The sequence below is a fragment of the Nicotiana tomentosiformis genome, chromosome 6, assembly GCF_000390325.3.
Source record: "Nicotiana tomentosiformis chromosome 6, ASM39032v3, whole genome shotgun sequence".
In the NCBI taxonomy this organism is placed as follows: Eukaryota; Viridiplantae; Streptophyta; class Magnoliopsida; order Solanales; family Solanaceae; genus Nicotiana; species Nicotiana tomentosiformis.
This window is the reverse complement of record NC_090817.1, coordinates 13,961,750-14,105,928: the sequence shown is the minus strand read 5'-3', so window position 1 is coordinate 14,105,928 and position 144,179 is coordinate 13,961,750. Positions and strand designations below refer to the sequence as shown.

At 37.4% G+C, this 144,179-nt stretch overlaps 7 protein-coding genes, 1 long non-coding RNA gene and 1 pseudogene across 8 annotated transcripts in view; 4 read left to right on the top strand and 5 right to left on the bottom strand.

Annotated features, from left to right (window-relative positions):
* Window positions 1-68,678: 68,678 nt before the first annotated feature.
* Window positions 68,679-69,257, top strand: LOC138893597 (uncharacterized). The gene has a single exon (XM_070178237.1). The coding sequence runs from the start codon at window positions 68,679-68,681 to the stop codon at window positions 69,255-69,257; it is 579 nt and encodes a 192-aa protein (XP_070034338.1).
* Window positions 69,258-71,418: 2,161 nt separating this feature from the next.
* On the top strand, window positions 71,419-75,246 carry LOC138893596 (uncharacterized). Its single transcript, XM_070178236.1, has 2 exons — window positions 71,419-71,740; window positions 75,218-75,246. Exons 1-2 carry the CDS (start codon window positions 71,419-71,421, stop codon window positions 75,244-75,246), a joined length of 351 nt encoding a protein of 116 aa, XP_070034337.1.
* A 5,705-nt stretch (window positions 75,247-80,951) lies between these two features.
* LOC104086118 (acylsugar acyltransferase 3-like) lies at window positions 80,952-83,604 on the bottom strand. Its single transcript, XM_009590298.4, has one exon. It carries the CDS (start codon window positions 83,555-83,557, stop codon window positions 82,295-82,297), a length of 1,263 nt encoding a protein of 420 aa, XP_009588593.1. The 5' UTR covers window positions 83,558-83,604; the 3' UTR covers window positions 80,952-82,294.
* A 5,787-nt stretch (window positions 83,605-89,391) lies between these two features.
* LOC104086116 (protein DETOXIFICATION 41) lies at window positions 89,392-93,524 on the top strand. The gene is made up of 8 exons (XM_009590295.4): window positions 89,392-89,728; window positions 90,403-90,947; window positions 91,496-91,582; window positions 91,661-91,717; window positions 91,816-92,054; window positions 92,468-92,586; window positions 92,709-92,795; window positions 93,271-93,524. Exons 1-8 carry the CDS (start codon window positions 89,426-89,428, stop codon window positions 93,340-93,342), a joined length of 1,509 nt encoding a protein of 502 aa, XP_009588590.1. The 5' UTR covers window positions 89,392-89,425; the 3' UTR covers window positions 93,343-93,524.
* A 171-nt stretch (window positions 93,525-93,695) lies between these two features.
* LOC104086117 (polyamine oxidase 2-like) lies at window positions 93,696-106,160 on the bottom strand. The gene is made up of 18 exons (XM_070178235.1): window positions 105,573-106,160; window positions 104,061-104,176; window positions 103,865-103,953; window positions 103,651-103,764; window positions 103,366-103,453; window positions 103,096-103,204; window positions 102,736-103,043; window positions 102,340-102,637; window positions 98,249-98,290; window positions 96,737-96,852; window positions 96,541-96,629; window positions 96,327-96,440; window positions 96,042-96,129; window positions 95,795-95,880; window positions 95,587-95,689; window positions 95,342-95,439; window positions 94,811-95,240; window positions 93,696-94,285 (listed from the first exon to the last, which is right to left on the bottom strand). The coding sequence occupies exons 1-18, from the start codon at window positions 105,610-105,612 to the stop codon at window positions 93,983-93,985; spliced, it is 2,631 nt and encodes an 876-aa protein (XP_070034336.1). The 5' UTR covers window positions 105,613-106,160; the 3' UTR covers window positions 93,696-93,982.
* Window positions 106,161-121,771: 15,611 nt separating this feature from the next.
* LOC104117530 (1-aminocyclopropane-1-carboxylate oxidase homolog) lies at window positions 121,772-124,712 on the bottom strand. The gene is made up of 3 exons (XM_009628591.4): window positions 123,928-124,712; window positions 123,012-123,333; window positions 121,772-122,188 (listed from the first exon to the last, which is right to left on the bottom strand). Exons 1-3 carry the CDS (start codon window positions 124,470-124,472, stop codon window positions 121,937-121,939), a joined length of 1,119 nt encoding a protein of 372 aa, XP_009626886.1. The 5' UTR covers window positions 124,473-124,712; the 3' UTR covers window positions 121,772-121,936.
* Window positions 124,713-126,206: 1,494 nt separating this feature from the next.
* Window positions 126,207-127,648, top strand: LOC104117529 (uncharacterized). Its single transcript, XR_691076.3, has 2 exons — window positions 126,207-126,381; window positions 127,240-127,648. It is a non-coding gene; the product is annotated as an uncharacterized lncRNA (long non-coding RNA).
* A 2,263-nt stretch (window positions 127,649-129,911) lies between these two features.
* On the bottom strand, window positions 129,912-132,144 carry LOC104117531 (UDP-arabinose 4-epimerase 1-like; annotated as a pseudogene).
* Window positions 132,145-136,828: 4,684 nt separating this feature from the next.
* The window catches only part of LOC104091954 (protein PAT1 homolog 2-like), a 13,523-nt gene continuing 6,172 nt past the window's right edge, over window positions 136,829-144,179 (bottom strand). Inside the window, exons 4-5 of the mRNA XM_009597401.4 lie at window positions 140,188-140,263; window positions 136,829-139,618 (exon numbers count right to left, since the gene is read on the bottom strand). Coding sequence (XP_009595696.1) covers window positions 137,526-139,618; window positions 140,188-140,263 — 2,169 coding nt within the window. The 3' untranslated portion in view covers window positions 136,829-137,525. The remainder of the gene's footprint in view (window positions 139,619-140,187; window positions 140,264-144,179) is intronic.

The window sequence follows — 144,179 nt, the reverse complement described above, 5'->3', positions numbered from 1 at the left end:
TTCCACTGCACCTCGTGCCCATAATTAAATCATCATATTTTCCCGGCACCTCGTGTCCTTATTTCATATCACAACTGCACGGACAACTCACGTGCCAGATATCATTATCATTTCATCACAGGACCTCATGCTCATATTTCATATCTCAACTGCACGGACAATTCACGTGCCAAATATCCTCATTATTTGCTCACGGTACCCCATGCCCACATTTCATTTTATAATCCGCCTGGCAATAGCCACAAGATCTCAATTTCAACATAAATCAGATTGTTATCAATTTACCAACAACAAGACAAATTGCACAAGGTATAAGAATAAACACAAGAAAACACAACATCGCATGAAAATCATCAACACCACAACCCCCATCATCACATATCGTCCCTAACAATAATCACCCTTATCGCTCCTATTTATACCCTTATCCCTCCTATAGCCACCCTTATCGCTTCGCCCAGAAAATATCAATAGCCACCCTTATCGCTACTATAGCCACCCTTATCGCTCCACTCATACCATATTCCAACAAGGGCAGCCATAGTTATAATGACCCGGCCAGTCGTTTTGCGAATTAGAGCCCTGATCCCCTAATATATTATTTCCCCACATTTATTTCTGCTTTTAGGATTTGCCGGAGTGATTGGTTATGGAATTCAGGGAGTTTTGGGACACTTAGTCCCAAGTTGTGAGTTTAAGCCTTAGAAATTGGACCATAGTCGAAACTGTGTGAAGACGGATCCAGAATGGAATTCCGTCGACTCTGTTAGCTCCGTTGAGTGATTTTGGGGTTAGGAGCGCGTCCGAAATCTATTTTGGAGGTTTGTAGTAGATTTAGGCTTGAATTAGCGAATGTTAGTTTTTCGGCGATTTCGACCGATAGTGGAAATTTTGATATCAAGCTAGGAATGGAATTCTGAAAGTGGATGTAGGTTTGTAGTGTCTTTTTTCACCTATGTGTAAAATTTGAGGTCATTCGGAGTAGATTTGAAGTAGTTCGGCGTCTTTTGTAGAATTTGTAAAATTCTAAATTCTTAGGCTTGAATCCGTGCTTAATTCATGATTTTGGTGTTGTTTGATGTGGTTTGAAGGCTCGACTAATTTCGTATGGTGTTATAGGATTGGTTGGTAGGTTTGGTGGAGGTCCCGGTGGCCTCGGGTGTGTTTCGGATGCTTAAAGAGTTGAAATTGGACTTAGGAAAATCTGGTGCCTTTGCTGGTTCTGGTGTTTCGTACCTGCGATAGGGAGGCCGCAGGTGCGAGAGCCGCTGGTGCGGAGAGTGTGCGCAGGTGTAAAACTGGTAGGGCTGGTGATGGAGCATAGGTGCGCACGTTTGACCGCACCTGCGAGCTCGCAGGTGCGCATGGGAAGCTTGTAGATGCGGAAATGGGCTAGTCAAGCTGGGCTTGCAGGTGCGGCTGGTTGTCCGCAGAAGAGGAACCGCAGATGCGGCCCAGGGGTCGCAGGTGCGGACCCAGCCCAAGTAAGTGGAATTCACACCTGCGATGGGTTTGTCCGTAGGTGCGTGACCGCAGGTGTGGTCCTAGGTTCGTAGGTGCGGAAATCGCTGGGTTGCAGAGGCAGATTCGAGGGTTCATTCCTCATTTTTCACCAATTCGAATTTTAGCTCGGGAGAAGGCGATTTTACAAGGGGTTTGAAGAGGAAATCAGTGGGTAACAATTCTTAACTCTAATTCGTGTATATTTCATTAATCTATTGTTGTTTTCCTCGTCTAATTAAGGAATTTGAGGGTAGAAGTTTGGAAATGGGGGAAAAGGTTCCCCAATTGAAAACCTGAGATTTGAATAGGAATTTGACGTCGGATTTAGATGATTTTTGTTCGAGTGAACTCGTGAGTGAATGGGAGTTCATAATTTGTAATGTTTACCCGATTCCGAGATGTGGGCTCGGGGAGACTTTTTGGGCTTTTGTTTTTCCTAATTTCACGTTTTAGCTTCGACTTAGTTAGTTACATTAGTTACGTGTAATTATATTTACATTATGCAATTAATTTGAATAGATTCGGGCAATTTGGAGTCAGATACTTGTGGCAAGAACGTGATATCGAGTTGATTTGAGCGGTTCAAGGTAAGTGGCTTGCCTAACCTTGTGTTGGGGACTTTGCCCCTTAGGATGTTTGATATTAATTGATTTGTGGGCGCCGTGTACGTGAGGTGACGAGTACGTACACGGGCTATTATTGCAAAATCCCATTTTTTCTTTGTAAATCATAAACTATCTTCCCTTATTAAATTGCACTAATACGTTTAATTTTTTAGCTTAGATCAGAGAAGCATGATTACGTGTTTTAACTGCCTATTTGACATTCTGTGCGCCATTCTTAGTTAAGTCCCTACTTTCCTTATTTGTGTTTAGTGTAAACTATATAAATCAATGCCATACCTGTCATTTCATCTTGCGTTGCATATTTAAATTGGGACTATAGACGTATTCCGGGAGATCTCCGTGTCTTGCATATTTAAATTGGGACTATGGACGTATTCCGGGAGATCCCCCTGTCTTGCATATTTATTTTGGGACTACAGACGTATTCTGAGAGATCCCCCAACATTGCATATTTACTTTGGGACTACGAACGTATTCCGGAAGATCCCCCTGTACTGTATATTCATTCGAAACTACGGGACGGTATCTCGGGAGTTTTCACATTGTATTTACCTTGTTCTGAGCCGAGGGCTCCCTTAACTGTTAAAGTTTTGAGAATTTATTTAACCGTGTTACCGTAACCTTTACTTATATCTTTTACTATTTAATTTATTATATTTACTCCGGTAGGGCCTTGACCTGACCTCGTCACTACTCGACCAAGGTTAGGCTTGGCACTTACTGGGTATCATTGTGGTGTACTCATAATACTCTCTACACATGTTTTTCGTGTGAAGATCCAGGTGCACCTTATCAACCGCACTATCAGTGAGCCGGGACAACTTTGGAGACTTCAAGGTATATCTGTCGCGTCCGCAGACCTCAGAGTCCCCTTCTACTCTTTCTCATGTCCATTATCTTCTGTATTTTTCCTTGTTAGACTCTGATGTATAGAGACACTAGATCTTTCCCTCTGTAGTTTGTGATTCACGATGTTCCAGGTTTTGGGATTTGTTGTGTATTTTTGAATAGTCGATTAAATTTATATTTTTATTTCATTAATCTGCAAAATGTTGGGCTTACCTAGTTGTAGATACTAGGTGCCGTCACGACGTCACACATAGGGGAAATTGGGTTGTGACAACAGTGAAATGCCACCCTTATACCCATATAATACCAACGGTGAAATGCCACCCTTGTATCCTCAAAATAATAATTAACACAACACAATAATTTATACGGAAAATTATCACGGCAACATAACAAAATCAATTCATATCACAATTTGCACAATGGCCACAACCAAATTCCAAAGCTACAATCAAGTCAATTAATTTCACAACAAAAAGCCAAAAGCTCCACACAATGTGTACAATACCCAAAAACAATCAATAGAGATAAAAATTACTCAAAATAAAGTAAAGTTTTCATTAAATTCAAATTTTCAATAATTATATAAACACCTCTTCTTAAGCTCATTTAATTAATTATTTACAGAGGAAAAAATCCATAATGAAATTCAATTCCAATAATTATCAAACCAACAAATTCACAGAATTACATAAATAATCAAGTAACAATCACATCAAATTATCATATAACAACATATTCAACAACAACAAGGATTTAGACCCGACAAATAGATGACTAAATATATACCAACAATTACCCAATTTACCACACAATATGCTCAAAACTTTAACTCAATAAAATTTACATATATAAGCCGAGTACGTACTCGTCACCTCGCGTACACGGCTTTTCACATTTTACAAATGGCACATAAGACTCGATGCCTAAGGGGTAATTACTCCACTCGAGGTTAAGCAAGACACTTACCTCTTTGAAGTTATGCCGATATTCCAAAATCTCCTTCTTACTTGAATTGACCTTCAGAACGCTCAAATCTATCCAAATTAATTGTATAACTTCATTAAAATTCATCGGAAATAATTCCGGATAATAATACGTCGACTTAAAAATTTATTCAAAAAAGTCAACAAAAGTCAACGCGGGACTCGCCCCTCGGAACCCGGCATAATTTTCATGTAATCCGAATACCCATTCTGATATTAGTTCAACCATACCAATTTTATCGAATTCCAATAACAAAGCGACCTCCAAAATCTTAAAATTTTAATTTTGGAAGATTTTACAAAAAAATTAATTTTCCTCCATTTAAATCCGAATTAAATGATGGACTCAAAGACATAATCATGAAAATTAATCAAAACTGGATAAGAATCACTTACCCCAAATATCCACGCAAGAATCTCTCCCCAAATCGCCTTCTACCGAGCTCCCAATTTGATTTTGAGTTATGAACTCAAACCCCCGTTTTTGGGACTTTTAATTCTGCCTAGTTACACCTTCTTCGCGTTCGTGACCATTTCTTCACGTTTGCGAAGGCCAAAACCCAGCTGCCTCAAATCCTTCTTCGCGTTCGCGTGACTAGAGTCGCGCTCGCGAAGGCCAACTGTTCCTGCCCATCATTTCCTCTTTGCGTTCGTGACCTCCTCGTCACGTTCGCGATGACCATCTGACCAGCTCTTTTGCGTTCGCTTTACGCGCTTCGCATTCGCGAAGGTCACACGACCTCAGCCCCAACTCTTCCTTTCTTCTTCGCATTCGCATTTCCTTGGCCGTATTCGCGAAGGCTTGCCCTGCTTCTTCTTCGCATTCGCATCCACATCTTCGCGTTCACGAAGGCCAAACCATCAGCCCCTTAAATTCCTCTTCGCGAACGTGGGACTCCCTTCGCGTTCGCGAAGAAGGAAACCAGACTTTACCAACAACAATCCAAACAACTCCAATTTGGTCCGAAACCACCTCGAAACACACCCGAGTCCCTCGGTACCCCGTCCAACATACCAACCTGTCGCATAACATAACACGGATCTTCTCGAAGCCTCAAATCACATCAAACAACATTGAAATCATGAATCACACCCTTATTCAAACTTAATAAACTTTGAAACTTCAACTTCTACCATCGATGCCGAAACCTATCAAATCACATCCGATTGACCTCACATTTTGAACACAAGTCACATTCGACATTACAGACCTACTACCACTTTCGAAATCGGATTCCGACCCCGATTTCAAAAAGTCAACCCCCCGGTCAAGCTTTCCAAAATTTTGAGTTTCGCTATTTCAAGCTTAATTCCACTACGGACCTCTAAATAATTTTTCGGACATGCTCCTAAGTCCAAAATCATCATACGGAGCTAATGGAATGGACGAAACTCCATTCCGAAGTTGTCTTCACACAGTTCCGGCTACGATCAAAATCCTAAGACTTAAGCTTCCTTTGTAGGGACCAAGTGTTCCAAATCACTTTGAATCATCCGGTAACTGAACTCAACCACGCACGCAAGTCAATACACGTTATACGAAGTTGCTCCGGGCCTTATGTCGCCGAATGAGACATAAATTCTTAAAATGACAAGTCGGGTCGTTACAGATCCTCACAATATTGTGCACTATATTGTATCAAATATATCATCGACGATCTCGTATCAATTCACAAGCGACATAACTTGTTGATATCTCATCACTTTCTTTATTTTAAGGTACCTGAAATTCTTCTGGAGTTTCATAAAATGTTATATCGTGGGCTCTTGAAGAGCTTATTTACTCCTTATTATGATCATTTTGATCATTTGCTCCTATTCCTTTCAAGGATTGTTACCTTTGGAACCGATTGGTTTACCATGCTTCATGCGTACAATAAACTCTATCCTACATGGACTTTAATTTTAATAGAAGCTTTTGCAGCTGAAATATGATATTGAATTTTGGATCAGCAAATGCTTCTGGCATTTGACTTGAATTATCTTCTAAGCGAGGATCATATTAATGATAATTCGATTCATATAGCATATTTTCCAGTCGTTTTATTCCATCCCCCTAATGTTAGAAAAACTAGCTCATATCCCCAATCTTCTTTGGAAAACATATCTTTGTGCATTGTGGTAGAGAAATTAGTCATATACCACACATCAAAAGTTATTAGATAGTAAAAATATTTGGTTTTTGATCTTAAACCAATTGTGAGGGGAGGATTTATCATATTTTGTTGGTCTGATGCATACAAGTGATGCTGTATGCAATTTAGAAAATCTTAGACCAACACATGAGGCTTTATTCTCATAAGCAATGGTTTAGCTATTAATAGGAGGTATTCAATGCTAAACTAGCTTAGATATAAACCAGCATTATCAAGATGCACTATCTTGATTTCATAATCTGAAAATTATGCTCTTAATTGAGAAAGACAATTTCAAATGCCAAACTGCGGGTTGACAATAAACATACATGTAACCATCTTATATATGCATCTATAAGTGGTTTCACATGATAGGTGAATGAGCCCATATTCACCTTTTATATTCCAGAATTCGGGAATTTTAGCCCCAACTTTAGCTGGTATAATCAAGTTATTGTGAGAACAAGCAACACAAGAAAATTCTTGAAAAATCTTCTAGGTTTTCAATATATGCTTATCTGAATTCTCAAATAGCTCATTTAAAAATGGTAAATGAAAACTTCAAGTTTATCATGGCATGTGCTATCTCTAAGTAAACTTCTGATTTACTGTGGCTACTTTTGTATCAGTAAATTTTTGATTTACTGTGACTGCTTTTGCATTAGTAAATTTCTGGTATATTGTGATACATGATGTAGTACAAATTTGAATAATAAGGCAGGTATCTTCTCACATACATATTTACCCCATATGATTTTGGAAACATGAAGATTTTCAATCTTTCAATCATTTGTAGTCTCAGTATGACAGTCATATGTATTAGTAAACTTCGGTTTATCATAACATATGTTTTGACCACAATAATGACAAATAAGCTCTTCGGGAGCCATCCATTTATTGTCCACAATCAAATATTATTCAGACACTACTTGTGTCATGTGTCTTCTAGACAAACAATTAGCTCTTCAGGATGTCACGACCCAAATTAACCCTCCCCGTAAGGTATCGTGATGGCACCTAGTCTTTACGACTAGGTAAGCCTAATATTGCGAAAAATATAAAGAAAACACAACATTTTAAAGATAAACAGCATATTATAAATATCCAAGAGTAGTACAAAATAATTTCCCAAGACCCGGAATATCACTAAGTCACAAGCTGCTATAATCTATGTAGCTCTATACAAAAGTCTGAAGATAATAAGGATAGTCTCTAGACGAGAGAGTAAAAGGGGACTCCGAAGATCTGCGGACGCAAGCAGTAGTACCTTGAAGTCTCCTAAAATCAGTAGCACGTACTAACCCCGAGGCTGATAGCTCGCACCTGGATCTGCACATGAAAACATGTGCAGGGAAGGGCATGAGTACACCACAATGGTACCCAGTAAATGCCAAGCCTAACCTCGATCGAGTAGTGACGAGGTCAGGTCAAGGCCCTACCGGAGTAAATATAATAAATTAAACAGTAAAAGATATAAGTAAAATTTATGATGACACAATTAAAGAGATTTTTGAAAATTTAACAGTTAAGGGAGCCCTCGGCTCAGAACAAAGTAAACACAATGGGGAATCTCACGGGATACCGTCCCGTAGTTCCGAATAAATATGCAGTACAGGGGGATCTCCCTGAATACGTCCGTAGTCCCAAAGTAAATATGTAGTGCTGGGGGATCTCCCGGAATATGGCCGTAGTCCCAAAGTAAATATGCAGTACAGGGGGATCTCCCGGAATACGTCCGTTGTCCCAAAGTAAATATGCAGTCTCCCGGAATACGTCCGTAGTCCCAAAATAAATATACAAGACACGGGGATCTCCCGGAATACGTCTGTAGTCCTAATTTAAATATGCAACGCAAGATGAAATGGCAGGTATGACATCGAGTTATATAGTTTATACTGAACACAGATAAGGAAAAATATGTATTTAACTAAGCATGGCACACATAATGTCAAATAGGCAGTTAAAACACGTAAGCATTCTTTTCTAGTCTAAACTACACAATTAAACATATTAGTACAATTTAATAAGAGAAACAATTTATGATTTAAAAAGGATAAACAAGATTTTTGCAATAATAGCCCGTGTACGTACTCGTTACCTCACGTACACGGCGCCCACACACCAAATAATATCGAGATATCCTAAGGGGGAAGTCCCCAACACAAGGTTAGGCAAGTCACTTACCTCGAACCGGTCAAATCACCTCGATAACACGTTCTTGCTACGATTATCCGACTCCAAATGACCCGAATCTATTCAAATAAATTGCATAATGTAAATATAACTACAAGTAACTAATTTAGCTAATTAATTCGAAGTTAAAGTGTGAAATTAGGAAAAATGTCCAAAAAGTCACCCCGGGCCCACATCTCGAAATTGGGTAAAAGTCGCAAAATACGAACACCCATTCACTCACGAGTTTACTCGTACCAAAATTGCTCAAATCCGATACCAAAATCTCGATCAAAACCCCAAAATTCGGTCTAAGAATCTTTCTCAAGTTTTCACCCCAAATCCGAAATTAAATAATGAAATCAACCATAGAATAGTGGAATATAACCATAAAGGAGTTAGGAATCATTACCCAAAAACTTCCTCCGAAAATCTCTCCAAATTTCGCCTTCTACCGAGCTCTCAATCAAATTTTTGTGTTATGAACTCAACCCTCATTTTTAACCTTAAATTCTTCCTAGGTGCGTTCTTCTTCGCGAACGCGACATCATGATCACGAACGCGATGAACAATCTTCCACTGGCCCAAAATTCCTCCTTCGCGAACGTGACGGGACTCTCGCGAACGCGTACCTTCCTCTGACGGACCCTTCACGAATGCGGGAATCTCTTCGCGAATGCGTAGGCTTAATGCCCGAAGCTTCCTCTGCCCCGTTCCTCTATGCGAACGCGAGGACCATATCGCGAACGCGTAGGCTTAAGGTCCCACACCTTCGCGAGCGCGGCAACAACATCGCGAATGCGAAGAACAACTTCGTTGCCTTTCCTAGATGCTCTACGCGATCACGAGGCACCTCTCGCGAATGCGATGAAGGATTTTTCTGCAATAAAACAACAGAAATCTGCCACTTCTCTAATTCCAAAGATGACTCGTTGAGCATCCGAAACACACTCGAGGCCTCCGGGACCTCGACCAAACATACCAACCAATCCTAAAACAGCATACGAACTTAGTCGAGCTCTCAAATCACATCAAACAATGCTAAGATCACAAATCACCCTCCAATTCAAACTTAAAAAACTTGAAACTTCAAAATTCTACAACCGATGCCGAAACCTATCAAATCACGTCCGATTGACCTCAAATTTTGCGCACAAGTCAAAATCACCATTACGGACATACTCCAACTTCCGGAATCAGAAAACAACCCCGATATAAAAAAATCCACTACCGGCCCAAAACTCCAAAAATTCGACTTTCGCCATTTCAAGCCTTAATGAGCTACGAACCTCCAAAACACAATCCGGACACACTCCTAAACCCAAAATAACCTAACGAAGCTAACAGAACTGATGGAATTCCATTCCGGAGTCGTCTTCACACAGTTCCGACTACGGTCCAAATCCTAAGGCTTAAGCTCTCATTTAGGGACTAAGTATCCCAAAACACTCTGAAACTCAAAACCAATCATCCCGACAAGTCATAATAGCAGAAATAGATTTAGGGAAGGCAGTTAATAGGAGATCAGGGCTATTACTCTCAAAACGACCGGCAGGTCGTTACACAGGAGCTTTTGTTGTACTACCAAATATTGCTCGGACACTTATAGTGTCATGAGAGAAAATCATAATCAAATGAACAATATAAAGCTAATTCTAAATTTATAAATGACTAAAATTAAGAATTTTAATATTTCTACCACTAACTTTGTGACAAATATCTCCTTCAAGGAGAAATATCTTTAACATCTGAATATTTTGTATCAATACGGCAACCACATAGTCATTGCATCTTTTAAGAAAAGATACACGAGTTGTTATTTTCTTCGGGGAACTCAATAACTAACCATAATATATTAATGTGGTTGTAGTAGAAAGTATTCTAAAAGAATGCTTTTGCCTTAGAATGATACTTAATAAAATTATCCAAGATGTTTTACGTACAACAAGTATGTGTGGCAATGATCTTTATGCTACAAAAATAATATTTATATCCTCTATTATTCTACCTCTTCAGGAGGTGAGTTATGGTATTTCTTCATTCACTCCAGAGAATGAAAATGTGCTTCAAAAATAACTTTGAATGGCTCATTATTTTGTTTAAACACATAAAGATACTGCTTCAAAATATTTCCCAACTTCAGGAGGAAATTTCAATTGTGTTATTTCTTCAGGAGCAAATTTAAAATACGAAATATTGAGTATATATTCTCTCAATCATATTAACTCTTCTGGAGGTGAATTGTAATATATTTACAACAAGAGCGCGTTCATATGTATGACTTTATTAATATTATCACATTCACTTCAGGGAATAGATTAATATTTATCAAAAATTCTCATCCTTCAGGAAATCGAACATAATTATCTGAACGCGCATTAATCACATCAAATTGTAATGCTTAAACCTCTTTTACAATATTTACTACTTCAGGTGTAAACTGAGGCGTGCATGTAATATAGAGAATATTTATGTCACGACCTAAAATCCAAAAGGTCGTGATGGCGCCGGACACAACTGTCAGGCAAGCCAACCATAATCAATTAACTTAATTACCCATTTTAGTATTTTTGAAATAAAAATTTCTTTAAAAACATTGTAGAGATAAAAACTCCTAGAGTAAATGATAAATATTTTTGCAGCTAAATTTCTAAACAATTCACAACCATTCCCAAAACCCGGTGTCACAAGTGCATGAGCATTTACTAGGGAATTAAAATAAAATACAACATCTGTCCATAATACAAATTAGACAGAAAAATATAAAAACTCTGAAGGAGATTCTGTTAGCTGCGGATCGTAATATAGAATGCAGCTCACCAATGTCCCCACAATTTTTATAACACCTCTGCGCCCACAAGGCCGCTATACATATATGTACCTGCACAATAAAATGAGCAGCAAGTGCAGTATGAGTACGAAAACAACATGTACCCAGTAAGTATCAAGCCTAATCTCGAAGAGGTAGAGATGAGATGGCGGACTATGACACTCACTATGGGTCAATAATATTAAATAATCATGAAAATAGAAATATTTATATCAACGATGATTCACATAATTAACAATAATTTATTGAACCAGTAGAAGTAATTAAATTCCTTCAATTCCAATAATTCTCAGTATAATAATTAAATTCCTTCAATTCAAATAATTTATAATCTATTAAGTAAATCCTTCAATTTCAATAAAAATTCTAGTTTATCAAATAGCTTTACAAGCTACAATTTAATTTCAATAAATTTCCAATTTATCAAATAACTTTACAAACTATAATGAACTGTCCAAGTATCGTGTAATTATTATTATTAATAAGCACGATTTCTGCCGAGGACGTACGGCCCAATCCAGATTGTCGTGTACACTGCCGAGGGACGTGCGGCGCGACCCATAAATGCATCTATCCTGCCGAGGCGTTTGGCCCACTCTACAAGAAAGGAGGACATTTTCTTATGTGGCTCCGGAAGGACAATATATTTATTATAAGATAAATTTGGGAGGAGAATAATTTTTTTTTTAACAATTAATTGATTTAAACAAAAATTAAGCATATGAGATTTCCATCCTTTAATATCTTTATCTAACAATTCACAATATATTCATATAGATATTGGTTAATATAAATAAATCAAAGAATACGATCTACACAAGTAAGGCATGCTTTGAGTCCTAAATTACCCGAACTTTAGCATTTAATAGTAGCTACGCACGGACTCTCGTCACCTCGTGCGTACGTAGCCCCCCCATAATTAGACACAATTATGTAATTTTTAATCACTTAGGAGGTAATTTCCCCCTCACAAGATTAGACAAGAGACTTACGTCGTCTTGCTCAAATTTAATCCACTATAAGGCCTTTTCCACGATAATCCAACTCTGCCTGGCTCGAATCTAGCCAAAATAATTTGATACAATCACTAAAAATTATAAGAATTAATTCTATAAGAAAATACTACATTTTTAATAAAAATCCCGAAATTAATAAAAATTCGTCAGTGGGGCCCACATCTCGGAATCCGACGAAAGTTATGAAATCCAACTACCCATTCAATTACGAGTCCAACCATACCAGTTTCACTCAAATACGACTCCGAATCGATACCGAAATCTCAAAAATTCGTTTCTATGAGATTTCTTAAATTTTCCAAAATTCAATCTCAAAACACTAATTAAATGGTGAAAACAATGATATATTTGTGTATATAGACCAAATCCGAGTTGGAATCACTTAGCTCAAATATATTTCCTTGAAATATCTACCAAACGTCGCTTCTGCTCAAGCTCAAGTTTGTAAAAAATGGCAAATGGGTCGAATTCCTCTATTTTTATAACTTACAGATATGTCCTGTTCGATCTCTGGAGCTCGATCTCGGGGAGTTCGATCTCGGGAGTTCGATCTCGGGGAGTTCGATCTCGGGAGCTCGATCCTGGGAGATCGATTATGGGAGCTCGATCTTGGGCCTCGATCTTGGGCTCGATCATAGCCCAAAATTTCCAGCAGAAGAGAAAAAACAATTGCAGCAGCTGTTTAAGTCCAATTTGTGATCCGTTAACCATCCGAAACTCACTCGAGGCCCTCGGGACCTCAACCAAATATATGAAAAAGTCCTAAAACATCATACGAACTTAGTCGAACCTCTAAATCACATCAAACAACGCTAAAACCACGAATCATACCCCAATTCAAGCTTAAGGAAACTAAGAATTTTCAACTTCTACAATCGATGTCGAAACCTATCCAGTCAACTCCGATTGTCCTCAAATTTTGCACACAAGTCATAAATGACATAACGGAGCTATGAAAATTTCGGAACTGTATTCCGACTCCGGTATCAAAGAGTCAACTCTCCGGTCAAACTTCCAAACTTAAATTCTTGTTTTAGCTATTTCAAGCCTAATTTAACTATTGACTTCCAAATAAAATCCCGATCACGCTCCTAAGTCCAAAATTACCATACAGAGCTGTTGGAATCATCAAAATTCTATTCCGAGGTCTTTTTTACATAATTCGACATCCGGTAACTATTTAAAGTTAATTTCTTTTTATCAAAAGTCCATATCTCGGGCTAGGGACCTCAGAATTTGATTCCGGGCATACGCCCAAGTCTCAAATCAGGATACGGACCTACTGAAACTGTCAAAACACTGATCTGAGTCTGATTGCTCAAAAAGTTGACCAAAGTCAAACTTGGCATTTTAAAGCCAACTTAAGGAAACAATTGTTCCGATTTCAACCCAAACACATCCAAATTCCGAACCAACCATCCCACAAGTCATAAATCATTTAAAGCACATACGAGAAGTTTTATTTAGGGGAACGGGGTTCTAAAAGTCAAAACGACTGGTTGGGTCGTTACATTCTCTCCCACTTAAATATACGTTTGTCCTCGAACGTGCTAAGGAGTGTTACGGAGTTATCCAAAATTACTGTTGAACACCTCGTTCACCTACCCGTGCTACCACACCTAGTTGAGCACATTAACTCAAGCCAATCTTAAAATTCTCCCATTTATTTAGGCAAATAAGCCTTAGAGCCCAATTCTAACATCCAGAATTCTCCACCATGCCTGTCTCCAACCTATGAATGTCGTAACAATCACTACACGATGCACTAATACAGGATTGCATACCTTTGTTGAATTTAGACTATGCACCGCATCATTCACATGACTATAATAACATCCTCCGATAACAATAGCCAAAATTCCATGAATCTGATGTTCACAACACACCTCGTGATACATATAAGTCATGTTCCAACTCTTGAAATGCTTCCACGATGGAAGAAATGTGTAGAAATTCATAATCAACTACCGAGTCAACAATTATTGAGTTTCTCCTTCTGACAAGAACCATTACCTCATTATAACCAAATAATGGTATTTGCTATTTATTACACTTCATATAATCTGATCGCACTGATCCTGAATCCAATAATCTCGTCTCACCAAGTGTAAGCTGCTCAGGCAATAAACCACCTCAGATGCGATCAAAAAGCCTCATATGTCGCCATAATGAGCTAATAAGCTACGGACTCAATTACGATACATAAGAAAAACCAACTCTGTAAAGGATTTCTCAATCCCAAGTGACTAATTAGATAACTGAAAAGGTGTCATGAACCTTCCTTACAAAAAGGGACACAAACACACAAAATAGAATATAGGAGACTGTACTCAACATCACATTATTGCGACGTGCAACGCGATCCACACATGATACCGTTGCTGCGTGCAACCCGATCCAAACAACATACCCGTGGTGGCGTGCCACCCGATCCGCACAAAAAGAATCTATAAGAAAACACTTACCGAGCTAAAATGCTCATTACTACAAAATATCCGAATATCGAACACAAGCACGCTCAGCGCATAATATCATCCCTGGAAGGACCGACAACGCCATACGCTACAAAATTCAAGCACAACTAAGGTACGATATATGATCTGAATCTCAAGAGCCATCCTGCTCACATAACACCATCGCTATGCGTAACCTCATCACATAAGAAATTTATCAAGCCATTTCATAACTCACACGGCACAATATAGTGTTACATGAAATAACCGACGACAAAACGGCATCCCACGTCCGAATACTCCAACATAGGGAGCTTTTATGCTGAAATGAACACACCCGGCTTGATATAGAGACACATGTCACTCTGATATAGGGAGCTTTCATACTTGGTTTCAATCTTCACTCAATCAAGTGACTACATGTCACTCTTACATAATATTTTCGTGAGACAAGCTCCCACGACCTTTCGCACCAGGTAACAAGTCTGGACATCCATGCTATCGGTTACACTAATGCTGTAAAGCATATCAAAAATCCACAATTCAATACACAAGGTCTCTTACACCTGACATCGACCTTAGATGATGCCAAAAATAACACCATCTTACTTTAAACATCTAAATCCCTTTTCCTGTTCATCCGAGCTCATGACATCCTTGTCAATACCGAACCGAAATCTTAAATCCTCAACTTTCGAATCCCATGCTACTTAGTGCACTTAACCACGCCAATGCGCAGGAGTACAAGAATTCCATCATAACTCCCGAACCACTAATAGAGTAAACACTTCATCATATAGAAACCTTCTTCTTAACTCATTTCAAGAGAACCATTGCAACACATGACTGAATTCTCATATCCGTAGAAAGTACCGACCTTAAGTAGTGGTCTAAGCCACCATAACTTTTTCGGGATCCATTTACACATAACATGCCATAATACTTGAATTCCTCTAGATAAAATCAATTACGGCGGCCGCCAAGCCTCACACGTACCACCACAAATTACATGCATAACTCTATGCGCTGAAGGAACTGGTCATTGCCACCATCATGCCGATTCAACCGTTGTTAGCCGACCCGTTTTTTTCTTAATTTATTCTCAACTTGCCTTAGAAATAATAATAGCTTCATTAATTACATCACAAACTCAAATCCGTACTCATCCCAAGTGACCTTATTTCACGAGACCACACTGTTTCAAAATCCATAAATCATCTCATAACCCTGCTTGTGCGCACTTTTTCATCTTCAACTGATACACCCATTCTGCTACTTCTTTTATGAATTCGAAGTTATTTTCTTCCGTTTCTCAAATGCTACACCACAACCTAAAGATAACGCAGAGTACTCCAAGCCATGTTTCATAATCTGCTATAAAAGCTCGATACTCAACCATACTATGAACTGGAGATCCTTAGACACCGCACTTTAAATGTTTTTGAACCCGCTAAGACCGTTATTGAGAGTCACTTGCTCTGAATTGTTCCCAAACATGATCAATTCCAAGGCCCTGCTAGCACATGGGCACTTTATCAAGGAAACAACCGACTGTCTCACTTTCCTGTGCATTACATCTACACGAAGCATAAACTCTGAGCCTTCCAAAACCTGAATATGAATTGATAAGGCCAAATATGGCACACATTCCCCAAATCCTTTGCTCAAATTACCACTGATGTTTTCTTTCCTTAGTTGTAATGACCCACCAATACACCGATAACCAGAAACCGCACATCTTGACACTACGCAATCCAATCATAGACGATGGGGCTCTACCACTTACCTTGAAGCTACCATTACAAAATTCTGGAATCCACCGAGATTCTTTATTTATCGTTGATATGATCCTGCACACGCAACTCACCAAATTTTCTCGAAATCCTTTTATTAACCTTTAATAAACACTCTGAACCACTAGCCATATTTACATATTAAATCTCTTACCGTGTAGGAAGTAGAATTCTTTGCAGAAGCTTGGTCAACACCACGCGACTGCTAACCTGCTCACAGGAGATAACCCACATGTGGAAACTACACGCCGACATATTCCAACGTCGCTGCACTGGCTACAATTACTACGAAATCAGTAGATCATCATGAGTCCGAGCTCATTCACCAGCTGCACCAGTCCGTTCACTCTTCATGGACGTCAACTAAAGGTGCGACAATACATTCCAATCCAAAGTCATGTTGTATCCTTCTTCATATCAAGCAACTCCCTCCTGTTTTATCCAATCTTCCTCAATATAGCAGCCAATATTCTAAATTAGGTCCGTAGACCTAGTCACTGTCCATTTTACATCCCAAATCACTCAAAATGTTCCTCAAGACATGTAATCATCCTACCACTTAACCCATGTGCTACCTTGCCACTCTCCCACTTCGGTCAACCATCTCCTTTAAGCAACTACTCTGCTTCTGTTTTCTTACACTTGGCCTTTTCGGAACCTAACCACTGCAAGGCACCTTCCACATGTCCTTCCTTATCCTTCGCTGCCCAGCTGTTGCCTTAACTCAAAATCCGTCTCTGTAGCATTTGAACCAACAACTCGTTACCAGCTTTAAACCTTTCTGACGATCATCCTTCTCGAGACATCAATAATAGAAATGCTGCTTCGATCCCGAATTACTGCACACTGCGATCTCTAATGACTGCTTCCCCTATACCAATACCTAACACCTCGTCGTGAAGGCAATTTGAAGAAAACCATAACACTGGCGAACCTTAACGTATTTTACAAGGCGATGACACCACATCAAAATTAAGAACTCTACCACACTCGAAAATATCAAGCTTCGTTACTCCATCAACCCCCAACATGAACATTTATAGTTCGGTTGCCTTTTATCCGCTGGAATTAAAACATGGAACCTCTGAATCATGTACTGAGAAAACCTTCTTTCAAGTCGTTTACTGCCCTGACACATAGACAAGCATTTTTCCATTTCATAAACACTGTGCGATAACAACACACAAATCGTCATAACAATCAATGCCAAATCTCAAACCTTAGGTAGTACTGATATTTAATTTGAAATGACAGAGCGGCCTTTCGCAAGGCGATGACAATAGCCCAATTAATTACACAAGGAGAAGTATCTTGTACTGCATCTGTAGTACCATTAACATTTTCCTCGATCCTTAATGTATAACAAGCGCTTCACGTTACATAAGATTGAATAGGAAGGAAATGTAGGCATAAGCCTTAAAGGAATTTGAATCACACGATGAAGAATCAGAAAGGGAAGTATTCCTAACAACCCTGTAGCCTCTCAAAGATAAGCACAAATGTCTCCGTACCGATCCGCAAGACTCTACTAGACTTGCTCATGACTCGTGAGACCTAAGTGAACCTAGTGCTCTGATACCATGTTGTCACGACCCAGAATCCAAAAGGTCATGATGGCGCCGGACACCACTGTCAGGCTAACCAACCATAATCAATTAACTTAATTACCCATTTTAGTATTTTTGAAATAAAAATTTCTTTAATAAAATTGTAGAGATAAAAACTCCTAGAGTAAATGATAAATATTTTTGCAGCTAAATTTCTAAACAATTCACAACCATTCCTAAAACCCGATGTCACAAGTGCATAAGTATTTACTAGGGAATTAAAATAAAATACAACATTTGTCCAGTATACAAATTAGACAGGAAAATATAATAACTCTGAAGGAGATTCTGTTAGCTACGGATCGTAATATAGAATGCAGCTCACCAATGTCCCCACAATTTTTATAACACCTCTGCGCCCATATATAGAATGCAGCTATACATATATGTACCTGCACAATAAAATGTGCAGCAAGTGCAGTATGAGTACGAAAACAACGTGTACCCAGTAAGTATCAAGCCTAATCTCGAAGAGGTAGAGATGAGATGGCCGACTATGACACTCACTATGGGTCAATAATATTAAATAATCATGAAAATAGAAATATTTATATCAACGATGATTCACATAATTAACAATAATTTATTGAACCAGTAGAAGTAATTAAATTCCTTCAATTCCAATAATTCTCAGTATAATAATTAAATTCCTTCAATTCAAATAATTTCTAATCTATTAAGTAAATCCTTCAATTTCAATAAAAATTCTAGTTTATCAAATAGCTTTACAAGCTACAATTTAATTTCAATAAATTTTCAATTTATCAAATAACTTTACAAACTATAATGAACTGTCCAAGTATCGTGTAATTATTATTATTATTAAGCACGATTTCTGCCGAGGACGTACGACCCGATCCAGAGTGTCGTGTACACTACCGAGGGACGTGCGGTGCGATCCATAGATGCATCTATCCTGCCGAGCCGTTCGGCCCGCTCCACAAGAAAGGAGGACATTTTCTTATGTGCCTCCGGAAGGACAATATGTTTATTACAAGATAAATTTGGGAGGAGAACAATTTTTTTTTAACAATTAATTGATTTAAACAAACATTAAGTATATGAGATTTCAATCCTTTAATATCTTTATCTAACAATTCACAATATATTCATATAGATATTGGTTAATATAAATAAATCAAAGAATATAATCTACACAAGTAAGGCATGCTTTGAGTCCTAAATTACTCGGACTTTAGCATTTAATAGTAGCTACGCACGGACTCTCGTCACCTCGTGCGTACGTGACTTACCTCGTCTTGCTCACAAGGAGGTAATTTCCCCCTCACAAGGCCTTTTCCCCCTCACAAGGCCTTTTCCCCCTCACAAAATCAAATTATTTAATTTTTAATCACCTAGGAGGTAATTTCCCCCTCACAAGATTAGACAAGTGACTTACCTCATCTTGCTCTAATTTAATCCACTATAAGGCCTTTTCCACGATAATCCAACTCTGTCGGGCTCGAATCTAGCCAAAATAATTTGATACAATCACCAAAAATTATAAGAATTAATTCTATAAGAAAATATTACATTTTTAATAAAAATCCCGAAATTAATAAAACTTTGTATATGGGGCCCACATCTCGGAATTCGGAGAAAGTTATGAAATTCGACAACCCATTCAATTACGAGTCCAACCATACCAGTTTCACTCAAATCCTACTCTGAATCGATACCGAAATCTCAAAAATTCGTTTCTATGAGATTTCTAAAATTTTCCAAATTTCAATCTCAAAACACTAATTTAATGGTGAAAACAATGATATATTTGTGTATATAGACCAAATCCGAGTTGGAATTACTTACCTCAAATGTCTTTCCTTGAAACATCTGCCAAACGTCGCTTCTGCTCAAGCTCAAGTTTGTCAAAAATGGCAAATGGGTCGAATGCCTCTGTTTTTATAACTTACAGATCTGCCCAGTTCGATCTCGGGAGCTCGATCCTGGGAGCTCAATCTTAGGAGCTCAATTTTGGGCCTCGATCTTGGGCTCGATCATAGCCCAGAATTTCCAGAAGAAGAGAATCAGCTATTTAAGTCCAATTTGTGATCCGTTAACCATCCGAAACTCACCCGAGGCCCTCGGGACCTCAACCAAATATACCAACAAGTCCTAAAATATCATACTGTGATGACCCAAAATGTCATCTTTAAATTTAATGATTAATTATGTGATCTAAGCATTATTTTACCATTACTCGACTTGCGTGTGCAGTCCGTAAAAAACTTTTCGAAAAGTTTTCAGCTGAAAAATGAATTAAAATGTGAATTAGAGCTTTAAAACTCAACAAAGTTGACTTTGGTCAATATTTTGAGCAAACAGACTCGGATCATTGTTTTGATAGTTTTGGTAGGTCTGTATCGTGATTGGGGACTTAGGCGTATGCCCGCAATAAAATTCCAAGGTCCCTAGCTCGAGATATGGAATTTTGATGAAAAATTAAAAGTTTAAGTTCAAATAGTGACCGGATGTCAAATTATATGCAAACGACCTCGGAATAGAATTTTGATGATTCCAACAGCTCCGTATGGTGATTTTGGACTTAGGAGCGTGATCGGAATTTTATTTGGAAGTCCGTAATGGAATTAGACTTGAAATGCCGAAAGTTGAATTTTTGGGAAGTTTGACCGAGGGGTTGACTTTTTGATATCGGGGTCGAAATCCGATTCTGAAAATTTTCATAGCTCAGTTATGTGATTTATGACTTGTGTGCAAAATTTGAAGTCATTCCGAATTGATTTGATGTGTTTCGAGAGCAGTTTCGCCAAACATTTCTGATGCGTGGAGCCGACTTTGGAATCTTATATCTCGCAATTCATATGGAATAAGAACATTTGCAAAACATGAAAGTTGTAGTCGTTGGATTATAGTTTCCAGAAAGTTAAACCATTTATCATTTGGACATTTGGACATGAAGTTATGATCAATTGAAGGAAGGCTGGTAGAGCAGTTTCTGGTGGACTTTTAGTGACGGAAAATGGACTTTTAGTGACGGATTGGCAGAAACTTAAGGACCAAAAATGATCATTTCATTCATTTCGTTTTTGATTTTTGGAGAATGGTTCTTGGGCGATTTTCACGGGAAAACATTGGGGTAAGTGTTCCTTATACTATATTGATTATATTTCATGATTCCATACTCATTTACATCATGAATTCGTGAATTTATGATAGAAAAATCAAGATTTTTGCAAAATCTTCCAATAATAGAAATTTAAGATTTGGAGGTCGAGTTATTATCGGAATTTGGTAAAATTAGTATGGGTGGACTCGTAATTATATGGGTTGTTGGATTTTATAAGTTTCGTCGGATTCCGAGATGTGGGCCCCACGGGCAAATTTTGAGCTAATTTCGGATTTTAATGAAAATGTTATATTTTCTTATGAAATTGATTACTATAATTTTTATTGACTGTATCGAATTAATTATGACTAGATACGAGTCGATCGGAGTCAGAAAATCGAGGAAAAAGCGTAATACTTGGTTAAATTGGAGCAAGTCGAGGTAAGTGACTTGTCTAACCTTGTGTGGGGAAAATTTATCCTAGATTGGTATTGATGTGATTATTAAAATATGTTGAAAGTCGTGTGCACGAGGTGACGAGTGTGTACACGGGTTAAATTGCGAAAGATTATATTTTTAAATTGTGTAGATCACTGTTGCGCATTTATTAAATTATTTTATCTTGTTATATTCTTCATCATTGATGTGAGATATATACTTCAAATTTGTTTGATCTTTTCTTACTAATTGTTTTACCTGTTTAGTTGAAACTTGGTTTCTTTTATTCTGTGCATTATTTGAAGGTTGATTTTCTTTAAATTAAATATTATTAATATGAAGTATTTGACATTTTTAAACTTGATATTGAAGCAACGTAGTAAAGATTTTGAAATATTATTTTCCTAAATTATTTACTCCTGAATATTTTTATACTCATTGTGAGGGAGCCGTGAGCTCTTTATTGTGGAAGAATATTATTGTTGAATTATTTTGACATGAGCCGTGAGCTCTTTATTGTGAAAAAATATTATTGTTGAATTATTTTGACATGAGCCCTAAGCTCTTTATTCTGGAAAAATATTATTGATGAATCTCTTTATTGTGGCAAACTATTATTGATGATTTATTTTGGCACGAGCCGTGATCTCTTTATTGTGAAAAAATATTGTTGTTGAATTATTTTGGCAAGTTAAATTATTTGAGCACTTGAGGTGCATATTGTGATATATTGTGATATTGATACGCATGTGGTGGTATGAAGTCTGGGTGTTGAAACGCATGCGGTGAGATAAGGGTGGCTTGATACGTATGGCTAGTAGGGGTGACTACTAGAAGTCATGCGGTGTGATAAGGGTGGTTAAAACGCGGGATACTATTTCGGGAAAAAAATGTTTTTTTTAAAAATAAATTCTGAAGACTCTCGCGGTGATATAAGGAAATGAGATATTGTGAAATTATTTATAACTTGGGACTATGAGGCGGTACCTCGGTAGTGCCCTTGTTGATATTGATTTATGGCCATAGTTGCTTTCGATTAATTGTTGTGATTTTCATAAAGTTGAAGGAAATTTTGTTTTGATCCCACGAGATATTATTTGCAATTATTTGGTGTCATTAAATGTGACATACTATTTGATTCATTTCCAATGTCATTTTATTTTACTACATTGATAAACATTTTACCATGCCATTATTATATTTCAGTAGGTCCTTACCTGACCTCGTCACTACTCTACTGAGGTTAGGCTTGGCACTTACTGGGTACAGTTGTGGTGTACTCATACTACGCTTCTACACATCTTTTTGTGCAGATCCAGGTACATTTTACCAGCCTAGACGTCAGTGAGTTACATGCGCACGGAGACTTCGAAGTTTATCTGCCAGCGTCCGCAGACTCCGGAGTCTCCTTCTATCATTTTATGTTGCTTCCTTATATTTTATTTAAACCTTGACATATAGAGACATTGAGAATAAATTCTTAGAAGCTTGTGACTTATTTCTACCGGGTTTTGGGAGTTGAAATTGTTTGAATTGTAGTTTATTTATTTCAGATATTTATTATTATTGCGCATTGATAGGCTTACCTAGTCTTAGAGACTAGGTGCCATGACGACATCCTACAGAGGGAATTTGGGGTCGTGACAAGTTGGTATCAGAGCACTAGGTTCATAGGTGTTATGAGTCACAAGCAGGTTTAGTAGAGTCTTGTGGATCGGTATGGAGACGTCTGTACTTATCTTCAGGAGGCTATGGAACTGTTAGAAAAATATTCAATTCTTAGATTCCTTATCGTGCGGCATTGATTTAGCTTGAAACATATATCTCATATTCTTTTGTATCCACTCGTGTATGACATTGCGCACTCAATATCAGTTGTGCGTCGACGGTTCGTGATGCCGCAGATGGACTACGAGAGAGCCAGAGATGCTCAAAAATTGCCTTAACGTGTGGTTCCGACTAAAGATGTGGGCGTATTGAGAGATCACCTAGTGAATCATGTGCGGGTGAAACGGACATTGGCGTCTGGTTGATTTATACGAGCTGTGAAGGTTATTATTGTGGATCATCGGACGTTGTGACCTATGACTTCACGCCGTCCACTATCAATGGGTGGATTGCGGGGTCATGTATTATATCAGTTTTGGGCCTGAAATGTATATATGTGGTACTGAAAGGTTCCCTAAAATTTACACATGTTTAAGGCCTGATATTACGTAGAGGATAAGGTTGGGACTTGCGGTATGTCCACCTCCTTAATAATCCTATACTTTAATACCAAAGGAGTTATAGAAACAACTCTAAATTTATAGAAGGTCTACTCAGCGTGGACGTCACTATTGCGGATTTTGGGGTGCTTCGGAGTAAGTACACTTGTTGACGAGAGTCTGGACTATGTGGTTCGTGATAAGATTTGTCTGTATGGAGCTCTACTTTCGTGATCATTGTGTATAAATAGGGGTATGGGTTACCCCAAAAAGAATCGAAGAGTTTGTTAAAAAATTGGTCAGCTCAAGAGTGTTGAGTCAGCATAATAGAAGAAGAAATTTGCCTTGGGAGAGATAATTCTCCACCAGTGTTCGTGGCAAGCCTATGAAGAGGGAAGACTAGCCAATGCAACACCGCCCACTTGGCTCAGTTCTCAGAAATGCTTTTAAAAGAGTTTGTTTTCTGGACTCTCCGTAATGTGCGGCACATAGGGTTTGAACTGTTGCGTCATGTCACCATTGACGATGTCAGAAGTATGCCATCAAGTTCAATAAGTTAGCCTGTCATACTCCTACTTTGCTTCCTACACCCAGAGGGCGAGTCCATAGACTCATTAAAGAATTTAATTATGATCATAACATTTTGTACGACTCGGGAGCTACAAGCTGATACTTCATTGCTGCTAGTTGTACAAATTACCAAGATATTAGAATGTATTCGGGGTGATGAAAAAGGAAACTAAGGAGACCAAGACATCTGGAGGTTCTGGGGGATTTAGTGGATTCTACTCTGCAAGTACAAATCATTATGGCGGGGGCTCGGGCAGTCGGCCAGCCCAGTCCGCACATCGGATTACTCGGGGTGCTCCAGTAAGTTCTTTTAATGCACCACCGACATGAGTTCCTACAATGGTTATTCCAGTTATCTGCACATACTCAATATGAGCATCCTAACCCGCAAAAGGGTTGTTATGAATACGGTGATACTAGGCACATCATGAGAAAATTGTCCCAAACTTGGGAGAGACATATTTCATCAAAGCACTCAGGCTATGTGCCCCATTGAAGTTACTACACCACCCACACGACCAGTTAGGGGTGGAGGACAGACCGGTAGAAGGCGTCCTAGAGGTGGAGACCCAGCCGTTGATATATTTATTTTACGGTATGGCGGAGGTCGCTACATCAGATGGTGTCGTTACAGGTACAACCTCGATTTAATATAAAGGAATAATTTTCTTAAGTTGATTCGGTTCTCAATATCGAAACGAGTCTTCCTATTGTGCTCCACTTATGAGTGAGCTTCATAATTCTATAATTTATTTATGTGTTTACCCTTGTTGGGAGATTTTATGGAGATAACTACGCCTATCATTTCGTGTTGGTCACTAATAAGAGCTGTAAGGCTAAATGTGGCTTTCTGTTACTCATTTCGGTAAATTTTGATGTAAATTTCTAATAATTACTTGCAAATTATGAATTATATGCCCTACCGGTGTGGGGTTCATTATGTGTTGTGATTTGGTGTAACCGAAATTATTTAAAAGGAGAAAATAGAAATTTTCAATAGGCACGATGTGCATAGTACTTGTGATTCAGAACTGAGGACGAGATCCTCACATTTTTATATAAATTGATATGTTTAAACCGGGCTACGAGTTGTGGTGGAAGTTATATAAGGACGAGATCCTTGTGAGAAAAATTCTTGTGTTTAAGTTCTCCCTTATTAAATTAAATTTGTACTATAGTACTAATAGGGAGTCATGCATGTTAGGCTTATTTGAAAATTCTTATATGGATCACTTTGACTCCGACACAAGCGTTGGTATTACTTACATGTTCAAGGTTTTATACTGTGTATTGTGACGCGTAGCGTATTGATCTCAGCGCGATGTTGATGCAAGACAGTAGGGTGATTGCCTACGCATCTAGACAGTTAAAGGTACATAAAAAAAAATAAAAACAAATTCGGTCCACGACCTTGAGTTAGCAGCTATTGTTCGTGCCTTGAAGAATTTGGCTCCATTATTTTTATGGTGTCCATTGTGAGGTCTACACCGATCACCGAAATCTACAATATCTGTTTAAACAGAAGGATCTTAATTTGCGGCAGCGGAGATGGTTGGAGTTACTTAAGGATTATTATATCACCATTCTCTATCATCTTGGGAAGGCCAATGTAGTGGTCGATGCCTTGAGTCATAAGGCGGAGAGTTTGGGCAGCTTAGGATATTTACCGGTAGCAGAGAGGCCTCTAGCCTTGGATGTTCAAGCCTTGGCCAACCAGTTTGTTAGACTGGATGTTTTCGAGTCGAGCCGAGTTTTGCTTGTGTGGTTTCTCAGTCTTCTCTTTATGACCGTATCATGGAACGTCAGTATGATGACCCCCATCTGTTTGTCTTTAAGGACACAGTTCAGCACGACAATGCCAATGAAGTCACAATTAGAGATGAAGATGTATTACAAATGCAGGGCATGCTATGTGTGCCTAATATATATGGTTTTCGTGAATTGATTCTCCAGGAGGCTCACAGTTTGCGGTACTCCATACATTCAGGTGCTGCGAAGATGTAGCAGGACTTGAGCAAATATTATTGGTGGAGGAAGATGAAGAAATACATACTGGAGTATGTAGCTCGGTGTCTAAATTGTCAACAAGTGAAATATGAGCATCAACGACCTAGTGGATTGCTTCAGAAGTTAGTGATTCCAGAATGGAAATGGGAGAGGATCACTATGGATTTCGTTGTTAGGCTCTCACGGACTCAGAGGAAGTTCAATGCAGCTTGGGTGATTATGGATAGATTGACCAAGTCAGCTCATTGCAATCCTATGATGATTACCTACTCTTCCGAGCAGTTGGCTCGAATCTATATTCGCGAGATTGTTAGATTTCACGGCATACCGGTATCTATCATCTCTGACCGGGGTACGCAGTTTACATCACGGTTCTGGAGGGCACTACAATGTGAGTTGGGTACTCGGGTAGAGTTGAGTACAATATTTCACCCTCAGACAGATGGGCAGTACGAACGCACTATTCAGATACTGGAGGATATGCTTCGTGCGTGTGTGATAGATTTTGGGGGTGCTTGGGATCAGTTCTTACCACTTGCGTAGCTTGCTTACAACAACAATATTCAGTCAAGCATTCAGATGGCTCCGTATGAGGACTTGTATAGTAGGTGGTGCCAATCCCCAGTGGGTTGGTTCGAACCGGGTGAGGCTAGGCTAGGCTATTGGGTACAGACTTGGTTCAGGATGCCTTGGAAAAGGTTAAGTTGATTCAGGATTGACTTCGTACAGCCCAATCTAGACAGAAGAGTTATGCGAATCGAAAGGTTCATGATGTTGCATTCATGGTTGGTGAGCGGGTATTGCTCCGGGTTTCTTCTATGAAGGGTGTGAAGAGGTTCGGGAAGAAGGGCAATTTGAGCCCTAGGTATATTGGGCCTTTTGAGATTCTTGAGAGAGTTGGAGAGGTGGCTTACAATCTTGCACTACCACCTAGTATCTTTGCCGGTCATCCGGTATTCCATGTTTCCATGTTTCCATGCTTTGGAAATATCACAGCAATCAGTCTCATGTGCTAGACTTCAGTTCGGTTCAGTTGGAGAAGAATCTATCTTATGTTGAGGAACCAATGGCTATTTTGGATAGGCATGTTCGAAAGCTGAGGTCAAAGAACATTGCTTCCATGAAGGTTTAGTGGAGGGGTCATCTGGTCGAGGAGGCGACTTGGGAGATCGAGCATGTTATGCGCAGCTGTTATCCACACTTATTCACCAGCTTAGGTACTTTTTCTAACTCCATTCGAGGACGAACATTTCTTTTAGAGGTGGAGAATGTGATGACCCAAAATGTCATCTTTAAATTTAATGATTAATTATGTGATCTAAGCATTATTTACCATTATTCGACTTGTGTGTGCAGTCCGTAAAAAACAATTCGGAAAGTTTTCAGGTGAAAAATGAATTAAAATGTGAATTAGAGCTTTAAAACTCAACTGAGTTGACTTTGGTCAACATTTTGAGCAAACAGACTCGGATCAGTGTTTTGACAGTTTTGGTAGGTCTGTATCGTGATTGGGGACTTAGGCGTATGCCCGCAATAAAATTCCAAGGTCCCTAGCTCGAGATATGGAATTTTGATGAAAAATTAAAAGTTTAAGTTCAAATAGTGACCGGATGTCAAATTATATGCAAACGACCCCGGAATAGAATTTTGATGATTCCAACAGCTCCGTATGGTGATTTTGGACTTAGGAGCGTGATCGGAATTTTATTTGGAAGTCCATAATGGAATTAGACTTGAAATGCCGAAAGTTGAATTTTTGGGAAGTTTGACCGAGGGGTTGACTTTTTGATATCGGGGTCGAAATCCGATTCTGAAAATATTCATAGCTCGGTTATGTCATTTATAACTTGTGTACAAAATTTGAAGTCATTCCGAATTGATTTGATGTGTTTCGACACAAGATATAGAATTTGAAAGTTCAAAGTTCATTGATTTTGATTTGAGGTGCGATTCATCGTTTTGATGTTGTTTGATGTAGTTTGAAGCCTCGACTAAATTCGTATGGTATTTTGGGACATGTTGGAATAATTTGTTAAGGTCCCGAGGGTCTCGGGTGGATTTCGAAAGGTAAACGGAATGGATTTCGGACAAAGAGTGCTGGAAATTTCTGTTGCAGAAATTTCGTGCGTGGAGTTAACTTTGAAAGCTTATATCTCGAAATTCATAAGGAATCAAAACATTTTCAAAACGTGAAAGTTGCATTTGTTTTATTATAGTTTCCAGAAAGTTAAACCATTCATTATTTGGACATTTGTACAGAAAGTTATGATGGATTGAATGAAGGCTGGTAGAGCAGTTTCGCCAAATATTTCTGATGCGTGGAGCCGACTTTGGAAGCTTATATCTCGCAATTCATAAGGAATAAGAACATTTTTAAAACATGAAAGTTGTAGTCGTTGGATTATAGTTTCCAGAAAGGTAAACTATTTATCATTTGGACATTTGGACATGAAGTTATGATCAATTGAAGGAAGGCTGGTAGAGCAGTTTCTGGTGGATATTTAGTGACGGAAAATGGACTTTTAGTGACGGATTGGCAGAAACTTAAGGACAAAAAATGATCATTTCATTCATTTCATTTGGATTTTTGGAGCACGGTTCTTGGGCGATTTTCACGGAAAAAATATTGGGGTAAATGTTCCTTATCCTATATTAATTATATTTCATGATTCCATACTCATTTACATCATGAATCCGTGAATTTATGATAGAAAAATCAACATTTTTGCAAAATCTTCCAAAAACGAAAATTTAAGATTTGGAGGTCGAGTTATTATCGGAATTTGGTAAAATTGGTATTGGTGGACTCGTAATTGAATGGGTTGTCGGATTTTTACGGAGCTGTTGGAATCATCAAATTTCTATTCCGGGGTCGTTTTCACATAATTCGACATTCGGTCACTATTTGAAATTAAATTTTATTTTTAATCAAAATTTCATATGGACCTCGGAATTTGATTCCGCGCATACGCCCAAGTCCCAAATCACGATACGGACCTACCAAAATTGTCAAAATACTGATCTGAGTCTGATTGCTCAAAAAGTTGACCAAAGTCAAACTTGGCCTTTTAAAGCCAACTTAAGGAAACAATTGTTCTGATTTCAACCCAAACACATCCAAATCCCGAACCAACCATCCCACAAGTCATAAATCATTTAAAGTACATACGAGAAGTTCTATTTAGGGGAACGGGGTTCTAAAAGTCAAAACGATTGGTTGGGTCGTTATAATTTCTCTAGCTTATCTTTAATTGTAACCATAGAAAGCCTAAATTATCACTTCTGGTGGTCATAGGCATATACCACTTCTAGTGGTTAACAAAATTTAGTTACAATGAGATATAAGAAATATAACCACTTCTGGTGGTTGTATATTTCTTGCAAATTCTGCTGGAGTTTTAGTGGATATAACAATGTTATCCACTTTGTAATCCTTTATTAAGATAATAAGGATGAAAACAAATACCAAAATAGGTACTGTATACGTAACATATAACCAAACAAGCGATGGTAAAGATATTAAAATATAAGCAAAAGGCTCAAATTAAATTACGCAAATTTGGTCACTCCATATGTAAGTGATATCTACATCACTACTGCCAAGAAGAAAAATTCACCACCTCAAGGATATAATCTGTCTTATGATACTCGGAATGAACAAGATCTGACCACGAACATAAGAGTGTCGCCTTACATCGGAGATGAACATTGAAATAGAAATTAAATTCGATGTAAGTGCTCAAAATGGCAGAGTTTCGTGCTGATAACGTGTTATAAAATAAAGACTATAAAAGAAATAAACTGAAGACAAGTATAGAGGGAGATTTATATTTTATTTAACTTTCAAAGTTATGTTTATAATGAATTGAAAACTCCTCTATTAATAGAAGAAAGAAAGCAGTTGCGAGGCTTTTCAGGAAGCAGCTGCAAGGCTTTTCTTTAGCTGCTTGTAAGCTGTCTGCATGAGCTGCTTGTAACCTGCCTGTTTAATAAGAAGCTACTGCAAATCATTTAATTGAGTTGCTTGCAACCTGCCTACATCAGCTGCTTGTAAGTTGTCTGCATGAGCTGCTTGCAACCTGCCTGTTTAATAAGAAGTTATCGCAAATCATTTCATTGAGTTGCTTGCAATCTGCCAGCATCAGCTGCTTGTAGATAAACTTCAACAGAGTACTAAATGGATAATCTTCTTCGGGAAGATTACCTATAGCGGAGTAATGAATGCACATCCACAATATAATATTTTCATAACACTATTATTATTATTATTATTATTATTATCATTATTATCATTATTATCATTATTATTATTATTATTAATAGTAATAATAATAATAATAATAATATACTATATATACATTTAATATATATACTATACTATATATACATCTTATATATACTATAGAAGATGTATATATAGCTTATCGAATATAGCTTATATATATATATATATACTATATATACATTTAATATATATACTATACTACATATATATTTAATATATATAATATACTATATATACATCTTATATACTATTACTATTACTATTACTATTATTACTATTACTATTACTATTACTATTATTATTATTATTATTATTATTATTATTATTATTATTATTACTATTACTATTATTATTATTATTACTATTATTATTATTACTATTATTATTATTACTATTATTATTATTACTATTATTATTATTATTATTATTATTGTTATTATTATTGTTATTATTACTACTACTATTACTAGTTGTGATGACCCAAAATGTCATCTTTAAATTTAATAATTAATTATGAGTTCTAAGACCTCGAAAAGAACTATTTGTCACTCTTCGACTTGCGTGCGCAGTCTATAAATTTTTTCAGAAAGTTTTTATGTGAAAAATGGATTAAAATGTGAACTAGAGTCTTAAAACTCAACTGAGATGACTTTGTTCATCATTTTGAAAAAATAGACCTGGATCAGTATTTTGACAGTTCCGGTAGGTCCGTATCGTGATTTGGGACTTGGGAATATTCCCGAAATTTAATTTGGAGGTCCCTAGATCAAGTTATGACCATTTAACAGAAACTAGTAATTTAAAGGCTAAAGATTTTCAATTTTGACCACGGAGTTATCGGAGTCGGAATCCAGTTCCGGAAATTTAATAGCTTTGTTATGTCATTTATGACTTGTGTGCAAAATTTGAGGCCAATCGGACTGGATTCGATTGTTTCGGCATTGAATGTAGAAGTTGGAAATTTCATAAGACTAAAGTTTCAAGTGAGTTCGCACAAGACCTAACTTCAAATGAAAGATTTTTGAGTCTAGTTTCTAACGCTTCAAATCGTTCGTCATTTGGACATTCCTACAAGAAGTTATGATCAAATTACCAAAAGCTGAAAAAATGCGATTATGCGGCAAATTGTGCGACCGCAAATCAATTATGCGAGCCGCAAAATAGGTTTGCGACCCGCAAAATGGTCGCCGATATGCCCAGCGCACACCACTTCTAGGCATCATTTTTGCAATCCATTGTGCGACCCGCATACCTGTGACTTAAATTATCGCCAGTTAGCGAAAACTAGTAATTTAAAGGCTAAAGATTTCCAAAAGTTTGACCACGGATTAGACTTTTTGATATCAGGGTCGAAATTCGATTTCGAAAATTAGAATAGCTCTGTTATGGTGGTGCATTGTGCGATCGCCTACCTGTTTTCGGAGAGGTAATTTTCCTATTTTCATAATCCGACCCTATTTTGATAAATAGGTTTTGGGGCATATTTTGGGGAAATTATCTAATGATTTTAGACAGAAGTGAGAGTGTTCTAGAAAGAGGAAGTAGATAAAGTGTCTTGTTCATCAAATTCTTGTCCAAGCCTTGAAATTCAATAAGAAATCCCTTAAGTTCTTCATCAAAGAGGTAAGGTTCTAACCCCTAATCTTCAATTTAGAGCTTGGGTAATGATAGATGATTAAGAGTATGGTTCTGGGGTGTAAGAGTATTATTTATACGTATCAATAAGGTTTATGGAAAGAGTGTTGAGTTCAAATGGGTAAAGATTGAGTTGAAAATGATAGAAATCTCCAAAGACTTTAATTGAAGATTTGAGGGTCGAGTTGACATCAGAATTGAATAATTTTTATATGGTTGAACTCGTAGCGGAACAGGTGTTCGGATTTCATGAGTTTTTCCGGGATTTGAGACATGGGTCCCACTGTCAAATATTTAAATGAATTTTGAATTTTTATCCGAAATATTAGTAAATTCATATGGAATTAATTCATGTGATTCGTATTGAGTATATAGAATTATTTGTGAATAGATTTGATACTTTTGGAGATAAATTCAAAAGGAAAAGTTGGGGTCGAATAAATTATTGGAATTTGCAAAGCGATGTAAGTGTCGTGGTTAACCTAGACTTGAGGGAATAGATCCCTTAAATTATTTGTTATGTGAAATGCATGTGAACGATGTATAGGCAAGGTGATGAGTGTTTATACATCGTCAAATTAATTGTTTGCATAATTACTTGAAAATTCATAAATCATGAATTAATTATTATTATAATTATTTCTCTCATATTCTTTGTAAATTATTAATTCTCGAATTCCTGCATTAATTGTTACATACTATTTGAATTATGTGTCTGTCACGACCCAAAATTCCACCACAGGCGTCGCGATGGCATCTAGTCTCTAAGACTAGGTAAGCCGATCTCCATTGCATTTTTGAAATCATACTTTTTTTTAACTAACAGCGAAAATAATTACAATATACAACCTTTCAAAACTGGTAGTACTGAGTCACGAACTCTAACCGAATACATAGAATGATCACGAGGACCGAATATACCATACTGTTTGATTACAAGTTAACAGTACAATGAAATGAAAGGACTCCAAAGAATTGCGACGACCAATCAGCTCTACCTTGAATCCTTACGATCCCGCTTTAACTCTGCTCAAATCCATTATCTTCAATACCTGGCTCTGCACAAAAATGTGCAGAAGTGTAGAGTGAGCACACCACAGCGGTGCCCAGTAAGTATCAAGACTAACCTCAATGGAGTAGAGACGAGGTACAGTCAAGACACTCACTAGTCTAATACCATGTGCAATATAGCAGTATACAATAGTACTGGAAAATAACTAGCAATGATAACAACAACTCCACCCAGTGATATGCACAATAAGACAATAAGATCACCATTTAATATCGCTCAACAATTAATTAATAAAATTACACTCAGTTAAATCAAGTTCTTCAATTAAATATCCTTCACATATAATTCTACCAATTAACTCTCTTTCAAATATAATTTTCCTCAAATAATTATCTTTCAAATACAATTGTTTCATATAATACTTTCTAAATAAAAATCCTTCCAAATAAATATTTTGAATATAATTCTTCAATTTAAAAAGTTACCATGTGACACCTCATTTCATAATCATAAAAAAATACGGGTCTCAGCCCATTTTCATATTTTTCATAAATACGGGTCTCAGCCCATTTTTCATATCTCCACGGCACTTCATGCCCATAATTAAATTATTATATTTCCCCGGCACATCGTGCCCTCATTTCATATCTCACCTGCACGGATAACTCATGTGCCAAATATCATTATTATTTAATCACAACACCTCGTGCCCACATTTCATATCACAACCACAATTCACATGCCAATATTCTCAATGTATATAAGATCCACATGATCAATTTATTTCCACTAAAGTGAGTTTAAAAGTTTTTAAATCAATTAAGAAATCAACAAAGAATTGAATTTATTTTTATAAATCATTTGGGTGAAGAAAATAACTTTGCACTTATATCAAAGCATCAGATAAACTACTGATTTGGTTGTAAAACTATTTAATTTAAAAATACAATAATAATTCCTTTTATTTAAATCAACTAAATCATCGAAAATCAGTAAGAAAACCAGAAATATACTTCTTCAGAGTCTCGTGCTAAAAAGCCAAAGTCTACACAATACAACTAGAAGCACAAAATACATAATAATAAAGTCAACTAGTACACCACGGAAGAAGACAAGAATTTACATATTAAATAAAACCAAATCACCCAAGGCAAGAACATGAATAAAAAAATATCAACAGGGCACTCCCGAGATACCGCCTCGTAGTCCCAAATCATAAATAAATTCACAATATCTCATTTACTTATATCATCGCGGGAGCCTTCACATTAAATTTTTAAAGAAATCATTTTCCCGAAATAGCATCCCGCATTTTAGCCACCCTTATCACACCGCATAACTTCTAGTAGTTCCCCTACTTGCCACGCGTTTCAAGCCACCCTTATCTCACCGCATGGCTTCTAGTAGTTCCCCTACTAGCCACGCATTTCAAGCCATCCTTATCTCACCGCATGCGTTTCATCACCCTGACCTTATATCACCGCAATGACTTCTAGTAGTTCCCCTACTAGCCACGCGTTTCAAGCCACCCTTATCTCACCGCATGCGTATCAATATCACAATATTTCACAAATCGCACCTCAAGTACCCAAATATCACAGCATAATATAACTTGCACCTCAAGTGCCCAAATATTACAGCATTTCACAAATTGCACATCAAGTGCTCAAATCTTACAACATATCACAGATTGCACACCAGGTGCTCAAATCTTACAACATATCACAATTGCACATCAGGTGCTCAAATCTTACAACATATCACAAATTGCACATTGAGTGCTCAAATCTTACAACATATCACAAATTGCACATCACGTGCTCAAATCTTACAACATATCACAAATTGCACATCGAGTGCCCAAATATTACAACTTGCCACAGAAATCAACAATACATTATTTTCTACAATAAGAAGCCCACGGCTCGACCATAATGTGCACAAAATATCTGGAAGCGAACAACTCGACAAAATAATATTTCACATAAAAGTCAAGGTGGCAATCATTCCAAATCATCATGTGAAAACAATTTCAACAAATAAGGATCTAGGCATGACAAATAGAGGATTTAATAATTACCAATAATTTCCAATTTGATACATAAGGACGTATAATAATTTTAATCAATGAAATTTGCACATATAAACCAAGTACGTACTCGTTACCTCGCGTACATGGATTTCAATTACACAAATTGCACATAATACTCAATGACTGAGGGGTAATTCCCCCACTCGAGGTTAAGCAAGATACTTACCTCGACGAAACTAAATTAATGTTTTAAATGATCTTCGTGAGTGAAGCCACCTTCGGACGGCTCAAATCTGAAATTCACCCCTTAATAATACTACGATGGTCCACTACACTAAACAAATTTCAATCTACAACAATGCAAAATAATTGCACAAATATTAGTAAACAAGTTTCCAAATTTTTGGTCATTTAGGCATTTTATCAAATACCTAGTAGGCATGAATCTCTACATATCTTAACCATAGAATTAGTTCATCCAACTACTACCATTTACCAACAATTTATCCCACCATCATTCTTAAACAATTCATAACTTCCAACATCACATACATGACCATCCATCCACACCCAACCAACAAAATTTCATCAAATAATCATCTTTCAATCTCTACAATGGTTATGTATTTAAATTGGGAACATATGGCTTCCAATCGCCATACCATAAGTTCTAATACTTAATTGATACTCATATTCCCATAATATATCCATACATGTAAGTCTAAGGGTGTATGATTACCTTTTTGGAAGAAATCTTGCAAAACCCTCCTTTTAGTTCAAAGATCTAAGAATTTTATGTGTAGATTTCATCAATACTAGTGTAGAAATGATGGAATTTCACATCAAAATAATAGGGATTGCTTACCTTGAAGAAGAGAGGAGTTGGTGGTCTTGAGAGAGTGGAGAAGAGCTCCAAAATTCGTCCAAATGAAGTGGGTAAAATGAACCCCGAAATTGTATCTATAGGCCCAAATTTCTGGGTTTTGATGCTTCCCCGGATGCTATGGCAGCACTTCACTGCCAGCCCCTCTTTCGGATGCGGCCCCGGATGCTTCGCATCCGCAGTCTCCTCTGTCAGCCTTTGGTAATTTGATCATAACTTCTTGTAGAAAAATCCAAATGACAAATGGTTTGAAGCGTTAGAAACTAGACTCGAAGATCTTTCATTTGATAGGCTGTGCATCACATAATACTTTATATATATGTAGATAATTTCGTTCTAAATTAGGCCTTGTGCCGAAACATAACAAATCGATCTGGAATTACCTCAAATTTTGCACACAAGTCGTAAATGACATAACGAAGCTATTCAAATTTCCGGAATCAAATTCCAAGCCCGATACATCAAGGTCAACTCCCAGTCGACAGTTTTCTTAAAATCATCCATTTTTCAACTTTCTCCAAAATGTGTCGAATTCTCTTACGGACTTCCAAATCCAAATCCGGAATACGAAGCTATTAACACTATAAAAATCCCATTACGGAGTCGTTTTGCTCAAAAGTCAAATTCCGCTCAACTCTTTTCAACTTAAGGCTTCTAACATAGAATTTATTCTTTCGAACTAATCCCGAAACACTTGAAAATCAAAATCGACGATTCACACATGTCATAATACATCATATGAAGCTATTCAAGACTTCAAATAGTTGGAAGGTGCGTAAATGTTCAAAACAACAAGTCGGGTCATTACATTCTCCACCTCTTAAACAAACGTTCGTCCTCGAACGTGCTAAGACTTATTCGAAAGTTACCAATTTGATGATTTTACTTTTACACATATATTCGCGGTTGATCCCACGTTACCGCATTCGAGATAAGCCCGACAACACCATCTCAATTGAGATTATTTCTTTTGTCCATATTTGTAAACTGTAAGATCAATTTCTTACACTCCAACATTACAAAAGGTCTGATTTTTCACAACAACGCACGGTATTAGTCTCAACTGGCTATAGCAACTCGTGCCTATGCACACTTCAATTTTCTTGATAGTGTTGAAGTACTTCAAAACTTTTTCTGTGGTGTTACATTCTTCTCCGCTTAGGATCATTCGCCCTCAAACACATAACATAACTTACCTCTTCCTTTGAAAATCCTAATCCTCCAAATTTTACAAACTCCCAAATTTTTCAGAAATTTCGGCAGAGTCTCCCCTGTAATTGGGCCTATCCACCTGTCAGAGTAACACTAAAACAACTCCTAACAACATAATGTGAGGCATGAAGACCTCATTATTACTTACTCGGATTAATGAGTCACATTTAACGCCACCTGGGTGCTGATCTCATAGGTTAAAACTCAACGTTTACAGCACAAAAATGGCTGAATATGCACAGAAAATATACAAGAACTATCAGATAAGCCTAACAGACATGACTCCCTATTAATATTATGGTACAAATTAAATTTCCCACAGGGAGAATTTTAAACTCATAAATATTTCACCACAAGAACCTCGTCCTTATATAACTTCCTCCGCGGCTTGTAGCCCGGTTTAAATATTTCACATCATATATAAAATGCGAGGATCTCGTCTTCAACTCTGAATCACAAGTATTTTGCACATTGTGCCAACTGAAATTTCAATTTCCTTTCTTTCTTCTTTTCAATATATTTCATAAACAGTTTTCATAACACATAATGAACCCTCATACCGGTAGGGCGTATAATTCATAAAAATTGGAATCAATTATTCTGAAACACATTAAACCTACTGTAATGAATAATAAAAATTACATTTGGACGTATATCCCTCAATGGTGTACAAAATTAATGACAGACACGGGCTCACATCTTCAAATCTCCCAATAGGGATAAACATAGAAGTGGGTCACAAAAATTACTAAGCTCGCCCATAAGTGGAGCATAATAGGAGGTCTCACCTCAATATTCAGAACCGAATCAAATTAAATAAAAATATCCTTTTTAACTGAATCAGGATCATAACTGTAACAATACCATCTGGTGTATCGGCCTCAGCCAAATCATGTCGATTATATCAACGGGTCTGGCCTCCACCTCTTAGGCGCCCACTACCCGCCTGTCCTCCACCTCTAACTAACTGTGAACGTGGAGTATTAACTGGAATAAAGCTCGTAGCTTGAGTGCTCTGATTAAATCCACCCCTCCCAAGTATGGATAATCTCTCATGATGTGCCTAGTATCACCACACTCATAACAACCCCTCTGAGGTCACGGTTGCTCGTACTGAATCTGTGCCGGATAACTGGAATATCACTGTAAGAATCTCGTGTCGGTGATGCATCGTAAGACCTTACTGACTCACTCCGATTAATATGATGTGCGAACTGAGTTGGCCGACTGCTCGAGACTCCGCTATAATGGGTCCTAGCTGGAGAGTAAAATCCAATGAATCCTCCAGATCTTCGAGACCTTTTGGCCTCCTTAGACTCCCTTTTCTCGCCTAAAACACTCTCAATCTTTCTCGCAATCTCCAGTACTTGTTGAAATGGAGTATCAGTTTGCAATTCTCGAGCCATGCATATTTTAATATCATATTCGAGCCCCTTAATGAATCTGCAGACCCGCTCTCTGATTGTAGGAACTAAGATAGGTGCATGACGGGCTAACTCACTGAACCTGATAGCATATTCTGACACTGTCATAGTGCCCTGACGTAACCGTTCAAACTCTGTGTGCCACACATCTCGGAGAATCGGGGGAACAAATTCTTTCAAGAACATTTCCAAAAATTGAGCCCAAGTTGGTGGTGTGGCATCGGCTGGTCTACCTTCTTCGTAGATTTGCCTCCACCTATACGCTGCGCCTAACAGTTGAAATGTAGTAAAGGCAACTCCCCTCACCTCCAGAATACCCATGGTGCGGAGAATACGGTGACAATTTTCTAGAAATTCTTGGGCATCCTGTGTATCTGTACCACTGAAAGTTGGTGCATCATATTTCTTAAACCTTTCAAGTTGATGCCACGGGCCTGACCTCAGGCCGAACCGGAATAACAGGTTGTACCGGTATTATACCCGAAATCTGACCAACGTGAACTTGTTGCTCTGGAGTTGTGGTAGGAGTCTGAGCTACTCCCCCAATCTGTGAAATATTCGGTGCAACAGAATTTAATCCCGTCTGAGTTAATGTACCAAACATACTTAGGAACTGTGCTAAAGTCTCCTGAAGTCCGGGGGTAACAATAGGTGCTTTTGGTACCTGTCCCCTAACTGGAGCTACTAATGGCTCCTCAATTGTTGCTCTGATAGGTGCTCCAGTTGCAGCACCTGCCCTTCCTTGACCTCTACCTCGGCCTCTAACTCAGCCCCGACCTCTTTCATCCCTAGCAGTATATGCAGATGCCTGTTAAGCTAACTTGATAGCATGTGTCCTCACCATCTGTGAGAGAATAGAGATACAAGGGCACGAATTCCGAATTCAACAAATTCCGCACGATAGGAATGAAAGAAATGGAAATTTTCTAATAATTCTTCAGCCTCTCGAAGATAAGTACAGACATCTCCGTACCGATCCGCAAGACTCTACTAGACTCGTTCGTGACTCGTAGAACCTATGAACCTAGAGCTCTGATACCAACTTGTTACGACCCAAAATCCCACCACAGGCGTCGCGATGGCACCTAGTCTCTAAGACTAGGTAAGCCGATTTCCATTGTATTTTTGAAATCATCTTCTTTTTTTTAACTAACAGCGAAAATAATTACAATATACAACCTCCCAAAACTGGTAGTACTGAGTCACGAACTCTAACCGAATACATAGAATGATCACGAGGACCGAATATACCATACTGTTTGATTACAAGTTAACAGTACAATGAAATGAAAGGACTCCAAAGAACTGCGACGACCAATCAGCTCTACCTTGAATCCTTATGATCCCGCTTTAACTCTGCTCAAGTCTGTTATCTTCAATACCTAGCTCTGCACAAAAATGTGCAGAAGTGTAGAGTGAGCACACCACAGCGGTGCCCAGTAAGTATCAAGACTAACCTCAATGGAGTAGAGACGAGGTACAATCAAGACACTCACTAGTCTAATACCTTGTGCAAAATAGCAGTATACAATAGTGCTGGAAAATAACTGGCAATGATAACAACAACTCCACCCAGTGATATGCACAGTAAGACAATAAGATCACCATTTAATATCGCTCAACAATTAATTAATAAAATTACACTCAGTTAAATCAAGTTCTTCAATTAAATATCCTTCACATATAATTCTACCAATTAACTCTCTTCCAAATATAATTTTCCTCAAATAATTATCTTTCAAATACAATTCTTTCATATAATACTTTCTAAATAAAAATCCTTCCAAATAAATATTTTGAATATAATTCTTCAATTTAAAAAGTCACCATCTGACACCTCATTTCATAATCATAAAAAAAATACGGGTCTCAGCCCATTTTCATATTTTTCATAAATGCGGGTCTCAACCCATTTTTCATATCTCCACGGCACTTCATGCCCATAATTAAATTATTATATTTCCCTGGCACATCGTGCCCTCATTTCATATCTAACCTATACGGACAACTCACGTGCCAAATATCATTATCATTTAATCACAGCACCTCGTGCCCACATTTCATATCACAACCACAATTCACATGCCAATATTCTCAATGTATATAAGATCCACATGATCAATTTATTTCCAGTAAAGTGAGTTTAAAAGTTTTTAAATAAATTATGAAATCAACAAAGAATTGAATTTATTTTTATAAATCATTTGGGTAAAGAAAATAACTTTGCACTTATATCAAAGCATCAGATAAACTACTGATTTGGTTGTAAAACTATTTAATTTAAAAACATAATAATAATTCCTTTTATTTAAATCAACTCAATCATCAAAAATAAGTAAGAAAACCAGAAATATACTTCTTCAGAGTCTCGGGCTAAAAAGCCAAAGTCTATACAATACAACTAGAAGCACAAAACACATAATAATAAAGTCAACTAGTACACCACGGAAGAAGACAAGAATTTACATATTAAATAAAACCAAATTACCCAAGGCAAGAACATGAATAAAAAAATATAAACAGGGCACTCCCGAGGTACCGCCTCGTAGTCCCAAATCATAAATAAATTCACAATATCTGATTTACTTATATTACCGCGGGAGCCTTCACATTAAATTTTTAAAGAAATCATTTTTCCGAAATAGCATCCCGCGTTTTAGCCACCCTTATCACACCGTATGACTTCTAGTAGTTCCACTACTAGCCACGCGTTTCACGCCACCCTTATCTCACCGCATGACTTCTAGTAGTTCCCCTACTAGCCACGCGTTTCAAGCCACCCTTATCTCACCGCATGCGTTTCGTCACCCTGACCTTATATCACCGCAATGACTTCTAGTAGTTCCCCTACTAGCCACGCGTTTCAAGCCACCCTTATCTCACCGCATGCGTATCAATATAGCAATATTTCACAAATTGCACCTCAAGTGCCCAAATATTACAGCATTTCACAAATTGCACATCAAGTGCTCAAATCTTACAACATATCACAGATTGCACACCAGGTGCTCAAATCTTACAACATATCACAATTGCACATCAGGTGCTCAGATCTTACAACATATCTCAAATTGCACATCGACTGCTAAAATCTTACAACATATCACAGATTGCACATCAAGTGCTCAAATCTTACAACATATCACAAATTGCACATCGAGTGCCCAAATATTACAACTTGCCACAGAAATCAATAATACATTATTTTCTACAATAAGGAGCCCACGACTCGACCATAATGTGCACAAAAATCTTAACAAAATATCAGGAAGCGAACAACTCGACAAAATAATATTTCACATAAAAATCAAGGTGGCAATCATACCAAATCATCATGTGAAAATAATTTTAACAAACAAGGATCTAGGCATAACAAATAGAGGATTTAATAATTGCCAATAATTTCCAATTTGATACATAAGGGCGTATAATAATTTTAATCAATGAAATTTGCACATATAAACCAAGTACGTACTCGTCACCTCGCGTACATGGATTTCAATTACACAAATTGCACATAATACTCAATGCCTGAGGGGTAATTCCCCCACTCGAGGTTAAGCAAGATACTTACCTCGACGAAACTAAGTCAATGTTTTAAATGATCTTCGTGAGTGAAGCCACCTTCGGACGGCTCAAATCTGAAATTCACCCCTTAATAATACTACGATGGTCCACCACACTAAACAAATTTCAATCTACAACAATGCAAAACAATTTCACCAACATTAGTAAACAAGTTTCCAGATTTTTGGTCATTTAGGCATTTTATCAAACACCTAGTAGGCATCAATCTCTACATATCTTAACCATAGAATTAGTTCATCCAACTACTACCATTTACCAATAATTTATCCCACCATCATTCTTAAATAATTCATAACTTCCAACATCACATACATGACCATCCATCCACACCCAACCAACAAAATTTCATCAAATAATCATCTTTCAATCTCTACAATGGTTATGTATTTAAATTGGGAACATATGGCTTCCAATCGCCATACCATAAGTTCTAATACTTAATTGATACTCATATTCCCATAATATATCCATACATGTAAGTCTAAGGGTGTATGATTACCTTTTTGGAAGAAATCTTGCAAAACCCTCCTTTGAGTTCTTGAAGATCTAAGAATTTTATGTGTAGATTTCATCAATACTAGTGTAGAAATGATGGAGAAGAGCTCCAAAATTCGTCCAAATGAAGTGGGGAAAATGAACCCCGAAATTGTATCTATAGGCCCAAATTTTTGGGTTTCGGATGCTGCCCCGGATGCTATGGCAGCACTTCACTGCCAGCCCCTCTTTCGGATGCGGCCCCGGATGCTTCGCATCCGCAGTCTCCTCTGTCAGCCTTTGGTAATTTGGTCATAACTTCTTGTAGAAAAGTCCAAATGACAAATGGTTTGAAGCGTTAGAAACTAGACTTGAAGATCTTTCATTTTATAGGTTGTGCATAACATAACACTTTATATATATGTAGATAATTGCGTTCTAAATTAGGCCTTGTGCCGAAACATAACAAATCGATCTAGAATGACCTCAAATTTTGCACACAAGTCGTAAATGACATAACGAAGATATTCAAATTTCCGGAATCAAAGTCCAAGCCCGATACATCAAGGTCAACTCCCAGTCGATATTTTTCTTAAAATCTTCCATTTTTCAACTTTCGCCAAAATGCATCGAATTCTCTTACGGACTTCCAAATCCAAATTCGGACATACGCCCAAGTCTGAAATCTCCATACGAAGCTATTAACACTATAAAAATCCCATTACGGAGTCGTTTTGCTCAAAAGTCAAACTCCGCTCAACTCTTTTCAACTTAAGGCTTCTAACATGGAATTTATTCTTTCGAACTAATCCTGAAATACTTGAAAATCAAAATCGACGATTCACACATGTCATAATACATCATATGAAGCTATTCAAGACTTCAAATAGTTGGAAGAAGCGTAAATGTTCAAAATAACAAGTCGGTTCATTACAGTGTCTTAATTGTTATTTGACATTTAGCATATTAAATATTAAACTGCCTATTTTCTCCCTGATTTTCATAATAACTTGCTAATTGTCATTGCTTGTTTCATAATTAAATCATAATTATTGTATGCTTGTTGTATTATAATTTTATATTAATTGTTGCATTTATTGGCGAAATTTCTTCCATAAGAATTGGTAAATGAATATATTGGAGGAGTGGGTTGCACGCCTCAACAAAATTGAATTGGTAAATGAATATATTGGAGGATCGGATTGCACAACAGACTTATTAAAAGTCAATATTTGGGGGATCGGATTGCACGACGCAAAACAGACTTATTAAAAGTCAATATTTGGGGGATCGGATTGCACGCCGCAATAGACTTATTTAAAATTCAATATATACTTGGTTAAAACTAATTATAAGAGAGGATTGAAAATGAATAAATTGTAGAAGTGGTTTGCACGCTATAACGGAAATTGGTTGAAATAATAATGGATTATGACTGCTGAGTTGGCTTCAATTATTATAAATGAGTTACCCAATTTATTTCTATCATTTGTTGTTTTTACTAATATTGCGTACAGGTTTATGTAAGTGAACCGCCTTAGCCTCGTCACTACTTCGTCGAGGTTAAGCTCAGCACTTACCAGTACGTGGGGTCGGTTGTACTGATACTACACTATGCACTTCTTGTGCAGATTTCGGATTTGGTCCCAGCGGCGTACCATAGACTTGCTCGGATTTCAGCTACTCAGAGGATACTTGAGGTATAACGGCACGGCGTTCGCAGTTCTGAAGTCCCATTTACTTTACTTTAGATGTGTGTTTGTTTCCAGACAACTTTATTTATTCAGACCTTTATTTGTATTATTCTAGAAGCTCATGCACTTGTGACACCAATTCTGGGATGGTATTTAGACAACGTTATTTTTATGGATTATTCACTACATTTCAGACTTTACTTCCACATTTGTTTCTTTATTATTAATAAATTTTAAAAAAAATTAAAATGGATAATATTATTCTAACGTTGGCTTGTCTAGCAAGTAAAATGTTAGGCATCATCACGGTCCGAAGGTGGGAATTTCGGGTCGTGATACTAGTAGAGGAATATTTTTAATACTACAACATTCACGACTCATTCTAAGCATGAAATTTATCTCTTAATCTCAAATACAAACAATTTAAGTTTCCCAAGTTCAATGCAAGTACCAAATTAAACATATCACAAGATTTGGGCAAAGACGATGCCAATATAGTTGAATCATTCACAAATCAAGTTACCAAAATAATAGAATCATAACCCCACATTCATTCAAAAGTACATATCTAAGTGTGTCTTATGCGTCATGTACAAGTCTTCAAAAGTCTAAAAATATATATATGCTTATGCAGATATGATGTTCATCTAAGCTTCAAAGAGTCTACTTATATGACCATCCTCAAGACTCTTTCGGTACACCACCTATGGTAGTAACAAACTATTGCTTACCATAGAACTTAGTGGCACATAAACTTTAGGCTTGGGGCCATTAAATTCTTCAATTTCTATAATAAAATATATGAAACCTAGAAATATAAATTAAGCTAATGCTACGTGTTAACATGTTAGTTATGTATCAATAAAAGTACAACAAAGAAATTCATAAATAAAAGTTCATCAAATCTTCATAATGAGGATACAATGTTTGTAGAGAATAAATATTTAACCAAGAAGTAGTCAAAATACTAACATTCATAAATACATATAAAAATAAATAAATTATACGAAGAGCAAAGCATGCCGATTTGAAAAACCTAAAAAAAGGAGAAGAAAAAATAACTTAGTAAGACAATAATAGATTTTAATACCTTTTAATCTTGTAGAACCAATTCAATCGAGAAATTAGTGTCTGCGTTGTAACGATCTGGTACTTCCCACAGACGAACAATCCAAACTTTTAACTTCCATTACATTTTCGAAATTGTTATATCCTTGATGAAGTCACCGTGAATAGCCATATTTTGCAGAAGCGGTATGTTACAATCAAAATCCAAAACGATGTTTAGCCACAAATGGTGTAATCATTGTCAAGATCGGTTGGTATCACGGCCAGAATCAAAGTTGATGGGTATCAAGTTTCTATGCCAACCTCTCTTGAGTTTGCAGATGGTTATGAGTATAATGGAAGTGGATGTTGCGGGTTTAATCATGGTTAGATAGTTGGGAGATAATTTTAGGTTTAGCAAAGGAAATTTAAGGAAAGTGGTATCTAAATGTGATGACCCAAAATATCATCTTTAAATTTAATAATTAATTCTATGTTCTAAGATCTCGAAAAATACTATTTATCATTTCTCGACTTGCGTGCGCAGTCCGTAAAATTTTTCGGAAAGTTATTATGTGAAAAATAGATTAAAATGTGAATTAGAACTTTAAAACTCAACTAAGTTGACTATGGTCAACATTTTGAGCAATCGGACTCGGATCAGTATTTTTATAGTTTCGGAAGGTCCGTATCGTGATTTGGGACCTAGGCGTATGTCCGGAATCAAATTCCGAGGTCCCTAGCCCGAGATATGGAATTTTGATGAAAAAGTAAAAGTTTAAGTTCAATTGGTAACCAGATGTTGAATTATGTGCAAACGACCCCAGAATCGAATTTCGATTATTCTAACAGCTCTGTATGGTGATTTTAGACTTAGGAGCGTGATCAGAATTTTATTTGGAAGTCCGTAGTGAAACTAGGCTTGAAATGGCTAAAACAAGAATTTAAGTTTGGAAGTTTGACCGGGAATATGACTTTTTGATACCGGAGCCGGAATCCAATTCTGAAAATTTTCATAGCTCTGTTATGTCATTTATGACTTGTGTGCAAAATTTGAGGTCAATTGGAGTTGATTTGATAGGTTTCGACATCGAATGTAGAAGTTAGAAATTTTAAGTTTCATTAAGCTTGAATGGGAGCATGATTCGTGATTTTAGCGTCGTTTTATGTGATTTGAGGTTTCAAATAAGTTTGCATGATGTTTTAGGACTTGTTGGTATATTTGGTTGAGGTCCCGAGTGCCTCGGGTGAGTTTCAGATGGTTAACGGATCAAAAGTTGGACTTAAAAAGCTGCTGCAATTTTTCCTCTTCGGTTGGACATTCTGGGCTGTGATCGAGCCCAGGTATCGAGCCCAGATATCGAGCCCAGATATCGAGCTAGGGTTGACGAGGCTCAAGCTCGAGCTTGTGTATCGAAGCCACGATCGAGGCCCAGTTCTGAAGGTTGTCTGGGCAATTTTATAAAAAGAAGGCATTCGTCCCATTCGCCATTTTTAACAAATCGGAGCTTGAGCAGAGGCGAGTTTTGGATAGATTTTCAAGGAAAGACATTGGGGTAAGTAATTCTAACTCAGATTTGGTCTATATACACAAATATATCATTGTTTTCACCGTTTAATTAGTGCTTTGAGATTGAAATTTGGGAAATATTTAGAAAGGAATTTTTGAGAATTCGGTATCGATTCGGAGTCGGATTTGAGTGAAACTGGTATGGGTTGACTCGTAATTGAATGGGTTGTCGGATTTCATAACTTTCGCCGGATTTCGAGATGTGGTCCCCACATACAATTTTTTAATTAATTTCGGGATTTTTATTGAAAATGTAGTATTTCCTTATAGAATTGATTCCTATAAATTTTAATGGTTTTATCGAACTATCTTTGGTTAGATTTGAGCCAATCGAAGTTGGATAATTAAGAAAAACGCCTACTAGTGGATTAAATTGGAGCAAGACAAGGTAAGTCTCTTGTCTAATCTTGTGAGGGGAAAATTTCCTCATAGGTGATTAAAAATTAAATAATTGTTGCTAATTGTAGGGGCTACGTACGCACAAGGTGACGAGAGACCGTGCGTAGCTACTATTAATACTAAAGTCCAGGTAGTTTTGGACTCGAAACATGAATTACTTGTGTAAATTATATTTTTTGTTTAATTAATGTTATTTGGTATATATATATATATATATATTGTGAATTGTTAGATAAAAATATTAAAGGATGGAAATCTCATATACTTGATTTTCTGTTTAAGTTAATTAATTGTTAAGAGAAATTGTTCTTCCTCCCGAATTTATCTTATAATAAATATACTCTCATTCCGGAAGTATATAAGAAAATATCCTCCTTTCTTGTGGAGCGGGCCAAACGCCTCGGCAGGATAGATGCATCTATGGATCGTGCTGGACGTCCCTCGGCAGCGTACACGACACTCTGGATCGGGTCGTACGTCATCGGCAGAAATCGTGCTTAATAATAATAATCACACGATACCTTAATACCTTATTTTATCTTGCGAAGCTAATTGATAAATTAGAGAATCCTTGAAATTTAATGAATTATTATGCCTACTTGTTAAGGAATTAATTGTTATTCCTGTAAATGAGATTAATTGATAAATTGAAAATTATTTGAATTGAAGGAATTTAATTAATATATTGAGAATTGTTGCATTTGAAGGAATTTGACCTGAGGCAAGTACTAGTTGGGGACCTATCATCTTACACTCACGTTATCCAGGGGCATAGTGGTGAACTGCCTTTCTGAGTCGTTCTGCATCTACTAGTGTCTCTCCTTGTACTTTTCATTCTGTTTATTTTTATTTCAGACAGTATTAGAAATTTTGTAAAATCTACTAGATGCTCAAACACTTGTGACATCAGGTCTTGGCACACATATTGGTAGAATTTGGTATTTATATTTTTCTTGTATTTAAATTTTATCGATATATGTTTAATTTATTAGTTGGCTTGTCTAGCTATAGTGTTGGGCGCCATCACGGCCTATAGGTGGAACTGGATCATGACAACATGGTATCAGAGCACTAGGTTCACGTAGGTCTCACAAGTTATGAGCAGACCTAATAGAGTCTTGCGGATCGGTACAGAATATTCCATCGTGCAATTAATGTAATACTAAATATTCTTCTTTTATTCTCTCACAGATGGTGAGAACGCGCTCTAATGAGGTTCTAGACCAGGGAAGAGCTACTCCCCCAGTTGCTAGAGGCCGAGGGAGGGCTCCAACCTGTGGTAGAGGGCGAGGACGTCCCAGGATTGTTCCAGTTATGCCACCAGTGGGTCCAGCAGAGAATCCCATTATTGAGGAACAAGGTAAGGTACCTATGGTAGAGCCAGCTCTGGTGGATTTCACATCTGCACCAGGATTTCATGATGTCATGACTCGTATGCTGTGGCTCATGGACAATATGACTCACGCCGGTTTATTTCCGGCAGACCCAGCCACATCTCAGGCAGGCGGGGGAGCACAGACCCCTACCGCGCAGGCTCATAGACAGGCAGATGTTGTATATCAAACCCAAGGTGCACTACCCGTGGGTGGAACCCAGCCAGTGGCAGTAGCTACACCTGAGCCTAGGCCAACTGTAGCCGTCGTTCCTCAGAAACTATTGGACCGATGGAATAGACTAAATCCTTTTGTATTTGGGGGTGAGCGACATGAGGATCCACAGGACTTCATTGATCGTTGCAGGGACAGACTGCACAACATGAGGATATTGGATTCTCATGGGTTTGACTTCACTACTTTTCAGCTATAGGGTATGGCCCGTAGATGGTGGCAGTCTTATGTTCTTGGCAGACCAACAGATTCTCCTCCTATGACTAGGGGCAGGTTCACCCATATATTCCTAGACAGGTATATTCCACCCTCCCAGAGGAAAGAGTTACGATTTCAGTTTGAGCAGCTCCAGCAGGGTCAGATGTCAGTGAACGTTTATGAGGCAAGGTTCTCTGAATTATCTCGCCATGAACTTACGATACTCCCTACTGAGGCGGAGAGAGTGCGGAGGTTTGTAGCTGGTTTACATACTGGTATTCAGGCCACTATGGCTCGAGAGGTTGAGATGGGTACTTCTTATAAGTTAGTTGTGGAGATAGCCCGCAATATTGAGGGTGTACGTCAGCGGAGCCGAGAGAAAATTATGAGAGATAAACGGTTCAAGTACTTTGGAGAGTTCAGAGGTGCTCCGTCTGGGGGTAGAGGTCAGTTCGTGAGAGGGCAGTCCAGCAGGCCCCCATATCCAGCACCACCACCTCCTCGAGGTGCTCCAGTATGGCCTTATTCCAGTGCTATACCAGAGAGTTCTAATCGCCTGCCAGCTATTCAGGGTTCTTCCCGTGGGTATTCAGTTCCCCAGGTCCAGACCTCTAGTCAATGGCTTATTGCACCGCAGATTTGTTGTGAGTGTGGGGATCCTAGTCAAATACGGAGATTTTGCCCAGGCTTCGGGGAAAACTAGTGCAACAGGGTCAACAGCCTATGATTACCGGACCAGTTGCTCCACCGATCGTCCGACCACCTAGAGGTGGAGGACAAGTGGGTAGAGGTCGTCCTAGAGGTGGAGGTCATCCAGGTGGAGGTCAGCCAATTGGCGTTCCAGCTCGGTTCTATGTTTTTCCGGCCAAACTAGATGCAGAGGCCTCATATGCCGTGATTACAGGTATTATTTCTGTTTGCAGCAAAGATGCCTCGGTATTATTCGATCCAGGATCTACGTATTCATATGTGTCATCTTTATTTGCTCCATTCCTTGGTGTTTCTTGTGAGTCCTTGAGTACTCATGTTTATGTGTCCACTCTTGTGGGCAATTTTGTTGTTGTGAACCGGACTACCGGTCCTGTATTATTACATTATGTAGTTATGAAACTAGAGCAGATCTCCTATTGCTTGAGATGACTAATTTTGAAATTATTTTGGGCATGGACTGGTTATATCCATATCATGTTATTCTAGATTTCCATGCCAAGACTATTACCTTGGCTATTCCAGCATTGCCTAAGCTAAAGTGGAAGGGTTTGTCTGTTAGTTCATTTAATCGAGTTATTTCTTTTATAAAGGCTCAACACATGGTTGAGAAGGGTTGTTTGGCTTATCTAGCCTATGTTTGAGATACTACTGTAGAGACTCCGGCTATTGATTCAGTGCTTGTAGTTCAGGAGTTCTCTGATGTATTTCCTTCATATCTTCCTGGTATGCCACATGATCATGATATTGATTTTTGTATTGACTTGGCTCCAGATACCCAGCCTATATCTATCCCACTGTATCGCATGGCTCCGAAAGAATTGAAAGAACAACTTGAAGATTTACTAGCCAAAGGGTTCGTCAGACCAAGTGTATCGTCGTGCACCGGTATTATTTGTGAAAAAGAAGGATGGAACAATGCGGATGTGTATTGATTATCGCCAATTGAACCAAGTCACTATTAAGAACAAGTACCTGTTGCCGCGTATTGATGATCTATTTGACCTGTTGCAGGGTGCTAGGGTGTTCTCTAAGATCGACTTGAGGTCGGGGTACCATCAGTTGAAGATTCGGGATTCAGATTGAAGATTCGGGATTCGGATATTTCGAAGACTGTTTTTCGGACTAGATATGGTCATTGTGAGTTTCTCGTGATGTCCTTCGGTTTAACTAAGGCCCCGGCAGCGTTTATGGATTTGATGAACAGGGTATTCAGGCCATATATTGATTCGTTTGTCATCATCTTCATTGATGACATCTTGATCTACTCGCACAGTAAGGAGGAGCAGGAGCAGGAGCATATGAGAGTAGTGCTTCAGACATTGCGGGAAAAAAAGTTATATGCTAAGTTCTCTAAATGTGAGTTATGGCGTGAGTCTGTAGCATTTTTGGGACATATTGTATCGGGCGAGGGTATTAAAGTTGATCCCAAAAAGATTGAGGTAGTTCAGAATTGGCATCATCCCACTTCGGCGAATGAGATCAGGAGTTTTCTAGGTTTGGCATGTTATTATCGTCGATTCGTGGAAGGTTTTTCATCTATTGCAGCACCTTTGACCAAATTAACCTAGAAGGGTGCTCTGTTCTGATGGTCCGATGATTCTGAGGTGAGCTTTCAGAAGCTCAATAAATCATTGACTACAGCACCAGTGTTATTGTTGCCTTCTAGTTCGGGGATGTATACAGTGTATTGTGATGCTTCACGCGTCGGCTTGGGTTGTGTATTGATGGAGGAAGAGCAAGTTATTACATATACTTCACGACAGCTGAAGCCCCACGAAAAGAACTATCTGGTACATGATTTGGATTTAGCTACGATTGTTCATACTCTTAAGATTTGGAGGCATTATCTTTATGGGGTGTCTTGTGAAGTTTACACTGATCATCGCAGTTTGCAGCATTTGTTCAAGTAGAGGGACCTAAATTTGAGGCAACGCAGATGGCTGGAATTACTAAAATATTATGATATTACTATCCTGTATCATCCGGGCAAAGCAAAAGTGGTTGCAGATGCCTTGAGCAGAAAGGCGGAGAGTATGGGTAGTTTGGCTTTCATTTCAGCAGAGGAAAGGCCATTAGCCTCGGATATTTAGTCCTTGGCTAACAGACTTGTGAGGCTGGATATTTCAGCGCCCAGCCGAGTTCTTGCATGTGTTGTAGCTCAGTCTTCACTATTTGAACAGATCAAGGCTCGACAGTATGATGATCCACACTTGATGGTTCTTTGAGAAACGGTACTACGAGGTGGTTCCAAGGAAGTTACTACTAGAGCGGATGGTGTTCTGCGACTCCAGGATCATCTATGTGCTCCTAATGTGGATGGACTGAGGAAAAATATCCTTGAGGAGGCACACAGTTCTCGGTATTCTATTCATCCAGGTGCTACAAAGATGTATCGTGATTTAAGGCAACATTACTGGTGGAGACGAATGAAAAAGGACATTGTTGAGCATGTAGCTAGGTGTCTAAATTGTCAGCAAGTTCAATATGAGCACCAGAGGCCAAGTGGACTACTTCAGCAGATGACTATATCGGAGTGGAAATGGGAACACATCACTATGGACTTTGTAGTTGGATTGCCGCGGACCTTGCGGAAGTTTGATGCAGTTTGGGTCATTGTCGACAGGTTGACCAAGTCAGCACATTTCATTCCAGTTGTGACTACGTATACTTCAGAGAGGTTGGCCCAAATTTATATTCAGGAGATAGTTCGGTTACACGGTGTGCTAATTTCTATCATATCAGATAGAGGTCCTCAGTTTACTTCACATTTCTGGAGAGCAGTACAAAGTGAGTTGGGGACCCGTGTAGAGAGCTCAGCACAACTTTTCATATGCAGACCGACGGGCAGTCAGAGCGGACAATTCAGATTTTGGAGTATATGCTCAGGGCATATGTGATTGACTTTGGAGGTCAGTGGGATCGTTTCTTGCCTTTGGCCGAGTTTGCTTATAACAACAGTTACCAAACAGCATAGAGATGGCTCCATTTGAGGCTTTGTATGGTCGACGATGTCGTTCGCCCATCGGGTGGTTTGAGCCCGGTGAGTCTAAGTTATATGGTACTGATTTGGTGAAAGATGCCTTGGAAAAGGTAAAGTTGATTTAGGAGCGACTTCGTACAGCACAATCCAGACATAAGAGTTACGTAGACCAGAAAGCGCGCGATTTATCCTTTATGATGGGTGAAAAAGTTCTCTTGAAAGTTTCGTCGATGAAGGGAATCATGAGATTTGGGAAAAAGAGAAAATTAAGCCCAAGGTTTATAGTCCCATTTGAAGTGTTGAGACGAGTTGGGGAGGTTGCTTATGAGCTTGCATTGCCTCCCAGCCTATCGGGAGTTCATCCAGTTTTCCATGTATTTATGCTCTGTAAGTATCATGCCGACCTATCACATGTGTTAGACTTCAGCACAGTTCAGCTAGATAATAGCTTAGGTTATGAAGAGGAGCCAGTTGCCATTGTTGATAAACTGGTTCAACAGTTGAGGTCCAAGAGTCTGCAGTAAAAGTCTAGTAGAGGGGCTAATCAGTCGAGGAAGCGAATTGGGAGGCTAAGGAAAACAGGCGGAGCAGATATCCACACTTATTCAACACTTCAGGTATAATTCTAAACTCGTTCGAGGACGAACGTTTGTTTTAGAGGTGGAGAATGTGATGACCCAAAATGTCATCTTTAAATTTAATAATTAATTTTGTGTTCTAAGACCTCAAAAAATACTATTTATCATTCCTCGACTTGTGTGCGCAGTCCGTAAAATTTTTCGAAAAGCTTTTATGTGAAAAATGGATTAAAATGTGAATTAGAGCTTTAAAACTCAACTGAGTTGACTTTGGTCAATATTTTGAGAAAACAGACTCGGGTTAGTATTTTTACAGTTTCGGTAGGTCTGTATCGTGATTTGGAACCTGGGCGTATGCCCGGAATCAAATTCCGAGGTCCCTAGCCCGAGATATGGACTTTTGATGAAAAATTAAAAGTTTAAGTTCAAATAGTAACCGAATGTCGAATTATGTGCAAATTACATCGGAATATAATTTGATGATTCCAACAGCTCCGTATGGTTATTTTGGACTTAGGAGCGTGATCACAAATTTATTTGGAAGTCCGTAGTGAAACTAGGCTTGAAATGGCTAAAACAAGAATTTAAGTTTGGAAATTTGACCGGCGAGTTGACTTTTTGATACCGGAGTCGGAATCCAGCTTCGAAAATTTTCATAGCTCTGTTATGTCATTTATGACTTGTGTGCAAAATTTGAGGTCAATCGGAGTTGATTTGATAGTTTCGACATCGAATGTAGAAGTTGAAAATTTTAAATTTCATTAAGCTTGAATGGGAGCATGATTCATGATTTTAGCATCGTTTTATGTGATTTGAGGTTTCAAATAAGTTCGTATGATATTTTAGAACTTGTTGGTATATTTGGTTGAGGTCCCGAGGGCTGGGTGAGTTTCAGATGGTTAACGGATCAAAAGTTGGACTTAAAAGGTTGTTGCAATTTTTCCTCTTTTATTGGACATTCTGGGTTGTGATCGAGCCCAGGTATCGAGCCCAGATACCGAGCCCAGGTATCAAGCCAGGGTTGACGAGGCTCAGGCTCGAGCTTGTGTATCAAAGTCATGATCGAAGGTCCAACTCGAGAGCTATGATCGAAGGTCTAGCTCGAGGGCCATGATCGAAGGCAATGCTCGAGGCCAGCATCAAGACCCAAGATCCAGGGTCACAATCGAAGGCTCAGGCTCGATGCCATGATTAAGGCTATGATTAAAGGACCAGGCTCGATGCCATAATCAAGGCCATGACTGAGGTACAGGCTTGAGCTTGTGATCGAAGCCACGATCGACGCCCTGTTCTGAAGGCTGTCTGGGCAGTTTTACAAAAAGAGGGCATTCGTCTCATTCGTCATTTTTAACAGATTGAAGCTTGAGAAGAGGCGATTTTTGGATAGATTTTCAAGGAAAGACATTTGGGTAAGTGATTATAACTCGGATTTGGTCTATATACACAAATATATCATTGTTTTCACCGTTTAGTTAGTGCTTTGAGATTGAAATTTGGGAAATTTTTAGAAACGAATTTTTGGGATTTCGGTATCGATTCGGAGTCCGATTTGAGTGAAACTGGTATGGTTGGATTCGTAATTTAATTGGTTGTCGGATTTCGTGACTTTCACCGAATTCCGAGATGTGGATCCCACGGACGAATTTTTAATTAATTTCGGAATTTTTATTGAAAATGTAGTATTTCTTATAGAATTGATTCCTATAAATTTTAGTGATTTTATCGAATTATTTTTGGTTAGATTCAAGCCAATCGAAGTTGGATAATCGAGGAAAAAGCCTATTAGTGGATTAAATTGAAGCAAGACGAGGTAAGTCTCCTGTCTAATCTTGTGAGGGAGAAATTTCCTCATAGGTGATTAAACATTAAATAATTGTTGCTAATTGTGGGGATACGTACGCACGAGGTGACGAAAGTCCGTGCGTAGCTACTATTAATGCTAAAGTCTGGATAGTTTAGGACTCGAAGCTTGAATTACTTGTGTAAATTGTATTCTTTGTTTAATTAATATTATTTGGTATATATATTGTGAATTGTTAGATAAAAATATTAAAGGATGAAAATCTCATATACTTGATTTTCTGTTTAAGTTATTTAATTGCTAAGAAAAATTATTCTTCCTCCCGAATTTATCTTATAATAAATATACTCTCATTCCGGAGGTACATAAGAAAATATCCTCCTTTCTTGTAGAGCGGGCCGAACGCCTCGACAGGATAGATGCATCTATGGATCGTGCCGCACGCCCCTCGGCAGTGTACACGACACTCTGGATCGGGTCGTACGTCCTTGGCATAAATCGTGATTAGTAATAATAATCACACGATACCTTAATAGCTTATTTCAGCTTGCGAAGCTAATTGATAAATTGGAGAATCCTTGGAATTTAATGAATTATTATGCATGCTTGTTAAGGAATTAATTGTTATTTCTGTAAATGAGATTAATTGATAAATTAGAAATTATTTGAATTGAAGGAATCTAATTAATATATTGAGAATTGTTGCATTTGAAGGAATTTGATTATTTCTGTTGGTTAAATAAATTATTGTAAATTCTGTGAATCGTACTGATTTAGATATTCTAGTTGTATTTCAATTATTATTATTGACCCATAGTGAGTGTCAAAGTCGGTCATCTCGTATCTACCACTTCGAGATTAGGCTTGATACTTACTGGGTACACGTTGCTTACGTACTCATACTACACTTGCTGCACTTTTTGTGCAGGACTTGAGGCAAGTACTAGTGGGGGACCTATTATCTTACACTCACGTTATCCAGGAGCGTAGTGGTGAGCTGCCTTTCTGAGCCGTTCTGCAGCTACTAGTGTCTCTCCTTGTACTTTTCATTCTGTCTATTTTTATTTCAGACAGTATTAGAAGTTTTGTATAATCTACTAGATGCTCATACACTTGTGACACCAGGTCTTGGCACACACATTGGTAGAAGTTGGTATTTATATTTTTCTTGGATTTAAATTTTATCGATATATGTTTAATTTATTAGTTGGCTTGCCGAACTATAGTGTTGGGCGACATCACGACCTATAGGTGGAAATGGGTCGTGACACTAAATATACAATTTTAAAAATCATAATCTAAAATTAATTTTCTTTTTTAGAGAGAATAAACATGTCCTTTAATGGTGCCATGTAAAATCAGTTATTTTTCAAAAACAAATTAAAAATTCTGAAATTTTGAATTCCGAAAAAAATAAGTGTGCTATAACGTTTTTAAATAAAATTGAAACTCCAACAAAGTTGGAGAATTGTCCAAAAAAATTACATTTGTCAATTTAATATTATGCCACTTGTCATCATAACATTTCATTGCCTCTCCTATTATATATAAGTAGATTATTATTATTATTATTATTATTGTTATTATTATTATTATTATTATTATTATTGTTATTATTGCTTACAGGTTAATGTAAGTGACCTGCCTTAACCTCGTCACTACTTCGTCGAGGTTAGGCTCGACACTTACATAGTACATGGGGTTGGTTGTACTCATACTACACTCTGCACTTCTTGTGGAGATACCGAAGTTGGTCCCATTGGCGTACTGTATATTTGCTTGGATTCAGCTATCAAAGGAGACTTGAGGTATAGTTACACAGCGTTCGCAGCTCTAAAGTCCCCTACTACTTTATCTTAGTTGTGTGCTTCCTTTCAGACAACTTTATTTTTATTCAGACTCTTGTTTGTATTATTCTAGAAGTGTGTGCCCTTGTAACTCCAGTTCTGGGATGATATTTAGACATCATTATTATTTTGGTTTGTTTATTTAAACTCAGATATTATTCCAGTTGTTGGTTTCATTACTATTTAATTAAGATGAATTGTTAAAAATGGTTAAATTATTCTAACGTTGGCTTGCCTAGCAAGTAAAATGTTAGGCGCCATCACGGTCCCGAAGGTAAAAATTTCGGGTCGTGTCAAAAGGCATATTATGTCTATTAACGTTCTTCCACTACTTAAATGCAGTGGAACGCCAATTCCGACGTGTGGGTTTTGATGTTCTTGAACATCTAGTTATTTATTTACCGAGTTCCTGTAAAACTAGTTTACTTCTAGGAATATGGTTTATTAAGCAGTCCTTATCTAGAAAACTGCATTTGTTTTAACAATGGTATTTTTTTTAGGACAATAAAATAAACCTCCATTCATTTTCTTGGATATTCAATAAATATGCACCTATCCATTCTTAGTTCCAACTTATATATTCGCTCTCCATTTCAGCATATGTGCTGGACAATCCTATATCTGAACATGTCGCAGACTGAGCTTACATTCAGTCCACAGTTCTATAGATGTCACAGGTACTAACTTAGAAGGAACTAAATTCAGAATGTAATTTTCAGTTTCTAGGAAATATTCCTAAAACAAACAAGGAAAATCTGAATAATACTTCATTAATCAATCCATGTCCAAAAGAGACTTATTTCTTGTTTCTACCGCACCACTCTATTATGGAGTTTCCGGTGTAGATAATTGAGATGTAATCCCTTATTCTGATAAGTAACAAAAGAACTCTTTAGAGAGATGTTCGTCACTACAATCAAATTGCAGTAACTTAATATATTTCCTTGGTGCTTCTCCATTTCAAGTCTTAAGAACCTTGAATTACTCAATCATTAAGTCTTACGGTGCATCAAATAAATATATTAATATTTTGAGAAATCATTTATGAACGTCACAAAAATACTCAAAACTATCTTTTACCAGTATGTTCATTTGATAATACAAATCAGAAGGGATTCATTCTAGCTTATCACCAGCGTTATTTCAAAAGGTAAATATCCTTTACTCAAATTTCCTTCCAAACACGATCCACAAGTTGGTAGTGCCTCTACTTTCAATGAACCTTAATTTCCATCCTTGACCAACTTGAAATCCTATTCAGATTAATATGACTTAGACTGAAGTGCACAGATAATATTTACTCAATTTTGAAGAATATTTTCTCTTATGAGGTAGACTAATATTCTTCTGTTCAGGAGAGACATTAATTAACAATAACAAGGTCATGAATTCATGTACCATAAGAGAAAATATTTATCAAGATCAATAACACAAAAGTTATTCGAAATATAAACCAAATATTCATCTCTTATTTTACCTAGAAAACGAAATTAAATTAATGTCTTATCACATATATAAGTCAAAATACTGAATAAACCAAAAGTTGCATGAAGTCATTGTGGAATTTAGATATAAAAATAAATAGATCATAATAAGTCAAAATAATGAAGAATAAAAATTAAGACGGCATATATATATATCGCGCCCCGTTTTTCTCACGAAAAGCGGGCTTCGACACATTGACAACTCCTTTCACCTAACGATTTTTAAGGTGCGTTAGGGCACCTATTATGCAGATAACTCTATTTGACTAGGTGTTAGGACCTCCTCGAGGTCCACAACTGTGGATCCCGACCGAACTTAAGATTATGTGGATTATGATTAAGCTAGGTGATCAAATAAATAAAGGAAATTCAGAAGTCAAAAAACTTTATTACAACATGATTAATACAAATCTTAGTACGAATATAGGGATACCACTATTTAGATCTAATAACAACATATAAAGAAGAGGGGGGTCTTAAGTTTTTAGCCTAAAGTATCACCCCGTGCAACATAAATAATACTTCGTAACTCCCTTAAGATGGGGTGTTACTCATATTATTCAGCGGGCACAGACTATCATCTCCTGCTACCCGATTACTATGTTAAAGTTATTACCTAAAAGCGTTCTAATTCAATTATAGGTTGTACTTTATGCGTGCATTACCCGTCCCATACCTATGGTCCAGGAGGTATTGGACCTTTACTTTGGATGGTTCTAGACCTCACTTAGGATGCTCAGAAATATCAAAACTAGACGACATACAAAAAACACATTGGACTTCAAGTACGGCAGTCAAGGCTCAAGTTTGCCTCCACACTTAAGTAACAAATGCATGCAAGACAAACTGTATGTTAAGTAGTTCAGAATTAAGAACTTAAATCCCTATAGACATGATTGCTATGTGACAAGGCATTAAGGCATGCAAGCAGTTTCAGAAACCAAGCGTTGCCCATAGACAGGATTGTACAGTTATCGCATATTGATTGTTGAAATCGTAGATTTCCAGTTATTAACCCTGTAGATGTTGCGTCTAAGTGATTTACATAGTAAAGACAATGGAATCTATAGGGACAAATCCAGAATTACTCACGCTTTTGATAGTGGTCTAAGTGAACAATAAACAATGTTGAGAGGGGAATCATTAACAGTTATTAAGGCGAATTGTGGTATCCTATAGGCAGGATCTTTAACAATTGACGCTTGGAACTTATTTTACTGTTATACTTAGTCCTATAGGCATGGTACCTAGTGATCAGTGCGATACAGTAGCAAATAAAATGATCCAAATCCTATAGGTGTGATTTCTAGTATATATGCTACAGCAGTGCAAATTAAAGGAAAGTTCAACGATATTTATTTCCTATGGGCATGTTATCTAATAACATGTAGCAGCAAGGATAATTGAAGCCTTTAAGATCATGATTTACTAGTAGACAAGTAGTGTGAGTGTGTGCTTCTCCTAATGGCATGATTTCTATAGTGTACATAGAGAGTGAACGACACATATAGCAAACACATTATTAAGTCCTATAGGCATGTTATCTACCCATCGCATGTAAATATTAAAATCTACCCCATTCCCTTTTACTAACAACCCCAATTGTTTATACAAAGATTATTGCAGGCCCAATAATGAGTAAAAGTAATAGTGTTACATAACATTGATAAGAGGCCCACATCAGGACTAATAAATACCCAGAATTGCATGGGCCTTCAATAGCTCTTACACAGCATACACATGCCTTCAACAAAGAGCCACATTCAATACACGACTCAGGGATCCATAGAGGAGCCCAGAACCAGTTTACGCAACCATGGCACCAAGTGTTGCACCATTTAAATCAGCCAATTCAAGTACACAACACATAACAGGGGGAAGTAGAGTAAATAGGAATAGTTTGAGATTGAGGGAGTGACTAAGGAATAAGCCCTAGTGTGTCGGAGTTCACAAGGGTCTCAATTGGACCTCGAGAAGTGCTCACACTAGGGAGGCCAATAATAGAACCTAGGTAGCCTTGGCTTTCAGCCGGCTAAGAATGAAGAGTTCAGAATAGTATAAGTTGCCAGTGAGGAAAATGGACAGAAGTTAGGAGATACATTCATATCCTAAAGTAGACATAGCCAAATTGAGCATATAGAGTAATTAATCAAATAGGTCAGTAGGCTCAGTAAGACAACAAAGCACCACATAGATAGCCTCATATTGAAAGAAATTGGGGAAGAAATAGGCTTGCAAGATATACGTATATTATCATTCATGACATTAAACCAATTGAGACCTACGAGGTTAGGATTAAGCTAAGCATGCATCTTAGGGTCATGCTAATAAGTATTTAGACATTGTGATAAACACTGGAAGAGACAGGATATCAAATGAACAAAAGATAGACTGGAAACATATTAGCATGTAAGCAAGATCATAGTCGATAGAAAATGGTTTTAATACAAATTGCAACACATTGTACATGCAAGACACACATTGCAGAGATTTAGGACAGTGTGTGATAGCAAACACATATAAGTATTCTGGGATTAATATAATAGACTAACCTAATAGAGAAGATCTAAGTTATGTCATAAAGCAAAATAGTTCAAACAGGGTAGAGAGATCAAGTTGAGATGACTGTCAAGATCTTAGTCAATCACTAATCATGCTGAGTGACAAAAGAGCAAGTAAACATGTCACAATTACCACAGGAAGTTCTAACACAAGTATGAAGCATTCATTATAGAGATTAAGGACAAAGCAAGTAAGCATGTATTAGAGAACATCCAGACACACATACACTTAAGAGGATCAGATTATCCAAGTCAGACTTAGGCATACTCAGAACTAGTAGCATTAGGAAGAAGTTAGATGCTAAAAGACTTAAAACAAAGCAGAATTAACAAAATCATGCACAAAAGTAATCTAGAAAAAAATATTAAGCCAGGAATTTCAGAGGCGAGAACACATGCAAATCAAATGCAAATAGGGATGAAATTGCAAGAGCCAAGTAGCTTACCAGTTAACGGACAACAATAAAGAACAAAAGATCGACAATAACCTAGAAACCTCGATGCGTCAAAGCTCCCAAGAGCTTCGATGAACTCAGGGCAATGCTCGCACCAAGAACAGGTAACAAAATGCTAATGGCATTGACTTTCAACCGGCAGTACAGAATACCAAGCAAGAGAGTAGCAAAAGAAATCAAATTTTAGTAAGAATCGATTCTTTTTCCATTCCCCCTCAGAAGGAAAAATGAGGGGGTTTATATAGCAGTCAAAAATTAAGCAAACACATAAGGAAACAGAGTAAATTAAGCAATAAATAATAAAAGACAACATGCAAATCAATTTGAAATCGATTTAAGAGAGAAATCCGGTAAACCGTAGTTTTTTAGGGAAAGTGTAAATCAGCAGAAATCCAAACAAAATTGGACTCACACAGTGTAGAATCAAATGTGTGTAGATGAAATACGGTCCAGATTCAAGAAATAGGACTCATTCGGATAGAATAGGAGAGGTAGTACTTGCCATGTTTAGGCAAGTACTAGGTGATACGATGAAGAATCAACCAGTAGCGGAAACACACAAATATGGTAAGTAAATAAGAGGAAATTCTCATTGTAGTCGGGATTAGGAGAAAATTTGGGGAAGGCGGCGATTAGGGGTTTTGGTGGGGGAGGAGAGTTTGAGGGCGGCTAGACAGAGACAATGGTCTCTAGGATTTAGGGATTGGGCTATAAGAGAAGAGGGATTGAGGGTTGTGAGCCGTTGATCATTCTTGATCAACGACTGTGGCTTAAGGGGGTCTGGGTCGGTTTTGGACTGGGCAGGGTTGCCTGGGATTGGGCTTAAGGTTTTGGGCCATGGATTTTGGTTTGTCTAGTCCAAGAATAACTCAAAATTGGGCCACCTCTTTTAAACACGTATAATTTAGCAAAATAATTTATAAAAATAATTAGTGAATGAGTGAAATATTTTTTATGCACTAAAATGATTAAAAATAATGATTTAACATTATAAAAATATAAAATGCTATTTTTGACACAAATAGTATAAATAATGAGCATTTGTATATGAATATAGGCCATTATTGCAAAATTAAATAAATAGCTTAAAAATGCTAATGTAATTATATGGGATGAGATAAAATGTTTGAAATATATATTATAGGTGCAAAATAATTACTTTAGGTAACAAAGTCATTACAAAATAATTTAAAAGGATAATTACTAGATATTTACATATAATTTAAATACAGAAAAATTAATTTAAAGCTCTAAAAATTATGGAAAATTATAGAAAATGATTGTATAGGTTTGTAATAATGATGCAAAAATGCTATTTTGAAAGTATATATATATTTTTTGAAAAATATGAGGGCAAAATTGGGTATCAACAATATATATATATATATATATATATATATATATATATATACATGCATCTCGAATAATAAATTTCGGTATGAAAAGAATTATTCATGCAAAGTATATTATATAATGCAAGAATTATACAATCCAAAAATAAATAGAACCAGCTCAGATGGATAGTATATTGTTATTTTCATTCAATTATATATAACCATTTAATACGAAAATTTTAAACACACTACTCATATATGTATTCATACACCTTGAATAGAAAATTTTGATTGGAACAGAACTACTCATGCAACATATATATGTAATGCCAGATTATTCACTCCAATAAATTATAAAAGATCCAACTCGGATGGAGAGTATACTGTTAATTTAAGTCAAGTGAACATCATAATTAATAGCTCTAGTTCCATTGATCCAACATGTATACTCAGGTGGAGAGTAAGTACATGATATCAATTACTAGTATTTCACCTAGTGAGCTTACAATAAATTTATCCGATATGGAGGAAGACCTAAACTCAACACGTAAATTTATCACTAACTTGAAATAAATAGTGGAAGAACATAAGAATATATTCTTATCACCACTTAATCATGATTGCATTTTAATTACAAAATTGATTCAACCTTTAAACTCAGATAGGGAGTCAATATAGGTTATCAATAACTAGTAATTATACCCAGTGAGTTCATAATAATTTCATCCGATATGGAGGAAGAACTAAAGTCGACGCGTAAATTTATTATCTCACTATAAATAGTTAGTGGAGACCATAGGCGTTAATTCCTATCACCACTTGTGTAACGACCCGGCCGGTAGTTTTGAGAGTATTAGCCCTGAACCCCAAATTATTGCTCTCTATTTTATTTTTTTGGTTACGTAACTTGTCGGGGTGCTTGGTATCAGATTCGGGAGAGTTTCAGAGTGGAATGGGACCCATATTCCTTAAATTGGGAGTTTAAGTTCTAGGAATTGACCGTAGTTTGAATTGTGTGAAGACGACTGCGGAATGGAGTTGCAATAGTTCCAATAGATCCGTAGGGTTATTTTTGTCTTATGAGCGTGTCCAGATGTTCATTTGGAGGTCCGTAGGTCATTTTGGTGTCAATTGGCGAAAGTTGGAAAATTGGATGATTTTTGGGAAGTTTGATCAGGGATGGACTTTTTGATATTAGGGTCGGATTCTGATTACGGAAGTTGTAGTAGGTCCGTAATGTCAATTATGACTTGTGTGCAAATATTGAGGTCAATCGGTCTTGATTTGATAGGTTTCGGCGTAGGATGTAGAAGTTAGGAGTTCTAAAGTTGATTAAGCTTGAATTGGGGTGTGATTCATAATTTTAGCATTGTTTGATGTGATTTGAAGGCTCGACTAAGTTTGTATTGTGTTTTAGGACTTGTTTGTAGGTTTGGTTGAGGTCCTGTGGGCCTCGGGGTAGTTTCGCATGGTTAACGGATCAAGTTGAAGCTTAAAGAATGGCTGAAGTGCACCAGTTCTGGTGCAACCGCACCTGCACAAGTTTGACCGTAGGTGAGGGCCCACAGAAGTGTGAGGCCAAGAGCAGAAGCAAAACTGAAGAGGGCAGTCAGTGGTCGCAGATGTGACGCAAAGGCCACAGAAGCGGAGAGTGAGGGAACTAAGATGGCCAAGGTTTCCGCAGAAGCGGACGAGTGGGTGCAGAAGAGCCTCCACAGATGCAGATGGATATGCGCATGTGCAATATCTGGGAGTTTAACTGAGCTCCGTAGAAGTGGAGATTTCACAGCAAAAGTGGTACCACAGAAGCGGATTTTGGACCGCAAAAGCGGAAGTGCTCGGCAAAATGGTTTAAAATCGAGGGTTTGCTATTTTCTTTATATTTTGAGATATAAAGCTCAGATTGAAGCAAAATTTCGAGAGTTTTTCAGAGGAATCATTTAGGTAAGGATTCTTGACTTGTTTTTGATTAATATCCAACAGATATCATTTATTCTTTATTTAATTAAGGATTTGGGTTGAGAAATTTGTGAAAAAAGGTGGAAAATCCTTAGGCCGAATTTCGAGGTCTTGATCGAGAATTTTGTATCGGATTTGAATACTTTTGGTATGGGTGAAATCGCTATCGAATGGGTGTTCGTATTTTGTGACTTGTATCCGATTTCGAGACATGGTCCCGTATCGACTTTTTGGGGCCATTTTCTAATTCTTTATAAAGGTCGTAATTTCATTATTTAGATTTGTTTCTTATAGTTATATTTATAGTATGGAAAAGGTCCAAATTTTCCCTTATAGTATGGTATATAGTTCATATTTGTTCTCCGTTATACTTTTCGTCTAAATCCACCCCTACCGTTAACAAAGTTTATAAAATTGCCCATGCCCTAACGGATCTCCACTGTGGCAGCCAACCCCTATATTAATTTGTCCACATTAGCAGCCAAGTCAACACCTAATATCTTGTTTATGGCCTTTACTAAATTAGAAAATTAAAAAAGCAATTCTTCTACATTTAACCTAGTTTTGTTTTATAACCCTCTCTGCATCCCTCCTTTAGAAGTTGCTGACGCCGGAAACTAGATTCATCATGCCACCATTTTTAATCAAAACTCTTAACAATTGATTCTTCTATTTCTGATGTATTAATACATTTTTACCATTCTTACTAAAGTCAATGGAGATTTACCGAGCATCATTGCCATTCAAAGACATCGATTTACCATCATCAACATTTACTATCATCAGCAACGGAGAAGAATCTATTGCAATTTCCTTTCCAATTTCAAGTAGTTTTTGTTAACTTCAATGATATCACTGTTGAAACTGAACTAGGGTTTATGATAAACACTCACATAAAAAATTGACTTCGAAAATATACTAGAATATGGATTTGAACAGGCAAGAAAGATAAATCATGGTCAAAGAATGTTTTGGTGGCTTCCGACGATGTTCGGACGGATCTGGTTTCAAGTGGTGGGGGTATTTTCCGATAGGTCGCAAATACAAGAGGAGTGAGAGAGAGATCGGGTGGATCTAATAATCTTATGGGACAATTTGAATCTTAGAGAAAAAGACATATCCTTACTTGTTGTTTCCCCGGCTATGAGTAAACGACGAGTTTATCCTCGTCGGCTTGTCGGATTTTTTGAACCTTTTGAAAAACATCAAAGGAGATGATGGTGGGTGGGACTAGGGGTAGTATAGGGGGTGGCTGGGCAGTTAGCTGAGAAGGTTGTGGTTGACGGCGGACCAAATGTTGTAAATGAATATAAAAGGCAACTGAAGAGATTGATTTCATTCAAAAAGGTGGCTGCTCCAACCTCAATTTTCCAACCCAGGAAGGCATCCTTCTCTCTCCTGATCTAAATTATTTTGGTTAATAAAACCTAGTGAGAATTATATTTAGGTGTTGACTTGGCTGCTGATGTGGACAAATTAATAGAGGGGTTGGCTGTCACAATGGAGATCTGTTAGGGCTCGGGGTAATTTTATAAACTTTGTTAACGGTAGGGGTGGATTTGGATAAAAGGTATAACGGGGGACAAATATAAACTATATACCATAGTATAGGGGTAAATTCGGACCTTTTTCTTTTATAGTATGTAATTGATTTTGGCTAGATTTGGGTCGTTTGGAGCCGGAAAGTCGCGGGAAAGGCATTCTTATTGACTGATTGTACTTGGTTTGAGGTAAGTGACTTGTCTAACCTTGTGTAGGGGAACCTCCCCTTTGGTTTTGGTATTGTTATGATATTTGCAATACGTGAAGGCCGTGTACGTGAGGTGACGAGTACGTACTCGGGTTAAATGTTGAAAAATCTGGTTCTTGCTGAGTAGTTTTCTTTTAATTCCTTAACTGATTTTCTCTAGCATGTGTAGTCATCATGTTTAGCCTAATATCGCATGCATACATGTCTTAACTCTTACTTGCAACTTATGCAACATGCTAAGTTGAATTACCTGCTTCCTTGATCTTGTATTCAATTTTTAACTATAGGATTCCTTGCTGTAAATTCGTTGTTCCATAGGTTATGAGTTGTGTATTTACTTTTGGGACTACGAGGAGGTACCTCGGGAGTGCCCCTATTGCATATTTACTTTTGAGACTACGAGGAGTTACCTCGGGAGCTCGCTTATCGTGTATTTACTTTTGGGACTACGAGGCGGTACCTCGGGAGCGCCCCCTGCTACATATTTACTTTTGGGATTACGAGGCGGTACCTCAAGAGCTCCCCTTATTGTATATTTATATTTGGGACTGCGAGGCGATACCTCGAGGGAGCCCCTATTATTTACCTTTATTTGTTATGTTGTTACCCTTTTTTGTAATTTCTCATTATTTAAATTCTTAGTCATTTCATTATATTGTTATATCTTTTGCCTTGTTTCCCTTTTATTCTAGTAGGGCCTTGACCTGGCCTCGTGACTACTCTACCGAGGTTAGGCTTGGCACTTATTAGGTACCATTGTGGTGTACTCATACTACACTTCTGCACATCTTTTTGTGCAGATCCAGGTACTGCTTATGAGACTAGGTACTAGTGAGCTAAACCGTATGTGGAGACCTCAAGATACATCTGCCAGCGTCCGCAGACCTTGGAATCCCTCTCTATCTCTATGATGTTATTTTCTTTATTTGTATTAGACTCTGATGTATAGAGACACTTAACATTTTCTCTTTAGAGCTTGTGACTTATTTCTATCGGGTTTTGGGAGTTGTAATTATTTTGAATCGCAGTTCTTATTATATTCAGATGTTGAGGTTGAGTTTTAGCTTTATATTCATTTATTTTGCAAAATTGTTAGGCTTACCTAGTCTGAAAGACCAAGACTAGGTGTCGTCACAACATCTCACGGAGGAAAATTGGGATCGTGACAAGTTGGTATCAGAGCACTAGGTTCAAAGGTGTTATGAGTCACAAGCAGATTTAGTAGAGTTTCGCGGATCGGTACGGAGACGTCTATACTTATCTTTGGGGGGCTATGGAACTGTTAGGAAAAGCTTCACTTCTTTGATTCCTTATTGTACGAGATTTTGACTTCAGATTCTAAAATTTTATCTTTCTATTCTCTCACAGATGGGGAGGACACGTCTAGATGGATTAGATGACCAGACACTCGCGCCTCCTACTAGAGTCGCGAGAGGTCCGGGCTGGGGTAGAGGCCAAAGACGTCCATGTGGTACAACCAGAACACCCGCATGAGATGCTATAGAGGAGCCACCAGTATCTCTAGTTGGAAGGCAGGCACCTGAGATGCCTACTATTGCACTAGCCCTCCAGGAGACTCTCGCCCAGTTTTTGAGCATGTTGAGCACATTGGCTCAGGTAGGGTTGATACCACTTGTTCCTGCCACATCTCAGGCCGGAGAAGGAGTATAGACTCCCGCCACCCGTACCCCAGAGCAATAGGTCTAGGTTGACAAGGTTCCAGAGGTCATACCTATACAACTGGTATCCCCAATTCAACCCGAGGTTAGGAAAGCAGTTTCTGAGGGGAAGTAGCTCAGGCTCGAAAGGTACAAGAAGTACCACCCTCCTACTTTCAGTGGCTTGGCGTTAGAGGATGCCCAGGGTTTTCTTGAGAAGTTTCACTGTATCCTCCATATGATGGGTGTTGCGGAGGCTAGTGAGGTTGTTTTCACTACGTTCCCACTTAGAGGAGTGGCCTATCAGTGGTGGCGAGCATATGAGTTAGGTAGTCCGGCCGAGATAGCTTCACTCACTTGGACTCAGTTCTCAAATATGTTCTTGAGGGAGTATGTCCCCCAGAGTCTCAGAGATGCGTGGCACGTAGAGTTTGAGCAGTTGTGCCAGGGTTATATTACCGCGTCAGAGTATGCAGTCTGGTTCAGTGATTTGTCCAGGCATGAACCAGCCTTGGTTGTTATTATTCGGGAGCGGGTTCATCGATTTATTGAGGGGCTCAACCCTAGTATCAAGTTTAGCATGGCCCCAGAGTTAGATATGGACATCGCATACCAGCGGGTGGTGGGGATCACCAGGAGAATGGAGGGTATGTTAACTCGGGAGAGAGATGAGAGAGAGGCCAAGAGGTCTCGAGAGTCTGGCACATATAGTGGTACTCGTTCCCCAGCTGCATCTCGTCAAGGTAGGGGCTATGTGGGTCTCCCTGTTCATTCAGCACTTCCAGCCGCCAGCGGTGCTCCGGCCACTCCTAGGCCCTAGGCTTCTTATTATGCACCGCCATTGTCTAGTGCACCTCTTGCATGGGGTGCTTTTAGCGGTCAGTCTGGCCTATTAGGCCCGAGCCAGTCACAACAGCCACGTCCTCCGAGAGCTTGTTTTGAGTGTGGAGACACTCGTCATGTGGTGAGGGATTGCCCTAGACTCAGAAAGGGTGCACCTCCAGAGACCACTCAGGTACTGTGTGCTACACCGGGTCCTTAGGCTATGGTTACAGCACCAGCTACTACCCTACCTGCACAACCAGCTCGAGGTGGAGTTCAGACTGTTAGAGGTCGCTCTAGAGGGGGAGGCCAGGCCAGATATTATGCCCTTCTTTCTAGGACAAAGGCAGTTGCATCCGATTCTGTCATCATATGTATTATTCTGGTCTGTCATAGAGATGCATCAGTCTTATTTTATCCAAGCTCCACTTATTCCTATGTGTCATCTTATTTGCTCCGTATTTGGGTGTATCCCATGATTGTTTGTGTTCTCCTGTCTATGTGTCTACACCCGTAAGTCATTCTATTATTGTTGACCATGTGTATTGGTCATGTTTGATTGTTCTTAGTGGTTTTGAGACCAGAGCTGATTTATTATTGCTCATTTCGATGTTATTTTGGGCATGGACTAGTTATCGCGCTATTATACTATCCTTGATTGTCACACCAAGACGGTGGCGTTCGCTATGCCAGGTCTACTGCATCTAGAGTGGAGAGGTACCTTAGATCATGTTCCTACCATGGTTGTCTCTTTTCTTAAGGCTCAACGAATGGTTGAGAAGGGGGTGTGATGCGTATCTGGCATATGTGAGGGATGTTAATGTTGATACTTTTACCGTCGAGTCAGTTCCGATAGTGAGGGACTATTCAGATGTATTCCCGACGAATCTACCAAACATGCCGCCCGACAGGGATATTTACTTTGGCATTGATTTGTTAGCGAGCACTCAACCCATTTCTATTCCACCTTATCATATGGCCCCAATAGAGTTTAAAGAATTAAAGGAACAGTTGCAAGAGTTGCTCGATAAGGGCTTCATTAGGCTTAGTGTATTGCCTTGGGGTGCTCTTGTCTTGTTTATAAAGAAGAAGGATGGTTCTATGCGAATGTGTATTGATTATCGCTAGTTAAATAAGGTTACAGTGAAGAACAGGTACCCATTAACACATATTGATGACATATTTGATCAGCTTCAGGGTGCTAGAGTGTTCTCTAAGATCGACTTGCATTCAGGCTATCATCAGTTGAAGATTCGGGAGCTAGATATCTCAAAGACTACTTTCAGGACTCGGTATGGTCATTACGAGTTCCTTGTGATGTCTTTTGGGCTGACCAACACCCCCGCAGCTTTCATGCACTTGATGAACAGTGTATTTCAGTCTTATCTTGACTCTTTCATCATCGTGTTTATTGATGACATTCTAGTATACCCCCGAGTCAGGAAGATCATGAGCAGCACCTGAGGACTGTGCTTCAGACCTTGAGAGAAAAGAAGTTGTATGCAAAATTTTCGAAGTGTGAATTCTGGCTAGAGTTAGTGGAATTTTTGGGTCATGTAGTATCGAGTAAGGGGATCAAGGTAGATCCGAAGAAGATTGAAGTAGTGCAGAGTTTCCCCAAACCATCCTCAACTACGGAGATCTAGAATTTTCTTGGCTTGGTGGGGTATTATTGTTGATTTGTAGAGGTTTTCTCGTCTATTGCTTCACCCATGACTAGATTGACCCAGAAGGGTGATCTGTTCAGGGGGACCGAGGAGTGTGAGGAAAGCTTTCAAAATCTCAAGACTGCTTTGACTACAGCCCCAGTGTTAGTGTTGCCTACTGGTTCGGGGTCTTATATAGTGTATTGTGATGCGTCGTGTATTGGTCTTGGCGCGGTGTTGATGCAGGATGGTAGGGTGATTGCCTACGCGTCTAGACAACTGAAGGTGCATGAGATGAAATATCTTGTCCACGGCCTCGAGTTAGCAGTTATTGTTCATGCCTTGAAGATCTGGCGGCACTACTTATATGATGTCCCTTGTGAGGTCTACACCGATCACTGGAGTCTACAACATCTGTTTAAACATAAAGATCTTAACTTGTGGCAACGGAGGTGGTTGGAGTTGCTTAAGGATTATGACATCACCATTCCCTATCATCCTTGGAAGGCCAATATGGTGGCTTATTCCTTGAGTCGCAAGGCGAAGAGTTTGGGAAGTTTGGCATATCTACTAGTAGCAGAGAGGCCTTTAGCCTTGGATGTTCAGGCCTTGGCCAACCAGTTTGTCAGATTGGATGTTTACAAACCGAGCAGAGTTTTGTCTTGTATGGTTTCTCAGTCTTCTCTTTATGATCGTATCAGAGAGCGTCAATATGATGACCCCTATCAGCTTGTCCTTAAGGACACGGTTCAGCACGATGATGCCAAGGAAGTCACAATTGGAGATGACGGTGTATTGCGGATGCAAAGCATGCTATGGGTGCCTAATATAGATGGTTTGCATGAGTTGATTCTCCAGGAGGATCACAGTTCGCGGTACTCCATTCATCCAAGTGCCGCAAAAATGTATCAGGACTTGAGGCAGCATTATTGGTGGAGGAGAATGAAGAAGGACATAATGAAATATGTAGCTCGGTGCCTAAATTGTCAGCACGTGAAGTATGAGCATCAGTGGACAGGTGGATTTCTTCATAAACTTGAGATTCCGGAGTGGAAATGGGAGCAGATCACTATGAATTTCGTTGTTGGACTCCCACGGACTTAGAGAAAGTTCGATGTAATTTTGGTGATTGTTAATAGATTGACCAAGTCAACTCATTACATTCATGTGGTTACTACTTACTCTTCGGAGCAAGTTACTCAGGTTTACATTCGCGAGATTGTTAGGCTTCATGGCGTACCGGTATCTATCATCTCTGATCGGGGTACGCAATTTACATTGCGGTTCTGGAGAGTCATACAGCATGAGTTGGGTACTCGAGTGGAGTTGAGTACAGCATTTCACCCTCAGACGGCGGACAGTCTGAGCGTACTATTCAGATATTAGAGGTTATGCTTCGTGAGTGTGTGATGGATTTTGGGGGTGCTTGGGATCAGTTTTTGCCACTTGCAGAGTTTGCCTACAATAATAGTTATCAGTCGAGCATTCAGATGGCGCCGTATGAGGCTTTGTATGATAGACGGTGTCGGTCTCCAGTGGGTTGGTTTGAACCGAGTGAGGCTAGGCTATTGGGTACAGACTTGGTTCAGGATGCTTTGGAAAAGGTTAAATTGATTCAGGATCGACTTCGTACATCCCAATCTAGGAAGAAGAGTTATGCAGATCGAAAGGTCCATGACATTGCATTCATGGTTAAGGAGCAGGTCTTGCTCCTAGTTTTGCCCATGAAGGGTGTTATGAGGTTCAGGAGGAAGGGCAAGTTGATCCCTAGGTATATCAAGCCTTTTGAGATTCTTGAGAGGGTTGGAGAGGCGGCTTACAGACTTGCACTACCACCTAGTCTCACTGCAGTTCATGCAGTATTCCATGTTTCCATGCTCCGGAAGTATCATGACGATTCGTCTCATGTGTTAGACTTCAACTCAGTCTAGTTGGACAAGGATCTATTTTATGTTGAGGAGCCGGTAGCCATTTTGGACAGGCAGGTCCAAACGTTGAGGTCAAAGAACATCGTGTCAGTGAAGGTGCAGTGAAGGGGTCATCTGGTCGAGGAGGAAACTTGGGACACCGAGCATGATATGTGCAGCCATTATCCTCATCTTTTCACCACGTCAGGTTCATCTCTATACCCGTTCGAGGATGAACATTTGTTTTAAGAAGGGGAGGATGTAATGATCCGGCCGGTCGTTTTGAGAGTATTAGCCTCGAACCCCTAATTATTGCTCCCTCTATATCATTTTATGGTTACGTAACTTGTCGGGGTGCTTGGTGTCAGATTCGGGAGTTTAAGGTCTAGGAATTGACCGTATTTGAATTGTATGAAGACGACTCTGGAATAGAGTTTCGACGGATCCAACAGATCTGTAGGGTGATTTTGGTCTGCGGAGCGTGTCCGAATGTTCATTTGGAGGTCCGTAGGTCATTTCGGTGTGGCGAAAGTTGGAAAATGGGATGATTTTTAGGAAGTTTGACCGGGTGTGGACTTTTTTATATTGGGGTCGGATTCTGATTCTGGAAGTTGGAGTAGGTCTGTAATGTCAATTATGACTTGTGTACAAAATTGAGGCCAATCGGACTTGATTTGATAGATTTTGGAGTCGGATGTAGAAGTTAGGAGTTCTGAAGCTCATTAAGCTTGAATTGGGGTGCGATTCATAATTTTAGCATTGTTTGATATGATTTGAAGGCTCGACTAAGTTCGTATTGTGTTTTAGGACTTGTTGGAAGGTTTGGTTGAGGTCCCGGGGGCCTCGGGGTGGTTTCGGATGGTTAACGAATCAAGTTGAAGCTTAAAGAATGGTTGAAGTGTGTCAGTTCTGGTGCAACCGCACCTGCGAAAGGAGAGTAAGGGAACTGAGGTGGCCAAGGTTTTCGCATAAGCGGACGAGTGAGCGCAGAAGCACATCCGCAAATGCAAATGGATGTGCACATGTGCAATATATGGGAGTTTAAGTGAGCTTTGTAGAGGCATAGATTTCACCGCAAAAGCGTATTTTGGACTGCAAAAGCAGAAGTGCTAGGCAGAATGGTTTAAAATCGAGGGTTTGTCATTTTCTTCATATTTTGAGATATACAGCTCGGATTGAAGCGAAATTTTGATGGTTTTTCAGAGGAAGAATTTTGGTAAGGATTCTTGACTTGTTTTTGATTAATCTCCACTAAGATATCATTTATTCTTCATTTAATTAAGGATTTGGGTTGAGAAATTTGTGAAAAGGGGTGGAAAACGCCTTAGGCCGAATTTCGAGGTTTTGATCGATAATTTTGTATCGGATTTAAGTAATTTTGGTATGGGTGAACTCTCTATCGAATGGGTGTTCGTATTTTGTGACTTTTACCCGATTTCGAGATGTGGACCCGGGTCGACTTTTTGGGGCGATTTTCTAATTCCTTATTAAGGTTGTAATTTCATTATTTAGATTTGTTTCTTATAGTTATATTTATAGTATGTAATTGCTTTTGGCTAGATTTAGGCCGTTCGGACTCGAAAAGTCGAGGAAAAGGCATTCTTATTGACTAATTGAGCTTAGTTTGAGGTAAGTGGCTTGTCTAACCTTGTGTGGGGGAACCTCCCCTTAGGTTTTGGTACTGTTATGATATTTGCAATATGTGAAAGCCGTGTACGTGAGGTGACGAGTGCGTACTCGGGTTAAATGTTAAAAAATCTAGTTCTTGCTGAGTAATTTTCTTTTAATTCCTTAACTAAGTTGCTCTAGCCTGTGTAGTCATCATGTGTAGCCTAATGTCGCATGCCTACGTGTCTTAACTCTTACTTGCAACTTGTGCAACATACTTAGTTGAATTACATGCTTCCTTGATCTTGTATTTAGTTTTTAACTGTAGGATTCATTATTGTAAATTCGTTGTTTCATAGGTTATGAGTTATGTATTTACTTTTGGGACTACGAGGTAGTACCTCGGGAGCACCCCTGTTGCATATTTACTTTTGAGACGACGAGGTAGTACCTCAGGACCTCCCTTGTCATGTATTTACTTTTGGGAATACGAGGCGGTACCTCGAGATCCCCCCCCCCACCCCCGTTGTGTATTTACATTTGGGACTACGAGGGGGTACCTCGGGAGCCCCCCTGTTGTTTACCTTTATTTGTTGTGTTGTTACCCTTTATGTAATTTCTCATTGTTTAAATTCTCAGTCATTTCATTATATTGTTATATCTTCTGCCTTGTTTCCCTTTTATTCCACTAGGGCCCTGATATGACCTCGTCACTACTCTACCGAGGTTAGGCTTGGCACTTACTGGGTACCGTTCTAGTGTACTCATACTACACTTCTGCACATTTTTTTGTGCAGATCCAGGTACTGCTTACCAGACCAGGTAATGTGAACCACTAATTTTTTACCACACCCAAATTTTATACTATTTTAGTGTAAATATTTCTTTTAGGTCTAATCTTAATATTTAAAAATTTTATCTTACTCTTAATATGTCTTATTTGAATAAAGAAAAAGAAATTAATTTTAAAAAAAAGACAAAAATATTCACATTCTTTGAGTATAAGTTTTATTTCTATTTACAAGAGAAAAGAAAATTTACAAAAAAATATTTAGTTTCTTTTAATTAATTTTTTTGATAAGTAAGCTATAGAATCTTTGGCTCCTCCAAAGGCTCGAATGACTCAATTACCATATCATCATCCAAACACAATGTTGAAAAATGGATGGAATGAGGACCAATGCATTCCAACTCTAGAATTGTGTTACTATTTACATCCTTGTATGTACACACACTAGAGTCTTCAAATATAACATTATCTTCTTCCTCACATGACTCTAGTGTGCTTTTCTCAACATGGAAATCATCAGTAAAAGTATGGTCGAATGATTGACTCTCCACTTTTAGCTCCTCAATTTGGCGTATAAGCTCATTCTCAGCTTCACACAACTCAAAACTATTTTGTTGTGCGTTAGACGCATCAACCTTTACAATCAATTGAGCTCCCAAGCCGTGAATAGTATTGCCAAATTTTTCGATCTCTTGTCCCAGTTCAGATATTCCTTCTATTAAGTCTTTTATCCCATCTGTAATTTTCTCACGTTGAGCCTCATATATTTCCAATCTTTCAACTTGTTCCACCAGCCAAGTTTGACTAAAAATCTCCTCTTTTTCAAAATTTTCCTCTTGCTGGTACTTGCTCTCTTTTTCAATTTTAGGATCTTCCTCACTATCAACTAAGTCTGCAACTTGTTGATCATTAGTTGTTTCAGCCCATTCTTCTACTTTGGCCTTCATTCTCTTCATTGATGCCTTGAGAATTTCTATCTCTTTTCGACGTCCATGAGTTTGCTTCATTAAAAATTGAGTTTGGTCCATTATTTTCCTCATCATGTCCATTATATGAGCATCATGTTCAATATCTTTCATATCGTTGATCCTATCAAACTCACAAATATTATTAGAAAGATCATAATAAGGGTTCGGAGACGGATATAAAGAATTAGGACAACCATCCCAATGGCCACCTTGACCACCACACATGTTATAAATATTCCACCCATAGGATTGAGATTGTGCGCACAACCCACTTCTGGGAACATTACAACAATGTTTCCACCAGTGGGATCCTCCACAATATGGACAAGGATTATCAAAGTAAGAATAATCATCATTCAAATAATTTTCATTCCAAGACGTCATATCAAAATAAGAAAAGAAAATAGTAACTAAATAAGAAAATTAAAAACTTGAGAAAAAAATCAACTAAAAGCTAAACTTAGAAAACCAATCAATAACTAAGTCCCCGACAACAACGCCAAAAACTTGTTGGTTCCCCAAGTACACGCAAGTATATATGGCCGTCAAGTAATAAAGTGACTCAAAAGTCGGATGTCGAACCCACAGAGACTTAGATTAACCGTTAACTAAGCAAACTAAAATTAACTTACTGTCCAAGATGATCAAAAGTTTAACTTTTCTATTACAACTACTATTGCGAAATTCAAACATGTAACCAAGGGAGATATAAATTCCAGAGTTGTGGTCGGTTTTGTCAATCCTATAGAGTTCGTAATTACACCTGTTAATCCAAATTATCTATGATTGCTAGTTGACCGGATCGTTTATATAAATAGCATATTTTCCCACAAAACTATCCGCCTATCCATAATATATAAACCCTATATTCCTATGGTATTGAATCTATCATGGATGAATATAATACGGTATTCAACTAAGCAAGACTGTTAGGTATATTCCTATCCTAACCGCGAAATCTTTCCCCGAGCCACGGGTTCAGAAATAAGGTCTCTCCAATTCTACTCTAATCTAAGCACAGCTTTCCCAAGCATAGGATAAATAGTAAATAGAACTCAATTGCTAGCCAAATAATTAAGCAATTATGCACAAAATTAGAGAAACAGCCAAAGATGATAACTCGAATTAACAGTAATATAATTTGCTCGGCAATCAACTGTGGCATAGCAAGATGCTAACCAATCCATGCCCATGATAGCATCAAAATCCATCATCTCTAGCTCAACTAGGTCGGCTGAGGTTTGACGACTACAAACTGTCACCATACAACCTCGGTAAACCCGTCTAGCAATAATCGGTTCTCCGACCGGTGTAGATATCGCAAAAGGATCACTTAGTATTTCAGGCACTATACCAAACTTACCCGCGACAAATGGGGTAATATACGATAAAGTAGATCCTGGGTCTATCAAGGCATACGCATCGTTAGAGCAAATGGTCAATGTACCTGTCACAGCGTCTGGTGAAGACTTCTGGTCATGTCGACCCGCTAAAGCATAGATACGATTCTGATTACCACCTGAACTGGAACCTCTACCTCCGCCTCGACCTCTACCAACCGAAGACTAAGACTCGTGCCCTGAAGGATGCACAGACATAGATGATCATGTTGCTGAACTTGCCGGTTGTGCCATACCCCCAGAATCTCTATTTCGGTAATCTCGCATCATATTCCCCCGGACGTCCACATGTATAACAAGCATCAGAACCTGCTAGGCATTGGCCCAAGTGTGCTCTACCACATATGTCACACCGCATAGAAAATGACCATGTCTGCCTTGAACCTCGCTATCACTGCAAAGCCGACGCCCGTGAGCTCTCACCTGGTCCTGACTGAGTATAGCAGTCATACCTGTAACCCTGTAACTAAGGTGGCGGAGGCCTAGTGTAAAAAAATGTTAACTTTAGCGTTTTAAGACTGTTTAGATGGGGTTTGAGCATTTATTTTTTGAATTATGGAACTTAATACTTAAAGAGAATTTCGTGGTTGTGATCAAGTTGTCACGACCCCAATTTCCCTTTGTGTGTTGTCGTGACGGCACCTAGTCTCTAAGACTAGGTAAGCCTAACAATTTTGCGGAATAAATGAATATAAAGCTAAAACTCAACCTCAACATCTGAATTTAATAAGAACTGCGATTCACAATAATTACAACTCCCAAAACCCGATAGAAATAAGTTACAAGCTCTAAACAGAAAAAGTTAAGTGTCTCTATACATCAGAGACTAATACAAATAAAGAAAACAACATCATAGAGATAAAGGGGAACTCCGAGGTCTGCGGACCCTGGCAGATGTACCTTTAAATCTCCACGTACAGTTTAGCTCACTGATACCTGTCACACCTCTCTTTTTCTACGCAACCCTATTACGAGGTTGAGTTTGAAGAGTTTTTCCAATTAAAGTGACGTTTTGAAAAGGGATTATTTATTATTTGGAGTCGCTACTTGGAATTGAGTTTTGGTGTTCCAAGTCACCTTTTATTTGAATCCCTCATCAAACGGAAGATTTGACTCCTTATTTATGGTCTACGAAAATAGAAGACTGAGTAAGAAATTTTGTTGACCGAGGGTAAGGTGTGAGGCATCCCTCGAGTCTCGTGGTTCTAGCACGGTCGCTTTTATTGACTTATGTCCGGCTTAAATCAATTCTTGGCTATTCTTGTATTTTATTGTTTATGGCTTGTCTATTACCACTTCACTTAATTTATTATATTTTATTAATTATTTTGACCTAGATGCGGTTTGCACCAAAGGTATTCCTATGAAATTGAATATTAAACCAAGGTATGGAATGTACACATGGTCAAAACATAATTATTTTAAATTTAAAGGTATCTAGACGCAAGAATGCGTACATGATCCTTTTATTATTTAAACATATCAATCCAAGGTTCTAGTATGAACACATGGACTAATATTTAAAAAAATATCTAAAGCTTTTCTATCGTATTAAGAGTATTTTTCTAAACTAATTTTAGATTATTGTAAAGTCATGAAGTATCTATTGAGGAGGAAGTGTAAAATTTGACTACTATTAACAAGCTACTAAATATAACACAACATTCTGTCTCAAAAAATAAAATCCGTTCCCACTATAGCTAAAAGAACTAACAGACAATATTAAGGAAACAAACTAATACACTAACCTAACAGTTGTGTCAACCACCTAACTTAACTAAAAATATTAACATGATCTTATGCGAAATATTTAAGCAGTTAACATCAAATAAAAGCAGGCCTTTAATGTGATTTTCAACAATATTATTACATCCAATAAATTTCACCGCAAAGAATGCCAAAAACTTAAATCCAACAGAATTCTTAGTACATTAACTTAACAAATTCGGTCTACATGCTTTCTTTAATAAATATTAATGCTAATCTCATAAATCTAACTACAACTAACATTACTTAAAAGTAAACACATATAGAGAGGCAAGAAATAAAGCTAACACAGTAAAGGCACTCAAACATACAACCAAAGGTGATAATACGTTAAAGCTTCAAAATCATCCGAAACATGTATACAAGGCAACGGGAGCAAGGATGAACCTTTAAAAGCTGAAAATTTCTTTAAACGATGTCGTAGCTACGAACCGGAATCTCGACTAGAAACCTCATCGAAGATAACTTGAATATTCTTCGTGCCAATTATTTGAAGTGCTTAGACGTGTATATGATCTATTTCTTTTTATAAATATAATGTGTTTTATGTATTTTTTTCTCAGATGTTCCCCTCCAAAATAATGTAAAGAAGAGTGACCCTCCCCCACCCCCCACCCCACCCCACCCCCTCTTCGTCTATCAAGTTCTCAATTAAGTAGTGAACAGACAAAAGAGATTTTATGTGTACGTTGAAGACGAAATTGGGAGCAAAGTAAAGATTTTATGTGTATTTTATATACTACAAAAATGAAGTTGTGATTATTTAATTAGTGGATATGTTAAGGTTTGACTTTGTGTGGGAAGACAAAAGAGACAACTAAAAAAGAAGACAAAAAGAACAATTGGAAAGGAAAGAAAACAAAAAAAAGTGACTTGAAGAGTAGGCAAAGAAAAAAAAAGAAACAAAATTGTAAATGAAGCAGGCGACGCGAGCCTTATTGCTCGCTACAAAGCAGGCCACTACAAAAAAAATCGGCTTTAGCGACGGACGAATTTCGTAGCTAAATAGTATATTTCCGTCGCTAAACAGGTTTAACGACGGAATAGTGACGGCTTTGTGTCCGTCACTAATTTACTCGTAGCTAACCCTTTACTAACGAAAAAATTGAATCAGTTGGTAAGTTAGCGGCGAATTAGCTACGGTTGGTATCTGTTGCTACTCTTAGCGACAACACATATCTGTCGCAATTATCATCAATTTCGTCGCCAAATCGATATGTCATTTCGTCGTCAGATTGGGCTGTTTGTGATAAACCTACCAAATTTCAGATCAATCAGAGACCGTTAAAATCACAATCTCCAAAACTGCGACCAAATTTGGAAAATTACCATTTTAAGCACTTTTTAAGAATTTAAAATATGACCTACATTCTTATAATATATTAATTCATGTCAAAACCACATGTGTTATCATGTTCCAGATTAGACATAAATAAAATGACAGAAAGAATGACTTTTCAAATATAAATCATATTTTAATCTGCCAAACCGCCAAAGAACTCAGCTAAACGATCCCGAATCGTCAAAATACGATATGCTTCCTCCCTCTCTATCTGTGTACAATCAAGCACACATGTTTGATCAGGGAACAGAACACAAACTTGAATTGGATCAACATAAGTTAAAGAAACCATATTTGGAGTATACAATATATGGATAAATTATTAGTTGAAATTATGTAACCAATGTGTTTGAGATAATGACTGAATGAGTGAAAAGTGGAAAAATTTCTTAAATAATTGTCCTCTTTATGACTGGCCAAGCATGTATGCACCTTGACTATTTCATCGAGTATCTGCTATCTTCTACCAGCGCACAGATACCGGATGACTCTGACCTCCAAGGCATAAGCAGATGTGCAGAAATCAGCTAGTGTTTTTTCTTAGATAGGGTAAATTAGCATTAGATAAATAAGTTGGTGTACAGTTCCATGTAAAATCTAAGTCCCTTATCGATGAACGATGCAAGCTGGCAGAGAGTATGTACGTAATTAGATTCTAATGACCCTCTCCTTAGCTTTACAGAGGTGACATATATAGAAAGACAAAAACTACAGGAGTGAATCTATAATAGCTTTTGCAATTGATCTTGGAGAGTGTAAAAATATATGTAGTATGAAATGGTGCATTGAGAATGGATACCGAAATGTGATGACTAGAAATGGTATCACGGAGTGCATTTCCTCAATGTGGTAAAACAAGGTTATAGTTCAAGATGTTTTGAGGCCTTCAGAAAAAAGGGAAGAGTTCTTCCCTCCCCCCCCCTTCAATTATTTAGTTTCTCCGAGGACTTCAATTATTTAGTTCTTATTAATAACCAAAATGAAGGGGAGCTTGGTGTAACTGGTAAAGTTGTTGTCATGTAATCAGGAGGTGACGGGTTCAAGCGGTGGAAACAGTCTCTTGCAGAAATGCAGGGTAAGGCTGCGTACAATAGAGTATTATGCTCCGACACTTCCCCGGACCCCGCGCATAGCGGGAGTTTAGTGCAGCGGACTGTCTTTTTTTTTAATTAATAACCAAAATATGAATACATGGGGGAGGCAAACTCTTTACCCCCTCAAGTACTATATTAAAATTGAACAACCTCAGTCTCTTATGTCTTGGAACGTCACCGGTGAGTTGTGATCCTAAAATAAGTAGAACTCCTTTGTCGAAATGTTACATTATGATTTAAATACATTATACAACATAAGAAAAAGGAAGAGATTAATTTGTATTTAAATCACAATGTAGCTCACTGGTGATGTTCCATGACATAATGACTAAGGTTGTTCAATTTTAATAAAGTATTTGAGGAGGTAAAATGTTTACCGCCTTCGTGTATTAATATCTTGGTTATTAATATGAAGACGGAGGTTTGTCTAGTCTCCTGCCACTCGGAAGAAGATATAGAATTTAAAAAACAAAAAGAGGAAATCTTCCCTTTTTTCTGAAGGCTTCAAATTGTCTAGAGTCCTGAGCTTGGAGAAGCAAACTGAAGAAGCTCTTCATTACTTTCAAATCCAGACATCTCTCCTTCGTCCAAGTTTACGAGTACTTCAACTCCATCCCCATTTTGGTTATCCAGAAGGACAAACATATTAACTGGAAAAGTAGCAATATCCACTCTTGTTGGCCTTCCCCATCCAAAATTTATGTCGCGGAACGGTAATTTCCTTAAACTAGAAAACCTATATATAGAAAAAGCATTGCTTGAGGTTTGCTCGTTTATCTGTGTAGCTAGTTCAGATACCCTTGAACATAGTAACTCTTCTGATTTAATATATTTGAGCATATTATGGACCTTTTCTTTTCCTTCTCTAAGCTCACCAATTAGTCTTTGCAAATTCAGATCTTCCTCATTTGCTGCTGACACAACGTAAGGAAGAACTGCATTTCCTACCAAGCCTGCTGGAACTAGTGCATCATTACTTGTTCCTCGTAGATTTACTGCTTGGATCAATAACGATGGCTTAAAAGTTGGCGTGTTAGCGCATTTGCATAGGAATGCAGTGACAGCTTCCACAGTTGTAGGAGGAATTTGGCTTCTGGCCTTGAGAGCTTTTAACTTGGAGGCCGAGAAATGGTACCTTTTCGATGCATTTTGTTTTCGACTAGGATCAGCCACTTGTGGTGCAGAATAGTTGGCCGGTTGAAAAATTGATGCTCCATTAAACAGGGGAGATGGTTTTGCTTCTGAATCAAGCGCGACAAGGGCCCAGTCCCTTACGAAATTAGCCATACTGTAAGCATCAGCAACGTTGTGGGAAATACATGCACTTAGTACTATGCCACCACATTCAAAATGATTAAGTTGAGCTACGATTAAACTGTCCGTAGATGTGCTCCAAGGATCTTTAGGAAATATTAACTTTTCGATATCAGTACGAGGTTGATTGAAAATACTTGACATTGGACAATCAATTCGGACTTGAGAGAGATTGATTCCCATGTCATTACATTCGATAAAGGAATTGTCGCGTACACGTCCAGCAAATGGATAATATGCGGTTAAAACTTTGGAAAGCGACTTCTCAAGAATTTGGGAGACCTTTGTCGGTTCAAGAGAGATTGCAGTGTCTTGTTTTGGGTAGAAGAAAGAAATCGGCATATAGGTGCGAGTCCCCATTTGATCCATAAGAGAGAGCTTGTGAATTCTATGTGAAAATGGGGTAGGAGAAGAGGGCTTAATTATCTTTTGGGAAAGTAAAACAAGCCTTGAAATAGCCATCTTAGTTGAATTATAACTGCAGGGCACTTCTTTGCTGTTTAGCCTCTTCTAACTCATGTATATATATATATAGCCTGGAAACAGAAGAATCCTACTTCACTATCTGTTTGGTTATGTTATAAACAAAAAAACAAACAACCTAGTGTAATCTCACAAGTGAGGTCTGAGGAGAGTAGTGTGTACGCAGACCTTACCCCTACCTTACAAAGATAGAGATGTTGTTTCCGATAGACCTTCGGCTCAAGGAACCGAGGTTGTTTGGTTATGTTATAAACAAAATTAATGATGTGGCCAAAGCTATTGCTATCCAGAAATTTGAAAGATTATTGACATGGAATTGGAAAAAGAGAAAAATATTTGGATACTGGTGAGGAATTTTCTCACTTTATGCCAGTTTCTAATTTATTATGCATAATTTTGTGACTATTCTCCATCTTTACTCTAGTAGCCGGGGCGGATCCACCTTGCGGCCTACGGATTCGCGTGAACCCAGTAGTTTTTGTTCGAAAAATTCACTAAATATCTATAAATATTTGAATTTGAACCCAGTTACTATTGAAAATTTACTCGAGATTGTTGCAGGAACCCATAAACATTAAATCTTGAATCTGCCTCTTTAACTCATATTGTAAAGCACATATACATAATCTATACTTCCTGCCCATGCCTACCCATAGGATTGTTTGGTTCACGTACTAGTTATACAACGATTCTAAAGTAGAGAGAGTTAATTGCTTATATAGTTACTAAACTATTTAAAATAATGTAATAAAGTCATTTTTCTTTATTTTATAACAGAAAAGTTACTCAATTATTGCAAATGGTGTAACAAAGTGTTTTTTTTTAAAAAAATTGTAACAGATAAGTCACTTTATTATTGCTATATCGCACCAAATATACTCTTAGGCCTTAGCCAGTAACAATTATATTTTCGGTAACACAATATTTGAAACGAAAAACTAAAAGAATAAAATAAAAAGAAACCCCAAAGAACTAAACATTTCAAGCTACCCTATGTGTTTGAAAAGGTAGGGTATAATGAGAGAGAGATTCTAACGGTTCAATTCAATACCTATGGTATGGGTTCGGCAAATGAAGTCAAAATAAAATCACCAGCCTTTAATTTTCATCCATCTTTTGGCTTCCTATTTTTATTATTATTATTATTATTATTATTATTATTATTATTTTTATTATTTATTTTAAATTTAGGCTTACGAAATAAAAAGAATTTCTTAAGCTACTATTTCCCTAATTACATACCAAACTATGAGTAAAAACGCACAAAGAATATATAAATGCAAATTAATAAATGATCAGGATTGGAGTTGTAGTTTAATTACAATATCAGTATTTGCAAATGCTGAACTACACTATTCATAAATATTATTTAGCCATGACTATTACAAATACCGAATTTAATTATTTGAACTTCAAGTAAAATATTGAAATATTAGTTTGTATTTCAAAGAGATACAAACTATTAACTAATACGAAAAATCAATTTATCATTTTTATGCTATTAAGTTTCATAAATGAGCAGTTATGCTATTTAATGCCTTCTCAAGTACTAGTACTTCACTTAATATTTTCTCTGGAAAAGAAAAGTAATTTCTCCGGTCCAATTTAATTGATTTTTTTGGTATTTTTCTTGTGATCCACAATATTTGATATTTTCAAATATAAAAAAGGAATTAACCTTTGGAGTAAAGAGCCTAAGAGTATTTTTTATATTTTCAATGAACAAAATAAGATTAATATAGTCAATTTTATTGTTAATTAATGTTAAAAGGTGAATTCGTTAATATATGTGAAAATAATCAAAAAATTAATTAAAGTGGACCGATGGGAGTAACATTTTTTGGGAGAATAAAACTTTGCATATCTAATAAGTTAGGTGTAAGCCCTAACTATCTAGCTCCTGCTCCTTTCTCAACACTGTTTATACCTCAAATATTATTAATATATACAGTTTTCTGAAAAGTTAGAAATACTACTTTGATATTATCAAATTGGTAAGAAAAAACAGCCGCCTGATTCATAACTCATGAGGAAACTCAATCCAATATAATGGCTAACCAAATCTTTTTGCTAGGCCTATCCAATTTATCACCAAACTCTACAAAATTGTATGGACCGACTACATTTTTATGTTCAAAATAAATGGAACAAAAAGGGAGTAAGGGTGGGTAGGAGGAAGAGAAAATATGTATGTACTTTACAGTTTACAATCATAGTTAAAGAGACGAGAGCAAAATTGAAGTGTCACAATATTATGCTTATAAATTGGAACATGTGATTTTTTTTTTTCTTTATCACTTCCATTGCAATTATATATCAATTTCTGGAATTAGTAGACTTTTTCTGTTGAAGGGAAGTCTTGCGGTAACTGGTAAAGTTGTTGTTATATAACCAGGACGTCACGGGTTCGAGCCGTGGAAATAACCTCTTGCAGAAATACAGGGAAAGACTGCGTATAATAGACTCTTGCGGTCCGGCGTTTCCCCAGACGGGAGCTTAGTGCACCGGACTGCCCTAATAGTCTTTTTCAGTAGCAATAATCATGGTTATTAACCTAATGCAGAACTATAATGAAATAGGATTTTAGTTTTAAGGCTATATATACAAACTTAGAAGAGGCAAAAGACCATGAAGTGCCCTGCAGGCCCAGGGGCACATCCTGGGCGTATACACCTTGTTGCATGCGTTGTCACGACACCGCTTTGTCGAAGTTTTTTATTAGATATGCATAAGAAAAATAAAAATTTTGAAGATAAATATTAAAAATGACACTATTTATTGTTATAGTAATTTGTTCATTAGTGCATTTTTTAAAATTGTAACACTACTTATGAAATGCACATCTGATGTGAGAAACATTGAATCTTACATTTTCTGATAATTTAGGGGCACATCTGTTTATTTATAAAAAATTTAAAGATGGGAATATTTGTCAATATTATTTTCTTGATTCACATTGCTTGTTTCTGGCAGGTTCACTAATCAGGGTCTCTTTCGTTAATGTTCATGAACTTACACAGGTTATTTTTGCACATGGTATCACAGCCAGACCCATCGGTCCCTACTATTTTATTATTCAATGTTGGGCCCCGTGCTATGTTATTCGTGCTCCGGTTGTCCAGTCGTGAGTGTGTAGGGGAGTGTAAGGTCCCACATTGTTTAAGGAAATAGGCTATTCTCATACGGTCTTGAGCATTCAGCTTTGCATGAGTTAACTTTAGGGGTTGAGTTATCCAAGGTTCATTTCTCACAGGATTAACCTAGGTACTGACATGTAACTACCTTTTAGTGACCAAATCATGTTACACCTATGTTGCTCGGACTTTACAAAAATATTGCCGGATGCATGTCGGATCCTCCAAAAGTAATGTATTTTTGGAGGACCTACAGGGGTGCGGTAATATTTTTGAAGAGTCGGCACAACATATTACACTATCATTTTAAACTAATTTCTGTCCTGTTCCAGGGAGTTTGTGAACAATGTATGGTACATCATGATACTTTCTCCACTTGAAGTGCAACAGATGGGCAAAAGAGGGCCTTGACCTTCCAATTAAGTGCTGTCAAAAAAACATAGGCTCCCTATCAATGCTAATAGCTGTGATGATTTCTTGAATCAGAAATACTCATGTAATATTATGAATAGGACGGATACACCTGTACTTAAGAATGGACTAAATCACCTAAAGCTCTTGTGTTCAATTTTTAGAAAGGTGAAATTGAATTTGTTTTTTATACAAGATATAATATTGTTACTCAAGAATTGTTATACGCACCGACAGAATCAATGTTATAGTGTTGTTTAACTATGATGATAAGTTATTTCCTCTTTTTTCTTTTTTGGGTTTCAAATCATGTTTGCTATAAGTAGTTAACACCGACAAATTCACCTGTAGGGAAGATTAGTGTTTTAGATTTAGGATCCTTATAGGGTAAGAAAGGTCGTTTTATATGTGGAGGGCACTCTATATAAGCCTCAAAAAATCCAAACAAGCTTTCTAATTCGACGCTCTCCAAATTGCCCCGCCAGACAAGCTCACCTCAGGCATGATCTATAATTTACTGAGTATTCGGTATAACTCACGCATTCGTGTTTAAACCAGAGCAGACGAAATAACACGAATATCTCCGGTAATTAGTCTATTTCCATCGGCCGGCCGGTGGGAGCGAGAAGTTTGGGATATGTTTGGTGTTTCTTATCAATCATCCGGATCTACGCCGTATATCAACAGATTATGGTTTCGAGGGCTATCCATTACGAAAAGACCTTCCTCTGAGGCATAGTTTGGACAAACCCGATATTCAAATCAAAAGCCGAAATTTTTTAAATTTTTGGTTTGGATTTTTGAATTATGGATTGGATTTCAAATTTAATTTTTAAATTTTTTGGATATTGGATTTGGTACTTCAGATTTGTAGATATCCAAAAATCCAAAAATTTTATACTTTATATTTAGAGCCCATTTGGATTAGCTGATTGTAAATAGCTGATAAGCTTGTAGTGCTGAAAATTTTTTTTAAATGCTGAAACTGATTTTTAAAACAAGCATTTACGTGTTTGGATAGAAGTGTTGAAACTGATAATAAGCAGTTGATGTGTTTGATTAAAAAATACTGATAAGCTATTCTTTTGTTAAAATGACTAAAATACCCTTGAATCTTTTTCAAAAGATTATAATTAAAAATTTCTTTGTAAAGAAAAGAATTAATAACGAATATGGAATGAAGAGAAAGTTAAGAAATTTATTTTGGGAAAAGTATTTTGTGAATTAGAAAATATTATTAAGGATAAACTAGTAAAAGTGTTGGTCAAACTAAAAGTGCTTATAAGTTGAAAAGCCATAAGTTGGGGGTGACCGGCTTATGACTTATGGCTGATTTTAGCTTATAAGCACTTTGAGTGTTTACCAAACGCGTAGATAAGCCAAAAGGTGCTTATAAGCCAGTTTGACCAGCTTATAAAGCTTAGCCAAACACCCTCTTAGTCTATTATTCATATGCCAATAGTAATAAGTCAAATCTCCTACTCATTAGACCTTATCTCATATATTCAATACTAATTACTAAATTACTATATACTTTTTACTTAGACATAATTTTACTATTGCTACTTCCTATTGGCCTTATTAATGTCTTTATTGTATTTTCTTGATAATGACTTCCTTACTTAAATACTTTATTTGGATGAATGCAGTAAGAATGAGAAACTTTTTTGGTAATTTAAATATGAATACTTTATTTAGATGTTCATTTTGTAAGAAGAAAAAACATCTAAATTTATAGGCTCAAAACCGAAAATTCGAAATATACAAACCGATTAATCCAAAAATTTCGATCCAATCTGAACTTATTTGGATTGGATTTAGATTGTCATTTATTTAATTGGAAAATCAATATCGAGACCGAAATTTGCATATTCAACACCTGTCCCTACCCTTAACGGCCGCAGACATCTTAACCCGAGCTTGTAAAAGAATCATACATTGTCAATGCACATAATTTAACCTCCTAATAGTATCAACCACTAGATATGTGTCCTTTGCACCTAACTTTTTTCACCACTCTTTTTAAGTTAAAAGAATCCATACCTAAGCTTCCAACTGACCTATAAAAATACTTACAAATACACTGGTTTGACTAGCTACCCTTTTCATGGTAAAAGAACAAAGAAAACATAAAAAAGGTCAAATACTAGTCTATACCTTAGTCTCAAACAGGACTGGTAGTTGCACCTGTTCACCTTAGTGAATTTTGTACAAAAATATTTACATCTACTCAAATTATGTTCCTTTAAATGCATATAAAGGGTGCATTGTTAAGAGACAAAGACAGGGAGAAACAGGACTAATGGAGGACCAGCCACTGCTACCTAGTATACTTGACATGAACACTAAGTTATCAGACATGTCGTCGGACGAAATCGAAGAGTTCTTGGAACACAAGAATGTGTCTTTCAAAGGGTATATCAAGTTATGTGCATGGGAATCAAGACTACTTTGGCTTTTATCAGGGGCTGTTATTATAGTCTTGATTTTTAACTACATGCTTGGTTTTGTCACACTCATGTTTGTTGGACATTTTGGTTCATTGGAATTAGCTGCTGCTTCCATTGTTAGTGTGGGAATTCAAGGCTTTGCTTATGGTGTCATGGTATTTTTTGTTCCTTTTTATATGTATGCTTTTGTTTTGGTTGATCAGTAACTGCTGAGATAGCATAAGCGCGGCACAGTGCATGCACGTGCACCCACTACGCGTCAAAGTCAATATATTGATATGTATATAAAATGTTATAAAGATTATTGAGTGTTATATAAATAATAGTAAATGATACACTCGTTACCTTCAAATCCTTGATGACTTCGCAAACAATGCTAGTTTAGCACATGATCACTTAATAGAGTTTGTTTTGTTAGATAGATTGTAATATATATAAAGGGGGAATTGGCGAGCTCATAATATGTCTGTTAAAAATAGAATTGGTTTCATTTCTATAAATTCTGATTTTTGTGAACAATGGCTAAGCTGATTAGCTTGGCATTGTTGTATCCCGAAGTAACTTGTTTGTATCCACCTAAATAATACGCAACAACAAACCTACTGTAATCTCGCAAGTAGGGTCTGAGGAGGGTAATATGCACGCAGACGTTACCCCTACCTTAAAGAAGGCAGAAAGACTGTTTCCTGTAGACCCTCGCTTAGGAAAGATAAAAGGAACACCTAAATAATATGCATGCAATATTATTCTTTAAGGATAGTGGTTAATTCACGCGTCGAAATCTTTCTTCTTACTTTCTGGTATTGTATTTCCTGAAATGTTTCAACAGTTAGGTATGGCAAGTGCTGTTGAGACAGTTTGTGGCCAAGCATATGGAGCAAAAAGATATGCAGTTATGGGAGTAATATGCCAGAGAGCAATTATCTTGCATCTTGGAGCAGCATTTCTCCTCTCATTTCCATATTGGTTCTCAGGGCCACTTTTTAAAGCAATAGGGCAATCAGACACAATTTCTGAACAAGGCGAATTATTCGCCCGTGGATTGATCCTTCAGCTTTATGCATTTGCTATAAGCTGCCCAATGCAGAGGTTTCTGCAGGCACAGAACATTGTCAATCCTATGGCTTATATAGCTGTCGCCGTCTTCGTTGTGCATGTTCTGGTTACTTGGCTAGTGGTTGATGTCTTGGAATATGGTCTTCTCGGAGCTTCTCTCGCGCAGAGCTTCTCGTGGTGGCTGTTAGTCGTTGCGCAATATCTTTATATAAATTTTAGTCCTTTATGCAAGGAAACTTGGACTGGTCTCTCTACTGATGCTTTCAAAAGCATTTGGCCTTACTTCAAGCTAACTGTTGCCTCAGCTGTCATGTTATGGTTAGTTCAGATATTCCAGAACCCCTTTACCTCTCAAATACTAGACCTGTCAAGTGGCCCGGGACGAATCAAAACCCGGCCCAGTTAAGTCGACCCCCTTAACTGGCCCGGCCCGCCTCATGCATTAACCGACCTGGTTCTTAAGGGTCGTTTGGTTGGGAAATAAGTTATCCCATGATTAATTATCCCGGGATTAGTTATTCTGGGATAGTCCCACCCTCCCATAGTGATCAAAAAACACTACAATCCCCGGGATAACTAATCCCAGGATTAGTTATACCACGATTTTATCCCAACCAAATATGGGATAAACTTATTAGTTATCCCTTATCCCTCATACCAAACGAGCCATGTAAGCAGCCTGGGCCGGTTTCACATACGTGACCCACAAATTGGGCTCGGCCCGGGACCACTTAGTGACCCGTAGCCAAGTTGGTCGGGCTAACTGAAATCCCAATGCTCAGCACTCAGCAGCCACTAGTATACACTGGCTTTTGTAAAATTTATGTTCAAGTAGTAATAATTTTTAGTTCTTTTTCTGAATGTAGCTTGGAGATATGGTACTCTCAAGGCCTAGTGCTTGTATCAGGCCTCCTTCCAAATTCTACAATCTCATTAGACTCCATCTCTATCTGGTAAAAGAAAAACTTCCTTTCTTGTTCTGTTTCTTTAAATTACTTGTTCAGACTCACAACTTCTAGTGGCAATAACAGCATGAATTACTGGAACTGGGATATGCAAGTCGCGTTAGGACTAGGCGCTGCAGCCAGGTATGTTACAGTATACGCCTAAAGAATCGGTTCATTTGGGAGCTAAAAGAACATCATTATTTCAATAGTAATGTACTGGTTAATACTCATATTTGCAGTGTTCGAGTTAGTAATGAGCTTGGAGCAGGACATCCAAGAGTTGCCAAGTTTTCAGTGATCATAGTGAGCTTGACAAGTATCCTGATCAGTACAGTTCTCTGCATTATTGTGCTGATATTCAGGATTGGATTAAGCAAACTCTTTACAAGTGACACTCAAGTCATTGAGGCTGTCTCCAATTTGACTCCATTACTTGCCATTTCTGTTTGGTTGAATGGCATTCAACCCATTCTCTCTGGTAAAGAAGCTCTAGCAGTTCTTGCTCTTTGAAGAACCAATTTATTAAAGGTTACTATAAGTTATATGCACTGATAATGCAAAAATATTTACGGGAATCATGTCATTTGAAATGGTAACCTTTATAATTTATGTTCCGCCGCACCTATGTCTGATCCTCAAAAAATAATGCACCTTTTGGAAGATCCGTCACAGGTGCTGCAACATTTTTACAGGATACGAGCATCATAGTTTATAATTATATTGATCGGTAACCAGAAGAAATTTTAAGTTACTTGCTATAACAGGTTAAGCTATTCTGATAGTGTGAAAACTATTTAGTCAGCACATATAACTTAAATCCTTTATTAAATTTTAAGTTTTCTTGAATCTGATTACAAGCAGTGAATTCTCACAATTTCTTGCAAATATTAGGTGTGGCTGTTGGTAGTGGATGGCAAGCAGTGGTAGCATATGTCAATCTAGCTACTTATTATTTTATTGGCCTCCCAATTGGATGTATTCTTGGCTTCAAAACAAGTTTACAAGAAGCAGTGAGTTTATTTCTTTTTTTTTCCTTCTTCTTAACCAAATTGGATAATCAGAAATTCTGTTTCTCCTTCTTTTCTGGGTTTTCGCTGACACACATACAAAATCACAATGGTTTTTCTTTCAGGGAATATGGTGGGGTATGATTGCAGGAGTTATCCTACAAACATTCACATTGTCTATTTTAACTGCCAAAACAAACTGGAATACTGAGGTAACTTTGCTGCTCCATTTTCATTACTTCACCCTCGCCCCGACATTGGCATTAGCTAATACAACAACAACAACAACAACAACAACGATCCAGTAAAATCCCACTAATGGGGTATGGGGAGGATAGTGTGTACGCAGACCTTACCCCTACCCCGAAGAAATAGAGAGGCTGTTTCCGAAAGACCCCTGGCTCAAAAAAATAAAAAGACAAAATGATAAAAAGACAAAAAAAATGCCTTTTGCCTAGACAAAAAGACCCTCGGCTCAGTTGAATTCACTAAATCATTGGCATTGGCTAATGATTTAGTTAATTCAACTGAACCCATTGCTTTCAGCTCGATCCATAAGTTACATATGAAAAAACAATGCTTGTGTGTGTATGTGTTCGTGTTTGACTATGAACTCACTGACTATAAATCCGGAATGCAGTCTCTACTATACATGTTACCTACTACAAATTCTCAACTGAAATGTAGGTTGCAAAAGCTGCTGCGCGGTTAAAGGAAGCTGGAAATAGAGAAAGTGAAGATCTTGCAGACAGCCCTTGAATAGAGTTTCTGCTCACAACTCTTCATAACTATTTTTTTCATGACAATCAACGAACATTTTGACAATGAGTGTTTGCTTTCACATCAAAATGCATAAATTTTCCTTGAAAACTTGTCACAAATTCTTCAAGACCCAGCTTCCTTGGGGCTGGGCGATTGAAAGATGAAAATCTTAAAGATCATGGCACCAGCAAGTATTTTTGGTTGTTATCAAGTATTTTATTTGGTAGTTGAAGTTTACCAAAAGATAACTGGTTCTAACTATATATGTGATGAGAAATGAAAAGATGAAATGATTAGTGATGCATCTGCCAAAATGAAAAGAAACTGCCTTGGTAAATGAATACACCTCATTATGCAAAAATAAGGTAATCATAAGATAATCTTCTTAAACACAAAAATTCAGAGGTATAACTCAGTGTCACTACAAGCTGCAATTCACAGCTATAGCTACATATTACAAAAATGTCCTCTATTACCTAGTTCACCGGGGACAGACTACCCATGTTAGCTGAAAATTCATTTAAAACCGTGTGATTTCAACAATTTATCGCTAAGCAGCCAGCCACATTGTGTCAGCTCAATCCCATATGGCAACTAATTTATAATGTTTCTGTTTCTGTATATCAGAACCTAAGAGTTACAATCTCGAAATCAAAATGGGAATTAGTGTTTCTTCACCCATGACTGGCTCGAAAATATCCAACTCTCCATGTCGCTCCAGGACACGCATCCTGCAGTCCTCAGCAGCCAGCAATCCAGTTGAATATGCACCATGTACAGAACCTGGGTAATCCGTACTCGTTGCCTCCCCAGCAAAGAATAGGTTATCTACTGGTACTCTCAGCCTTTCATATAGATCATGGGGTTTCCCAACTGTATCATAGCTATATGATCCCAGTGAGTTTATGTCTGTTCCCCAATGAGAAACAAGATACTGAATCTGCATCAAGACCAGGGGCATAATAAAAGAGTTAGATACTGTCATTATCAGGATAATATAACTTTCATCAAAACATCGTACTTATAACGATGTAACGTGGAAGGATTACTCAAACAAAATTTTGCTTCAACAGTCCTCTGTATGATATCTCAAACCAGTCAAATGCTTTTGTTGCAAGAATTAGATATTGGTTTAAGACAGAAGTTTTAGAAATTCAGAAGCATCATGTTTGACCAACAAAACTAATGGTTAAAGAAAGATCACGTGAAAGATGCTTCAGACAATTAGTCAGGCTTCTTGAACTTTGACATCCAGAGAATGAATAAACTAGAGGGAGATTTCCATTACTAAAACTTGTCAACCACTAACATCTTGAGGAAGCGGCAAACCATCATTGTATAATAAAGAGTTAATTCAGAGAATGATGCTGAGCAAACAAAATAGAGAAGGGAATTTTCAGAGCAACGCAAAAAATGTAAAACCCAAAAGTTATGCATGGGAGCAAGAAAGAAAGTATAACATTACAGGAGCAGTCGCATTAGGAAGGATCCTCTTAAGTTGCTTAAATGCAAAATTAGCAGCAGCCTCATCTGACAGTTCCCCGATATCGCGGGCCAGTTGTCCAGCAGGCATATAAACAAGGACAGGATGGCCAGTAGCTTTGTGAAGATTAAGAAAGTAACTGCACTCATATGAGCTTTCTGCAACTACTCCCAAGAACTCAACATTTGGCCAGAAGACGTCTTGAAAGTGCAAAATAATCTTGTTCTCAATTCCTACACCAAGTTCTTTAATGGCGGCCTCTTTCCATTCAGGTAATCTTGGTTCAAACCTGATGCAATTTGATTTCAGAACACCAAGAGGAACAGCAATAATGGCAGCATCGGCTACAAAAGAACTCCCATCCTCAACTGTTACCTTCACACCATTATAACGTCTAACAACTTCTGTAACCCTGAGGAATGATTCCAAGAACAAATGAGTCATAGGAACTGCTAGTGTCCTTTGTTTCCAGTAGGGGGTAGGGAGGTGGGATGTCAGGGAGATGTTATTTACCTGTGACCTAACCGAATGTCAAGCCCTTTTGCTAGTGTATTAATGACTGGCTTATATCCCCGGACCATAAGACCATGCCCACCAGGAAGCAATTCTTCCTGTATATAACAATCATGAAGGTGAGCATTTCTAACATCAGCAAGTTCCTATAACCAGTTCAAATGCCTATGAAAGACAATTGTCAATGAGAAGGTGAGCATTCCTCCAACAAGTTAACTCGGTCAAAAGGAGGCAAGTAAACCAACCTGGTCCCAACACTTGAGTGATATGGTATCTGCATCTGCGGCAAACCAGCCTTCCATTCTGCATAGGTACCACTGCAACACCTTATGAGCAAGGCCACTCAACCTGCATTAACAATTTTCGCTTAGTAAAAATTTTAATGCTCTTTTTTCCTCTTTGGGTGATTCGGGGAGTTGAGTCAATATGTCAACAAACAGAATTAAGCAGGACCTTAAATCAGGTCTCCTTTCGAAAACCATTGATATAGCACGACTGATAGACATGTCTTCACTGGATTCTTGCCTAATTTGATCAGTCTGCAGACAAAGCAAGTCAGCTCATAGTCAGAAAATGTCCACAATACACATACTTTAAAGACATGGAAGAGGGATCCTTTCCTTACGAAACTCGTAAAGAATTAGATATTTCATATATCATGACTCAGAAATAAAAGTGGGTAGAAAAAGGGAGAACATGCCTCCTTCAAAATGCTCTCAAATGTCTCGCCAACCTTTGCAACTAATTCCTGACAAACTTGATTTCCATCCATGTCAAAAAGCCCATAACTGGACAATCACAAGATATGTTAGTTGATTATTTTACATGCTTAGAAAGGTCACAACCCCAAAATTAGCAATCACTTGTTTCCACACTTGCACATAATGACATGTAGAAGCATATCAACTTGATCATGTAAGTATTTATGCATAGATTTGATGCATATTTACACACATGAAAAGCAAGGAGAGCTTAGAATATAAACCTTTCCAGATCATGGTCGTAAAGAACTGAATTGTCACCACTTGTACGATAGAGAGGCAATCCTAGTTTTCCAATAAGAGGTGCCAAAGGATTTTCTTTGCAGACGCCATGCAACCTAAACCAGTTAAAATCTTAATATCCATTGGAAGCAAAATGCATATGTTTACTGTGTAATAAACATAAAGTCGAATCTTCAAAAAGCAACAATTCACTACCATGATGCACCCAAGTCAACAGGAAAACCAAAAGAGTAATCAGTGTGAACTCGGCCTCCAATTCTATCTCGTGATTCTAACACAACAACCTGCAAGAAAATATCAACTTCATGATGCACATCCACCATCACCATTATAGTAAATAAAAAGTCATAAAATGGTCATATTTCTACTAATACATATTTCCAGGGCATACCTGAAATGATTCATCATGAAGAGTACGAGCAGCTGCAAGTCCTGCCATCCCACCACCTATTACAATAACAGATGGCGAAGCCACATACCTCCGTCCAACATTTGAGAAGCAAGGAGCTAAGGAGAAAACAACTCACTTAATAAAGTTTTTTACCAAGAAAAATGAAAGCATCCATAAGATTAGAAATAACAACAACAACAACAACAACAACAACCTAGTGTAATCCCACAAGTGGGGCATAAGATTAGAAACAAAAATGTAGAAATTCATGTTTGAAGTGATCACATGGACAGCCAAAACAGGTCACAAAGTCTTGTATTAGTACAAGAAATTACGGAATGGCCTACTGCTTGCTTTTCTTTTTTTTGTGCTTCATGTGCTTCAGATTCCAAACATATGAAAGAACTATAATTAGAGTGTCTTGTCCTGTATTCCAGTTTTAATCAGGAACCCATTTTTGCTAAAATCACCAAATGTTGCCTCTTTGATAAGCAGGATAGCTGCTAATTTGGCAAACAAGAGCACAAAGTGTCTCCTAAATGGCGGGTAAGCAGTAAAAAGGTTTGCGCACAAGCTATAAACCTGGTCCAGACATAGAAAATCTACTAGTACCGCGTTTTTATTATTGATAAAGAAAAAGCAACTACGCCTCGGTCTATTATTGATAAAGAAAAAGCAACTACGCCTTAGTCCTAAACAAGTTGGGTCGATGTTATTCTTGATATGGAGGACGAAAAATATGCAGCATCACAATGACAGAAAACCGTTTAAAAGCATATTCCTCACAAGTTGAAAACTTCAAAAATGATTTTCTAATTAAATAAAACCAAACTGTTGTTTGCTGACATGTTCCGGACCTGCTCTGCCATATAAATTCTACTAACTTATTACTCCCTCCATCCCAGTTTATGTAATATTTCTTTTAGTCTGTCCCGGAAGTACGATAAATAATTTAATTTTGTACTTCTCATTTTAGCCATGATGAGATGATTTATAATGACAAATACCTATGGTTTCTTCTAGACCACAAAGTTTTTAAAAAAAAAAAAAAAAATTTATTAACTTCGTACTCAGCCAAACGGAGGGAGTAGTGTTATTCTTGATATAGAGGACCAAAAACAGGTGACGTCACAAACTGATAGAAAAGCATATTCCTGCAAGCTGAAACCTTTAGAAGTGGATTTTTTTAATTAAATAAACCAAAAGGTTTTCGTTCTGATGCTGCAGTATACATAGTTTTAATTGATAAATAAATCAACCGTCAATGGGCTTAATTCAGCTCAAATAATGCAAAATTGAACTGCTAAAAACAAAAAAAAGACTGAATTTAAGTAATACCTAGAAATAAATCTAGAATGTAGAGTCAGCAAAAGTGTTGTCTATCATAAATAGATTTTTTAAACTTTTTACATTTTTTTAAAATCTTCCCACCGACAAAAATAAGTACAAACTTCAATTTAAAAGAGTAAAATTCGATTAAAAATTAATTATTAAAACTTTAAAGAAACGAACCTCTTTGGAGCTGACGATTACTCTTGTTTTGAGAATCCATGGCTAAAAAATGCGATTAATTGGAAACCGACCCAATAAAATTAATTGGAATTAATGGGATTAAGTAAGTTTTCATTAAGAATCTTATCTTAATAAGAATCTCAGTATTAATGAGTTGTTGATACTACAATTATTACTCCTAAAAGTGAAAATCTGAGGGGAAAAATGGAGAAGAAAGATTAAAAAGAAAGTAATGAAGTGATTAGAATTTGAACACATGCGTATCACAAAGCTAACGCACAAAAGCGAGAAGGGTAAAAATGGCAAAAACACCAAAAAATGGGGATCGAAAGTTAGAAATTCTCTCTCCTGATCGGAATTGAAACAATTCTACGGAATTATTCGAGAATTCCGTTGAATTAAGAAATGTTTGATCTGGAGAGAGAATTGGGATTTTGAGGAGTGAAATTGAATCAAGAATTTTTTTTGGAAATGGAATTGGGAAGACGAAAGGGAGAAGAAGAAAGAAAAAGCGTTGGGATTTTTATGGTTTTACGGTTGGTGTTTCCTACGTAGACGTGGAAGGAGGTGACTGAATAAGAATATTCTGAGATTCGAACCGCCGGTGGAGTTATGATACGAGTATTATATAGGGATTGTTACACAATTAACTGATTTATGATTTATTTATTTTTAGTCGATATAGATAGAATATACATGATTATATACACATATATAAAATACATCAACGGACTATTTTTAGTTTAAGAGTAGGTGAGCTCGTTTAAATTTAAAATAGCCGACCGAGATATAATATATTATGTGTACAATATATTTTGTGTATAATCATAAAATATTGGCTAAGAAAAATAAATGATGAGGTGGATTATTTGTACAAGGATCGCCAAAGATTGTGATGGAATGGTAAGTATTCAATCATTTTTAATGAAAGATTTTCGATTCGAGCCTCGCAAATCAAGTCGCATGTGATAAATCTAAGGAGGGACTAGTCGGCACGAATTTAAATTAGTCAAATCCTAAAACAAATATTAAACACAAGAAAAAAGGTTACTTATCAATCTAGTTGTTTTTGGAAATGTTAATTTTTCAAATTTTATTTGTTTTCCTCTTGATTTTTGGGTGGTATTTTTCTTTCCCTCGGAAATAAAACAACAACAACAATAATCACAGTGGGATCCCACAAGTGGGATATGGGGTGGATAGTATGTACGCAGATCTTACCCATGATCCACGTCCAATCCGCACTTAATAGTGAGTGGGAACGGTCTTTGAAAGAATAGTACCCAACAAGAGTCGGGGTCGATTTCCACAGGGAGTTACTAGGGGTGTTAGGAGTATACACTTGACGAAAGCGAAAGGAATAGCTAAATTGCACTTCCAAAATAAGTTTTGATTTCTAATTCTAATTTTACTCTAGCAATTATAAGTTAAAGAAAATAAACTAGAAGTGAATCAGTATTTTTGGTATTTTTTCGGATAGTTTAAAGGCCTAGGGTTGTGACCATAACCTAGGTGTTTGCCTAATGGGATAAAGACATTAATGTTAGTTTTGTTGATTGGGGCGCATTATAGCTCACAACTCTACGTTACCCTCTCAATACCTCTCGGTTAGAGAGTGATTTTGCCAAATTTGGCTTTCTCAAGTCCAAATGGATATCAACCAAAATAATTTATAAGAGCTCAAGTCGGGTTATTACTATCTCTAGGTTGAACCATTTAATTGGGTTAATCAATCTCTCAATTGACCCAATTCCTTGTTAGCTAAGTTATCCTAGGCTAGGTCCCTCTTTCTCAAGTAAAGACTAAGTCAAATAGGCATAAATCAATGTTTTCAACCATTAATTCTAAAATTGAAGCATGAACTAAGCTAAATAATCAACACTCAATCATAAACAAGCACTAAATTAGATACCTATAAGGTTTACACATTAGGGTTAGGTCACAACCCTAGTGAGAGTTTAGGTACTCATAATGGATTTTGAAAAAAATAAAGAAGATAATCTAATTAAACTCATACTAGAAGATTAAAATGATGAAATCTAATGTAAATACACCAAAATAATGTAAAACTTCCTAAAGTAGTAAAGAAAAACGGCTACATCAACTTCAGATGTTCAAACTTAACCTAATTTTGTGAAACTCGTCTATTTATATAGGGCCAAAAATCTCGGACAAAAATTCCCCTCGGGAGGTTCTGCGACCGCACAATTCCATGTGCAGTCCGCAGATTTTTTCAGCTCACAAGAAGTGGAGTTCTGCGGCCGCACATTTCTAAACTGCGACCGCGAGGCAATCATTTGTGGCCGCACATTTATGGACTGCGGCCGCGAGGTAATCTTCTGCGACCGCACAAGAATTGTGCGGTCCGCAATTCACAAAGGCTCCTGGACTTGGTCTTTTTGCATATTCTCTGATCTTTGACTCCTAGCCCAGTTCTGCGGCCGCACAATTCATGTGCGGTCTGCACATTGCTGAAAGGTCTGCTACAATTAATATGACATTTGAGCTTCAAGAATTGACTTAACTCATCAAGGATTCTTGCTTTATCATGTATGTCATGGTGGCTCATCTACTTTTTATTTGCCTAGCTCACTTAAGAAATTTAGCACTCAATCCAAAGATTTATGAAAGATTCACTCATCTCTCTCAAGAGAATGTCGCAAGTACAGCTTCAAGTACCATAAGCTTTCCCTACATGTAGATCGCCACTAATGTAAGCTCACTTGGCTTGAAATCAAGTAGGACTTCTTCCGGGATGTAATGAAGTTTTTTGGATTAGGGTCGGATACAGTATGGGTGAGTGGTTATACCTTTCCTTAAGCACTCCATCTTTCATTTCTCGGCTCACACTTTGCCAATTCTTAGAGGTACTTTCTTTTCATTGGGGACTAGAGAGACTTAACATCACTCTTTCTTGATCATTTCATTCTTTTTCTTCCTTTTTGATTTCTCTATGTTTGGGATCATTACCTCTTTTTGAATCCATTCAACCCTTCCACTTATTCACTTTTTGCATTTTTCTTTTTGTTCTTTTCTTTTTTTGCCTTCTCTTCTCACTAAGATCTTTTCTTTTCTCTTTTTGTGCCTTGATACCTTTTTCAAGTTCCTCGTCTCTCCCGCAAACTTATGTTTTGATCCATTTATTTCACAAGAGTGTTAAGGAAAGCTCGGGTGCCAAGAGAGGGTCACGACAAAACAGGTAAAGGCTTGTAACATGGTTATCAAATGAGAAAGGCTAGAGGCTCAAAGGGGTTGACTAGGGATAATGACATTGGTTGGCAATAGAAAACTCAAACGGGCCAAGGAGAGCCTACAATCACTTCTCAAACCAAGCAAAACTTAGGATTTTGCCTTGAAACACATTCGGGGCAAGTTCTAGACCTTTCGCACGGATACTTGGACTAGTAACAATTCATTTCACCCCTCACGCATCCGGATTATTAAAGAGGATAGAGTCGAGGTCCCACAACGACCACATTCAAGTTTAAAGATCACTATGGTCCAATTATACTACTCGATGATTGTCAAAGTCAACACAAGAGTCACAAAGTCACTTACTAGAGCTATTTCTTTGAAACAATCTTGTCTCTAACTATAAACACGTAGTTAAGTGTATTGGTACCAATTGAAGCATGGTTGACTCTTCGAGCATGACTTAATTATGTTTTTTTATTCATTACTACTACTATTATTACCTAAACACAAAAATGGACTCGTTCCCTTAAGAAGGTTGACACACCATCCATCGTTGGGACGAGTCACTCAGTTCACACAACAACTACCTTTGGAAAGAATCATGGTGTTAAGAAAATCAAAGGCTTATTATCTATTAAAACATAAAAAGAAGCTACTAAATCAAACAAAGAACTAATAAAGAAACAAAAATAAAGAAGCTACTAAGCAAAAATTACTGAAGATAGAATGAATATAAATAATGATAGAAAGAGAGAAAATATATACATAATAAGAAAAGAGAGAATAATATAAAGTTATTACAGGACAAATGTCTCAGAATATTTCAAATATAATCAATAAATTCCATCCCTCCCCCCCCCCCCGAATAAAGATAAGCATTGTCCCCAATGCTTAACAAAATAAGAGTAAAAGAGGGGAAAGAGGGAAGAAAACTCCATATGGCTCCTTGGACATCTCTGTGTCCCCAACGATGTCACCGCTCGCAGGATCATCCAAATGAATCTCATCATCCTCAACTCTGGGTATGGCTGGGTTGGTGAACATCTGACGCACTACCTCGACAGCAAGGTCTGGCTCCTCAGACAAGCCAACTGGTACCAGTGGTGTTGTTGGTGCTGTGGGATCTGGGCCTGACTTGTGTGGGTCAATCAACATGTCAAATGGAAGATCTCCGGCTATAGCAAGCCTGGTCACCTGTCTCCGGAGCTTGTCCACTAACTTCTTGCTGGCCTAGGACTTTCTCATCTTCTTATTTCTTTTTCCAACTCTTTGTTCACTGACACGTGTTGTACCAAGGTAGCCATAATAGTGTTCTTGTTCTCAAGGAGATTCTTCAATGTCTCTTCAACTATCGGGGGAAACTGAGGTGCATGAACAGAAGACTCTGCTAAAATAGTACTGGATAAGTCAGACGACTTTGCAGTGGCTGTCTGCATCCAGTTGTTGAGGCTCGCCAATATCTGAGAGACTCGTAGCATAGAGAGTGGGCCAGTAGGCATGGGCACCAGCTTCAAAGTCGAGATGGGAGCTGTGGCAGGAACTGCAGTAGGGGTTGTGGATGATGGCGGAGGCATAGCTGCAACACTGGAGGAAGGCTCGGCTGAAATGGATGGAACATCAACTACTTCAGCAGTTACCGTAGTTGGATCATCAGACAAACAGAATTAAGCAGGACCTTAAATCAGGTCTCCTTTCGAAAACCATTGATATAGCACGACTGATAGACATGTCTTCACTGGATTCTTGCCTAATTTGATCAGTCTGCAGACAAAGCAAGTCAGCTCATAGTCAGAAAATGTCCACAATACACATACTTTAAAGACATGGAAGAGGGATCCTTTCCTTACGAAACTCGTAAAGAATTAGATATTTCATATATCATGACTCAGAAATAAAAGTGGGTAGAAAAAGGGAGAACATGCCTCCTTCAAAATGCTCTCAAATGTCTCGCCAACCTTTGCAACTAATTCCTGACAAACTTGATTTCCATCCATGTCAAAAAGCCCATAACTGGACAATCACAAGATATGTTAGTTGATTATTTTACATGCTTAGAAAGGTCACAACCCCAAAATTAGCAATCACTTGTTTCCACACTTGCACATAATGACATGTAGAAGCATATCAACTTGATCATGTAAGTATTTATGCATAGATTTGATGCATATTTACACACATGAAAAGCAAGGAGAGCTTAGAATATAAACCTTTCCAGATCATGGTCGTAAAGAACTGAATTGTCACCACTTGTACGATAGAGAGGCAATCCTAGTTTTCCAATAAGAGGTGCCAAAGGATTTTCTTTGCAGACGCCATGCAACCTAAACCAGTTAAAATCTTAATATCCATTGGAAGCAAAATGCATATGTTTACTGTGTAATAAACATAAAGTCGAATCTTCAAAAAGCAACAATTCACTACCATGATGCACCCAAGTCAACAGGAAAACCAAAAGAGTAATCAGTGTGAACTCGGCCTCCAATTCTATCTCGTGATTCTAACACAACAACCTGCAAGAAAATATCAACTTCATGATGCACATCCACCATCACCATTATAGTAAATAAAAAGTCATAAAATGGTCATATTTCTACTAATACATATTTCCAGGGCATACCTGAAATGATTCATCATGAAGAGTACGAGCAGCTGCAAGTCCTGCCATCCCACCACCTATTACAATAACAGATGGCGAAGCCACATACCTCCGTCCAACATTTGAGAAGCAAGGAGCTAAGGAGAAAACAACTCACTTAATAAAGTTTTTTACCAAGAAAAATGAAAGCATCCATAAGATTAGAAATAACAACAACAACAACAACAACAACAACCTAGTGTAATCCCACAAGTGGGGCATAAGATTAGAAACAAAAATGTAGAAATTCATGTTTGAAGTGATCACATGGACAGCCAAAACAGGTCACAAAGTCTTGTATTAGTACAAGAAATTACGGAATGGCCTACTGCTTGCTTTTCTTTTTTTTGTGCTTCATGTGCTTCAGATTCCAAACATATGAAAGAACTATAATTAGAGTGTCTTGTCCTGTATTCCAGTTTTAATCAGGAACCCATTTTTGCTAAAATCACCAAATGTTGCCTCTTTGATAAGCAGGATAGCTGCTAATTTGGCAAACAAGAGCACAAAGTGTCTCCTAAATGGCGGGTAAGCAGTAAAAAGGTTTGCGCACAAGCTATAAACCTGGTCCAGACATAGAAAATCTACTAGTACCGCGTTTTTATTATTGATAAAGAAAAAGCAACTACGCCTCGGTCTATTATTGATAAAGAAAAAGCAACTACGCCTTAGTCCTAAACAAGTTGGGTCGATGTTATTCTTGATATGGAGGACGAAAAATATGCAGCATCACAATGACAGAAAACCGTTTAAAAGCATATTCCTCACAAGTTGAAAACTTCAAAAATGATTTTCTAATTAAATAAAACCAAACTGTTGTTTGCTGACATGTTCCGGACCTGCTCTGCCATATAAATTCTACTAACTTATTACTCCCTCCATCCCAGTTTATGTAATATTTCTTTTAGTCTGTCCCGGAAGTACGATAAATAATTTAATTTTGTACTTCTCATTTTAGCCATGATGAGATGATTTATAATGACAAATACCTATGGTTTCTTCTAGACCACAAAGTTTTTAAAAAAAAAAAAAAAAATTTATTAACTTCGTACTCAGCCAAACGGAGGGAGTAGTGTTATTCTTGATATAGAGGACCAAAAACAGGTGACGTCACAAACTGATAGAAAAGCATATTCCTGCAAGCTGAAACCTTTAGAAGTGGATTTTTTTAATTAAATAAACCAAAAGGTTTTCGTTCTGATGCTGCAGTATACATAGTTTTAATTGATAAATAAATCAACCGTCAATGGGCTTAATTCAGCTCAAATAATGCAAAATTGAACTGCTAAAAACAAAAAAAAGACTGAATTTAAGTAATACCTAGAAATAAATCTAGAATGTAGAGTCAGCAAAAGTGTTGTCTATCATAAATAGATTTTTTAAACTTTTTACATTTTTTTAAAATCTTCCCACCGACAAAAATAAGTACAAACTTCAATTTAAAAGAGTAAAATTCGATTAAAAATTAATTATTAAAACTTTAAAGAAACGAACCTCTTTGGAGCTGACGATTACTCTTGTTTTGAGAATCCATGGCTAAAAAATGCGATTAATTGGAAACCGACCCAATAAAATTAATTGGAATTAATGGGATTAAGTAAGTTTTCATTAAGAATCTTATCTTAATAAGAATCTCAGTATTAATGAGTTGTTGATACTACAATTATTACTCCTAAAAGTGAAAATCTGAGGGGAAAAATGGAGAAGAAAGATTAAAAAGAAAGTAATGAAGTGATTAGAATTTGAACACATGCGTATCACAAAGCTAACGCACAAAAGCGAGAAGGGTAAAAATGGCAAAAACACCAAAAAATGGGGATCGAAAGTTAGAAATTCTCTCTCCTGATCGGAATTGAAACAATTCTACGGAATTATTCGAGAATTCCGTTGAATTAAGAAATGTTTGATCTGGAGAGAGAATTGGGATTTTGAGGAGTGAAATTGAATCAAGAATTTTTTTTGGAAATGGAATTGGGAAGACGAAAGGGAGAAGAAGAAAGAAAAAGCGTTGGGATTTTTATGGTTTTACGGTTGGTGTTTCCTACGTAGACGTGGAAGGAGGTGACTGAATAAGAATATTCTGAGATTCGAACCGCCGGTGGAGTTATGATACGAGTATTATATAGGGATTGTTACACAATTAACTGATTTATGATTTATTTATTTTTAGTCGATATAGATAGAATATACATGATTATATACACATATATAAAATACATCAACGGACTATTTTTAGTTTAAGAGTAGGTGAGCTCGTTTAAATTTAAAATAGCCGACCGAGATATAATATATTATGTGTACAATATATTTTGTGTATAATCATAAAATATTGGCTAAGAAAAATAAATGATGAGGTGGATTATTTGTACAAGGATCGCCAAAGATTGTGATGGAATGGTAAGTATTCAATCATTTTTAATGAAAGATTTTCGATTCGAGCCTCGCAAATCAAGTCGCATGTGATAAATCTAAGGAGGGACTAGTCGGCACGAATTTAAATTAGTCAAATCCTAAAACAAATATTAAACACAAGAAAAAAGGTTACTTATCAATCTAGTTGTTTTTGGAAATGTTAATTTTTCAAATTTTATTTGTTTTCCTCTTGATTTTTGGGTGGTATTTTTCTTTCCCTCGGAAATAAAACAACAACAACAATAATCACAGTGGGATCCCACAAGTGGGATATGGGGTGGATAGTATGTACGCAGATCTTACCCATGATCCACGTCCAATCCGCACTTAATAGTGAGTGGGAACGGTCTTTGAAAGAATAGTACCCAACAAGAGTCGGGGTCGATTTCCACAGGGAGTTACTAGGGGTGTTAGGAGTATACACTTGACGAAAGCGAAAGGAATAGCTAAATTGCACTTCCAAAATAAGTTTTGATTTCTAATTCTAATTTTACTCTAGCAATTATAAGTTAAAGAAAATAAACTAGAAGTGAATCAGTATTTTTGGTATTTTTTCGGATAGTTTAAAGGCCTAGGGTTGTGACCATAACCTAGGTGTTTGCCTAATGGGATAAAGACATTAATGTTAGTTTTGTTGATTGGGGCGCATTATAGCTCACAACTCTACGTTACCCTCTCAATACCTCTCGGTTAGAGAGTGATTTTGCCAAATTTGGCTTTCTCAAGTCCAAATGGATATCAACCAAAATAATTTATAAGAGCTCAAGTCGGGTTATTACTATCTCTAGGTTGAACCATTTAATTGGGTTAATCAATCTCTCAATTGACCCAATTCCTTGTTAGCTAAGTTATCCTAGGCTAGGTCCCTCTTTCTCAAGTAAAGACTAAGTCAAATAGGCATAAATCAATGTTTTCAACCATTAATTCTAAAATTGAAGCATGAACTAAGCTAAATAATCAACACTCAATCATAAACAAGCACTAAATTAGATACCTATAAGGTTTACACATTAGGGTTGGGTCACAACCCTAGTGAGAGTTTAGGTACTCATAATGGATTTTGAAAAAAATAAAGAAGATAATCTAATTAAACTCATACTAGAAGATTAAAATGATGAAATCTAATGTAAATACACCAAAATAATGTAAAACTTCCTAAAGTAGTAAAGAAAAACGGCTACATCAACTTCAGATGTTCAAACTTAACCTAATTTTGTGAAACTCGTCTATTTATATAGGGCCAAAAATCTCGGACAAAAATTCCCCTCGGGAGGTTCTGCGACCGCACAATTCCATGTGCAGTCCGCAGATTTTTTCAGCTCACAAGAAGTGGAGTTCTGCGGCCGCACATTTCTAAACTGCGACCGCGAGGCAATCATTTGTGGCCGCACATTTATGGACTGCGGCCGCGAGGTAATCTTCTGCGACCGCACAAGAATTGTGCGGTCCGCAATTCACAAAGGCTCCTGGACTTGGTCTTTTTGCATATTCTCTGATCTTTGACTCCTAGCCCAGTTCTGCGGCCGCACAATTCATGTGCGGTCTGCACATTGCTGAAAGGTCTGCTACAATTAATATGACATTTGAGCTTCAAGAATTGACTTAACTCATCAAGTATTCTTGCTTTATCATGTATGTCATGGTGGCTCATCTACTTTTTATTTGCCTAGCTCACTTAAGAAATTTAGCACTCAATCCAAAGATTTATGAAAGATTCACTCATCTCTCTCAAGAGAATGTCGCAAGTACAGCTTCAAGTACCATAAGCTTTCCCTACATGTAGATCGCCACTAATGTAAGCTCACTTGGCTTGAAATCAAGTAGGACTTCTTCCGGGATGTAATGAAGTTTTTTGGATTAGGGTCGGATACAGTATGGGTGAGTGGTTATACCTTTCCTTAAGCACTCCATCTTTCATTTCTCGGCTCACACTTTGCCAATTCTTAGAGGTACTTTCTTTTCATTGGGGACTAGAGAGACTTAACATCACTCTTTCTTGATCATTTCATTCTTTTTCTTCCTTTTTGATTTCTCTATGTTTGGGATCATTACCTCTTTTTGAATCCATTCAACCCTTCCACTTATTCACTTTTTGCATTTTTCTTTTTGTTCTTTTCTTTTTTTGCCTTCTCTTCTCACTAAGATCTTTTCTTTTCTCTTTTTGTGCCTTGATACCTTTTTCAAGTTCCTCGTCTCTCCCGCAAACTTATGTTTTGATCCATTTATTTCACAAGAGTGTTAAGGAAAGCTCGGGTGCCAAGAGAGGGTCACGACAAAACAGGTAAAGGCTTGTAACATGGTTATCAAATGAGAAAGGCTAGAGGCTCAAAGGGGTTGACTAGGGATAATGACATTGGTTGGCAATAGAAAACTCAAACGGGCCAAGGAGAGCCTACAATCACTTCTCAAACCAAGCAAAACTTAGGATTTTGCCTTGAAACACATTCGGGGCAAGTTCTAGACCTTTCGCACGGATACTTGGACTAGTAACAATTCATTTCACCCCTCACGCATCCGGATTATTAAAGAGGATAGAGTCGAGGTCCCACAACGACCACATTCAAGTTTAAAGATCACTATGGTCCAATTATACTACTCGATGATTGTCAAAGTCAACACAAGAGTCACAAAGTCACTTACTAGAGCTATTTCTTTGAAACAATCTTGTCTCTAACTATAAACACGTAGTTAAGTGTATTGGTACCAATTGAAGCATGGTTGACTCTTCGAGCATGACTTAATTATGTTTTTTTATTCATTACTACTACTATTATTACCTAAACACAAAAATGGACTCGTTCCCTTAAGAAGGTTGACACACCATCCATCGTTGGGACGAGTCACTCAGTTCACACAACAACTACCTTTGGAAAGAATCATGGTGTTAAGAAAATCAAAGGCTTATTATCTATTAAAACATAAAAAGAAGCTACTAAATCAAACAAAGAACTAATAAAGAAACAAAAATAAAGAAGCTACTAAGCAAAAATTACTGAAGATAGAATGAATATAAATAATGATAGAAAGAGAGAAAATATATACATAATAAGAAAAGAGAGAATAATATAAAGTTATTACAGGACAAATGTCTCAGAATATTTCAAATATAATCAATAAATTCCATCCCTCCCCCCCCCGAATAAAGATAAGCATTGTCCCCAATGCTTAACAAAATAAGAGTAAAAGAGGGGAAAGAGGGAAGAAAACTCCATATGGCTCCTTGGACATCTCTGTGTCCCCAACGATGTCACCGCTCGCAGGATCATCCAAATGAATCTCATCATCCTCAACTCTGGGTATGGCTGGGTTGGTGAACATCTGACGCACTACCTCGACAGCAAGGTCTGGCTCCTCAGACAAGCCAACTGGTACCAGTGGTGTTGTTGGTGCTGTGGGATCTGGGCCTGACTTGTGTGGGTCAATCAACATGTCAAATGGAAGATCTCCGGCTATAGCAAGCCTGGTCACCTGTCTCCGGAGCTTGTCCACTAACTTCTTGCTGGCCTAGGACTTTCTCATCTTCTTATTTCTTTTTCCAACTCTTTTTTCACTGACACGTGTTGTACCAAGGTAGCCATAATAGTGTTCTTGTTCTCAAGGAGATTCTTCAATGTCTCTTCAACTATCGGGGGAAACTGAGGTGCATGAACAGAAGACTCTGCTAAAATAGTACTGGATAAGTCAGACGACTTTGCAGTGGCTGTCTGCATCCAGTTGTTGAGGCTCGCCAATATCTGAGAGACTCGTAGCATAGAGAGTGGGCCAGTAGGCATGGGCACCAGCTTCAAAGTCGAGATGGGAGCTGTGGCAGGAACTGCAGTAGGGGTTGTGGATGATGGCGGAGGCATAGCTGCAACACTGGAGGAAGGCTCGGCTGAAATGGATGGAACATCAACTACTTCAGCAGTTACCGTAGTTGGATCATCAGACTGGCCTGCGGTGGTAGGAGGCTGAACTTTCTACTTTGGATTGTTCGCATATATTAGTGAATACCAAGTAAAAGGCTTTTTCGGCCTCACCTTTGTGTCATAATCTCTCTGCTCTACCCTTGCATCCGTGAGATATTTTGTAATAGCGTTGGGGTACGGGTAGGACGAATCATCTTGCCGAGCAATCACTGAGATGTTGGCCGATATCACGGCACCCACATTGATAGGGTACCCGTCCATAATAGAAGCAACCAAAACTGCACCCACATTGAGGAATCGAAGGTAAGTCTCATTCTGACTCGGGTCCAGTCTGCTGCACACAAAGGTTTGCCACCCCTTCGCCTCGAAATTAAGAGTGCTCTGGTAGATAGGAACCCTAGCGGCAATCCATGGAGGTGGTGGCCCTGGTGCTGCTAGATTCTCCGCTAACCAAGTACGGGTTGCGTCTCCCAATGCATCCTTCTCCAAATATTCCTTTGGCTCAACATCTTTGAATCCCAAGTACGTGTTAAATGTATGTTGATCACATCTCACTTTTAAGTTTCGTACTTTGGTCACTTTTGTCCCTTTTTTTATGTGAGCTACATTTGCATAGAATTCCCGAACCAGGTATTCTTTGGCGTCCATTACACTTTGAGTGAACCACATCCACCCCTTGCGTTCCCTGAACAATCTCAGTACTGCTGGGTTGTACCTCTCCAGATCTTTCAGTAGACACTATCGCTCGAGAGTTAGCGACCTCACTGGCCACCATGTACGAAAGGTGGTGAAGGCAGCCAAGCTAACAAATCGGTCCTCCCAAACCTCTTTCTTCTTCGACCTTTCAAGCTCGGCAACTGTAGCATCTCCCCATCTGCCATCATCAGGAATATCCTGAACTGGTGTAACTTGCGCCTCAGGGACAGGTGTGACTGATGGCTCAGAAGCCTGACTAGCACTCTCTAAGCCTTCGGAAGTGCTATTAGATGAGGACGGCTCGTCCTTGAGTTGGTACCTCCCTTGCGGCATTGACTGTACAACCAGCTGCTCCTGAATAGAGGTCGAGTTATCCTTTAATGCTTCCCTAGACGGGACATATAAGCTTGTGTCAGAAAGATCTACATCTCTCCCCTACCGGCTGTAGTTTTCTTTGCAGTTATGTTTTGTATGCCAAGACCTCGAGAAGGTTCACCCCTCTATTTAGAAGTGTCGCCTCTGCCTCCAGATCGAACCATTGTCTGTATCAAGCAAACGCAATTGTTAGTTACAATTTAATGTTCAAATATACACAGGAGCTATGCAAGTATATACCAGAAAACATAGTGAGGTTCATAGTTAAAGCCTGTTTGCAGGAGAAGGATCTGCGGTCCACACAATTTTCTTGCGGCCGTAGATGAGGCCTTGCAGACCACACAATTTGGACCGCAGCCGCACATTTGATTCACAAAGTGTAGACTCTCTATTGACAGTAAAATGACTGTTCTGCAACCGCAATAGGAATTCTGCGGTCCGCACATTTGACATTACGGCCGTAGACCCCTTCTTCACTAATGATGCCCTAGAATCAATTTTTGTGGACCGCACAATTTCAGGTGCGGCCGTAGAATTCAAAAACTTCGAACAGTTTAGTTAGGTCATTCTAGGTGCGGCCCCATAGAACATGTATTAGTTAACCCACTACAGATTTACCCCCATATGGATACACAATTGAATTCTACTGACAAATGACCTAAAAATGACTAAAACTCTACAAATTAAAAGAAAAAGATTATAAAAGAAATTGAAGCATACCAAATAAATGAGTATGATGAGTGACTGAATAAAGATATTGAAAGGTTGATTTCTCTTGATCCTCCGAAGCAATAAGAATTTGGTTGTAGCCCGAATACCCATCAAGAAAGTAATAAAAAGCGCGACCGACCAATCTATCAAGCATTTAATCTAAAAAGGGAAGTGGAAAATGATCATTCTTGGTGACTTTGTTGAGCTTCCGATAGTCCATACACACCCTCCATTCGGTCACCGTTCTTGTAGGAATCGACTCATTCTTGTCATTGGTGACCACCATCATGCCCCCCTTCTTTAGGACACATTGAACCGGAGAAGTCCACGAACTATCGGAGATGGGGTAGACAACCCTGGCATCCAACCACTTGATAATCTTATTCATGACAACTTCTTGCATAGCCTCATTGAGTCTCCTTTGATGTTCAATAGATGGTTTTGCTCCTTCCTCCAAGTTGATCTTCTGCATGCAAAATATGAGTTATCCCCCGAATATCCGCCAAAGTCCATCCAATAGCCTTCTTTCTCTTTTGTAGCACCGCCAAAGTAGAGTCTACCTACATGTTAGTCAAAAAAGAGGAAAGAATAACCGGTAAAGTAGAACAAAGGCCAAGAAATTCATACCGAAGATGTGGAGGCAATGGCTTCAACTCCAAGGTAGGAGGTTTTTCAATAGAAGGCTTTTTAGGAGGAGTTGTCCTATTTTCAAGATCCAAGGACATTTTTCGTGGTGCATAGTTATACGACCTCATTCCTTGCAAAGAGTTCACACATTCCATGAAGCCATCCATTTCGTCATCATCAAAGTTAAGCAAGATGGCCTCTAACATATCACCCATATTGATCATAGCACTTGTATCATCAACAATAACATCGGTCACCAAATCCACAAAAGAGCACACCTCATTGCTATTTGGTTGCCGCATTGACTTACACACATGTAAAATTACTATTTCATCACCAACACAGAATGTAAGTTCTCCGGCTTCAACATCACAAAGAGTCTTCCCCTTAGCAATGAAAGGTATCCAAGAATAATTGGAACCTCATAGTCAACTTCACGATCTAGAATGAAAAAATCCGTCGGAATAATGAATTTATCAACACGAACTAAGACATCTTCAATCACTCCCAAAGGTCTCTTCATAGTATGATCGACCATTTGCAATCTTATAGAGGTAGGTCTTGGTTGCCCAATTCCAAAAGTCTTGAAAATCGAATAGGGCATGAAATTGATACTTGCCCCAAGATCACAAAGAGCTTTTGCAAACTCGGCACTTCCAATTGTACAAGGAATCATGAAAGCACCGGGATCTTCCAACTTAGGATCCATAGAGTGCACAATTGATCTCACTTGATGAGTGACTTTGATGGTTTCAAAATTCATTGACCGTTTCTTTGTCATGAGATCCTTCATAAACTTTTCATAGCCGAGCATTTGTTCCAAAGCTTCAACTAATGGCGCATTGATTAAGAGACTCTTCATCATTTGAATGAAATTCTTGAATTGATTTTCACCATCTTGCTTGGCAAGTCTTTGAGGGTATGGAGGTGGAGGCTTAGGAAATGGTGCCTTATCCTTTTACATTACCGGCTCTGGTATGTCAATAATATGATCTCTAGACGGGTTCACCTCCTCCTAAGTCTCTTCCACACTATCATCAATATCAATTCGAACTTCATCATTTGGTTGTACCACATTATTCGGGCCCTCTTCTTCTTGTACCACTTGCTCATCATCCACAAGTTGCCTTTGACTTGAGGTGGGTGCATTCCCACCTCTTCCACTTCTTGTAGTAACGGCCATGGCATGTCCCGTGTTGTTTTCACCCTTTGAGTTTACTACCGTGTCACTTGGTAGTGCCCCCTTAGGATGAAAATTTAGAGCTTGAGAGAATTGCCACATTTGCACTTCTAAGTTGCAGATCGATGTGTTATGTGAGGCAAGTTGGGAATCTGAATCGGCATTCTTTTCCATCATTTGCTTGAACATATTCTCAATATGCCCCATCTCATTGTTTGAATAACTTGGAACATGGGAAGGATAAGGCGGCGAGTTGCTTGGTTGTTGATACATCGGGGGTATTTGAAAACCCAACCCTCGATTGCCTTGATTATTGTTCCATCCACCTTGATTATTACCCCCCCCTCCAATTTCCTTGATTATTGCCACTCCAATTTCCTTGATTATTGTTATGCCAATTCCCTTGATTATTGCCACCACTCCAATTTTCTTGGTTGTTAGAATTCCAATTGCCTTGATTGTTTTAAGGTCGCCATTATTGTTGGTTTGGGCCTTGAAAGTTATTTATCTGCCCTTGAAAGTTGTTCACATATTGCACCTCCTATTCTTGTTCATTGTAAGAATCATCTTGGTTAAAACCACTATCCTCTTGCACATAGTTCTCCACTCGATTTTGCACATGTGGACCACTGGTCCTTATTTTGTTTACCATCATGTTCGCCCCTTCCATGGCATAGACTTGCTTAGGATTTTGTACTTATTGAAGTTGAGCCTTTACTAGTTGATTCATGATGGTAGTCAATTCGGCAATGACTTACCCATGGTCATGCAACTCTTTGTGAAGGTGGATCACGTTTGGATCACCTTGTGGAACATTAGACCGGGATTGCTACGCCGATGATGTTTCCGCCATTTCATCCAAAATCTCACATGCCTCCGCATAAGGCATAGTCATAAAGTTCCCACGGGCAAGTTGATTCACTACACATTGGTTGGTTGTGTTAATCCCACGATAGAAGGTTTGTTGAATCATATTTTCCATCATATCGTTGTTGGGACATTTCTTGACCATTGTTCTATACCGCTCCCATATCTCGTATAGTGGTCCATTAGGCTCTTGCTTGAATACCAAAATCTCATCTCGAAGTGTAGCCATATGCCCGGAAGAGAAGAACTTAAAGATAAATGTTTTCACCAATTCATCCCAAGTGTGAATGGAATGGTTTGGAAAACGTTCCAACCAATCTAAAGCTTCCCCCTGTAGAGATAAGGTAAAAAGCCTTAGCCTCAATTCATCCTCTGAGACATTTGTTTGTTTTCTCCCCCAACAAGTGTCAACAAACCCCTTCAAATGTTTGTCTGTATTTTGACTTAGAGCACCGGTGAATAAACCTTGTTGCTCTAGCAAAGTGAGCATTACATTGGTGATTTGAAAGTTGTCCTCCCTAATACGGGGAGGGACTATTGCATTGACATATCCTTCATTGGGTAACACCCGGTGTGGAGCCGTTCGTGGTGGAGGTGGGGGTGGAGCGGGGACATTGTCATGAGGCACTCGACCTCTTCTATTATCTTGAGATTCAAGAGGAACCTCATCAACTTGGTCATCCTCGACGTCCACATCCCCCAAAAGCAAATTTCCGAGCTCATTGTTCGCAATGGTTGTACCTATGATTTCTCAAACAAGTTAGTAATATGGAAGGAAAAGAAGATATTCCAAAAACACACCTAAATATATAGCTAACACCGTTTTAACTCCCCGGTAACGGCGCCAAAAATTGATCCACGGCCAATCCGCACTCAATAGTGAGTGGTCGTTGGAAGAATAGTACCCAACAAGAGTCGGGGTCGATTTTCATAGGGAGTTACTAGGGGTGTTAGGAGTATACACTTGACGAAAGCGAAAGGAATAGTTAAATTGCACTTCCACAACAAGTTTTGATTTCTAATTCTAATTTTACTCTAGCAATTATAAGTTAAAGAAAAGAAACTAGAAGCGAATCAGTATTTTTGGCATTTTTCCGGATAGTTTAAATGCCTAGGGATGTGACCATAATCTAGGTATTTACCTAATGGGATAAAGACGTTAATGCTTATTTTGTTGATTAGGGCGTATTATAGCTCACAACTCTGCGTTATCCTTTCAATACCTCTCGGCCCGAGAGTAATTTTGCCCAATGTGCTTTCTCAAGTCCAAATGGGTATCAATCAAAAAAGTTGATAAGAGCTCAAGTCGGGTTATTACTATCTCTAGGTTGAATCTTCTAATTGCTCTCAATTGACCCAATTCCTTGTTAGCTAAGTTATCCTAGACTAGGTTCCTCTTTCTCAAGTAGATACTAAGTCAAATAGGCATGAATCAATGTTTGCAACCATTAATTCTAAAATTAAAGCATGAACTAAGCTAAATAATCAACACCCAATCATAAACAAGCACTAAATTAGATACCCATAAGGTTTACACACTAGGGTTGGGTCACAACCCTAGTGAAAGTTTAGGTACTCATAATGGGGTTTGAAGAAAATAAAGAAGATAAGCTAATTAAACTCATACTAGAAGATTAAAATGATGAAATCTAATGTAAATATACCAAAGTAATGTAAAACTTCCTAAAGTAGTAAAGAAAAACTGCTACAATAACTTCAGATGTTCAAACTTAACCTAATTTTGTGAAACTCGTCTATTTATACAGGGCCAAAAATCTCTGACAAAAATACCCCTCGGGAGGTTCTACGGCCGCACAATTCCATGTGCGGTCCGCAGATTTCTTCAGCTGGCAAGAAGTGGAGTTCTGCGACCGCACATTTCTGAACTGCAGTCGCGAGGTAATCTTCTGCGCCCGCACATTTTTGGACTGTGGCCGCGAGGCAATCTTTTGCGGCCGCATAATTCTTGTGCGGTCCGCAATTCACAAAGGCTCCTGGACTTGGTATTTTTGCATACTCTCTGATCTTTGACTCCTAGCCCAATTCTGTGGGCGCACCATTCATATGCGGTCCGAACATTGCTGAAAGGTTTGCTATATTTTTCTTCTTGTTGTGCGGCCGCAGATGGAATTCTGCAGTCTGCAATTTCTTCTGCGGACCGCACAGTTGTGCTTCTGCGCCCTGTATTGCCTTGTGTTTCGGAACACTCCTTTTTGAGTTGGATATCATCTCACGAGACCAAACTTCAAGCATTTGTGCAATTTTGCATAATTTCATTAGTTCCGGGAACACAATTCAATACTTTCGAACTAAAACGAAAGCTAAAAGGTGCTAATAAGCAGTCAAAATCCCCAGTTATCAACCCCCACTCTCTGAAAATAGAGGGACTATTTCCGATAGACCCTCGACTCAAGAAAGAAGAAATAGAGCAGTAGCAACAAGCAATAACCATAGCAAGATACTGAGAAAACCGAAGCAAATGATAGTCAGAGAATAACAGATAGCCGAAAAATAACTGAAAGAAAATAGTAGCAATAAGTAGTAACAACAGCAGGATACCAAGAAACCGAAGCGCAAGATAAAAAGAAAACAGCAGGTAATAAAAACAATCTAAAAACAAGAAAACTAACAGACTAACATTAATACTACTAATACGGAAATGAAAAACGCTCAACTATCTACTAGTCGTCTACCCTAATTCTCGACCTCCACACCCTCATATCAAGGGCCATGTCCTCGGTAAGTTACAATTATGCCATGTCCTGCCTGATCACCTCTCCCCAATACTTCTTTGGCCTCCCTCAACCTCTTCTCATACCTACCAAGATTGACCGCTCACACCTCCTCATTGGGCATCTATGATTATTCTCTTCACATGCCCGAACCATCTTAGCCTCGCTTCCCGCATCTTGTCTTCCACGGGGGCCACTCTCACATTCACCCAAATATCATCATTCCTAATCTTATCTAACCTGGTATGCTCGTACATCATCTCAATCATACGCATCTCTGTTACTCTCATCTTTTGGAAATAAGAGTTCTTGACTGGACAACGCTTTACCCATACAATATAGTCGGTCTAACCAACACTCTGTAAAACTTACCTTTAAGTCTCGATGGCATATTCTTATCACACAAGACGTCGTATGTTAGCCTCCATTTCATCCACCCTGCTTCGATAAGATGTGTACCATACTCGTCAATTTCCCCAGCCCTTGGATAACGGATCCCAGATACTTAAAACTTCCTCTCTTGGGGATGACTTGTGAATCAAGCCTCACGTTCATGTCAGCTTCCTCGATCTCGTCGATGAAATTGCACTCCAAGTATTCTGTCTTAGTCCTATTCAATTTAAAACCTTTAGACTCTTGAGTCTGTCTCCAAACTTTCAGCCTCTCGTTGACACCGCCTCGGATTTCATTAATCAGTACAGTATCATCCGCGAATAACACACCATGGCACCTCTCCTTGAATATGGGGCCTCAATGCATCCATTGCTAAGGCAAATAAGAACGGGCTAAGAGCTGAGCCCTAGTGTAACCCCATCACAATAGAAAATATTTTGAGTTTCCTCCCACATTCCTCACCAGGGTTTTAGCTCCATTGTACATGTCCTTAATCACCCTAATGTATGGTACCAAAACACCTTTAGTTTCTAAACATCTCCATAGAACCTCCGAGGGACTTTGTCGTATGGCTTTCTCTAGGTCAATGAACATCATGTGCAAATCCTTCTTCCTTTCCCCTTAATGTTTCACCAATCTCCTAACAAGATAAATGGCTTCTATAATCGAACAACTCGGCATGAATCCCAACCGATTCTCGGAAATAGATATCATCCTTCTAACCCTCACTTCAATCATTCTCCCAAACCTTCATAGTATGGCTAAGCAATTTGATAGTCCTATGAAATATCGATGGTGTATTGTTAAACTTTTATTGCCCACCTTGACCGTAGTGCATTTATTGCATTGTCCAATTTTAGTAACTACTGTTCTCATATTTTAACACGTTATGTCAAACTTAAGGCAATAACTTGATTAGTTTGCAAATAAGTGAAGAAATTTCTACAATCTTAGATCTAAACAAGGTCAGAGTTGAGTTAAGTTTAATTTTCTTTCCTTTTTTTGCGATTACAAAGAGAATGGGTGTGAAGGATGATCTAGGATTAAAAAGGGAGAGAAAAATGACTCCTCTTTATTTTTATTTAATAAATTATCCCGCTTTTACCAGCAAAATAAAAGGAAGAAGAAAGAATGAGAGAATAAATTAAGTGGGTCTGGACTTGTATTAAGTTGAAGAAAATGATTTTTACAGTAGAAATGATGCTAATTTTCTCTGTATCTTTTCAATTTTATCGCTCCCGCTAATTTTTCTTTAATATTATTTTTATTTAGGGGTTATTAACAAAATAAGTAGAAAACAATATCAATTAAAAATGAATTCAAACCTTTCAAATTCATATTGTACACATGATTTGCATCTGGCAATGCATTGAAAAGTAGTGAACATTAGGGCCCGTTTGGCCATAGATTTTGTCAAAATAAACTTGGGTTTTATTTGACAAATACATGTTTGACCATAGATTTTGTCTATATTTTGATCAAATCCCAAATCCCAAAACCAGCTCAATTTGAGCCAAAATATCAATATTATATTTTATAAAATTTGCCCCCAAACATTATATTTTATAAAATAGTCCACCATTTATTATTTTGTAACGATGTTGCTTCGTCTTCTCGGTCATCTGATAGTTTATCATGTAGTTCATTATAAAAATGATAATTTTGTATCAAATTTATTTATGTTCAGGACTATTTTTTGCGATAATATAATGAATGTTATTGATAATAGTACTGTTGGGTATTTGTGATAACTTTTAAAACTCATGAGTATAAGTCATGTTTCATGTTTTTCCAAACCAAACTTCACCCAAAACAAATGTCCAAACACATTTTCATTTTCAAATCAAACTTCGCCAAAATCAGATTTTTCAGAATAATAATGGGAATATGTGACAAAAAGCGATCTAAATCAGTGGAGTTGATTCAGTTTCTACTTATAGGTAGGACCGTAGGAGTATTAAAATATCTAAAAGTAAAGAAATGTTTAAACATGATTAGGTGCATTTATTGATTTCTTCGATACAATTTGACTATTATTATTATTACACTACCAACCACCAACATTGACCGAATGATAGTGCATTTTATTGGATTATTACTATATTTATATTAGTCGTGCAAACTATTAATTAATTGGGGGAGTACCTTATATATAGATTTAACAAGTGAAAATGAGGAAGAGAAATTGGATTCTGTATCTGGTATGTGATCTAATACATTTTTTAAATAAAAAAAAAATCACCCGTATTCATTTTAGACTTTTAGCTCGTTTGCTACGAGGGATAAGAGATAAGTAATTAAAGAATTAAATTTAAAATTAGTTTATCTCACGTTTGGTTCGGATAAAATTATAGTATAATCAATCTCGAAATTAATTATCCCGACAGTATAGTTTACTTTTATCCTTATGGGAGATTGGAGAACAATCCCAAGTAATCCGGGAGAATTAATCCTTGGATAAATTATTTCCCAACCAAGTAACCCTTTAAGGATCGGACTAATTTTAATTATTGTAGTGAAGTCGCACTTTATAAGGTAAAACGCTTCCTACCAATGATAATTTTATACCCGAGTCTTGAACCCAAAATTTTTAATTAAGGAACGAAGAATACTTATTACTCTACCCTAATATTTTATGGTCTGTGATCTGAAACTGACTGTTCTTGTCTGATAGTAAACGTGGTTTTTTTCTCTATAATTTTGACCATGGGATTGCTTTTTTTAGATCTTTTCTATTATTGTATATATATGTATCTCATCAATGGAAAAACATAGAATAAACCAACAAAAAATGGAAAAGCAAAAAGCAAAAGAGACATAAGAAGCATCAATCGCTGTCATCACATCTACACCACATAGAAAATTCAGATATTAAACAAGTTAGGGAGATGCATCTACACAAGATATTTTCACACTTTAGCTGATTTGAGAAAGTTTAACAAAACCAGATATTGAGAAAACTTACTGTTCATTTGTTTAAAAATATTATAATGCCGGATGTTGTAATAAAGTGATTATTTGTTGTGGTAAATAATAATCCAGAGATTGTTATGCATGAATTACTTATAGTAATATCGTTTTTATATATCTTTACATACTTTTAATCCTTGTATTGCTAATTGTTACATGCGTTGTTATTCTCTATTTTACATAAAATAATACATAAGTTACTTAATACGTGTATTATTTTGATAACGTCGAGCAAACATTGCATTTTAATTAAATTCTCGACGAGTTATTTTTTCGATATGACCAACCAAAAGCTGCATAAGTTATGCTACACATAAAAGGGTTGTTTTGGAGGATGGTTGGATATCACATGTGATTAGTTATCTCCCTTTTATATGGGATAACTAAACTCACCATTTTAGTTAAACCCAAACTTTATCCCAGAGTTATTATCTTTATCTCATGTACCAAACAACCCCAAATTATTTTTTCTAATCCCTTCTAGCCAAACATAATATTATCTTATAGAAGATTTTATGCTGGATTAATTTTTCCATTCTTCCAACCACATGACCCCTAATGAACAAAAATACAAATGTGACATCTTTTCTTCTTTAAGGTTCAGCCCACAAGTTACTTGTATGTCCTTAAGAAATTTAATCTCTTGTTGTTGCCCAAGGTTATGGATAACTTCATCCCACGATAGAACAGAAAAATTATTCTGTAATACTGACAATCGAAATTACAGAACAAACGGGAGCAAATCACACTTGACACTTATATGTTTGTTTTGGAAAACCAATGCAACAATGTGGAAGGAGAAATTTTCAAATTTTTCTGTGCGTAAAAATGAGGTCAAACCCCTAAATTTATAGATAATAAAATGATGAGACGAAGAGGTACAATCCAAGAGACGCCTCTTCCATTCACACATATCCTTAGAAAAAACCCAACAATTTCTTCACTAGTTAAATCATAAAAACATTATTTCAACTCAACATCTAAGTTTCAGATTCTGTAATGAGACAAATTAGAATTGCCATCAAGTCCTTTCTGGCTAGAGTATTCAAAGAAGTCCTTCAATGTAGTTGCTCTATACTTTGGAGGATTATCTTCTGATAATAGCTCCTCAATTGGTCCATAAATCCTAGAAGATGCCAAAGGCCCTGTACCGAAGAAGCTTGCTATTGATATTCTTGGACCAACTTTATTTGTCAATACTCTGTGCTCTATGCTTTTGTACTTGTCATTTGATATGAGCTGAAAACCAAAATTCAAGAAAAATTGACAGTGGCATATTAAAATTGATTTAAAGAAAGATTTATTTGATATCAGCTGAAAAGCAGAAAGGGGATTATCATCTACATTCTTCAGTCTGTTGCATCAAAATCTCTAAAACCAACTTTTATAATAAGAAAATAACTCAACTATATCTATATAACATTAAAAGTAAAAGTGCTACTAGTAATTTGAATCTTTAGAAACACAAGTAGGCTGCCATATGTATAATATAAAATAGCTATGCAAATATGCCACATCAGCAACTCACAGTACATAACCGACAAGGTGACACATCATGGGTTTTTTATTTTTTATTTTTCAAGCGGGTCAGAAAATAATTTTTTAAAACTTTTAAGTGGTGGCATAAAATTAACTAAGTTGTTGAAGTAGCAGCCCACTTGTGTTTCTAGGACCGGATTTAGCATTTTCTGTTTTTTTTTTAAATTAATTTTCTATGATATGTAGGTATAATTGAGTTATTTATTTTTCAATTACAAAAATTAGTATTATAATTTATAACTTTGATACAATATAAATTAAAAGTTGGATGACTATCCGTGAAATTAATGGGTAAACATAAGGTCAAGAAGTGAAGGAAGTCTTGGAGCAACAGTAAAGTTGTCTCCGTTTGAGCTATTGGTTCCTGGTTCGAGCCGTAGAATTAGTTATTGATGTTTGTATCAGGGTAGACTACCTGCATATGCAACACTTCCTTGGACCTTACGTGAACGCGAGATGTTTCGTACAACGGGCTGACCCCTAAAATAAAGGTCAAGAAGTATAAAGAATACAAAAGACTTGCCTGGAGAATGTCACCAATATTGATAACTAAAGCTCCAGGGGTAGGAGGAACATCAACCCAATGATTTTGGTGAAAAACTTGAAGTCCTCCAAAATCATCTTGTAGAAGTACTGTGAAAAAATCATTATCTGCATGTCTGCTTGTGCCTATTGCAAGTTCTGGTTGTGGACATGCTGGATAATAATTACACAAAATGCCAAGTCCCTCAGCACAGTCCATTTCTTTGAGATGATTAGGTTTGAGACCAACACCTTCTGATAATAACTCAAGCAAATTGCACCCCAATTTCATCACATGATCTGAGTACTCTATTACAATTTCCCTGAAAGAATACAAGTAAAGTTGATAAATTAAAATGGAATTTTATGTTTACACAAATTGCACTAACACGTTTGTGTGCTTGACCTGAGGGTCTATCGGACACAGCGTCTCTATCTTTACAAGATAGGAGTAAGGTCTACGAGACCTTATGCGTGAGATTATATTGGGTTTATTATTGTTGTTGCACTAACACATTGTAACGTGTTATTATTTTATTCTTTGGTTATCATATATGTTTTGTTATAAAACAATTACCTGTTATTATATGTTAATTTTATCTGATAGCATAAAAGAATTTTGTACTATCTGCAGTCCGGTGCACTAAGCTCTTGCTATCCCGGGGTTCGGAAAAGTGTCAAACCACAAGGGTCTATGTACACAATTTTATCTTGTATTTGTGTAAGAGACTATTTTCACGGCTCGAACCTGCGACCTTCTGGTTACAGGAAAACAACTTTACCTTCTGGTAACCTCCTCCCTCAAATATTAATGTATTTAACCAGTTTTCCAGATTACTAATTGCAGTTATTATGAACATTACATGTAATTGTTTTTAATTATCGGTAAATAAAAGTTAAAACTAAAAAAAAAGTACCTGCACGTCTCAGGCAACTCCTCTGGCTTAGCAGGAGTTGGTGCCATAACAGAATAAAGTGAGTCTCTCCAATTTGCTGCTAAAGCTTTCTCACTAAACAGATCAAAATTGCAGTTGTACATTACCTTCCTCGCCACATCTCGACTATAGTATGGCTTCTTAACATCGATTTCTTGCTCGTGAAAACGACGTGCCCCTCTCAACATTTCATCCAATACTGACACTGGAATTCCATGATTGATCACTTGGAAGAAACCCCATGTTTCAGCTGCATCTCTAATTTTGCTTACTATTTCTTTGTGCTTAATAGGATCTTTATTCATGTTTTGAAGGTCTATTAATGGGAAAATAAAACTTGTTATTTTGGGGCTCGAGGGGTTTTCTAAGGCCTCTGGATGAATGAATATTCGAGGTACTTTAGTAATCCCAACATCAATTAGCCCTTTGACACCAGCTTTTGTGTCGTCAAAGGCTTTTAGTTCACTTTGTTTATCATAGTTTGGTTGGGAAGTTGCAAGATTTTGTTTTGTGTTGGAGACATCCATTTTGGCCTAAACGTGTGGTATATATATATCTGGTTCGAGAACTAGCAACAGAAACCCTTTGAATAAAGAGAGCACATAAAAATTTCACTTAGATATCCCAAAAAAGAAATAAAGGATTGAGAAACACAAAAGTTTGATTAGAAGGATTGACAAAGATGATTTAGATTTTGGTTATAAGTATAAGCATCTTATAGTGACCATAGAGTTAATTTTACTTGGACACCAAGTATAAGGTCATTTTAAAATATTTGTAAGCACATGCGAGTGACAATAGAGTTGGTGCTGCTTGGACAATAATGTATGTTCCTTAATTTATAAAAAGAATCAGACATAGAGTTATTGGTACTTGGGCACCAAGTATATATTTGGTCCTTTTTAAAATATCATAATTTAATAATATATGATTGAAGTAAGCATGCCATCTTTTTTATAGCAGGTTTGTCAAAGCTTTTTTCGGGGTCAAACATGTTTATTTTTAAAAAAAGTGCTTTTTTTTTCTAACTTATTCTTTTAACTTAAGGTGTTTGGCCAAATTTTTTGGAGGAGAAAAGTTAGTTTTCATGAATAGAAGTTGAATCAATTCTTTAGAAACAGAAAAAATAGTTTCTCTCCCTAAACATAAGTGGAAGTATTTTTGAATTTTCTTCTTACCAAAAATACTTTTATCAAATTATTGTATATACTCCCTCCGTTCACTTTTAGTTGTCACTTTTCGCATATTAAGAGAAAAATAATTTATTTTTCATGTTTTGCCCTTAGCATTAATTACTCATTCCAAATTATTTTTCAAATCCATTAAAATTATACACCAATTAATATTGGTATCATGGTAAATTATGTAATTTATTTATTATTTTTAAGGGTGTTCAAGATTCAAAGTGGACAAGTAAAAGTGAACGGAGGGAGTACTAAAAATTGCCTTACTTAATTTAAACTATTAAGTAATATAATGACTTTTGGGGTGAACTTTCATATTTGTTGGACGATTTATTGATATATATAAATTATCTTGACAGAATAAAGTACTTTTCAATTTTATTTTCATATTTTACTTAAATAAAATGAAAAAACTTAATTATCGTCTTTAATAATAAATATTTATAATTAATTATCTGCTTATCTAATATTAACTATTAAGTAAATCTCTCCTTATTAGTAATTTAATATTTAAAAATACTTTTTAAAAAATATGATCAAACATAAATTATTGCTCAAAAGTATTTTTCAAATTAATTAAAAAAAAAATTCTTCAAAAATACTTTTTTCGAAAAATATATTTTAAAAGGTACTTAGTAAAATAAACTGATTTCTATACTTGGTCAAACAAGGTATTAATCATGATCCACGTGCCGCTATAACTTTGTCGACATAAAGTCATAAAGATTTGGCAACAGTAGGAATAGAAAGTAAGTAATACAGTTTATTCCTTTATTATTAGAAGAGTCTTTTTTCTTTTTATTAATGGTCAACTGGTATATTAGGAGGCAACTAGTCAAACAAGTACAATTTAGATAAAAGAAGTACTAACTTAATCAATAATTGTGTAATAAACTATGTGAGAAAGAAATATAAAAATACTTTTTTTTTGGTAAAGGGTAATTAGCTAACAGCCACTGATTCATGTAAATGGTTACCCTTTAATCAAGGGACTGTTTGGTAAGGTACAATCAGAAAGTATAAACCAACATTTTTTTCTTTATTTATACTTGTGTCCTCAACATTTCTCTTTCAACCCCAACTATTTCATCTTTATCTATATGTTCTTTTCCTTTTTAAATTGAAGTACACACTTGATTTTGATATAGTCACATATTTTCAGGGTTAAAAGATGGCACAAATGGCAAGACCAACAGAAAAATTCCCACTAGAAGATCAAGACATGCAAAATCTCCATGTAAACAAAACACAAGTAAGATCCCTTCATTATCCCATATTGCTTGATTCTTGGTTTTCCCTTTATCTTGGTTTTCAAAATTACAATATTTGATCAAGAAGCAGGATATAATACTACAAAGAACTTTTTAATATATATATATAGTGCCATGCATATTGTGTATGCAAGAATTCCTATAGGTTTCAGTCATCTATAATGGCGTGTGCAAAAATTTTTATAAACGGTGTCACAATTTGAAGAAATAAACAAATAAATAACTTATTGTAATTGTACGCGGTGTTAGTTTCTATATTTATCCCAAATATTTTCATTTTTCTTATACATAACTAGTAAAAAATTTCGACAAAACGGTGTGGACACCGCATAAGACAAGGTGTATATGCCCCTGGACATCTAAATGACAAAAAGAAGGAATTGTTTCGATATCACTATCACGATCTAATTCTAAGGGGATACTATTCATTTCTTCTTCGTACTGTTGTTCCCTTGCTTTTGATCGTTTTAAAAAACAAAAGAGTAGGCCGAGAAAAACTCTATTTTACAAACTTGTGTGTCTCGGCTCAACCTTTTTGTCCCACTTGTACTAATAATTGGAGGATTATTTTCTTATTTAGTAAATTTAAACGAGTTTTCTAATGCTAGGATGAAAAAAAGTGGCATGCTATATTGAATTTATTAAATGCAATTTTACCTTATAAATCTAAAAGAGGTTTTTTTTGTGACTTGACCTCGCAATTTTTTAATTACACGATAACAAATTTTATTATTCGTGATTATTGATCACATGATAATAACTTTAACTGTTGAGTTGAGTAACGTTTACTTTGAGCAAATGTGATTATTTCCTAGTTATTAATACTAATTTAATAACAGAGTTGTCAAGTCAATCATGATCAGCTTTGTGAGTACCTCCATAATCAGCAGCTGCAGCCACAAGATGGTGGGCAGCTTGAAGGCAAAATTGTTGCACTTTCCTTGTCATCAGCAGAGACCCCAAATCATAACATGCACAAGTGATTTTTTAATTAGTGAGGTGTCTCCATATATAGCTTGAAATCAATAAATAATATAGAGGAAGTGAAAAGGTGAAAATATTAATTTTCACCATAAAGTTAAGTTTATCTATTCAAATTAAAATACTAGGGTGATTAGTCTGCTTGCTGCAATAGCGTAGGCAAGATTTTTTTTCGTTTTGTAAATGTGTCTCCATCTAGAATTGTGATACTTTTGTGGAGTTACTTTCTGTCCTTATTGATACTTAATTACTTTGTATTATTTTCAATCGGTATCCGCATATTATATATGTTCAAAGAAAAATTATTTACACATATATAAATAAAAAATTCATAATGCACTATCGAATGACACTTATAAAAGTGTCTTTGTGCTCTCGCGTTCATGATATCTACATTCTACTGTGCACCAGAGACACAGTTGAAGCACGCTCGTCCAGAGTGATTCTTGTACGACATGCTATAGTCATGGGTGTTCCGGTGATCTTCTAGTCTTAGAAGAAGTCGTGTCCGCCCCGGGCATATGCAATTTCCTCGCCTTTGCCAGTGTAATTATTTGGTATAGTTCACAATTTTAGAATCTTGGTTTGCAATTTCAAATGGCTATTATTTTGTCGGAGCAAAACTCATGAAAAAGGAGGTTAATCATTGAAGAGGAGAAGAGCTCATATTATGCTGGTGCTAGATATTTTGCCTATTTACTTTGTATGTATAGTCCAAGACTCTTAAGTGGGATTAAAAGCTAGTAATGCATTAATTTTCCACTTATACTGTAAAGTTGAGTGGATTCTATCTATATGCTAAAGGGAATGAATATTAATTAGTCAATCAAGCAAAGCATCTCTAACCATTATCTGCACTTGATTCATTCCAATATTCCTTTGCTTATAAATTACTCCCTATGTTTATTTTTAGTTGTCTACTTTTAACTTTGCATTCACCTTTAAGAAAATATAAATGATGTATATATTTTTTTAATTTTACCCATAATAATAATAGCATTTCAAAAAGCCTTTGAAAATGATTTAAGGAATAAGTAGTTAATGATAAGGGTAAAATAGGAAAAAAAATTTATCTTTCTCTTGATTTGCTAAAATGGACAAGTAAAAATAAAAAAATATTTTTAGTATAGTGGACAAATAAAAGTAAACTAAGAGAGTATTTATTTTTTAACTCAAATAAGAACTTTATTGTTAGATACAACAACAACAACAACAACCCAGTGTAATCCTACAAGTGGGGTCCGAGGAGTGTAGGATGTACACAGCCTTACCCCTACCCTGAAAGGACAGAGAGACTGTTTTTCGATAGACCCTCGGCTAAAGAAAGGATGGAAGAAGGGATATTCTCCCTCTTTATTGTTAGATATTCTCTAAATTTCGCATTTCCTACACTAAGGGCTCGTTTGGTACGAGGGATCTTAATCCCGAGATTAAATTTGAGATGAGTTTATCTCACGTTTAGTTAGAATAAAATCGCAGTATAACTAATTCAGAAATTAGTTATCCGGGGATGTAGTGTTATTTTTATCCCTGTGGGAAGGTGGGATAACAATTCAGGGATAACTAATCTCGGGATAACTAATCCTGGGATAACTTGTTTCCCGACCAAACGACCCTAGGTTTTGTACTCTAATCCAGTGCACCTGCTAAAGCTAAGCAAATTCTGCATCTTGTTCTGCAATTTTGACTTCTGGGATGTGAACAACATTCTCTTGTGCAATCAACCAAGGGAATCACCTATGTAGTGTAGACACAAAAAAGAATGATTATATTCTTTAGACCTTTTCTCAAATTAATTAAACAATTGCCAAAGTAATGATTCAAATATCCAAATTTCTAAAGAATTTTTTTTTTCTTTTTTAAACATACATACATTGACTGAGATAACAGAATCAGCTTTGCATTTCTCATGTTTACAGTTTGGAATAGTATTCATTTGGGCAGTGAACTGCAATACATTATACATCTTACCAAAATCAAGTGAATTGCTGAATGCCTATTGATATACAAGAATAATAGAATATATATAAACAAAGACGCCGAAAGATTTTGCAGTTATACATCTAACAGACTATCAAACTATAATATGATCAGTGTCTTATGTCTAACACTCTGGATCCAAAGCCATTGCAGGTCCTAGGGATATAATGTTATCTATGCAGAAAGCAAAAAAAAAAACAAAGAACAAATGAACTCAATCTTAGACTTATCTATTTTAGTTGTAACCATTTCGATGTGCCTTCTGCCATCTCCATGCTATAGCTAAACTCTCTTTAAGTGTGTATCTCGCGATCCAATTTAGTTCACGCCTGATTTTGGACGGATCACTATAGACTTCAGCATAATCTCCTGGACGTCGTGTGAGATATTCAATCTTTATGTCCATTCCTGTAGCCCTTTTACAGGCTTCGACGAATTGTTTCACTGAACTACCTGTTGTAACAAAGCATATGACAAAATTTAAACACTTAAACTAGAGTATGTATAATATTGCAGCGATAAAAGGTAAAATGCTTTTACCTTTTCCTGTCCCGACGTTGTAAATACCAACTTTGCTAGGTTTTGCATGCTCTAATGCTTTTACATGAGCATCAATTAAGTCAGTCACATCAATATAGTCTCTTATTCACGTTCCATCGGGTGTGTTGTAATCTACTCCTCTTGTGGAGTTTCTTCTGTAATAGGCATTTTCTCAGGCTCTCCATACGTACGTGGCGCAAGTACTTGAATAGATTACTGTCTTTACACCATGTGTCGCCATTGCCTTAACTAGTAGCAGTGTGTTTGATGTGATATTATGATAATACCTGCACAGTACTCAGTAATATTACTTCAAAAGAAGAAAATTGGATGATACAAAAAAAAGTAAGAATTCTCATAATTTTGAGCTTTGTAAATATAAGGGATGCACAAACTCGAAAAGAATAAGTTCAATATAAGACTATTTTCTGATTACTGCATTCTATAGCTAGCTCTTGAAATGAAATTAGTATTTACGGTACGCAAGTAGAAAATGCATTAAACTGAAAGATATTTAACAGTCGATATGAGTTGGAGCTTGATAAGTTAGGGGTGTACATAAGAGGCTCTTGTGCACTTTCACCAACATATGCAACAGCTGCAAAATGCATCACAGCATCGAATGCATTTCGTTTAAATATCTTGTTAACCTGAGGTACTAGTTAAGGATAAGGAAATGCCAGCCTATAATTGGACAAGTAAAAGAGATTCTAGTTATCAACATAAGCATAAGAAGAATAACAGGAAGAATAAAAGAAAGTATTAGGGATACAGCTACTGCATCTCCCAAATCAGCGTAAATAAACTGAAGACGTCCTGGTTCAGGAAACAATTCCTGAAGAACTTTTACAGCGCCCATATTTCCACGCGAAAGGTTGTCCTGTTCAAATGAATCACATGATTGTGCAAAATGTCGCTAGAAGTTCAAAACTCATTCATAAATGAAAAGGTAAATACCACTATAGTTACGCAGTATGAATCCTTTAGGAGCCGAAGGGCAGCATGCGAACCTATGTAGCCAGCACCTCCAGTAACTAAGACATGAGTTACACCAGGTTCATGTTGAGAAAACTGAAATTTATATTTGAAAATGACGGTTAGATTCGTATGAAAAGGAAACTTTAAGGTAAAACATAAGGTGCATTTTAAGATTTTAGTTGACAAAGCTTATAGTATATTTTAAAGAAGCGGAAAAACAAAGAAAATATTGTTTTAGAATATATAATGCTACCTAGTAGACAAAGGGCAGCGTGGTGCACAAAGCATCCCGCGTTCACGCAGGGTTCGGGGAAGGGCCGCAGCCCAAAGGGGTGTGATGTAGGCGTCCTACCCTGATGCAAGCATTAATTGTTGATTTCACGACTTGAACCCGTTACTTATAGGTCACACACAGACAACTTGACCGTTGCTCCAAGACTCCCCTTCAATCAGGGGCAGAGCTAGAAGACGAAGTACGGGTTTGGCCGAACCCAGTAACTTTTGTCCAAACTCTATATGTATTAAGAAATTGACTTAAAATATGTATAAAAATGAAATTCAGAACCCAGCTACTAACACCTTATGTCGCTATCCTAAAATTTAGAACTCACAAAGTTCAAATCCTGACTCCACTCAATGTCACCTAGTAGACAACACCAGCTATTACGGGGACAAATACTCATATGATAATTTTAAAAAGAAATGAATAATCATTTTGTTGGGGAGTATACCCATTCCACATCCGATGTGGAACAAGTATATTATCTAACACGTCTCACATGGTACTATCAATGTAGAGTTAAATTGCATTGTGCCTAAATTCATACTTAAACTGCTGTGATTTATAGCTCCACTTTGACAAGAGTGGGTTGCTAAGCACCCTTCACTTCCAACCAAGAGGTTGTGAGTTCAAGTCATCCCAAGAGCAAGGTGGGAAGTTATTGGAGGGAAAGAGCTGAGGGTCTATCGGAAACGGTCTATTTACTCCAGGGTAAGGGTAAGGTCTGCGTACACACTACCCTCCACAGACCTCACTAGTGGGATTATACTGGGTTGTTGTTGAAATTCAGGGCTGAAGAAGTAAATTGAAATGCAATTGCATAAGAATTAAGAAGACAAGTTCGGTTAGAATTTAACCTTCATGAAACTACTAAAACCAGGAGATGTTCTGAATATAAGGAAACAAAAATTGCAGTAAGGCCAGCAGCCAAGAGCAGTCTCCTAGTAATGTTGCTCCTTCTCTTCGACGCCACCACAAAATCCATGCCTGAAAATCAACGCGCAAATGGACATGCTTAGATTTCTAGCGCATCGCAACTTTGTGAATCTTTCCATGTTGATGAATCAATATAGCTACCAAATACTATCCCCGTTTCAATATATATGGCAAAGTTTGAATCTAAATTGAGTTTAATAAGAAACGAACTTTTGATACTCGAAACTAAGGTGGCAAGTGGGTCGGGCCCAGTTCTAAGTGGGCTTTGCGGGCCCGGTTCTAAATGGGCCGGTCCTAAATGGTCCCGGGCTTTGTGGGCTTATTGCTGGAACCGGCTCGGGATCGGGACCACGAACTAACGGTCCCGGGTTAAGTGGGTTGGTCTCGGGCCTAAGTGGGCCCAAACGGGCCTAAGCGGGCCCAACAGATACTTTCTATTTTTAATTTTTTTATATAGAAGTTAGAGAAAAAAATGTTAATAAAGATATATAAGCTATATTCGATTTATATACTATATATACATCTTAAAATATATATATATATACTATATTATATATACATAGTATATAAGCCACATTCGATAGTATACATCTTAAAATATACTATATATACATCTTAAGATATACTATATATACATAGTATACTAGATATATATATAGTATAGTATAGTAGATCTTAAGATATATAAGCTATATTCGATATATATATAAGCTTATATATATAATATAATTCGATTTACTATATATACATCTTAAGATATGTATATATATTGAATATATCGAATATATAGTATAGTATATACTTAAGCTTATATATAGTAAGATGTATATATAGTATATCTTAAGATATATACTATCGAATATGACTTATAAACTATGTATATATATTATAGTATATATATACATCTTAAGATATATATATATATATATATACACACACTATACTATATATATACATAGTATATAAGTCATATTTGATAGTATACATCTTAAGATATACTATATATACATCTTAAGATATATATAATATATATAGTAAGATGTATATATATTATAGTATAGTATAGTATAGCATAGTATATACTATATATACAACTTAAGATATATAAGCTATATTCGATATACACACACATATATATATATATATATATATATATATATATATAAAAGCTTACATATATACTATACTATACTATAATATATATACATCTTACTATATATGTATATATATATATACATCTTATAGTATATATATATATATGCAATATTATGGCAAAATTGACTCTCGGTAAATTGTAATAAACTATTATCGCTATCAAGAATAGGAGGTGTAGGACGGGTAACAGGTTTGGGTCGGAGAGCCGGGGGAAGTGGAGGAGGAACAGATTGGCCACTAGATTCACCACTCTTCGATTTTCCCTTATTTTTACTAAACATATTTTTTAAGGAATAAGCCATCTTAATTAATCAAGCAAAGTAAATAAAACAAACAAAATTATAATATTAAAACTTAAGAGTTGGAACGAGTTTACCGAATTGACGAACAACTTGTTGGAAATTGATTATCGTTGAAGACTTCAATTCACTAACTTCACAATTGTTTCACAAATTGTAACAACAAAGTAAGTAATAGTAGCAATTATAGAAGTAAATTAGAAAGAGATTGTGATAGATTGACGATTTTGTAAGAAAAAATAAAATAATGATGGGGTATTTATAGTTAAAAATAGGGAAAAAGTATAATTATAAAAAGTTTGGGATTAAAACAAAGTTGGGGGGAGAGGGAGGGGGGTTAAATGGCAATTTTATAAATAGCCAACGACTATTTTTGACAGCCCAACGACTATTTTTTTTTTTTATAAAAAAAATAGTCGTTGGAACCGTTTGGCCCGCTAAGGGACCGGGCCGGTCCCGACCCTGGCGGGCTAAACGGTCCCGGGCCTGACGGGCCCAAATCATAGGACCGGCCCACGAGACCGGACCAGGCCCGCTAAAACTTGGTCCGCGGTCTCGGACCTGGACCGACCCACTTGGCACCCTTACTCGAAACATACTGTAACATTTGTGTGGGTATAAGACTTTTCAAAACTTGTAATCTTGAACATTCTATAACATTTGCGTGACTATAAAAGTTTCTTGCTAAGGGAAAAATAGAAAGTTTAAGTTAAATCATTTCAATTTTAAAAAGCTGCCTCAAGACCACTAAAAGGAAAATGTTGCTACATAATCTAAATGGGGGGAGTATGTATGACAAGTATTTAAAGTTCTAACACTATTAAGGGGTCATTTGGTTTAAATACAATTTATGTTGTTGTATTAATCCTGAGATTGTCAATTTTACTGGTTTAACTTGGGATTACTATTTCACTCTCTGGTAGGTATAAGTTATCCCAATACTATTTTTAATCTTAGGACAACTTATCCCAGAATTAGTAACCAAACAAGGGATACGACGGTACTAAATTTTTATTCCAGAATTTTTTTTGTTTATCCATCTTACCAAACGACCCCTTACATTTACAAATAAACTACTACTATCAAAGAATCCAAAAGTTCATCCAATTTCAATGGGTTTGGAGGGCGGTCATCTATACGAATGACCTGGGATCGATTCCCCCCTCAATGTCTTCTGGGTTGAGCATGTCTCACAGGACTTGCCTAGTGTGGTTTACATCCCTGTGTGATTTGTGGGCTATTACACATGGGGAGGTTTACTCAGTGTGCACAAAGTGCTCACCACAGAGTGCTCACCCTAAGGGCAGAGGTCGTAGCGGTTGCGGTTTCCCCTCTTACAAAAAAAAATGACTCAGAGATAAACCAAAAGAAATAGAAAGGAGAAAAATCATTCCATTAGTTCATTGAAAGCAATTACCTTTTTGCTATGAAAGAATTCCTACTTCTCAACCAATTGCTTTGCTATTGCAACTTCCACATACATGCTAAAATGTAACTTGATGGACATAAAGTATCATAATTTATAACTTCTCTCCCCTGCACCAAGAGAGAGAAGGTAAATCAATCTCTATGCAAGGATAAATATGGAGAATTATACATATAATTGAGTAATTTTACAAAAACTATATATTCATACTAAACTCGAACTCCCTCTCACGAATTACTAACTCGTTGATTTAAAATTCTGAATCTGCATATGAGAATGAATATATAACAAAATAGTGTGACAAATCAAACCAACTAGTTTGAGATCGAGATTAGTTGATTGTTACAGTCATACCTCTCTATAAGAGCATCTCTATCCAAATTGTTTTTGGAACCGACTTTTATGTTATGTTATGATATATTCATTCACTATAAATGCCAATTTTTTTTTTGAAACCAACTTTTATGCTATGTTATGATATATGTCCCTATAACAACACTTCAATATAGCAACAAAAAAATATCGGAACAAACGAGGTTGTTATAGAGAAGTTTGACTGTAATAGGTTAAATATTAAATTTATATCCCCAAAAATAACACCAAAACAAAGTATGACCTTTGTACAAATGCCATGCAAAAGAGAAGTTGACAATCAACGAAAACTATTACATAATCAACCAAAACAATACAAAAAATGAAAGAATGCTAAATGATCAATAATAAAGAGAACAAAGAACTTTCTTTTTTTACCTAAGTAGGAGATGAAAGGAAGAGTCTTTGATCTGTAAAGCAAACTGAAATGCAAAGAAATGGAGAAAAAAAGATAAACAAGAAAAGAATAACGAAGAGGGGCGATTTAATAAAATTATAAGTATAAAGAGAGCAAGAAAAGATAAAGTAAGAGTAAAAGAAATATGAGTATATAGTGCAAAAGCAGATCTAAGCTTCAAAATGAGGGGATAATAATTATTTTAGAACCTAATTAAACTGCCAAAACGAAGTCCTGGTCTTCTGGGGAAGTGTCATGTTACCTAGCTTTTGGACTTGTGTAACTAACTTTTTATCTTTGTTACAGTTATCAGAAAAACAATGGAATTTATTGTAAAAATCTTGGCTACTTAACTTATTGGGTATTTTTATTTATTTATTGTTCAATTCTATATTTATTTATTATTAATATTTCAGGTCAATTTGTGTGCACCACGCCTATTTCTTCCATTATCGGTTAACTTTCACCATTCAGAAAACAGTGTTAGGCTTGAAATCGCTCCAATGCTCAAATCAATATGGAATGAAGTGAGTTCAAATTGAGCGAATTAGAAGATAGAGAATACACATAGCAGATCCCAACTAGTTTAAAATGAGAGTATAGGTCGGGACATCATATGAGAATTCACATAGCAGATCCCAACTAATTCAGTAAAACACTTTTTTTGCCATCATATGTTTGTTTGCTCATCTGTACAGTGTTTGTTGATATTCAACGCAACCCCCGTCCCCGTCCGCCGACTTTTTACAAGAGTAAAAATTAAGTGCTGTAAAGCAAGCATTAAGAGCTTAGCATAGTGCTTTTATCAATCTACAGAAACTATGCTGTAAAATAAACTACTTTGATTGCCTGAACAAAATTCAGCACTTTCATCAAGGAAACATGCTGCTATATCCCAGCCTTGCCACTGAACTAGCACTGGTATTGAAATTCAGTCGCTTACAGCGATAGGCGATTATAAAAAATAATCCACAGCCCTTTTCATACAGCGACAAATTGAAGACGATATAGCATCTACAGTACATCCAGTGTGCCAACACTGGTAAAAAGCTATAATGCCATTGGCGTACCTGAACCATTGACGGGACAGCAAAATATCAAATCAACTTTGTAAACAATACGGGGGAACATTATTCAGTAGAATAATAGTTAATGAACAAGAGCATGTAATTATTACAGTTTTCATCCATAAAAGTTTTCAAGTCTATAACAAATATTTCCTACTGAAACTGCAGAGTTGAGCCATCATGTCCTATGAGCCAGCAACGTCAACGCCTCTTCTTCCTGAAAAAAAAGAGAGAAGATGGCCAAGTGGAAGAGCTCCTAAAACTCCCCATAAATCATCTTTACATCCTACCTTTCCAGCTTTTATCCAAGTTTACAGAAAGAGCATTAGAAAAACAAGCTCTTTGGATGAAAAACTCTAAAAAGGACCAATAACCCCGTCACTTTCTGACATTATACACAGCTATCGAAAATGAGACTTGTCACAAAAGAGAAAGAACCAAACCTTTCCTTCAAAAAAAGGATGACGAAAAGTTGAAAAGAGGGAAAAGAAACATGGAAAGAAAAAGTTGGAAAAAATAGAAAAAGACACATAAGTTGGAGGAGGAAGAGGAGCTTTAGGCATTAAAACGGCGTCCAACATATATGCATACCCCTAATTCTAGCCTTCAACATTTTTTCTGGCATGGAGGCATAGCAGAAGATTATGTTCTGAAAAGGCCAGCCAGATGATGATCTTGAGAACTATTTGCAATTATGACATCTTAGCATCTCCACTAACAGCTTACAGATTCAGGACTTATTTGTCCAGTGCTTCCACCGTGAGCATTGGATCCAGTCACAGGCATGGACCTCTGAGCAAAATTCAACAACAGCTTCCTCTGCTGCTCATTTGTGTGCGGGAGACTAGCACGTAAAAGTTCGACCGGCATCTCTCTGCTTACAGCTCTTGCAGCTTCTGCATCAAACGTTTCTGTGTTTGACGGAGTCTGTGGAAGTATCGATTGCATTATTGAGTCGTACTTACTCAAGCAATACTTAGTAAGTAAACCAAAAAAGGCATCAAATGATGCCTGCCAAAGAGCAGGATTAGGCATGCTGAAGCTGCTAACAGCCTGAGGATCAGTCAAGAGATGAGTTGCCTTTTCAAGAACAGATTTAAGAATAATAGAGGCTCCATCTCCAGCAGGGCTTCCAAGAGGACGAAGAGGCGGCTGCTCTGAGGAACAAACAACAGCAGCTAGACAAGCACTAAGCAAATTAAGGTCCATGCCACGGGTACATGCAGAGACTGTTTTTGCAAAATTAGTAATTGTCTCAGTGGCTCCTGGATTAGGTGGATGACCGCCAAACAAAAACCTTAAATGCCGAAAAATTGCCATGCAAACTATTCTTGCAAGCTCGCCACCGGGTGCCAGAAGCTGAAGATACCTTGAAATGAGTTTCCGGCCTTTTGGAAGAGACACCAGCCATAAGAACACAATGTCATCTTTAGGGGTAAGCCCAACTGAACTCCCACTTTTTCCAAGCGGGTCAACAAGCTGAAGTGAGGCAGCCATGCCTTCCAACAGGATCTGCCGCTTCCGCCTCAGCTGAGCACCTCCATCTTGCGGCTGACTAAACTGAAGTAGCCTGTCGATGTCATCGACCTCAAGGAGAAGATAGAAACCATCCTCTATTGTAATTCTAGCTGCAAGCATTGGTTCCTGCTCTAAAGGTTTCTCAGACATGTCATGTTCACCACTGCCATTACATACAAATCCGGGTGGATCATATTCAAGAAGAGGACGAGGCCTGCGGATGGAGGAAAATGAAATCTGCCCCTTAGCATCAACATGGAGATGAGGTTGTGACTCTGTGCTATTACGTGACCTTGAAGGTTGCTCCTTGTTTGGACAAAAACGATATTTTGACCTCGACTCAGCTGCTTTCTTTGCAAGCCGAGCTTGGTGATAATAATCGTCCACATATGGATCATTGCCATGTATTGCGGGATGCTGCATTTTCAGGATGCTCTCTATTTCATCACCAGTCATGTACTTAGATCTGAACTTGGAAACATTACTCTCACTTTTTTGGCTACCAGCTTCAGAGGCTTGTTGAGAAAAGCGCACATTCTGTCTACCTTTATTTGATGACTTAGATCTTGAATCTCTCGAATCAGCCGATCCATACTTACCCAGATGGGAAGGTGAAGGAAAGGAATTAAATTGGGAACGCAGTGCAGAAAAATGAGCTAAAGATGGTTGAACTGAAGGATGGAATCTCTGCTGCTGTAGCTGCCGGGGGGACATTAACTGAGGGGACAATAACCCAATCTGAGGAAATTGATGTGGAGATATACTATTTAAGAGGCTAGAATGATCCCCATGGAGGAGACCGGCATGACTAATCCAGTGGTTTTGCAGCCGGGTATTGAGAGAAAGACCCGTAGGGGTCCACTGTGGCATGTTTCCACCGTAATGGAGCCCATGAGACAAGCCTGCTAAATGGATATTAGGATTTGACAAAGTGGGGAGATTGGCAGTTGAATAGGGAGACTGAGGTCCAGCAGCAAGAGATGGCATACTTTGATGATGCAATAGGCTGTGTGGTGAGGCTTGTTGAGATCTGCCACCAGGAGGAGGGAGAGAAGTGTAAGATGCCTTTGGCACTAAAATGGGTTCGCTTGAGAAGCGTTGAAGTTGTTGGGGTTGCTCAGGGTAGGAGGATGTTCTATACAACGGTTTTGACTCTGCATGATGCACAGAAGAGAAATGTGTCTGTGAAGACCATCTTTTGCTATCCTGGTAACATTCAGTGTCAGACAAATGCTGATCAAACCAATCAGTAAAATCAGTTTCCTTTTCCCATTCAGCTGCCGACGAACCTGCAAACAACTTCTGTCAATCAAAGAGACCTACATGGCAAGGTCATCATAAGAATGACAATAATGAATTATAGATCTAATATGGCATATATTACAATGGCAAATCAAATTTTCCTTAGATACAAGAGTCTCCTACAGATTTCCTGTAATAATTGAACATGCAAAATTGAAAAGATGCTTGCCTGACCCCAAAAAGAAGAAGAAAGATGGTAGGGAAATAGTGAAGGATTTAAAGGACTTCAGATTTACAGTTAGCACCAAAAAGACTAAAACTGAAAAGAAAGGGCGAACTCTCTGCCATGTGCAGCGCAACCAATTTTAGTTTCCAAAGGTATGAGTCAAGCGCCTATGTATGATATCTCAGAATTTACAGAACTTGGACTATGACCAAATTTGCAGGGGCAGATAGAGCGATTAGGGGAATAAAATTTCTTTTACATAGTACAACAGATATAATTAACAAGGAAAATCGTAGTGAATATCACTCAGCCAATAGTCGAAGAGATTTCTTTAAAATAAAACAGCAACATCAGATGCTGACACAAAGATGAATCAACATGTGCACTTACTTTCTCTAGAAAAAGATCCTGATCCACGATCTCCAATAACTCCAGGATGCCTAGGTCCTGTGACGTTTCTGTTCAACTGGAGAAAGAAAGACAATCATGTAAGCCTCAAGAAAGATTATGTAAGGACACACCATCAAGATCATTATTCATTATAACATACTCAACTGTGCAATGTGCAAGAAAGATCGGAAGGTAAATCCCAAAAACTAAGTGAAGCAAAATTTTAAGGTATTACACATCAAACTTAAGTATTATTTCAGGAATAGCATATCACACTAATGCCAATCAGAGACATGAAAACTAAGTAGACAAGGAAAAGAAAATTATTAGCTGCAACTCCTATTAATGTGTGAAAGGCTCTGTTTCCTTCACCTCTCTCTTAAGTTCAACTGGTTGCAACATTACATCAATTCATTAGCCCCTATAAAGTCACGAAACTAATCAGATTCATCAGGCAGAAGATGTAGAGCAGATGCTGCTAAAAAATTCACAAGCCTCCTTTAATAAATCACGTGACCATACACGTGAGAAGGTTACCCACTTGATGTGTAGTGAGGATTTGGGCCATAATAATATTACAAAATCTTTGGGCCCAGATATTTTAGCCCAATGCATCTTAGAATCTATTAATGAGATCTCTACAGAGTCCAAGATAGATATTTTAAATGAGTAGAATAAGGCTAATGAATCTCTTCCACCACAGGAGACCCAAACACCGATACTTCTTAAAGCAATAACATCGAAAGAAACAGAGAGAGAAGCAGAAGAGAGAGAAGAGAGAGACAATGAGGAATTTCAAAGTGATTTATCAAAGGATGAAGAGCCTATGTCCATTATTTTAGCTGATTGTTTTACAGCAACAGAGAATCAAGAAGAGGGCAACATGCAGATGAGAGAGATGGGCGAAGTGAATGGCCTGACAATTGAAGAGGCAGTACCATTGAGCACACATGTTCATGTAGAAGAAACAGACCCTGATTTTGACACTCCAATTTGGGTACATCAAAATATCATCAGATTAAACAAGGAGTTTGGGCTGGATTTCAAACGATGTGAGAAGGAAGCACTTGAATTATTTATGAAAATTGATAGAAAAAGGCAAATAAACAGGGAGGGATCTAGCTCATTGTTACCAAACACGCCTAAGAAGAAACTTTCAAAAGAATTGAAGAGTCTGGACATTGGTAGCAATTTTAAAAGCAATGGCACACGAAGCAAGGGAGGTATCACACTTATCCAGAATTGATGAAGGTAAACATTGTCTCATGGAACGTGAGGGGGTTGAACCGTAAGAAAAAGAGGGATATGATCAAGAGCTTGATTCAAAGTTGGAGAGCAGACGTTTTTTGCTTTCAAGCATCCAAATTAGAAGGAGACGTAAGGAATGTAGTTAAAGAGCTATGGGCAAACAGATGGGTGAAGTTTGCACAGTTAGAAGCTAGTGGGACTGTGGGTGGGAGGGGGGGGCATAATCATGTTGTGGGACAGCAGAATTTGGGAGGGGGAGATCAGTAGCTTGGGATCTCATTGTATTACTTGCAAATTCACCGGTAAAAACCAGGACTTTACATGGCACTTATCTAAGTGTCTATGCTCCAAATGATAGGAAGGATAGGGAAGAAGTTTGGTGGGAATTTGGGGCAGCCAGGGATCTTTTTACTGGGCCATGGGTGTTATGTGGGGATTTCAACACTGTGAGATTCCCTTCTGAGAAGAAGAATTGTAACAGATTCACCAGAGGAATGTCTGATTTCTCTGAGTTTATTGAGGATATGAAATTGGAAGATCTTCAACTTTCAGGAGGAAGGTTCACATGGAAGAAGGGGGAAAGACATGATATAGCAGCTAGAATTGACAGATTTCTTATCTCTGAAGGGTGGGTAGCAGCGAACATAAAACAATCTATTCTCCATAGAGTCACTTCTGATCACTCACCATTGTTACTAGAGTGTGGGAACTGGGAGCCAGCGAAGTCTTATTTTAAGTTTGAAAATTGGTGGCTGCAAACAGAGGTTTTAAAGAAAGGGTTAAAGATTGGTGGGACTCTTTTTCTTGTGAAGGACGACCTGATTATATCCTTCCTTTTAAATTGAAAGCCCTGAAGGAGAAACTTAAAGAGTGGAGCAGATCTTTGCAGGGTAATTTGGACCTGCAGAGACAAAACATCCTTACACAACTAGCTGAATTAGAAGAGATACAAGAGCAAAGAATATTGAATGATGAAGAAGTACACCTACGGGGCCCTATCTGTGGAGTTTTCTTATCTCTAAAGGGTGGGTAGCAGCTTTCAGGAACATAAAACAATCTATTCTCCATAGAGTCACTTCTGATCACTCACCATTGTTACTAGAGTGTGGGAACTGGGAGCCAGCGAAGTCTTATTTTAAGTTTGAAAATTGGTGGCTGCAAACAGAGGGTTTCAAAGAAAGGGTTAAAGATTGGTGGGACTCTTTTTCTTGTGAAGGACGACCTGATTATATCCTTCCTTTTAAATTGAAAGCGCTGAAGGAGAAACTTAAAGAGTGGAGCAGATCTTTGCAGGGTAATTTGGAACTGCAGAGACAAAACATCCTTACACAACTAGCTGAATTAGAAGAGATACAAGAGCAAAGAATATTGAATGATGGAGAAGTACACCTAAGGGGTCCTATCTGTGGAGTTTGAGGAAAATGCTAAACATGAGGAGGTGACTTGGAGGCAAAGATCCAGGGCACTATGGCTCAAGGAAGGAGATAGCAATACTAAGTTCTTCCATAGAACTGCAAATGCCCATAAAAGATACAACTATATTGATCAAATTGCAGCAGAAGGGGTTACTTTAAAAGATCCAACTGACATTAAAAGGGAAATAGTTTCCTTTTATCAAAGACTTTATGCAGAATAAGAGGAATGGAGACCACAGGCTAGTTTCAGAGAATGTCTTTGATTAGTGCAGAGGAAAATCAGATGCTGCAAAATTCTTTTGAAGAACAGGAAATATGGGAAAGTGAAGGCTTGTGCAGGGGATAAGGCCCCTGGTCCAGATGGATATTCTATGGCTTTCTTTATACATTGTTGGGAGGTGGTGAGGGTGGAAGTGGTTGCTACCATCCAGAATTTCCATGAACAAGGTTTCTTTGAAAACAGTTTTAATGCTACTTTCATAGCATCAATTCCCAAGAAGATGGGTGCCAAGTAGTTGAAGGATTTTAGACCTATTAGCCTGATAGGTAGTGTTTACAAAATCATTTCAAAACTTTTAACAGAGAGACTTAAAAAAGTGGTACATAAGGTGGCGGACGCCCAACAGATGGCCTTCATAAAAGGAAGACAGATAATGGATGCCATCCTTATAGCAAATGAATGTGTAGATGCAAGGATAAAGAGTAAGAAACCTGGTATATTATGCAAATGAGACATTGAAAAGGCTTACGACCATCTCAACTGGAAATTCCTTTGGGGGGTGCTTGAGAAAATGGGGTTTGATGGCAGATGGATTAATTGGATCAGGTTTTGTACTAGCACAGTTAAATTTTCAATCTTGATAAATGGCTCACCGACTGGATTCTTTGCATCTAAGAGAGGTCTTAAACAAGGGGATCCCCTATCACCTTTCACATTCATCTTATCCACGGAGGGTTTAAATGATTTGATAAAAACAACACAGACCAACAGCTGGATTAGGAGCTTTATTGTGAATCCCCGGGCTGCCTACAATCTGGAGATCTCTCATTTACAATATGTTGATGATACTTTAGTTTTTTGTGATGCTAATAGAGATAACCTGAAAGTACTGAGATTAATTTTCATTCTCTTTGAAGCCACTTCAGGATTACACATTAATTGGAGTAAAAGTTACATTTATCCAGTTAATGAGATCCACCATCTGGCTGCAATTTTAGGGGGTAAAGTAGGAGTATTGCCAACAATCTACTTGGATATGCCACTGGGGTGAGGAGTAAATCAAAAAGGATTTGGAATGGAGTGATTGAGAAGCATGAAAAAAAGCTATC

What these genes read in the sequence shown, in the direction of transcription:
- LOC104117530 (XM_009628591.4), bottom strand. Translation starts at nt 124,472, where the DNA reads ATGGATGTCTCCAACACAAAACAAAATCTTGCAACTTCCCAACCAAAC. An exon ending in GAGTTGCCTGAGACGTGCAG is followed by an intron (nt 123,334 to 123,927) that starts GTACTTTTTTTT and finishes GTATTCTTTCAG; the next exon opens with GGAAATTGTAATAGAGTACT. An exon ending in ATATTGGTGACATTCTCCAG is followed by an intron (nt 122,189 to 123,011) that starts GCAAGTCTTTTG and finishes TTTGGTTTTCAG; the next exon opens with CTCATATCAAATGACAAGTA.
- LOC104086116 (XM_009590295.4), top strand. Translation starts at nt 89,426, where the DNA reads ATGGAGGACCAGCCACTGCTACCTAGTATACTTGACATGAACACTAAG. An exon ending in AAACAAGTTTACAAGAAGCA is followed by an intron (nt 92,587 to 92,708) that starts GTGAGTTTATTT and finishes TTTTTCTTTCAG; the next exon opens with GGAATATGGTGGGGTATGAT. An exon ending in AAACAAACTGGAATACTGAG is followed by an intron (nt 92,796 to 93,270) that starts GTAACTTTGCTG and finishes ACTGAAATGTAG; the next exon opens with GTTGCAAAAGCTGCTGCGCG.
- LOC138893596 (XM_070178236.1), top strand. Translation starts at nt 71,419, where the DNA reads ATGGTGGCTTATTCCTTGAGTCGCAAGGCGAAGAGTTTGGGAAGTTTG. An exon ending in ATGGGTGCCTAATATAGATG is followed by an intron (nt 71,741 to 75,217) that starts GTTTGCATGAGT and finishes TTTTTTGTGCAG; the next exon opens with ATCCAGGTACTGCTTACCAG.
- LOC104086117 (XM_070178235.1), bottom strand. Translation starts at nt 105,612, where the DNA reads ATGGATTCTCAAAACAAGAGTAATCGTCAGCTCCAAAGAG. An exon ending in GTTGACTTGGGTGCATCATG is followed by an intron (nt 96,441 to 96,540) that starts GTAGTGAATTGT and finishes TAACTGGTTTAG; the next exon opens with GTTGCATGGCGTCTGCAAAG. An exon ending in TACGACCATGATCTGGAAAG is followed by an intron (nt 96,130 to 96,326) that starts GTTTATATTCTA and finishes GTGATTGTCCAG; the next exon opens with TTATGGGCTTTTTGACATGG.
- LOC138893597 (XM_070178237.1), top strand. Translation starts at nt 68,679, where the DNA reads ATGGGTGTTGCGGAGGCTAGTGAGGTTGTTTTCACTACGTTCCCACTT.
- LOC104086118 (XM_009590298.4), bottom strand. Translation starts at nt 83,557, where the DNA reads ATGGCTATTTCAAGGCTTGTTTTACTTTCCCAAAAGATAATTAAGCCC.